Source organism: Zootoca vivipara, chromosome 5 (assembly GCF_965207765.1).
Source record: "Zootoca vivipara chromosome 5, rZooViv2.hap1.1, whole genome shotgun sequence".
NCBI lineage: Eukaryota > Metazoa > Chordata > Lepidosauria > Squamata > Lacertidae > Zootoca > Zootoca vivipara.
The window spans coordinates 28215799-28326240 of NC_142588.1; the positions used below are offsets into that span (position 1 = coordinate 28215799).

General features: G+C 45.0%; 4 protein-coding genes, 1 long non-coding RNA gene and 1 other non-coding gene across 16 annotated transcripts; 4 read left to right on the forward strand and 2 right to left on the reverse strand.

Annotated features, from left to right (window-relative positions):
- Positions 1 to 8117: 8117 nt before the first annotated feature.
- Positions 8118 to 20444, forward strand: PCBD1 (pterin-4 alpha-carbinolamine dehydratase 1). Of its 3 annotated transcripts, XM_035138692.3 has the most exons (5): positions 8118 to 8252; positions 9613 to 9654; positions 15806 to 15937; positions 18339 to 18419; positions 19590 to 20444. In XM_035138692.3, exons 1-5 carry the CDS (start codon positions 8250 to 8252, stop codon positions 19686 to 19688), a joined length of 357 nt encoding a protein of 118 aa, XP_034994583.1. In that variant the 5' UTR covers positions 8118 to 8249; the 3' UTR covers positions 19689 to 20444. The 3 variants fall into 3 exon arrangements, with proteins under 3 accessions (XP_034994583.1, XP_034994584.1, XP_034994582.1); XM_035138693.3 differs by lacking the exon at positions 9613 to 9654; XM_035138691.3 differs by lacking the exon at positions 8118 to 8252 and having other exon boundaries at positions 9517 to 9654.
- Positions 20445 to 22014: 1570 nt separating this feature from the next.
- Positions 22015 to 57049, reverse strand: SGPL1 (sphingosine-1-phosphate lyase 1). Its single transcript, XM_035138700.3, has 14 exons — positions 56970 to 57049; positions 45429 to 45594; positions 43017 to 43084; positions 42609 to 42756; positions 40835 to 40914; positions 38814 to 38942; positions 29721 to 29809; positions 28547 to 28652; positions 28245 to 28343; positions 26908 to 27057; positions 25896 to 26134; positions 25038 to 25184; positions 24232 to 24352; positions 22015 to 24099 (listed from the first exon to the last, which is right to left on the reverse strand). Exons 1-14 carry the CDS (start codon positions 56970 to 56972, stop codon positions 23956 to 23958), a joined length of 1689 nt encoding a protein of 562 aa, XP_034994591.1. The 5' UTR covers positions 56973 to 57049; the 3' UTR covers positions 22015 to 23955.
- On the reverse strand, positions 31846 to 31924 carry TRNAI-GAU (transfer RNA isoleucine (anticodon GAU)). The gene has a single exon. It is a non-coding gene; the product is annotated as a tRNA-Ile (tRNA).
- Positions 43313 to 43986, forward strand: LOC148685624 (uncharacterized). Its single transcript, XR_015950174.1, has 2 exons — positions 43313 to 43417; positions 43783 to 43986. It is a non-coding gene; the product is annotated as an uncharacterized LOC148685624 (long non-coding RNA).
- Positions 57050 to 62154: 5105 nt separating the features above from the next.
- Positions 62155 to 82756, forward strand: TBATA (thymus, brain and testes associated). 9 transcript variants are annotated; one of them, XM_088670246.1, is made up of 10 exons: positions 62155 to 62307; positions 64527 to 64680; positions 68332 to 68571; positions 69293 to 69463; positions 71258 to 71343; positions 74438 to 74602; positions 77181 to 77262; positions 79552 to 79717; positions 80316 to 80368; positions 82309 to 82756. In XM_088670246.1, exons 3-10 carry the CDS (start codon positions 68352 to 68354, stop codon positions 82386 to 82388), a joined length of 1023 nt encoding a protein of 340 aa, XP_088526372.1. In that variant the 5' UTR covers positions 62155 to 62307; positions 64527 to 64680; positions 68332 to 68351; the 3' UTR covers positions 82389 to 82756. The 9 variants fall into 9 exon arrangements, with proteins under 9 accessions (XP_088526372.1, XP_088526370.1, XP_088526373.1 ...); XM_088670239.1 differs by having other exon boundaries at positions 62170 to 62307; positions 71255 to 71343; positions 79552 to 79732; XM_088670245.1 differs by having other exon boundaries at positions 62170 to 62307; positions 71255 to 71343.
- Positions 82757 to 84060: 1304 nt separating this feature from the next.
- LOC118096639 (microsomal triglyceride transfer protein) lies at positions 84061 to 105837 on the forward strand. Its single transcript, XM_088670238.1, has 18 exons — positions 84061 to 84447; positions 87106 to 87293; positions 88439 to 88573; positions 90715 to 90822; positions 91469 to 91585; positions 92144 to 92283; positions 93038 to 93188; positions 93628 to 93785; positions 94544 to 94712; positions 95719 to 95826; positions 95956 to 96168; positions 97250 to 97464; positions 98176 to 98276; positions 98486 to 98607; positions 99733 to 99954; positions 100844 to 100968; positions 101553 to 101723; positions 105668 to 105837. The coding sequence occupies exons 1-18, from the start codon at positions 84381 to 84383 to the stop codon at positions 105816 to 105818; spliced, it is 2661 nt and encodes an 886-aa protein (XP_088526364.1). The 5' UTR covers positions 84061 to 84380; the 3' UTR covers positions 105819 to 105837.
- The last annotated feature ends 4605 nt before the right edge of the window (positions 105838 to 110442 follow it).

Sequence of the window (110442 nt, forward strand, 5' to 3'; positions counted from 1 at the left end):
GCTATGTTCTATGGCCTCTCTCTGTAAAGATTGAAATAAAAAAGGACTGTAATAAACTTTTCCTTAAATTTATAATTTCCTGGGCAACCAACTGGGAGCTGCTGACAGCATCCTGACAGTTGCAAATACTGATTTCTATTTCAAGAAACAACCTAGTCACAAGGCAATCAGTCTTGTTGGGGCAGTTCTACTGTGTAATTTCAACAGACGTCAGAAGAGCCTGCTGAATGAGGCTAAGGTCCATCTAGTCCCGCCTTCTGTTCTGACAGCGGCCAAACACGTGCCCATGAGGAAAACCAGCAAGCCGGAGCCAAATGCAATCCGAGTTCTATTCACAAGTTTATGTGAGTTCTATGCAAGTTTGTGTGGAAGTAAACCCCACTCTGTTCATAGGCCTTACTCATAGGTAGGTGTCAGGGATATTTTTTTGAAAGAAAATGTAGAACTGCCCAGTGGTAGGTGATTATAATTCATGCACAAAGCACTACACACCTGTGCATTTCCTCCCTGCGTGTGTGCACGTTTTCCTGCTTACAGTCACATCCCATGACATTTAGACGCCTGCAAAGAGTGGGAAAGAAGCCTCAGAACTGGGAATTTGACGGCACTAATGCAGAAAACTGTTGCAAGCTCCACACATGAAGTGCAGACTTTTGGGGGGGGATGGGTATGTTTGGTCAGAATCAGGGGTTCTAGGGGAACACGGACAACCGAATTTACTTTTCACGTTGTTTCCTTTTTATGTCACCTAACATAATTTTTGCATGGCTTGAATTTTTGAACTGCGCAAATATTCTTTTCATGCTGCCCGTTTTGGGTCGGGCTGCCCATTAAAAACAACGAGCCCTGGTAGGTGTGCACAGGATGACGGCCTTAACCTTTGCCTCAGTTCCTGCCTCTGCTCAAGGTATTTAAATTCATGTGCGGCTTTCCGCAGTGATTTATTCCCTTTCTCTTAAGAAACAATTTGGACAGGGCATAAAAGATTATGACCATTCTCCAACCCTGTTACAACAGACTGTATGTCCTAGAATGTATTTTCAATGTCAAACTCCTATAAGTCCAGAGAAGTGAACTTGGGCTATTATCACCTATGGCAATGGGCCAGGACAGAAGATTTCCTGCCATGCAAACGGTTTAATATAAGAGGTAGTCAGGCTGCCTTAAGGGGCCTTAAGAACATGAGTAAGAGGAGTTCCCAGGACAGGGCTTCCATACGTTTTCTACCACAGGAAGAAAAGCTCCACCCCTGCAATGGCACCTCCAAGGAGTCCCCGGTACACAAGAAGAAAGCTCAGGGACATAGATGTCCCATCTCGCTGCCCTGGCAGCCTTGGCTCTGCAGGATGCAAAGCCCCCTCACTCCCAAACAAAAACACCAGTAGCCAAGTTAATTTTCCTCCATTGGTGTCAATGGGAGATTTAAAAAATTGAATGAGGAAATGATGATGATGATGATGATGATGATGATGATGATGATGATGATGATGCAGCAAACAGGACCCACCCCCCACATACCTCAGCTGATCTGTGCAGATCTGTAGGAGAGCTATCAGTCCCTCCTTGCTCATGAAACAATCAATCTGATTTGCATTCTCAACAAGAAGGGATGGAAAAATATTGTCAATTTCAGTCTCTCGTTCTCCCCAGTTTTAAGCTCCCTTCTCCGCATTTCCATATCAGCCTGCGACTTTCTCCTAATACACACATTCATGCAGTTTTACCTAACGTACACATTTTTGTAAAATCAACGCATTTCTGTTCTTGTATTGTTTCAGAAAGTGCGAATCGGGGCAGGTTTAAATGCAAACTGAATTGAACTTTTCTCCCATCCCTAACTGCAACACACAACCCAGCGAGAGTTGTTCCCATTGCATTTATGGCACGGGGGGTGGGGGGTGGGAGGGACCTTCGCTTGCCCTGGCAGCCAACTGGCCGTACACCTGCTTCCCCCAGTCCATTTCCCTCCTCCCTCTCAAGCGAATGAGTAAATGAGTCCTCCTCAATGACTTTGGCACGGCAACACCACGAGGCCGAGCCTTGCACGGGGGATAATTAATACTTGTTAATAATTCATCCCTGTTTATCTGGCTCTTTAGTCAGTGTAAAGGTTGCCACAAATCCACTAAATCCAAAACACTAAACAAGGCTTTTAATTAAACCTTTTGTGTGTGAGAGACAGCGGCGATGTTATAAATACTGGCGGAGCTGGAAGAACCTGCCGCAGGAGGGATTGTAGTGATGCCATCAGAGCCCGGCAGAGTAGAGAGAGGCAGCTTCGGTAGGTGAGTTTGGGGGGGGGGGCAGCAGGCACCTTTGCCACCCAAGCTATGACTTAATCCTGCTGGCTTTGAAATGGCTATTTTTAGCCTGATTATTCAAAATGTCCTCCCACGGAATTATGCATATGCACACGCGTACATGCCAGTCTTTGAAATCAGAAAGTCACTTTAATTGCCTTTCTTATAATTAAGCAAGCGCGCCTTTATGCCAACACCTCCCTACCCCCAACCAACAAACCAGCCACTCCTTACTAATGGAACTCAAAGGGATATCTAAAGTACAACCTTTTTCCCTCCGGTGTGGAAATGGCTAATCATACTGCTGCATTCCACCCCAATCTCCAAGCGGTGTGAGATGACAGGGGTTCCAGGAGCTTATCCAAGGTTTCCGTTTCCTTCAGGAATGAGGCACAGCAGAGACCGTGGAGTCTTTATGATATATGGTTTATTTGCACAAATATACAACCTGAGCCTGCGATGGAGGGGGTTGCGGCATCACAGGAGCCAACTCCTAGGGGCCGAGGGGTCTTCGCCGCCCCCCCCAAAAAAAGTTGATGGTCATTGCCATTCAAATGGTGTGTGCGCACCATGTTATGTGATTAATTATGCATGGTGGTGCTTACTTGGGCACGCCAATATTTTATTCAAGTTGGCATCCCTGCACAGCATTAACACCCAAAAAGCGTCTTGTTTCTCCCACAGCCTGGGATTCAAGGAGAAATCAAACTTTGCTCTCTCTCGCTCTCGCTCTCTCCCTCTCTCTCTCTCCCTCTCCCCAGCTTGTTGCTTTACTTATCACTGTCCAAACTCTCAGCTCTCAATGCTGACTTTTGCCCATCTGGCTACTTGCGAGTTGAGGAAGCGTCCCTACACATTTGCCGTCTCCCATCGAAAACCCTTCCCTTGTTCCCCTTGCTTCCTTGCTAGCCTGGCTATTCCAAGAATGAGAAGCCTTGGTTGAATTTTAACATTTGCTGGATCCAGGGATTAGAAGAGTCTCTGCATACAGGCCGCTTCTCACCCTCTGCCAAACTTATAACCATACTGTAATGAGATGTGGTGGGAGGGGGGACGGTTGTATGATCTTTCCATGGTTCCCCTTCCCAGTCCTGTGATTCTGATAGTAAAAGGGGACTGCTAAAGGGGTCAGATCATTTGAAAACGGTCATAGCGCAGTGACAGAATATCTGTGGTCTCAGGTTCAATCCCTGCCATCTCCAGGGATGTCCCATCTGAAACCCTGACAAGCTGCCAGTCGTGTTGACAACGCTGCACTAGATAAGCCAATGGTCTGTGCATGGCAAACATAGGACCAGCTTAACCTGGCAGAGTTGTTGGGAGGAAAGACCTTTGCATGACTAAAGTAGATCTAGCCAAGTACAGGTGGAGGCAAACAGGCAGTTGGAATTTTGGAAACAGAATATAATTGCCCTTCATCCTTCCTGCAACCGCTGGAACTGTTGAGCTGATTTTCCAGCTTCGCAAGCACTCCTAGAAGGGCCCCCTCTCTGTCCTTTCTCTGGCAGAATCTCTAAATTCTCTACTGCAAGGACAGGAAACCTGTGGCCATCCAGATACTGTGGGACTCCAGCTCCCATCAGCTGCTGCCAGACTGGTCAATGGTCAGGCATTATGGGAGTTGTAGTCTAATTAACATCTGGAAGGCCACAGGCTCCCCATCTCTGCCTAATGCTTTCCTGTAGCAGGATGGGCATATTCAGATCAGCTGGAAAACACTTGTGTGTGGTACCTCTGCAGGCAGCAATCAACACTCATTATGGAGGCATCCCCAAACTTCGGCCCTCCAGATATTTTGGACTACAATTCCCATCATCCCTGACCACTGGTCCTGTTAGCTAGGGATCATGGGAGTTGTAGGCCAAAACATCTGGAGGGCCGCAGTTTGGGGATGCCTGGCATAGTCTGTTCCATAGCTTGTGGAATGCAAGCAATTATAACTGCTCTTAAGTAAGTTAGGCCTGATACAACCAATAGATTTGCCAAATGGTGCTCCAGCAGTGTGTGGCAAGGCAATGTTAATCTCTTGAGAATGATATAAGTCGTCCAGTACCGGTAAATCTTTATTAACTCTATAGCCTATGTGCCTATTTCCATTGCCAGACTCACACATACACACGTCCCTGCCATCATATTTCTTTCAAATTTAATTTTGATTTGTGAAAGATCTATTTTAGCAAACTGCTGACAAATGGCAGCTGAAGGGAACCATATATTATTGAAAAGTTATCCGGCAATATAATGAAGTGCTTTTCTCAGGTCAGCATTACTCCTGGCATGATTGCTCTGACCAATAAAAAAACCAACAAAAACCCACACCATTCTAATGAACCAAGATATATGCATTGTGCTAGTTCACAAAGGCGTCGCTGTTAGTGGTCAGAAAAAACGGAAAGCAAACATGGACAATCACTGCAACAACAACAGCCAAGGAAGGCCCCCAGAGCTACAAGAAGTGATGCCAGAGACTCAGAGTTATGAATCCCAAAGGACTCATATAAACAAGTGAATCTCACCAGAAGAAGACAATTGCTAGACTTGCTGTTAAATATCAGGGAGTGTGGGACATGCTGGGAGTCAGGTCAAATATTGGGGTTGTGCCTCTTCTGACTCCTGACCTTAGCATTCTGACAGCCATTCCAAAAACCTTTCATGCTTGTGATGAATCGACTTATGTGAGTCACACAAGCATTTTCTTTATTCTTGTAAGAGCTGCATTCTTGCAAACTTTTCGCTCCCAGAGTTACAATTCCCAGAGTTCCCTGGGAAGAGGGATTGACTGTTAAACCACTCTGGGAATTGTAGCTCCATGAGGGCTACAGGGTCTTCTGAATCTCACAGCGCCCTTAACAAACCACCGTGAATCAACTGCAATCTAGGAGGCACTGGGGGGGGGGGCAAATGTTGTCCCTATCTTCAAAAAAGGGAGAAAGGAAGACCCAGGTAACTACTGGCAGGTGATCTTGACATCGATACCAGAGAAGGTCCTAGAACGGATAATTCAACAGCCAGACTGTGAGCATTTAGAAAAGGATGCTGTGATTACTGAGACGCAGCATGGGTTTCTCAAAAATAAGTCGTGCCAGGCCAATCTGATTTCTTTTTTTGATGGAATTACAAACTTGGTGGAGCAGGAAAATGTTGTGGACACAGTGTATCTTGATGTCCAGAAGGCTTTTGACAAAGTCCCCCATGATATTCTTGCGAGGAAGCTGGTAAAATGTAGGTTAAATGGGGTAAATGTTAGGTGGATTTGTAGCTGGTTAACTGACCAAACCCAAAGTGTACTCATTAATGATTCCTCATCATCCGGGGGGGGGGGAGTGACAAGTAGGGTGATGCAGGGTTCTATCCTGGGCCCATTGTTAACATCTTTATCCTTGGATGAAGGAATTGCATCAAATTTGCAGAGGAATTGCATCAAATTTGCAAATGACCCTTGGGGTCCCTTCAAACTCCAAGATTCTATGATCTAGGGCAGGCATCCCCAAACTTTGGCCCTCCAGATGTTTTGGACTACAATTCCCATCTCCTGCAATCACTGGTCCTGTTAGCTAGGGATCATGGGAGTTGTAGGCCAAAACATCTGGAGGGCCGCAGTTTGGGGATGTCTGATCTAGGGGCTACCCAGAAAATGTTGTTTATAATGCCGCCACACACACCCCCAAGCATAAGAGGTACCCAGAGAATCTCTCCTTCAGGTAAGAGACAGCCAAAAGTCAGACCAGCTCACCTGCCCTTTTGAATTTTTTAAAAATCCTTTTATTGCTTATTTTTCATAACTACAAAGTATATATAACTTACAAAACATACAAAAATATATACATTATACAGAATAATCATCATAGGGTTACATTCTACTGTTTATCTACTGTTTATCTGATAATTTCCTACATTTTCCTCCCCTAAATGAATTAAAATACCAAAAAAACCCGGAAAAAATCAATAAAATAAAAATAAAAATATGTATTGTGTATATATATATAGATATATATATATCTTTGGACTTCCTGTTAATTCCTCGACTTATTCTTTACACTTGAATGTAAATACCTTAGTACAAACTTCTCAAGGCAATATTCTAGTACTGTACATTCTTACTTCCTATTATGCCCTTTTGAATTTTGTACTTGATCTAGGAGCACAGAGGATAATTAAGAAGAACGGGCATCTTATGTGAGCTACCAGGATGTGAGGAACCCCCACTGGGGGTTTTAGAAGGACAAATTCACTGGGACATACTGTACTAGTCCATAGAGATGTATACTCAGGGCATCCATCTGTCTCGGGAGCCAGTGGAGGAGTACACCTTTGGAAGTGAAGTCAAACCACTGGAGAGTTACAGCGCCTGCTGTGGATGTAGAGACAGATTTGGGAGACACATGTTTTGTTGCAGCTGGGGCAGATGAAGGCGCCCACTTGTTCTGCTGCAGATGCACCATGACGTTTCTTCTCTCTGCGCTCCTGCCAGCGGTCATTCCTCCTCTGGCCACTGCTATGGATGCACAACCTGACCCAGCAGGCTCTTCTTAAGTCATTATCAATAGATAAGTCATTAAGTCATTATCAATAGATATATGTTGATATAGGCAAAAAGTATGCAAATTTCATCATCTTTTTTTGATGAGGTGGTCACACACTGTTCTCATTTCTGTTCTCCTTGCTACTTAGTCCTCCCTTCCTGTCCCTTTCTTCTTTCTAAAAACAATCCATCTGATAGGTTTCCCTATTACTTCTGCCTCTTGAGGCAGTCACAGGCAAGCATTTCGGCATCCTGACCCTTCTCATAACATCTCGCTGGCACTCTGTGCTGCAACCTTTTCATTCATTCAAGGCTGTCCCTTTGTCTGTAGCAAAATAAAATAAAAAATTCCTTCAGTAGCACCTTAAAGACCAACTAAGTTTTTATTTTGGTATGAGCTTTCGTGTGCATGCACACTTCGTCAGATACACTGAAACAGAATCAACCAGACCCTTATGTATATTCATACCAAAATAAAAACTTAGTTGGTCTTTAAGGTGCTACTGAAGGATTTTTTTTTTATTTTGCTTCGACTCAGATCAACACGGCTACCTACCTTTGTCTGTAGTGACATCTGCATCCTCAGATGTTTCATCTACCACTGACTCAATGTTTTTGGTACCCTGCAGACCTTTTCTGTTCTGTTCTCCAAGCTGGGAACAATCAGGTCATCAGATTCTCCAGTATCTGAATAAGTGTGCGTGCACATGAAAGCTCATACCAATGACAAACTTAGTTGGTCTCTAAGGTGCTACTGGAAGGGGGGGATTTTTTTTATTCTGTCACAAATAAAATGATATTGTTGCCCTGTCATTTTTTCAGATCTCCACATCCTGTTTTAATGGATTGTAAGCAGAGCTGCAATCATGACCCCACTTATCTGAGATTTCACTTCTATGTGCATTTTGAATGCAATGGCACATTGGAATGGAAGCAAAGCTCTGCTCCCATCAGAAGTCGCTGCCCATCTTACAATCATGGAATTGTAGAGTCGGGAGAGACCCACGCGGGCATCTAGCCCAACCCGCCTGGCAATGCAGGAATCAACGCTAGAGAATCTCTGGCAAATCATATAGCATCCTCTTGCGTTGGCGGAGAATTCCCTCCCCCACTTTGGTCACCCTTAATCTGGCCGGCCCCGCCCCCTCGCCCGAACCTTTGTTCCATTCAGGATCAAAGGGCCGCTTCGGAACCTTGAGCGCCTCGAGATTCCATCTCCGCTGATACGTCATTGGTTAATCATTGAAAAGGCTACTCCCGCTCCTAGTGAGCAGCCTGCGGACAGAGGCCCCGCCCTCTTCCGCCAATGCAAGGCCGAGAGCAGAACGTCTGCGAAGCGCCCGGGCGGTGCTATGAGCGGCCGCCTGCCCGCCCGCCCGCCCGCCTGTTGCTTGCACAACCCGGCTGCCAGTTAACCGGCTGCAAGCATGGTAAGTTAGAGAAGGTGCTTTCTTGTTGCAGGTTCTTTGCACGGTGGCTTGCAAACCTAGCTTAAGAGATCCCTCCTGCTGCAAAAGCGGCGGAGGCATTGAGGAAGGCGGTTGGAAGCCGCTCAGGTGAAATAGGTGGACGAGTTAATGCAAAAGCCAAGTTAAACGCCCTGCCCTTCTTTAAAGCCGGGAAAGGAGGGGCGGGGCGGGGCGGGAGGAAGGGTTTTTTGTGTGCTTAGGCTCAGACTCGAAGATGGGGCGAATCCCAATGTCTTAAGGTGCCACTCTCTTTCGCATTTCAACGGATCTCTCTGAAAGCTGTAGTGTTTCTACGGCTACGACAGTTGTACTCTTGTTAGGCACACGGACAGTCATAAAATAACTTGGGTTGGCGTCCTATAAGAACTGTGGCACCTTTGAACCCAGCAGGGCAAGGGGGTGGACAGTGGGGGCAGGGAAGGAGAGAGCGTCTGGCATTTTCTGGTTTTAGCTGGGGGGTGAGGGGGGGGCTAGCCAGGGTTTTTTCCCCCAGGTGAAGCCTCCAGAGGGGCGCCATTGAGGTTCCCAGCATGTGTGTGCTTGCGCAACACACAAATGCACTGGTGAAATAAAGCCTAATTTTGTCCCTGGCTAGGTTTAAATGTTGCTTTAAGAGCTTTCAGTCTTGAGATTGCTACCGTGTTTCTCATATTATAAGACATGTCTTATATTTATTTTTTCCTCTAAAAAACACACTATGGCTTATTTTCAAGGGATGTCTTATTTTTTTCCTCCTCCTCCTGCCGTGGCCGGCATTCCTGCTGCGCCTATCACTATGTCTTATTTTCGGGGTATGGCTTATATTCCTTGAATGCTTAAAAATCCTGCTATGGCTTATTTTATGGGTATGTCTTAAAATATGAGAAACAGGGTACTCCTGTTTTGGGGAGGGACTGAAGCAGACAGGTGAAAGAGGCGTTGAAATCAGCCTTTCCCAGCTTTGGGTCCCCAGATGTTGTGGGACTCTAACTCCCATCAACCCTGACCACTGGTCTTGCTAGCTAGTTGGGATGATGAGAGTTGTAGTCCCCCCCCAAAAAAATAATAATAATCTAGGTAGCCAAGCTTGGGAACATCTGGTTTAAAGCACAGACCCTCCCAAAAAATGACTGTGGGAACTGTTGTTTACCCCTTATAGAGCTTCAATTTCCTGTATCTTTAAACTACAGTTCCCAGGATTCTGGGGGACGGGGACGGGACGTGTGCTTTAAATGGATGGTGCATACACAGTCAATGTTTCATGTGTGAGTTTTGGGGGAGTGGAGGAAGTTGTTGCCACTGCCTTTTGGGTAATACATTTTGCAACTTTTGCCATCCCCAGCTGGAGCCTGAAAGGGAGTTGCTATACCTTTTTAAGTTCCAAGTAAGTAGACAAAAGTAACTTCTGTTGTATGCCTGAATTGGCTTTTCATGCATCTGTTGTTTATAATTGGGTCCAGGAAGTTAGAAAATTGCATTTGTTGGTGTGACGTTCCCTCTTAAATGCTTTTGGCAGTCTGCTGTAACGAGAAGCATGTGGACTTCCATGGTTTATGGAAAGCATGTGGAAAGCATTTTTGTTTCCTATGTTGGAGAGGAAAAGGGGCAAAGCATATCAGATCTGTGAGGCATTAAACATACACATTCTGACTCATGGTCAGAAGCTTTGGATAGGGGAAGCAAGCTGGCAAGAGGCATGATACTCGATGGGTAAGGAAATGATTAAAGCTAGTGGCTGTCAACAACACAGATGAAGAATCCTAGAAACAAGTTTACTCATAAGCCTGCAAACTAAAGTAAAACATCATGGGTTGGGACCAGTTGTGTTGATGTCCCACTGCAATCAACGGGGCTTGAGTTAGTCATGACTAACTTAAGCTCTACTTACAGGTAGGTAGCCGTGTTGGTCTGGGTCGAAGTAAAATAAAAAAATTCCTTCAGTAGCACCTTAAAGACCAACTAAGTTTTTATTTTGGTATGAGCTTTCGTGTATCTGAAAAAGTGTGCATGCACACAAAAGCTCATACCAAAATAAAAACTTAGTTGGTCTTTAAGGTGTTACTGAAGGAATTTTTTTATTAAGCTCTACTGATAGCAGTGGGACCTAAATGCAACTCGTGTAGTTTGGATCCAACCTTTTGTGACCTTTATAAATAGACAGTTGCCAAATGAATTGGAAGCTTTTTACTTTCAGACCCAATTACAATCAGCAATGGGATTGCTAGTGGATACCTTGTTCAGACGTACCACAAATGCGTGCTATCCAGATATTCTGGAGCTCAGCTGCTGTCTCCGTTCCTAACTGTTGGCCAAACTGGCTACAGATAATGGGAAGAGGTGTCCCTCCAGGATCTGCAGACTTAAGGTTGAAGAACACTGTTTTCCACCCATCATTTGTGTCTTCTGAATGTCTTCATGCTGGATGCCTGCCATTTTTAACAGTGGCACAACATCACAGACCCTGCACAGGGATGGGGAACTTGCTGAACTCCAGCTCCCATCAGCCCCAGTCAACATGGCCAGTGATCAAGGATGATGGGAGCTGGGGTCCAACAAGATGCTTCAGGTTCTCCATCCCTGCCTTAGCAGGTGAGGCCTTCACTAGGCTTTTCTATATGGCTTCTATATGCATCCTTGCATCTCTTTCCATTTCTGGGTAGCATCTGAAAGTGGGGCAAAGCCTGCCAAATTAAGTGTGCCAGGAAGATGATGTCATTTTCAAACTGAATAGATGAAATCAAGGAGTGTCGCTTTAAAATGCCCATTCTTGCATTGTATGGCAAGGTTGCGTAATTAAAGTGTTGATTTGTTTAACCTGTAAAAGGGTGGTGGTTGGTTCAATCCCTCTTTTTTTCCCCATGGAAAGAAGTGTTTTTTTTTCATAGGACTGAAAAGAATTGATTTATCCTTGCTTAGTCATCGTCACTACCTTGTCTTGTTTTTTTGTCATGGCTCGGGATTTGCAAGAGTTGTGGCAGAATTCCACTCCCAGAGACTTATCCTTTTCAGGAATGGAAAGCCTGCTTTTTGCAGTTGCCTTATTTGAATTTGTTTTTAACCTTCCATTAATTGCTGGAGCACTAACCACTTGAAGGATAAAGTGGAAGAAGCGCACCAGTTTGTGCTGCCTTGTCAGCACCGACGTTCATCTTAAAAATGAATCTTAAAACATCCATTCACATGATAGAGGTGAACCCGTTTTGTCAGTTGCCTCCTCCCTTCTAGTAGGCGGTTACTGGAAGAGCAGAAAGCAGTGGGCTCCGACAGCCTCCCTTCCTCCTGTCCCTTCTCCTTTATTGTTGCTAAGATACCTTGTGCCAGCTTATCTACTGATCTTACTCAAAGGGCAAAGGCTGGAGCTTTATTGCACTGAGCAGTGTTTACTCAGTGCAGCTGCACTTCAACAAAACAATTGACACAGATGAAAATGGGAAGAAACCCCTTTGAGTGACTCCTTGAATATTCCCTGCGGGGTATAGGGGTGAGGGTCCTGCCACCCTTCAGATACTGTTGGACTGGAAACTCCCACCATACCTGACCGTTGGCTATCCTGGTTGGGGCTGGCAGTCTGAAACATCTGGAGGGCACCAGGTTGGGGGAAGGCTGTTCTTAGCCCTCCGTGAGCTTGCTGTTTGATAGTAGGGTTGCTCTCTAATGGTTGCTGAAGTGCATCTCCAGCCATACCTGACCATTGGTCATCTTGGTGGGAGCTAAGGGGAGTAAAACAACATCTGGTGGATCAAAGGAAACCCTCCCCCCTCCTTTTGGGGATTCCAGTCTTGTGAAGGTTTCTCTACACCAGGCATCCCCAAACTGCGGCCCTCCAGATGTTTTGGCCTACAACTCCCATGATCCCTAGCTAACAGGACCAGTGGTCAGGGATGATGGAAATTGTAGTCCGAAACATCTGGAGGGCCGAAGTCTGGGGATGCTTGCTCTACACACTTACAGTGTGGGTTAGCTCATACATGACAGAAGCCTCAAGAACCTCATATACATGTATGTGTGTCTGTTTATATATGAGCAGAGTCTTAAACAATCCACATCTTCAGCTGGATTGTAAGATGTTCAAAACAAGAACCTACCGGACATTGCCTTAGTGATGCTTCCAAACCTGTGACTTTGGTGTTACCAGAACCACGCTCTTAACCAACTGAGCTATCCACAAAAGCTTCTTTGTTGTCCTTTTAAGAAACCACAGTGGCGTCTAGTCCAAGCAAATTGCCCTAGTATCCAAGCAAATAGTCCAAGTATTGCATGGTGATGCAAAGTTGTGGTTGTGTTATAAAACAATGTACAGCAAGCCCACAACTTACACCAATTTAACTTGTGCGCATTCGGCCTTGGGTGCTTGGCAAAAACAAATTCTTTGCTGTGTTTCAGTTGTTGAAATAAACAACCCACCAGCATAGTGCTGTCAACCCATGGAGACTGGTCCTTTAGGGCAAGTGGGGCACTGCCCTGGCAACCTCAGTTGGTCCATAGCCAGCCCCCCCCCCCAACTGCCTTCCTACTTGCAGGGATGAAATTGCCTGCCAGTTTCGTCCTCCTCAGCCTCCATCTTGCCCTTGGAGAACTCTGCAGAGATGAGGATGTCGTCCAAGCTAGAATGTGTTGGCTCTGCCTGTCCTAGGCACCAGCCCCTCCCCCACCTTGGTGCTCTGCTAGCCCTTGTTCTAGAACGGAGCCCATCAACTCAGGGGGGGGCGGGGAGGACACAAAAAAAGTTGACAGGTGGCAAATAGCGAGCCTGGACAGAGAAAAGGCTTTACATAAGGAAACAGGTCGACGAGGCTTCTACAGCCTTATTTAATGTTCCAAAATGTATAAAATTTTATTAGAATTGTCAGTTAAAGATGAGGAGGTAAAATCCGTCATGGTAAAGTGGGCAAGAGATCTAAGTCATAAAATACAACTCTCAGATTGGCAAAAACTGTGGAGGGAAGAGCTTAAGTTCACAGCATTTTATGCTATCAAGGACAACTATATGAAGATCTTCTACCGTTTGTACATAACACCGAGTAAATTAGCAGTAATGTACAAAAATAATTCAGACTGGTGTTGGAAATGCAAGGAAGCGGTGGGATCAATGTCTCCACCTTTCGTGGAGCTGTAAAAGAATGAGGGAATTTTGGGATTCAATTTATAATGAGTTGAGAAAGATGTTCAAAATTTCATTTCCCAAAAAAACCTGAGGCATTTCTTTTAGGGATTATCAGGAGGGAGATTCCAAGAGACTATTCATGTATGCCACCACAGCAGCAAGAGTTTTGATCGCACAGAATTGGAAAAGTGAGACCATACCATAAAAAAAAAAGATTGGCTGATTAAGCTGATGGAATATGCTGAGATGAACAAACTGACAGGGCAGATAAGGGATCAAGCGAAACAAAAAATTAGTAAAGATTGGAATATGTTTAAACAATACCTGATAGACCACTAAAAGACCCAAGTAAGAAGGGCAGGGAAGTCAGCAGTAATTAGAGTATCAATGAATCAAATGAATAAGAATATATCTTTGTTTTTCTTTATTATGATTTAGAATTACATGTTTATCAACAAGAAAACTGAAATTTTACATTGTGATTTCATGTTAAGAAAGCAATTCTGTTGCTTAAAAAAAAAAACTAAAAAAAGATGAATTAGCACACCAAAAAATGTTCCCTAGCTAGCATCCCTCCTCCTCTGCAAAAAAATTAAAATAATGGAAAATACTTTTGAGTAGGTGCCTTGTGGATCTACAGTCCCATCAGCAATTAGCACAGGATGGGAATAGCTGGCAAGCAGCAAGTATGATACAATTAGTAGGCAGTGGGCTGTGTTGGGAAACTCAGTCTCATGACCTTATCAAAGACCTTGCAAGGCCATGGCTTGGGAAAGGCTGGTTGTGCCTCCTGCTGACAACACTGCCTTACATAAGCCAGCCAATCCTTGGATTGCCATGGATTGGGAAGTTTGTTCTTGCATAATAATGGCGTGGTTTTATTCCTCTCTCCACCTTCCCTCCACCCCAGCGGTAATAGCAATCATACAAAATATTACCCAAAGTGGTTCAATTTATTATCCAGATCAGGCACCCCCAAACTTCGGCCCTCCAGATGTTTTGGACTACAATTCCCATCATCGCTGACCACTGGTCCTCTTAGCTAGGGATCATGGGAGTTGTAGGCCAAAACATCTGGAGGGCCGCAGTTTGGGGATGCCTGATTCAGATTGTGGTTCAGACAAAATATGCTGCAGACTGGGGAGGGGTTCATTGCATTAGCGAGGCTGCTTCCAATAAGTTACTGTGCTGTTCCTGATTTGCCGCTCTCTGTCCCTCCCAATATCCAGGCGAGTTTAAACGGCAGAACAAAGTAATGCAATAGCTTTTAACCATTAACTGCAAGCAAGCTGGTTAATGTGAAGCAGTGTTTCTCTCTCTCCCCCCCCCCCACCCTTCGTATAAACATGGGTGCTTCCTATTTCCCAGAGACTAATAGCAGCATGCTTTAAGAAAAGCTTTCCCAGAGACTGAAAATGCACTGCAACCCAACAGCGCAGGTGATGTGACGTTGCAGGTGTGTGCTGTGGAGAGCGTCTATCACAGACACCAACTGCAGGATGCAAAAAACCAAATTGATAGCAACTTCTTGACAGTGGAAATGCCTAAAAGCAGGATTCTGTTGCTAGTGGATTACGCTCTTTTCTCTAGATTCCAGGTGAAGTTGCCAAGCAGTGTGTACCGTTGTGTCTTCAAATCAGTTCTCTCGTTCATAAGCCCTAGGTGTATAGCCTAGTGTAGCTGGTTAACTGCTCCCAAGATAGAGCCCAGTGAGTAGGGGATACGGAAAGGTTTGCAATTTAGCCTGTTGGCCAAAGGATGAGTTCAAACACCTGGACTTCAACTCCTAGAAGTACTAGTGAGCATGGCCATTGGCCAGGGATGATGGGAGCTTTGTCCAACAACATCTGGAGAGCCCCATTCCTCACCTCTACTGTAGGTAATGCATACACTGGGCTGTTCCTAATGGCGTATTACAAAAAAAAATTGTGGGGTTTCCCACAAAGAAAGAAAAAAAGTGTAGCAAGAGTCAAACATTGTGGGTGGTAGTTAAAAGTGGGGTGAACATCTTGCCAGATGTTCTCACCCAGATGGTTCAAGTGATCCAAAATAACTCTGAAACAGATGTTTGGACGCCTTACCCTCTCGAAAGGCCCATGGACAAATCCTTTCCAACACCTGACCTACTCCGACTGACGTTCTTTGGTTGCCTATCTGTTGCTCAGCTGCAAGTCAAAGTCTACTCACATGCATGGAACAAACCACCCTCTGAGCTTTCAGTCTGAACTACTTTTTTGAAATGGAGAGTTCGGATGTTCTGCTTTGTCGTTTGCTTATGTACGCACTAGTTTGTCTCTTCTTCCAAGATCGATTGTCCTGCTCTCCGCCCCAGTTGAGACTGTGCATTCCAAATGAAGCTTGGATTATGAAGTTCTGAAGGTGACTTTAAAACTCTTGTGGCTGTTCCACTTTCTCTCTCTCTCTCTCCTAGGCGGGAAAAGCCCACAGACTAAGCGGCGAAGAGAGAGAACAGCTGCTGCCCAATCTCAGAGCTGTTGGATGGAATGAGGTGGAGGGTAGAGATGCCATTTACAAGGAGTTCCACTTCAAGGACTTCAATCGGGTACAAAAAATAATAGTATCCCCACATCACCATTCTTTTGTCTGCATTTTATTCCAGGGAAGCTCAAGCAGGTAGCAATGGGAGCTTGAACCCGCTCACTGCCCCATGGCAGCCCTGTATTTAATTTAGGACTTGGCTAGGGGTGCAGCTGCAGCATGACACCTCCATGGAGAGAGGGAGGAAGAGATGGGCAACCCATCAGCATTCGGTGACCAAGGCAGACAGCTGTGTTGTGTGAGTTCAGCTGTATCACCTGGATGGAGCATGCCAGGGTCAAAGGTCATGGCTTACCACTGCTTCCCATTAAAAAGGAGTGCTTCAGGGGCCCCTGCAGAATGGCAGAAGTGTATCCCTAGGCATAGGAGCTGCTGGTGATGGTGCTGCTTCTCAAACCCTAGAGATCTTAACCTAGCACTATCTCTGAATGTAGTTTTTCTGCATTGTAGCTTCCTTTTTTACTGTGTTTATAGAGCCCCGGGGGCCAAATATGTGTGTCCCCTTAATGTGCAGGATTATTTTTTTTTAAAAAAAGCAAAGTTATCGTCGTCGTCACCATCTCATCTGATACAAACAAAATTGTAGTGGATGTGGAAGGCAAATTTAAACCTATAAACCTATACAGTAGTACAGGGGTCCCCAGACTTACCGGCGTTTGGGCCGGTTATGCGCACGGGCGCTTACTGGCGCGGCGGCGCGCTTCCAGGGTGGAAAAAGCGCCGAAAATCCGTTGTGCGCATGCGTATGGGCCTCCCCCGACCCGGAAGTGCACCAGAAATGACCTCTTCAGGGTCGGGAGAGGCCCATACGCATGCGCACAAAGGATTTTCGGCGCTTTTTTCCCGACCCGGAAGAGCGCTGCCGCGCTGTGCGCCATAAGAGCGGGCGGCGGTCGTTGCGGGCCGGATTGGCAGGCCAATTGGGCCGCATCCGGCCCCCAGGCCGTAGTTTGGGGACCCCTGCAGTAGTACCTCTGGTTACGAACTTAATTCGTTCCGGAGGTCCGTTCTTAACCTGAAACCGTTCTTAACCTGAGGTACCACTTTGGCTAATGGGGCCTCCCGCTGCTTCCGCGGCGCCAGCACACAATTTCTGTTCTCATCCTGAGGTAAAGTTCTTAACCCAAGGTTCTACTTAGGGTTGCCAGACTAAATAGAGGACAGGACTTCTGTGCCTTTAATTGCCCTGCTCTCTTTTGCGTCTGGAAACCTTAAAGAGAAACCAGCAGACCATTTGCTTGGAAATTAAACAAAGGGTCTGCTGGTTTCTCTTTAAGGTTTCCAGACTCGGAAGAGAGCAGGGCAATTAAAGGCACAGAAGTCCTGTCCTCTATTGAGTCTAGCAACCTTAGTTCTATTTCCAGGTTAGCGGAGTCTGTAACCCAAAGTGTTTGTAACCCAAGGTACCACACTACATTGTGTACAGTACAGTGGTACCTCGCAAGACGAATGCCTCGCGCAACGAAAAACTCGCAAGTGGAAAGCGTTTTGCGTTGCGTGAGGGACTCGCAAGATGACGAGGTTTTCTATTACCGCTGCTTCATCTTGCGAAGTGTGACCATAGAAAGACGAAGCGGCTGCGAGCGGCAACAAAAGGGGAACCAGCTATAGCGCGGGAAGAAGGCAAAGAAAGATCAGCTGTCAGCGCGGGAAGCTGTCAACTGATCTTCCTTTGCCTTCTTCTCATGCTACAGCTGGTTCCCCTTTGTGGTCCACTGGTCTCTGCTGGTTGCCGCGAGCGGTGAGGGGCAACCGGCAGAGACCAGCGGAACGCAAAGGGGAACCAGCTGTAGGGTGGCAAGAAGGCTGACAGCTGATTTTCTTTGCCTTCTTGCCGCGCTACAGCTGTCAGCGCAAGCCAAAGCGAAGCTCAGGGAAGGCAGGCAGGCGACAACAGCCCCGGAGCCGAAGCTCAGCGGGCGCTGCTTGCTGCCTGCCTGCCTGCCTTCCCCGCCAGTCCCGAGCCAAAGCGCAGCTCGGGGGACTGTCGGCGGCAGCGGGGCTTCCTCCTTGGGGAAGGCAGGCAGGCAGGCGGCAAGCTGCACCTGCTGTGCTTTGGCTCCAGGGCTGCTTGCCGCCTGCCTGCCTGCCTTCCCCGAGGAAGCCCCGCTGCAGCTGCCAGTCCCCCGGAGCCCATAGGAACACATTAAGTGTCAATGCATTCCTATGGGAAACTGCGATTTGCAAGACGAATTTTTCGCAAAGCGAATTGACCCGTGGAACGAATTAAATTCGTCTTGCGAGGTACCACTGTACTGTGCTGTCAATGACTGTCCATTCTTTTAAACTATGTAAGAGTAGCCTGTGTAGAGAGAAATGAGCATTGGTTGATATTTATGAATTTCATCATGTGCGAACTTGCATGTGTGTGTTTTCCTAACTCGTCCATTGCATCTCGTGAGCAGGCCTTTGGATTTATGACCAGAGTAGCTCTGCAAGCAGAAAAACTGGACCACCACCCTGAATGGTTCAATGTCTACAACAAGGTAAGAGACAACAGTTGGCTGTCCAAGCTTAGACAAAGCAGTCTGCAGCTGCAATCTTATAATATACACCATTCACCTGGGAGTAGGATTGAGCTGCGTGTGATTAATGCTACTGGCTTAAGATCAAGATAACCAAACGTGCTTTCCATCTCCCCATTTCCCATTGTGTGCTCCCCTTAAGCATGTACCACTAAGGATCCTAGAAGGGGAGGGGTGTTAAACCTCCCTCCAAAATGTCACCTCCCAGCTACATTTTACCCCTGCCAGCCAACTTGGGCCTGTCCTCTTCCTTTCAAAGGTATTGTATTCTGCAGGGACTTGACGGGGGGCAGTTAGAAATCCAGGAAGCAGCCTTAGACAGAGCCAGAAGATGGGTGCAACTTAGCTCAGTATAGTCTACCCTTGACTGGAAGCAGCTGCCTAGGTGTCAGGCATGGGGCCTTCCCAGCCCCAGCGGCAAATGCCGAGGACCTTCTGCAAACAAGTCAGATTCTCTACTACTGAACTACAGTCCTCTGCCTCGGTAAACTCCTCTTCCTTTTCCAATGCAAAAGAAGGGGAAGGAACCACTAGGGCTTTGCTATTTAGGTCCATAGCGTAATTCATAGTCTTCCTCTTAGGCTGCATAAAAGGAGGGTCGTGTCCCTTGGCCAAGGCATCAGTATTTCTTTTTTCCACTTTAAAATCAATATTTCGCCAGCAGTTAAGAAGCAATAGAGCTCTTTAGTATTCCCCTGGATCCAAAGTGGATCCTTCTAATGTACGTGGCATAGATTAAGCCAGAGCTTTCCAAACTGTGTGTCGGCTGCAGTGTTTAGGTGTGTTGCGCCCATGCTCCCCACGCTCCTCCTGGTGCTGGAAAGGGGTTAGTTTGCTAGTAAAACTGAACTACTGTGTCACGAGGTGATGCAAAACTGAATTATACCGTGTTGCGAAATGATGCATGTCTAAAAAGTGTGTCACCAACATGAAAAGTTTGGAAAGCTCTGGATTAAGCCTTAAGTTGGGCTGGTGTACTCTCTGGGGCTGAGAGTAAGAGGTACTTCGTACTGCGGTACTGAACTTTAAAAATGTGTCCTGCTGCTCTAGGGTGCTTGCAAACTTGACAGGTGCTTCCTATAGTCCCACTCAGCATGGTGACTGCATTTTATTTTATTTTTGTATTTGTAGGTTCACATAACCTTGAGCACCCATGAGTGTGGAGGCTTATCGGAGCGGGATATTAACTTGGCCAGCTTCATAGAGCAAGTGGCAAACACGCTGGCTTAGAATCAGCCATCCTTGCCATCTACAGTCTTCTGTTGGCCAAGCCAATCCCAAGGGAGAAGTGTGAGATGTTGATGCAAATAATTATTTTTATCCAGTTGCTGACAGAGCCTTAGTATTAGCCCAGTGCATGATGGTACCTGCCATTTTAAAAAATCGATGCCATTGCATTATTGTTTTATGGTCAAAGCTGTCTCATGGCATGTTTATTGCCTCTCAGATTTCAGTGTGGCTACTCCGTAGTCTGTTCAAGCAGTATTATACCAGCACAGTAAAAAGCTACCTTTGGGGTAGGCGAGATATTGTCCAAAACTGGTTTGAAGTCCATATTGTGATATCCGTTTCATAATTTTTGATCTGCCAATATATCGTGAATCATGGTGTATGTTTGTGCTATGCAAAAATCACACTGTGGGGACAACCGTGAAGCCAGACAATGCCTCTACGTAGCTCCATCTTTTATTTTCAGACATTGTGACATATTGGTCTATTGCAGGCATCCCCAAACTGCAGGCCTCCAGACGTTTTGGCCTACAATTCCCATGATCCCTAGCTAACAGAACCAGTGGTCGGGGAAGATGGGAATTGTAGTCCAAAATATCTGGATGGCTGAAGTTTGGAGATGCCTGGTCTATTGCAATGTTTTCAGCTGGTGATAAAACCAGGTATCACCCCAGCCCTACCTGCGATACAGTTAGTTACAGTCAACCTGGCTTGTGACTTAAGCAGTTTATAATAAACTTATTATCTGTCCCGTTACCCGAGTCTTACCTTCTTTCTGCCGAAGGACATATTCTAGAACTCCAATGAGCAGACTGAACTCAAACCAGGCATTTTCTCTACCAGAGCACGATAAATGATCGCATGCTTTTTGAGAAAAGCAAGGGATGAGTGCATGTGTGGGATTTTAAGGCAAGCCTGCAACCTTATCTAGCATCCTGTTGGGTGGAGGAAGGGCACAGGACTGTCCTCCATTGCTATGTCCTCTTTTCAGCTTTACAGAGCTAGTGTGGTGTAGAGCGGTGGACTCGTAATCTGGTTCACGTCTCCGCTCTTCCACATGCAGCTGCTGGGTGACCTTGGGCTAGTCACCCTTCTCTGAAGTCTCTCAGCCTCACTCACCTCAGAGTGTGTTTGTTGGGGAGGAAGGGAAAGGAGAATGTTAGCCGCTTTGAGACTCCTTCGGGTAGTGATAAAGCGGGATATCAAATCCAAACTCTTCTTCTTCTTCGATGAGCATAACTAAATGGTTAGTGTCGGACTAGGACCTAGGACCTGGCGTGCTATGGTCCATGGGGTCCATGGGGTCACGAAGAGTCGGACACGACTAAACGACTAAACAACAACAGTACCTAGGAGAGCAGGGTTCAAATCTCTACTCAGCTTTGAAGCTCAGTGAATGACCATGGGCCAATCACCATCTCTTAAGCCTAACCCTACCTCACAGGGTTGTTGTGAGGATGAAATGGGGAGGAGAACCATGTACACTGCCTCAAGATACTTGGAAGAAAAAGGTGGCATATAAATGTAATAAATAAATATGTCTCTAGGTTGAGGTGGGTGGGGTAGGGAACTAGGATGACTTTTGGATCCCCCAGATCCAAACCAATTCCTAGAATTTCCCATTTCTGTTTGTACCATGTCAGAAGGGAGAGACGTCCAAGCTGTGATGTCAGAAGGACAGATCCATTCTATGCTATGGTCCCTGGGGCCATAGGATTGCACCCTTTAGTAAATCCAACGCCTATGAGGGTTTGTCTCAAATATTGTACAGTGGTACCTCGGTTCCCAAATGGCTTAGTTGTCGAACAAATCGGCTCCTGAACCCAGAAGTGAGTGTTCCTGTTTGCGAACGTTTTTCAGAAGCCGAACGTTCTCCACAGCTTCCAAACGAGTGCAGGAAGCTCCTGCAGCCAATCAAAAGCCGCGCCTTGGTTTTCGAACGGTTACGGGAGTCAAATGGACTCCCGGAATGGATTATGTTCGAGCACCAAGGTACCACTGTACCTGAAAGGGAAAATGGAATGTACTCTCACATTTTACACTTTTGTAAAACCAAGTTAAAAACCAATTTGGCAGCAGACCTTCATTTGTAATAATACTTGATAATTTGTGGAAGACTGTACAATACTTTGGAAGCAAAGGCCCCAATGAATCAGTACTTATTCTCTTAATTTGCAAAAAAGTTACCGGTGAATGCAGCTTTACATTTATAATAATAATGACCGCTCCCCACATGAAATGGGGGGGGTGCCTTTTGCTTGGTCGCATGCAGCCCGCCCCCCGATCCCAGTAATCCCAATAATATTTTTTTTAAAAAAACAAACTATTTTTTCTACCCTAGAAATTTTTTATTTTTAAACCTGGAATTGTATACATGATGCATGATAAAGTAAACATGGATTATGCATTCAAAATAAAATAGTACCGAGACAGTATCCTACAGGATATTAAAAAGTGGTATGCAAACACATGTTCGACTTCCTGATTGGACTGCAAAACCCAACTCATTTCTTGCAGAAACTGACAAAGAGTTTCATTCCACTCTAAAACATAATCAGAACTACTTGGGAACACATTTCTGGGTGAATTATGCACAAGGATGTGACGGTCAAATGTTTCCCTTTCTTAAATGATGCAGAACTGTCAACGTGGTGAACAGCACACAGTAGTAAGTCGTTATGAGTTCCATACAAGTCCAAGTTGTATGCATGGCTGGACTGGCTGGACTGGCTAAATTTAAAACTAAATCAGAAAGATGGTTATGGAGCGCTAAGCCAATATTCCCAGAATTCACAATAGTCAAAAGGGAATATGTCCCGCTGAACAAATCAAGCTACAAAAAGGATTCTGTCATAATGGCGGAAAACAATGCTTCACAAATCTACAATTCTGTAAATTCACATTTGTGCTTCCTTCAAAGGAAGCACTGCTACCAAGTAGGAGGTAATGACATATTTCACGAGACTGACCCAGTGAAGTACTTAGTGCTGTATCAAAATGGCTCGAGTCCCGACTGAAAACTCTGCTTTCACCCTCCCTTCAAGCCTTGGAAGAAGCTACTGGTGCCTGCTTTTCTCAGCTTTGTGCAGGGATTATAGCTGTTTTCTAAAAGCAAACTGAAATGCACAGTAGCATCAGAATACAAGTTAAGACCACTCCTCCTAGTCAGCAGGTAGCCCAAAACACAGTTGTGAAGTCCTGTTCTACCTATAAATAGGAACGGAGAGTGGAATGTTTTCATTATACCTGAGGCTGATTCGCCACTGAGGTGGTTTTCAGTGTAGTACCACAAAAGAGTTGGATCACCTGTTGACTGACGGTATTCTGCTCCCTGGGCTTCCCAGGGGGAATGCTATCAACATTAAGGCAAACCTGTGAGTGCTCTCTTTAGAAATGTACCTTACAGTCAACGCAGCACACAAACAAAGCCAAACAGAGTCCGCTATTGTAAGATTACATTTAAAACAAAAACAAGAGTTGCTGTTAGTGCTCTCCACTTTTATAAAAGCTCACGGCCAGTTACAGGAAGGAGAGCAGAGCTCTGGACTTCTCAAAATCCAATTCTGGCACCTAGGAATCGCAAAATCGCTTTCTAACACTGCTGAGAGTGCATTATTTTAAGCTGGAGCAAAACATTCAGATAACTGAGTAAGTGTGTTGCCCTTGAAGCTGCTCCACAGATACGCCACAACTCAATAGGGCTGTGGGCGGCACTGTAAAAAAAAAATCCAGAGAAAGAGGAAAGCAGCAAGATGATACCATGGGGGAAAGGAACAGAGTTAAGTACCTCATATCTCCCTTTCAGAGCAAATCCCACACCTGGTGATTTGGAAAAAACAAACGAGTTTCTCCTTTTCTCCTCTTCCATCACTTTCAGTTCTTTTCCCGTGGCTCATCATTCAGCACAAACAAACAAAAAGCCAACCAGGAGGAAGGAAAGGAATGTATAGATGTTGAACACCTGAGAATGAGGGGGGTAGAATGGAGTCGCAGTGGCCATAAATATAGCTGTTCTGTCGAGGACTAGTAGTAGCAGCAGTGAGCAAGTGTGAAGAAACACAAGGAGTTAGTATTAGAAAGGGGGGAGGGAAACCACTTAACTCTGAAAGCTCACATAAACAAAATGGTGAACAGAGCCGGTGCTTATCAGAGAGAGAGATGTGACAAGAACAGAGATCAAGCTGCCATATGATCTGCAGGAGGACCAACATTCCCTTCCCCTGGAATTCTTTAGAATACCATCCTTCAGTGGACAGTGCACACAGACTCAGTGGTGGCCTGGAGACCCATTCACATGTGCTTCAGATGAAGGAGACATTTCCGTGCTGTACAGGCAGTCCAAGTAAACACCAGCAATCTCTGAAATCATATTCCTGTCAGGGATGGCTTGGGCCATGCCATAGATGGCACCCTATAAAAGTCAAAACACAACAAAAAGTCAGTAAATGCGTCCAAGCTGCTGCTGCTGCTTCTTTGCAAATGCAAGACGCTCCTGCTGAAATTCAACCCAAAGCATCCCCTTAGAATTTGAGGGTCGTCTTACCAGGCCAGTGGTCTTGCCCTCGGGGAACTTCATGATCTCATGGACACATTCTTTGATGTCGTTCAGCAGCCGTTCAACCACCCCAGGCTTCGTGTGCACTTGGGTTAAGCAAAAATGAATACTAGGGAAGGAGATAAAAAGACAAAAAATTAGCTTTGTTCCCAATAGTGCTGTTCTGTTTCACAGGCGTTTGTACCTATCCTTTCCTTTAGTTCTAGAAAACTGCTGGAAGATCCGAGGAGCATCTTTTATCCATACACAATGCTCACCTGTGTGGAATACAGCAGCCGTTTTGGTTTTCGAACAGACTGGAGCTGGCTGTAAATTTACAAAAATGCAAAAGGAGGCGCTGCCTCTATGTGCTTCCTGTTTCTCTTGAGAAACCAGGCTATTTGTTCGGAGCGTTGTGAAGCCACAGAACACCCAACGAGTCAATACCTTTTTCACTCTGCTACTGAAATGCAGAAGCCATCTGTGTCAACTTTTTTGGTTTAAAAAATAGTTTAAAAAGGAAAGTGTCTTTGTGAGATCAAATGCAGGAGGAGCTTCCCACCCTCCTCGCATCGTGGCATAATGGCATGTGAATTCCTTTGCCCTTCCTCGCCATGCCCTCACGCCCTCACTCCAGACGCTTTGAGTACTCGGGTCCCATAGAATGTAGTCATTTCTAATGTGGCTATTGCAGTAAAGCAATTTTTTGGGGGGGGGGGCGCCAAAACAGCTCCTTGATTGTTGCTCATTCTCCTATCTCCCAGATGATCATCAAAGCACTCAGCCCACAGAGCCCAGGATCACAATGAGCTCACCTTGGAGGAAACTGCAGAATGTTCAGATTCCATCCTCTCGTTATTAACATGTTTGACAACCGATATATGTCAAATTTGTCCGACCCCAAAGCAAGTGCAGACACCTCGGGATTTCCAAAGATGAAGAGATTGTCAATTTTCCGCAGCCTTAAAAAGATGCATGTTTTAAAAGTTTACATTATTACAGTATTATTGAATTTACCCAGAGGTCTCGGAGCGGTTGGCAGAACAAAATCAAAATAGTCCTATTGCCTTTTTATACTGATTTTAAAAAAATGATGCATACACCCTAATTGTTGTCAAAGGCTGGCTTCCCTCCCTCTAAATTCAGAAAAACCCTCAATCTTCCCCTAAAAGAACACAGAAAGCAGTTACTGATCAGTGTCACCCTTCTTCCCCTCCAGAACAGCTGAAAGGAGCAGTTCGGAAGCTTTCCCAGTGTCGCTTAACCACGGTTTCAAGTTGGCTCATTTCACACAAACAGAAGGTTGATAAATAAGCCACTGTTAAAGGAAAATGTAAGCAAACACTTCGAAACTCCTTGCAGCCATGCTGACTGGAGGAGGAGAGGGAAGTATGTGAGCTTTAGGCTTGCATAGGTCTGTTCATATCACACTAAACAATGATTTATTCTCAGTGGTGGGGAAGCTCATGGTCAGGGATGATGGGAGCTGTAGTTCAACCACACCTGGAAGGCCATAGCTTCCCCATCCCCTGTCTAGCATGGGCCAAATTTGACAGGTGGACAAATTTCAACCAACATTATGATGTCATGATTGGCAGATGGGTGGCCCCAACCATCTCTCGAAATCTCTATTCGAAGCATCTGGCTTTGCCCCCTTTAAACCCCGCACGTACTCTGCTTCGAGGAAGCGTGCAGCTGCAATTATCTTCCTGGTGTATTCCACATATCCGTCTTCTCCTATGTGCATCATCGTCGCCCAGCAAGCTGCGATGAGGCCACCTGGCCTGGAACCAGACATGGTAGGGGAGGCGTAGATACCACCTGGCCAGTCAGGGGCAATGAAGAACTGATACTGCCGATATCTCTCACTGCTGTATAGGATCACGGAGGAGCCCTTTGGCGCATAGCCGTACTGCAGAGGGTGAGATGGGAGTCCGAGTTGCAAAACAATAAAAAGCAAGCATTTAATACAAATCTTCCCCCCCCCCAAGAATCTGATGGAGACTGAATTCCACAGACATGTTCAAACCTCTTCTGCAGGGAATTGCAGGGCAGAACCGACAACTTAATGATTCCACACTGGAATTCAGCGATTTTTAAAATGTTGTGTGGGTTTCCTTTTTTTCTTATAAAGCATTCCAGCTGCTGAAAGTCTATGGGCAGGTGAGAGCTCGGCCAGATGAGGGCAAAGAGCCACCTGCACCGGGATCTCGCTCTCACCATGGCCAACCAGATGCCTATAGGAAGCCTGCAAGCTATTTAGAGTGTCTCTTTCAAAGATAGGGCGTAACAAGGGCACAGGTGTCAACTTGCTAAAAAGACAGAGGATCACATCTGAAACCAATTCCAAACATTCTGAAGATTAATGTATTAATTAATGCATTTAGTCTTCTATTAAAGTCCACTCCTTTCTTGCAAAGGTAAATTCTCCTGCCGTGTACACATCTGCCATCATGCTTATATACCCTGAACCTAAACAAGTTTTCCGAGAAGTGCGGTGCAATTTATTTGCAAGGACTTATGTTTAGGATTGCAGTTTAGGGCAAATGTCCAGTGGCATGATCATAAAAGTGTTCCCGTACAAATGAACCGGAAGCAGAATTAAAGGAACCATGCCTGATCCAGTCTGGAGAGTGGACAATCAACTCAAGCTAGATTTTCTCCATTAAACCTGCTTAAACTCACCTTGTGCGTATCTGCAGAAATGCTGGTGACACCTTTCACTCGGAAATCAAAACCCTGCTTCAGAGGGTACCCTGCCTTCTCCATGAAGACAATGAGAAAGCCCCCCAGGCACGCGTCCACGTGGAAGGGAATCTTGTATTTCAATGCAAGCTGTGCCAAAGGGGGGGGAATCAACTTAGTTTCTCCAGCTAAACCAAAAGCAACAAGACGGAAACTTCCTGCCAAGTGTGAACCTCAAAAGTATCAAACCTATTTACATTGTTTGAAAAGACGACTGAGCATTCTTCCCTAAAAAGATGCATAATTCACCATTCTCAAGGCATTCTACAAGCAAGGAGGCCCTGACCAGTGGCTTCAGATTCTGGTAGCGTCTACCGAACTCCTCCTATTTGTAATTTCCAAACTGTTATCTTCCCTTTGATCCTCATTAAGTCAATGAAGGGGAGATCTGCATCAGTACAGGGTTGCTTCGAATCCAAAACTGATCACAAGGAACGGTCCTTGTGAGGGCCATGTTTTGCTCACAGTCTTCTTTTGCTGGCAAAGTCAAGGTCGCTCCGACTTCCAACTAAGTGCTTGAACAGCTCCTGCTTGGTATTCGCACTACAGGATACTTAAGCAGTATGAAATGTAGGGCACTGCCTTATACCAAGTCAGATCTAGCTCTATATGGACTGGCGGAGGTTCTCCAGAATTTGATGCCAAAATAATTGCCATTCCTACCTAGAGATGCCAGGAGGTTGAAGCAGGGATATTTGGCCTGCAAAACATGTTCACCACCACTGAGCTGAAGCCCCTCTCTTAAGGTACAGCCTGATTACCACCCCAATGCCCAGGGCAGGATTTGAAGCATAACATGGCTACATAAATTTGCACATACAATGTAAATGTATGTTTCTAACTGAGAGCCACACATGCCAGAACATACAGCACACTCTCTCCTGGGCTGAGCCCACACAGGTATCTGCTCAGCAAGTCATACGTTTTGCTAGAGCGGGTGACACTTGGTGAAAACTTGCATTGCAGCAAGGAGGAGCAGTTGCAACACCTAAGCCCACAGAAGGTATGGTAATAGAACCGTTTGCAGCCATCTTCCAAAGATGTGGAGCTGCACTCAGCTATATCAGGATCTTGCAGTCACTTTGCAAGGGATGCGGGTTTGTATTTATGGACACTTGGTGCCATGCAGGAGGCAGATCTGTGCTTGCAGCTGGGTTTTCCATTCATCAACTATGGACTGGGGGGGGGACTTTGTGTGTTGAAAACAACCCCCCACCCCACCCCCACCCAAAGTAAGCAATGTGTATATCAGGTTAAAGTAGCACAAAGGTAGTTACCTCTGCGACCTCCTCAATTGGGTCCATGACTCCATGAGGAAACTGCGGTGCTGAGCAGACCAGCATGGCTGTATTCTTGGAAATGGCTCTCTTCATTGCCTGGGGGGAAAAAATCAAGAGGAAATGATCAGGCAGTCAAGAAACTCTGTTAAGATACCAGTCTTCAGACTGGCACAATCAGGCTTGCAACTATGATTGGGGTACCAGGGCCTTTTGATGAACCCTGTCCTGGGAAGCCCAACAATGTTCGATACTTTACACAGTCACTATTGACAAGAGGTCTGAGAATATCTGAGCAATACCTTAACATCTACTTGCATCGTCTTGGTCAATGGAATGTGCACAATCTTCATCCCAAAATAATGAGCTGCTTTATCAAATGCCGCATGGACGCTCTGTGGAACCAGCCTGGGGAAGACAGATAGAGCAAGATGTCTCAGAAAACGTTTGTAGTTGCCTGTGATTCGTATCTTTCCTGCTTTATCCCCTCCTTGTCTGCACAAAAATAAACGGATATACACCTGAAAGCTTGGGAGATGTGGGGGACTTAAAAGAAATACATGCATCGCATGGACCTCTGGCAAGTTGTTTCTGCTATTAAAATAAAACCAGCAACCACACAAGACCACAGTTTGGAAAACTGCACAAGTTATTCTGTGGGCCCAGTGGGGTATTTGGCTTGTCACAAACAACAGTCACCACCCTCTGCATGGCAGGCAGCTTTGGGAACAGAAGGGCTCAGGGTTGTGGGTTCAAGCCTTACATTGGGCAAAAGATTCCCGCATTGACAGGGGGCTGGACTAGATGATCCTCGTGGGCCCTTCCAATTTTGTGATCCTATTATTCTGCCTCCACTGACAACAACCAAACTCCAAAGTGCTCCTAGATAAGCAAAAGTCTTTGGGGGGGGGTGCATTTAGAAGAGGTTTCAAAGTTGCACTTTAAATTCTTGCCATTCTACAGTGAATTCAGAGTTTAATTTAGAGTATGACCATTGGCCACACGGGCTGGGACTGATGGGAGTTGGGAGTCCAAAAAACATCTGAAGGGAACCATGTTTGGCTACCCCTTCCGCTTAGGTTTTTGGTTCCATTTTATTCGGTATAAAGTATTGGCCCAGCATATGAAAAGTTAAAGTAGGGACCGGTCTAAAAAGATGCTTAATGAAAATAACTTCTCCTATAATAAGGAGAAGTTACTTTGTGATTAATTACTTTGTTGGGAGGGGGAATAAAAATGGACCACACTGACCACACACACATAAAAAGACCCTGCTGGATCAGGCCAATGGCCCATCTAGTCCAGCATCCTGTTCTCACAGTGGCCAACCAGAGGCCAAGCAGGATCCAAGTACAAGACCACTCTCTGCTCTTGTGGTTTCCAGAAACTGGTGTTCAGAAGCGTAAGATGCAGGAGAGAGAGAGAGAGAGAGAGAGAGAGAGAGAGAGAGAGAGAGAGAGAGAATGGGCTACATACATTTCTGGATGCTTGATTCCTTTCTCGTAAGCCAAATTCCTGTAAGCTTTACAGACCATCAGGATACTCTCAGTCCCACCAGAGGTCATCTGTTTAGAAGGAATTAAAAACAACAGACACACTTAAATGACCACATACAAATGGAAGTACAGTCTTATACTGGAAAGTGAATTTTAGTCTCTAGTCATCAGAAACTCTGAAAGTGTGTGTGCGCGCACACACACACACAAATATCACGGGAGAGGATGTAAGTGCCACAGCAACACCACAATCAAGCCAAGGATATGCAATGCCCTATCCTAACAAGGGAAGAATTCCACACACGCAAATTGCACTAACAGAACAAAGGGACTCCCAGCTGGACTGTCAGCATGTTAACTACAAAAGCTCCTGTAGGCAGTCATGGCAAGGACTTTTCTGCAGCCAGACTTGTTGGTACACATAAACCCAAAGAGACATATTGACGTAATCTGAGAAAGGGAGACAGTTGAATGAGAAATCTGCTTAAGGGACTTGGCTGTTGTTGTTGTTGGCCTGGTGTGGTGGGATCCAGCGTCCAAGCCACTCTTTCTTAACTCCTTTGTGCAAAAGTGTATCTAAACATTCCAGCTACTGTGCATATCAGAAAAGAGCAGAGTTGTGGTATTTTGAAGATTAGGACCACTCTTCATTGGACAATCCCAAATTTATAAGTGGTAGAAATGTAAATGAGAGTCTAGTCCATTACTGAGTGAGGTTGTCAGCACAATTTCAAGCTAAGAACATTGCAGAACTGCCACGTTCAGACCCTTTCTGACCCCTGCTTAAAGCTTTGATGTCAACTTTAGCTTATATAACACTGTCTTGGTTGCCTTCCAGTGTAGACTATTATCTCCTTGAGACTATGAATCACTGTCACAGGACATTAATATTCTGGTTTTTGCAATATATTGGGCAGCTGGCCAATGTCAGGTGACTCAGCAACAGCTGACAGCTTTTTTGCTGACTGACTTCCACTAATAAAAAGGGGAAGCTCAGAACGTGACAAGCAAAAAATGAAGCAGACAACGTCTGGGGATATCTTTCTAATTCTGTATGCAAAAAAAGCTGAATTTGACTATTTTAAGGGAAATGGGGAGATGTCTTATCACACACACACACACACAGAGTGGTACCTCGCAAGACAAATGCCCTGCAAGACGAATTTTTCACAAGACGAATGCGTCTTGCAATCTGATGGTGACTCGCAAGACGAATTCATTTTGCGAAAAATTCATCTTGCGAATCGCGGTTTCCCATAGGAATGCATTGAAATTTAATTAATGCGTTTCAATGGCAAAAAAAGAAATTTCAATGCATTCCTATGGGAAACCGTGATTCACAAGACAAATTTTTCACAAAATGAATTGACTCGCAGAACTAATTCGTCTTGCGAGGCACCACTGTATATATACACACACTCTCTCAAAGGAAGTTTAAAGGGTATAACTCTTCCTTGCTAAACTGTCAGTTCCACTACATATAAGGTTGGCATTCCACAGCAGAACACCCTATTACGATCATTTTTAAGCACCTCCAGAGTACTTCCTACATGGCACATGAATAAAGAAGAACCATTTCTATGAAAGGAGAGCAAATCTCAAATTATGGCACTTTGGCAGCAGTGGGTATTTTTACACTACAAACCAGTTTAAAATTAACATTCCTCTCCCAGGAATCCTGGGGGGTGTAGTTCTGTGGGAATTCTCAACATCCTCATCAAACTACACTTCCCAAGATTCTTCGGGGGAGGCTGTTACAGTCGAACTACCCACAACTATGCCTCAGTTGTGGAAACTTCATGAAAACACAATGCCAGTACTGAAGGTCAATGTAATAGATTTAGTGCACTTACTATAAGGAAAGGTGAATATATATTTTTTTAAAAAAATGACAAATAATAAAGGCACGTATATTGTGTGCATATGAAAAAAGTTTGTGTGCCAGAAGTAATAACTTGCATGATAAAAAATTTACTAGCCTTGCAGGTTGAAACCACAAAGTCCAACTGAACGAGTACAAATAGCTCCCTGCCACAGAATTGGAGAATTGGAAAGGACCCTGAGGATCATCTAGTCCAACCCCCTGCAATGTAGGAATATGCAGCTGCCCCATGCAGGGATCGAACCTGCAACCTTGGCGTTATCAGCACCACGCTCTAACCAACTGAGCTATCCACCTATGGCTTATTTGTGAAACCTGTAGTTCCCTACCAAATCTCAGAATCACTGTAACCCCCTTGGAATACATAGCTCACAATTTGTCAATGTAAGATCCCACATGCTTTTGATTCCTTTCCCTTAAAAAACAAACAAACCCAAGAAAACAAACTGTCATTGCACAAGACAGTATGTCACTCCCGACCGTATCCCTCTAACAAAAAAAAGAACAGATGATGTACTGTTTGTTTTTAGCAGAAGCCTGACAGCTGTGAAAACACTAACAAGGAATTGTATGTTGCTCAGCAAGATTCTTATCCCAGTGCTGTTGTTCTTCCCAAGTGGGATTTGAGTAAAGCACTGGCTAATTTCAGCATGGCATGTGTCTGGAAAGAAAAGGCTGGGCTTATTTGCAAGCGAGGGAAGCATGGGGTGTCATCTCCCCCCCCCTAAAAAAAAAAAGAAAGAAAATAAAACCAAAGATAGCATTTCCTATACAAAAAACTCCTCTTTTATTCTGACCTGTTCTGTGTAAGGAAATTACTTGACAGGAAATCTTCATACTAACCTTCCCCAACCTGGTGCCCCTTCATATGTTATGTTATGTTATACTACAACTATCATCAGCACCTGCTAGCACAGCCACTGATGGAAGATGTAGTACATACAGCAACATTTGGGAGGGAGGCAGGGAGGCAGGTTCTGCTTCCAGTGCATATCTAGTTATTAAACCCCCAGAACAGCTGGGCAAAAAAAAATTGGCCTTATTCGTTTTTCCTTTTCACTTTTGTTTCTTGACAAGATTATTCTGAATGTTGCCAGTTTGAGCAGGGAACAGCACATTTAAAATGTGCATTTCTGAAGTCTGCAGAAGACAGAAAGGGCGTGTGAGAGACCAAGAGGAATAAATATCCTTTGGTACTGGGATTAAAGCTCATGGGTAGTTTCCTCGTTAAAAGTGGGAATGGTTTTGCAAGCACAAGAGGCAATGTTAAGTTTGTTACAATGGTAGAGGAGTACGACAGAAGCATGTAATCCTCTGAGTTTGGTTGGAAACCCACAAGGCGGCAGCACATCTATGCCCACAGACACAGCAAAACTGGAGCGACACATAGCCTGAACCTCTGGTAAAAACAAAATGCCACCATTGGCAATTAATTCTTTACGGGTAAGAGCAGTGGGACTGCTCTTAAGACTTGGTAGGCTTTCACCAGAGGTTCCGACTGTGCCTTGTCCCTAATCATCTTCTCACTGTTGCAATATATTTTGCATTGAAAGTCAAGCCTTGCAGGCTGGAAGTGGCAAGAAGGCCTATGTGCACAGCCTTTGTAAACTGGAAATAAACCAGAAGTGTTTATTTCATATGGTGCAAGAGAGGAGACTAAAAATGAAAGCTCCCCATTTCACAAGGTAAAACATGCCCGGGCACTGACCCAACGCAGTAGTAGATGTGGCAAAAAAAATCAGCCTGGAATTCCTTGGGTCAGGCAATAAGAATACTGCTACAGCTCTTCGCCACATTTAGTTTCTTTGTTTAGCGTAATAGCTCAAGAACTTTCTTTGAAGGGTAGTGATAGCTAGACGATACTTGGGCTCAGTGGCTTTTGATGAGTGGTGGATGCTAGCAGATTGCAAAGGCAGCAGAGATTTGAAAGTTTTAATTTCAGGAAATTAATTACAAAAGGGTTGGGATCATATTGCACCTCTCCCTGTTCCTTGCATTGACACACTTCTGCAAACATTCCATGCCTCTTGCAAACATTCCATGGCAAAATCTCTGGCATGTCTTACTAGACTAGAGCATAGTCAGTGAAGGACACAGAAGTATGGGAGCTTGCAGCTGGCTTGCAACAGCAGGGGAAGATCTAAGGGGAAGTTGTTTGGTTTTGCGGGGGTTGGCTGAGGTAGGTTTCAATAATGCACCTCCCAAGGGGAGGAATCATTCAAAGGTTGTTATGTAAACTTGCTGTGAAGTGAAACTCTGTGGGCTTAAAAAAAATTCTACAAAGGAAGTGGCAAAGAGGGAGCTTCACAGCATTATTGTATTAGGAGGGCCTGAGTCAAAAGGTAAAAGGTAAAGGACCCCTGGACGGTTAAGTCCAGTCAAAGGTGACTATGGGGTTGCGACACTCATCTCGCTTTCAGGCCAAGGGAGCCGGCAAAGGTCTACAGAAAGCTTTCTGGGTCATGTGGCCAGCATGACTAAACCGCTTCTGGCGCAACAGAACACCGTGACGGAAACCAGAGCGCCTGGAAACGCGCCAATTATGTTTTCATTAATCAGGCATAGTTATTAGGCCTCAGGATAAACGTCTGCTGTGCCCAAGCACTGAGAGGTATGGCCTTGAAACTCAACAATTCTATACCGCGAGAAAATAGATCAAGAAAAACATTTTTAAAAAGATTAGGAAAAGGAAGTATCTGTGCTGTGCTCTCAAGTTAAAAAAAGGAAAAGGACACTCAGAATTTCAAAAACACAGTTTAGCTTCCAGAAATTTACAGCAACAATAAAGAATGAGGAAGATATATTGACAGGCATGGCAATAATCAATTAACAAAGACTGTACCACTTTTTAAAAAAAGAATTGTTAATTGTACGTAAGCCTTTTTCTCTCTATCTTTATAGTGCAGAAGGACCCATTTTGTGTTACCAAAAGTCAAACAGAATTAACTAAGCAAATAAAGGCTGCACGGATTCAGTTAAATGGTATTTAGGCCCTTTTGAAAGTGTGGTGTCAGTAAGTTTGTGCGAAATGGAACTGTGGCTCCTAAGACCTAATGGGGCTTAGTGATTAAGAGAATGAGCTGTGATGATCCCACCAAGCTGCCACATAACACACGCATCTGTAACAGGAAGAAGGATACTAGCCTGTCTTACAGGGTAGTTGTAAGCATTCATTGAGAATATATGTGAAACCCTTTAACCCTTGAGAGGAAATGCTAAGTAAATGCTAACCACCAACAAATATGCAGCTATTCAAGCAACTATTCATATCATTGAAGAATTGCCTCCTCAAAACACCATCTGTCATATTTTCTGCTCCAAGTGAGTTCTATTAACCTCTAGCCATACACCATACACCTTTGAACTGTTAACCTCCTTCCTAAGTTTCACTGTCTGTGGGCAGCTCCTTCCCTACAGATTGCAAGGTGATGCTAACCCTGTAAGACGAGTTTGCAAGAAATTAATTTTAATAAGGTCGAAAGTACAACCCTCGCTTCCTTATATCACTGCCTGTGGGTCTGCTGCTTCTTTAGCAACAATGCCTTACCCAGTCAAGGTCACGGCTGGTGACTGGGCACCGATAGCAGTGGTTTCAGTGCACCGCTGCTTGGCTAGAAGCACTCGGCCTCAACTGGTGGGCAACACTGCACAACAACAGTCTACGGGTTCAGCCCCACAGACACAAAAAGACCATCCCTCCTCACAACTAAGCCTCTTTCAAAGAAGTCACTTGGCAGTCTTCATCTGCTGTTGGACAAGAGCAGCTGCCTCAATACTTAAAACTGGAATTTTATCCCTGCTCTCCCATTCAGGTCCTGTATACCTGAAGGAGCGTCTCCACCCCCATCGTTCAGCCCAGACACTGAGGTCCAGTGCTGAGGGCCTTCTGGCAGTTTCCTCACTGTGAGAAGTGAAGTTACAGGGAACCAGGCAGAGGGCCTTCTCGGTAATGGCACCCGCCCTGTGGAACGCCCTCCCATCAGATGTCAAGGCAATAAGCAACTACGGTATCTTACTCCTAAAAGACATCTGAAGTCAGCCCTGTTTAGGGAAGTTTTTAATGTTTAATGCTGTACAGTGGTGCCTCGACTTACGAAGGCGATCCGTTCCGCGGCGCTCTTTGTAAGTCGAAACCTTCGGATGTCGAAGCGTCCATTTTACGCATGCGCAAAGTACGATTTTTGTGCTTTGCGCATGCGCAGACCGCACACACCACTTCTGCACAGGTGCAGAACGCGCACACAGCGAAAAGGCTTCCGGGTTTGCCGACTTCGGAAGTCGAAACCTTCGGAAGTCGAGGCATTCGGAAGTCGAGGTACCACTGTATTGTGTTTTTCATATTCGGTTGGGAGCCGCCCAGAGTGGCTGGGGAAACCCAGCCAGGTGAGCGGGATATAAATAAAAAATTAATAAAAAATTAATTTAACTAATTATCCCTGTAATGTGGTGTTCTCTTTGCACCCCACACTCACATTCCTAAAAACATACATGAAGCACAGAAGCTTCTGCCAATACAGACAATGTACGAAAGGTATTTTTGGATCAGCACAGATAACTGTAAAAGGCAAACTTAGGGCATATCTACATTAACCGCTAAGATGTATTGCACCTTATTCATTGTGGCTTCCCAAACAATTCCTGGAAAATGTGGTACAGTGAGGCTGCTGGTTGCTAGAGATCCTTAGCCTTCTCTATCCCTCCCAAACTGCAGTTCCCAGAGTTCCCTGGAGAAGGGGATAACTACTACACAAGTTTCAGTCTAAGTACGTAGCACAGATCAGCATCCTAGCAGTAGAACTCTATAGAGATTGGTTTCATTGTTCATAAGGAACACATGCTAAAGAAAAACAGATTATTATTTTTTATTTCTGGTAGTTTTTATTTACATGGAGTTAGAAGATCAACACCATCCTGCATATCGAATGGTAATATTACATCTTGCAAGTTCATGTACGTCCAGGAACTGGAAACAGTATTGTGAACCTGACAGTTTTACTCTGGGGAAACGCCTGGAGAATATAAAGATTGACATAAAGATGTTCATCTCTCTTGGTAGAAAAGCAAATCAGTATACTTCACTTAAAGTGCATTGTTATTATTTTGATTATTATCTACCCTTCATCATCAGGTTCCAGGGCAGGTTACAACCATTTAAAATTCCGTATGTAAAACGAATTGCAAGAACAGGGTAGGTCCTGAATACATACATCTCATGTATCAACAGCCAGGGTAAAGAGATGATGATGGTGGTGATTTAGCATTTATATGCTGCGTGTCTGACTGGGTTGCCGCAGTGACTCTTGAGCAGCTTCCAACAAACTATAAAACCACAGAAAACATCACACCCATCGAAAGGCAAGCCCTTGACCTATTACAGATCTGTAGCCAAACAACTGTCTAGTTGGTTTCAAGTCAATCTACGGCAGGCATCCCCAAACTGCGGCCCTCCAGATGTTTTGGCCTACAACTCCCATGATCCCTAGCTAAGAGGACCAGTGGTCAGGGATGATGGGAATTGTAGTCCAAAACATCTGGAGGGCCAAAGTTTGGGGATGCCTGATCTACGGCATCCATTCTCTCCTCTCCATCACCCTCTCGGCATAGGTGAGACGCAGTGTTCCACAGCTTTGAAAGCCAGAGTTCCCAGATCCTGACCCACATACAATGCCTCTTGGCTTTATCAGACTGACAGTATGCAGCCCAGAGCACGACTGTTTTTGGACTACAACACCCATCACCCCTAGCTAGCAGGACCAATGGTCAGGGATGATGGGAGTTGTAGTCCAGTAACAGCTGAGGACCCAAGTTGGAGAAACACTGTTTATAGAATGGGACGGCACGCTGCATTGCTAGGGTCATAAACCCTAGGCTAACTGCGACACGAAGTTAAAATTAATGGGGTTAAGCAGGCCTAAATCTGTGCTGGATTTAGGCCTCTCATCTCATATCTTCATTAGCAACATTGGGGAGGGGGGTGTTTCCCGCTACCCCACCCATTGTTCTTGCAAGCCTTGCAAGTGACTGCAGGAGAGGGTCACTGAGTGAAATCACAGGGGGTGTTTTTCTAGGTCTGAAGTGGAACTGTGACACTCCCTTGTTCTTTTTGCTATTGAATGCTGCATGTCATTTAATCTTGTTTTATTTACAGTATTGAAATGTGGTTATTTTGTATATTGTTTTTGTTTTGCTATGTTATTCTGAAATTGCTATCGCGTTATTTTGCTATGTTATGAAAGTTTTTGCAATGTTTGCTTGAAATGTATCTGTTTCTTTGTTGTAAGCAGCTTTGAGCAGAGAGCCGGGGGGGGGGGAGCGGAATACAAATATAGTGAACGAATGAATGAATCTTACTGACCCTAAACTGCTCCAGCAACAAACACCGTCCACATTAGATCCAAAGGAACTCCTGCCTATTCGTTCACCTTCTTGGCAACAGCATATAGAAAATGCTGCTATTAAACATATGAGTTGCTGAAATACCAACCACAATTTTCACCCAACATACTGATTACATACAACTTGCTCTGATAACACACACACAGAGGGCGGAGGGAGAACACAATTCTCTTTTAATTTAGACTTTTTCAAAAACTGGACACCCACAATTCTAGGTGTTGTCCTCTTTAGAAATGGCAAGGCTTTTTACATTTGCAAGCAAGTTCATTGCCTGCACAGGTCAACCAACAACATTATGTAAACTAACTAGCCAAGCAGCTTGCAAATTGCAAGAGAGGTTATGAATAGGACTGCATAACTACCAAGGTATTTGGCAGGTTGTCCACAATTTCTTAATTACCTTTGATGAACAGCTGTTAATTGTCAGGACAGCTTATATATGTTCTGCCTAACCAGACCTATAATTTAGCTACCTATATTTTAGCTATGTAAATTTGTTTTCAAACTTTAACAAAATATAACGGTGTTTTGTTTCTCAACTGTTTTGTGGATTTCAACTGTGGTTTATCTACAATTTCATTTGTACACTTGCTTAGGCAGCTCTTCCATCAAGGTTATATACATATTCTAATAAATAAAATAACAATTTCATTAGAGTCGGCTAGACCCAAAGCAAATGCAGCTTCCCTTGGAAAGAAGGCAAAAAAAGACACACACTTTTTTCTGTAATGGATCTTTTAACATTTACACAAATACACTGACTGCAGCTAGTGGGATTCATGTTGTGTTACTTACTGTTCCACAAGATTTGGGGCCCCCGTGGAAAAGCGCGCAAGCCATTCTCACGACCTCTGCTTCCATCTTCCTCACGCCCGGGAATATATCTGGATGAAGCGGGTTACTCCATGCAAATTCCTCATAAACCTTCAGGGAGAAAAATGGCACAGGTGAGATCGCTCCTCCAAAGTAAACCCTGAAAAGGTGACGCTACACTGTGCTTTTTACATACAAGAGAAAGTCACCTCGCTCCCCATCCATCAAACTTGATTGGTTTCGGAGAAATCGCAGAAGGACACTGTGGAGTTTTCTCTGCTATAAAGTTTGTCCCAGAATGCTTTGCACACTCTCACCGATCATATCATCCAAACACCAAATTCTAATGCCGCAGAAGCTTTGAATAGGAGTTACGTCTCATGTGATGGCAGCTGTGTGAAGCGATGAGTGGAGCTATGCTTGCTGGCCTCAACCTCACAGACACTACCTGTTTCACCACCAACATCCACACCTTGGCTGCAAAGTCTGAAGCAGGGACCCCTAGGCTAAATCACGTGAGAAGCCTACATGCACACACTGAGGCGGCTTCCCACCCAAGGCATGGAGAGGGGTAGGGCCAGGTGGCAAAATGCAGCAGAGGAGCAGAACCTATCAGAGGCGGGGCCAGGAAGGCCATGTGACCTGGGCTTCAAACTCAAAGGGGGCCTCAAAGGTAGGCCCTTGCTCTTTTGGGGGGAATTGTGGGCAAGTTTCGCCACTTGCTCTTGAGCTCATCAGACAAAACATGACAAACATGCTCATCTTAGAGCTGCAAATCGAAGCAAATAAAATATGTGATTTGACAAAATACTTTTTGCTACCAGATACAGGTTTTATCAAATTTCAGAGTTTAAAATGTTCACAAATATTAAGACAAATATATCTGTTCCGATGGCGCGTGGTTTGACTGCAGTGAACTCAGATCGGCCAATTATATAAACAAAGCGCTACCAATCAGTGGCTGTTGTTGGGTCGAGTGCATGTTGAAAGGTGGAGAACTGTAATATTTTCACGCCTCCCTCTTCTTTTGGTGCCTTGTTTTATTTCCAAGTGTTGCCATCCATTCCTATTGTGGCTGGGGGCCTTGAAACCTAGAAACAGCCCAGGGTGACTCTGGATCTCTGAGGGGGGCCTGCAGAGGAGTAAGGGAGCAAGCACAGCCCTGCCCTTCTCCCGCAATTCTAATCACATGAGGCTCAGGTGCCTCTACAGAGCTAGCGTGACATTTCTTCCTACTTATTTTCTGTGACAGAAGGAAAACAAGTTGAAAAAGAGAGACATATGACTGTCTGGGAGTCAAACAGACTATTGAACACCTTTTTCAACAAGCCTTTTAATCAGAGATTTTGTATCCCGACCTGAGGCTTGAAATTCTTTTTATGCGTGCTTTTATTGCAGAAACGCTCAGGTTTGTTTCATGGAAAGCAACTCTTGATAAAATAATTTACGGTAAGTAAATTCCTTGTAAACTGGCTGTGGCAGAGGCAGGGACAGTCTACCAACCTCTTCCCTACAATTCCTATCTCCATTGGGTATTGGGGGGGGGGATAAGCTTAACTGAATTAATGCTTGGAAGTCACAGCATGTGGTAGCAAAACCACGCCTTACAATTATGAGCAAGACACATTAATACATTTGAAATGATTCACAGGGCATAAATTCAGGGGAATTTCTGCTTCCAATTCCAATGTGTGTGATGCCTAACCAGTACAACTACTTCACTGGCCTGCCTGAACCTCACTTATTCACAAGTGGGGTGAGGTTTTTTTTCCTTGTCACAATTTGCTTTCCACTTCACATTCCTTCCTGTTCCATCAAAACAGAATGCCACATTACAGGGGTAATTAGTTATCCTTATTATTTAATTTGTAGATCGCCCTTCACCGGAAGAGAGCACAGGGCAGTGCTTCATTTAAAATACGTCATTAAAAAAAATAAAAAATTACACACGTGCATTCAACAAACCGAAGTATAAACATATAGCTATTACCACACTGAATTACCTTCACAAGCAGATTCGTGAGTTTCTGATCCCCGCTGTATACTGTCCCAGACACTTTCCCTTCTTCCCAGTTTACTTCACCTGAAAGCACGGAGACAAGAAACTGCCTGTCATATTTAAAAGCACTTTGCCGATCAAAACTGCAGTTGATTGTTCACACAACAGTCTATGGAGACAACATTAAAACTACAGTCTAGCGCAGAGCTGGGGAACCTTTACTCTGCATGCAAAATTAGGCCCAGCAGGTCTCCCTTTCTGACCCACAAGGCTGTTTTTTTTCCCTAAGTCACACCCACCTGCCGCTCGCCTGACATCATATCAGGCGTTGGGCAGGTAAAAACAAGGCAATGTGGGGTTTTAAGACACCCTTAGTCATAGACAACTATCAGCAGATAGCAAAGGGTTTTTTTAAGCACTGGCAAATAGCCTTTCTCTTTAACTATTGTTAAAAAGCAATAATTAACCATGGAACTGTAAAATTATTATTGTTTAATTTTACTGTTTACTATTGGATTCTAATGGATTATTGAATATTGATTTACTTGATATAAGTGGAAATAAATTTAAAAATTGTCCAGTAGCACCTTAGAGACCAACTAAGTTTGTTCTGGGTATCTGAAGAAGTGTGCATGCACACAAAAGCTTATACAGTGGTACCTCTACTTACGAATGTTTCTACTTACGAATGGAGCTCCATCCGCCATCTTGGATGCGGTTTAGATAGGATATTTTCTACTTATGAATTTTTAGATAGGGTTGCTTCTACTTACGAATTTTTTCTCCCAATGCATTCCTATGGGATTTGACTTATAATTTTTTTCGACTTACAAATGTGTGTTTGGAACGCATTAAATTCGTAAGTAGAGGTACCACTGTACCCAGAACAAACTTAGTTGGTCTCTAAGGTGCTACTGGACAATTTTTTACTTTTTAAATTTATTTCAACTGCATCAGACCAACACGTCTACCTACCTGAATCTTGATATAAGTGGTTTGTTTTAAAATTATTGTGACTTTTATATTGGATCAGATGGTTATTACTAATGTTTGTTGTTTTATTGTGTTTTTATATGTGTTGCTTTATATATGTTTATATGTGCAAGGAGATAAATAGGTACCATTGTGGCGGGAAGGTAAAGGTTTCTGCCATAGTGTTCCGTTGCACCAGCTCCCTTGGCCTGAAAGCGAGATGAGTGCCGCAACCCCATAATCGCCTTTGACTGGACTTAACCATCCAGAGATCCTTTACCTTTTACCTGTATGTGTTGGAAGCCACTCAGAGTGGCTGGGGCAACCCAACCAGATGGGCGGGGTATAACTAACAATATTATTATTAATAATATCATTATTATTACTACTATTACTACGGTATTACAACAGCAGGTGGCAGGAATTCATGCTCCAGAGGGGACCCAAACTTATAATAATATATTTCTGGAAGAGAGAAATGTCCAACACTTGTGAAAAATACATGGCAAGGAGAAAGCATGAAAACCAGGTTTTACACCCCTCCAAACAGGAGCTCTCCAAACTTTCTAAGTCAAGTTCATATTTCCTCATGCAACTAACAACATTACTTTGTTCTTATGAGACAGTGGCAGGGTTTTTATTTTGTACTCTTCTCCAAGAACTATCCTTCCACCATTAATTGAGAACGAAGGCTGAGTATTTGTAACACACAGCAATTTGCTGCTGCTTATTAATTAACATTGGCACTGGAGCAGAGCAGATGCTGAAACTGATTGACACGTGCCAGTCTGCATTCAGACTCATACCCATAGAGCTGTATTCTTTCATCTTCTTCAGCACATCTGGTTGGCTCAAGCCTTTTGCTGGCAGGATTTTGACATAACCCGTTTTATCTTGCAAGAAACTTAAGGTTTTGGCCATATCTTCCATAGTCTTATTCATCTGTTTCTTTATCTGTTAGGATAGATGAGCACACACGCAAATATAATATGAACAGATTCTAATCATCATGGGGATAATATAATTGCAAATTCCTTGCAAAAAAAAAAAATAGTTCAAGCCTTGAGTTCAATTTTAAACAAGTTGACCTCTTTTCGCAGCTTTGCTTTTAATTCCCACAACCCCCACCCCAAAGCATCAAATGATAAAGAGCAATAAATATGTTTCCTCCTTGCAAATTAAATAGGTAAGTAGCTCAATGCTTAAAAACTTACCATAGTACCAATAAAGGGCAATTTGCGTAAAACTCTGAAGAACCACTTTTTAGATCGTGCTGTTAAACCTAGAAAGAAAACATTTTTAAAAAATTATTCAGCCCCAAAGTTTCCAAATGTAATTTTCTTTTATTTGCCAGGGTAGAGAAGATTCCCTGCTTCTTGAGTACAGAAGGCTTCCTGCTTCAGAAAGCTGCCTTCCACCCATCTTGCATGCTTACCTGCACTGCCCTCTAGCCATCAAAGTTCCCAGCAATTTGTTGCCAAGACCTTTGCACTGCCTCTACTGATCCCAAGCACATCTTTGGGAACTGCGAAACCCTGCATGTACACAGGAGAAGGCTGGCATACACGAAACTCTGACATGCGAAGCTTCCCCAGATGCTCTTAAGACCAGAAAGGTAAAGGTAAAGGGACCCCTGACCATTAGGTCCAGTCGTGACCGACTCTGGGGTTGCGCGCTCATCTTGCATTATTGGCCGAGGGAGCCGGCGTATAGCTTCCAGGTCATGTGGCCAGCATGACAAAGCCGCTTCTGGCAAACCAGAGCAGCACATGGAAATGCCGTTTACCTTCCCGCTGTAGCGGTTCCTATTTATCTACTTGCATTTTGACATGCTTTCGAACTGCTAGGTTGGCAGGAGCTGGGACCAAGCAACGGGAGCTCACCCCGTCACAGGGATTCGAACCGCCGACCTTTTGATCAGCAAGCCCTAGGCTCAGTGGTTTAACCACAGCGCCACCTGGGTCCCTCAAGACCAGGAAGGACAGGGATATAAATGAACTGCTAGCATGTCTGCAACACAGGCAAATGCCCGTCTTGGCACTGTCTGTTTTGCAAAGCTGGAAATGCTTTGAAGCCTTCTGAATTCCTGTCTGCACATAGCAATGGGGGGTGGGGAATAAACTCAACCCAGAAGCTTATTGATGGAATGAACACAGAAAACAGCTCGGAACACATTTGGGCATGTGCTGTAGGAAAAATGTGAATACCAACAAAGGGGTGCAGAATCTAACGTGGGGGGGGGGGACGGGGACCAGGCTTTTGTGCTAAACTAAGAACCAACTTGTTGCCTGTGTTATCAAACATGTCTATATTTAAAATGCTACCTTTCTTTTCTCCATCAAGCTTTGAGGACACACACAGGTATCAAGACCTATCATACCCTACAACAGAGAGTATAAAATTTCTTCAATACCATAACCCTGAACTGCAGAGGGGCTGGCTAATTTATGAATTTGTTGCATTTGAGTATGTAACTTGTGCACTCTCTATATATATAGAACTTTATTTGGTGAGCCTATTCTACAACATCCAACTCTGAACATTTTCGAGCCAGCTGTTCGAAACGAAACCAGTTTAGCCTTTTATTTCTAAAAGTATTTATATACGGCCCAGTCACGTTAAGCATCAAGGCAGTGGGCATCATAACAAAATCATAAAGCAATGTGGGAGTCCCAAGGGCTATATAGAGAAGAAGCCCCTGCATCTGTGGTACCCAACCCCTGGAATAAAACATTACAGAAATGGACCTGAGTGAGCCTCAAGCTCACACACTCCCATCTCCCCTGGCTGACCCATATGAAATTTGAAAGCTTTCATTTCTGTTTCAGATCAGCTACAGCTTGCTCATGCAAGGTAAAGGTAAAGGGACCCCTGCCCATTAGGTCCAGTCGTGACCGACTCTGGGGTTGCAGCGCTTATCTCACTCTATTGGCCGAGGGAGCCAGCATGTGGCCAGAATGACTAAGCCGCTTCTGGCGAACCAGAGCAGCACACGGAAACGCCGTTTACCTTCCCACCAGAGTGGTACCTATTTGTCTACTTGCACTTTGACATGCTTTCGAACTGCTAGGTTGGCAGGAGTTGGGACTGAGCAACAAGAGCTTACCCCGTTGCGGGGATTCGAACCACCGACCTTCTGATCAGCAAGCCCTAGGCTCTGTGGTTTAACCCACAGCGCCACCCACGTCCCATGCTCATGCATCTAAACCTGAGCGAACTGTGGTTATCCTTAACTCTGATTATGGACACAAGCCAACTCCAAACTAGGCTGGCTTGTTTCCACTAATATTAAGGTTAAACACAGTTTAAGATTTGGACAACACACCAAACTCTGGTTAGTCTTAAAAAGAAATGGAAACTTCTGCTTTGCTCCTTGCAGCTGCACTGGAGGAGAAGCCAAGCTCTCGTAAATTATAGTTTAGTATTAGGGCCAAACACAGCCATAGATTTGGAAATAAAATAAGGTGAAGAGTTAGTTGGGACTTTCTAACCTCATCTCTTTGCTACCACGAAGGTCAGGGGCTTTTAAAAATGAAATCCTGTTTGAAGAGCATCATTCTACGCAAATGCAGTGGAACCCCCCCCCCCAAAAAAAATTCCTCACACCAGAGACACATAGCACTTACTTTCTCGTTGGAAGAGGAACCTGTGTAGCCAAACAACCAGGAGGGTAGCACCAATTGTGGATGTTACCAGTTGCCAGGGCTCAGCCCCAGCACACTTTGCATTCACGGCATTTCTTGTTTCGTTTAAATATTGCAGAAGGATTTCCTTGTAAGGAACGACTGCATCCTAGAAAAGAAGACAAAGAACCCATGAGGCAGAGGGCAAGGCCAAGGCAGAATGAACAAATGTGGCTGGAAAGTGAGGTCGATTTATTTGCTAAGTGTGTTTTAGCCCCACCTTCCCATTCAAAGAAATGCCCAAGGCAGTTTTACCATCAAAGCAAAAGTAACACCAACAATAAAATACAAAAAATAAAATCAAGAAGAAAAGAGGCAGCAAATAAACACATCAATTTGCATGTCAGAGAGGTGGCATTTAAAAACCAGGGAGGCGGCAAATTGAGTTACCAAGAGCCAAAGGAAGATAGATAATTTCATAACACTTTGGTTCAATTTTATCTTGTTTGTAGGTAAGGAGGGCTTTAGGATTCTGCTTTTGATTTTAGTTACAATTACTGAATCTGGATTACAGCCCTAACAAACTATTATACACCTGTGGTTTTTGTGTTTAAAGAAATTGTTATTGTATACTTTGCAGTTTCTTTTGTGTATAGATAAGAATGACTGTTTGACAATGCAGGATGCCCGCAGGATAGCTCAGTCGGTAGAGCATGAGACTCTTAATCTCAGGGACATGAGTTCGAGCCCCACATTGGGCAAAAAGATTCCCGCATTGCAGGGGTTTAGACTAGATGAGCCTCGTGGTCGCTTCCAACTCGACAATACTATTGTTCTAAAGTTCTCAGCTACAATATTTGTGTATCAGGAAAACGAATAAAAATTATTTACCGCAAAAATGAACAGACAAAATCCTTTGCTCGGCGATAAGTGGTGTTGCACAGAGGTGAGAGTCATCAAAGAGGGGCGAGGTGGGCTTTTCTCAGCAGGAGGTTCCAAGGTCAAGAAGTGGCCACAACAAAAGCACAACTCAGATATTGAGGGAGATGCAAAAAAGAGCCTCCCTGGGAAATCTTTGGGAGAATTTTGGCTCAAATGGGTGGACAGCTCTGAAGGTAACTTTGTCCCAAACCATTTAGCATAGGGTTGGGGAACCTGTGGTCTTCCAGATGTTGCTGGACTACAACTCCCATCATCCCTGACCATGGGCTATGTTTGTTGCACAAAAGCACCAAACCAACCTCAATTGCACAGAATGAATACTACCTGAAAACAGCAACCCTCTCCATCATTCCCCATTAATCCAAAATAAGAACCACCAGCGCACAGGGATAAATCCATGTTTACTGTCTCCCACTAAATCTAACCGGTGTTTGCTGTTCTTGAGACTGTGTATTTTGTAACTGCTTTCTTCAACCACCCAAGATTTCCTCAGGGTAAGTTCTCCCTGTGTAAGTTATAAATTGCAGCTCAACAGCAACACGGAACACCTTCCTTCAAAGTTAGCCTCCCATTCATTTCCACGGGGCTGCCTTGCACCGCGACTTTTGAATGGCATCAATGGACAATGCAGGAATTGCCATATCAGCTTGAGGTCCCAGAACTTTAGCCCCACAAAGGAAAACTCTGGAATGCACAGCTCCTTAAACACAAGCTTCCTTTGTTTTCCCTAACATTTTTTGTTGTAAGTAGAAGGCAGGGAAAGACCTCTGCTGTAGTAAATGCACTGGAGTTCGCGTCTCCGCTCCTCCACATGCAGCAGCTGGGTGACCTTGGGCTAGTCACACTTCTCTGAAGTCTCTCAGCCCCACCCACCTCACAGGGTGTCTGTTGTAGGGGAGGAGGGAAAAGGAGATTGTTAGCAGCTTTGAGACTCCTTCGGGTAGTGATAAAGCGGGATATCAAATCCAAACTCTTCTTCTTCTGAAGCAAGGAGCCTTTCCAGTCTCAATCTCAATACTTGCTGAATGTTGCTTCCTACCATTTCCCCTTTCCCACCTCACTGTGTAACATAGCTGCCAAGTTTTCGCTTTTCTCGCGAGGAAGCCTATTCAGCATAATGGAATTTCCCTTAAAAAAGGGGATAACTTGGCAGCTATGCTGTGTAACCGTGAGCCCATACCCCTTAAAGAAACCAACCCTTAATATTTCAAATTCACAGTTGCGGTCCTAAGATTCCCCCCTCCCTTTGTCAACCATGTCTGTTGTATCCAACTCCCACGCTCTTAAAGCCGCGCTGCGGAAAATACAAATTTTCACGGCTGCACTCTGCTCCTCAGACCTGTTCTTCCACATCCAACCTTTGAAACCTTCTTCTGAGCAAGGTCCCTGCCAAGGTGTGGTGATTTTGCCTTAATTGAAATGCACAATAGCAGAATGCAATGAGTAAGCCTGTGGAATCCTGCTTGTGGAAGTTGCATAGGCCACTATAGGAAGCAAAATGCCGGGCTGGAGATGCCTTTGGTCTGATTCAAATAAGCTTTTATTTTGCAATAATAATAATAACAATAATAATGTTTTCTTATTTGTATGCTGCTCATCTAACTGGGTTGCCCCAGCCACTCTGGGCAGCTTGCAACATATATAAAACATAATAAAACATTACACATTTTAGGGCCATCCACATCATGAATGCAATTAACATTTGCAACCCCAGAAGTGGAGAAGACGGGAAGTTATAGACAATAATGTGTCTAGGTGCCTGACACATTTATTAACTAGCAACTTCTGATAACTGATGCCACGACAACACAGTGGGCCTACATGGAGCCACAGAACGGTTTTATTCAAAGGTGAAATCATTTGAATTGCGGGAAGAGTACAGAGGGATAACTAATATGAGACACATCACTGGGGAGGGGAGAGAGACTCCCTACTCTGTTGCATTATTGTAACCAGATATGCCAAGATAGTTCCATTGGTTTGAGTGTGGTGCTGATAATGCCAGGGTTGCAGTTCGATCCCCGTATGGGGCAGCTGCCTATTCCTGCATTGCAGGGGGTTGGACTAAAATGATCCTCAGGGATCATTAATATGATACCATAGGCCATTATACATTCCAGCAGCTGTTCTTCTTTCTCTCCTCAGCACATCCAGTTCCTAACATCACCAGCTGGCAAGATAAGGGCTGTCCAAAGCTTTGGAGAGCCACCGGTAGTCAAGGTTGACCAGGGTCAGGGAACCTGTGGCTCTCCAGCTGTTGTTGGACTCCAACTCCCATCAGCCCCACCAACAAGGCCAATGGCCAGGGGGAATGGGAATTGTATTCCAGTATCTGGAGGCTCACAGGTTCTCCACCTCTGGTGTAGACAATGCTCAGCAAGATGGGACAATGGTCTTGACTTGGCAGACGGCAGGTTCCTATGTTGCTAACATGTCGAAATACAGGTTTCACAACTCCCCTCTTCCCCTGCCTGCCACTTCCATCCCTATGCATTTGTTTACTTGCAGATGCATATTTGACTTATGTAATTTCTACTTCCATATCAATGCATACATACATAAGCCTACTTTATTAGGCAGCAAGCAAGTCAGCTACATGCATTTTTCATAATCCGAAGCCTTATCTAAGAGGTTCATGTTCCTTTTTTTTTTTAACAGAGGTTCAAAGTTCAGCATGAACTGTTCTATCTTTATCAGGATGCTTATATACAGATCTGAAGATTAGAACCTGCTAAGCTTGTGTCTTCTACCAGAGTACAAGAGGTAACAACCCTCTACTTTGCAGCTATGCTCCTTAATGGGACCCCCTAGCTTTTATTGCTACTTCTCCTTACACCACCATTACACAACAGAATTTCTGATGGCATGCAGAAAGCGAGGGCACACTTCCACCTGTTTCTGGACAGCCTCCCAATCCATCTCCCTGGGTATTCCAACTAGCAATGGAAAGTTAATCCTCTTTAACATTTGCATGAAACTGCTGGGATAAGCTACTCAGGGACACAGAGCAAGGTGTCTCCATGTATGCTGACAACACTAAACACACTCTTATTTTTTTGCAGGGCAAAGCAACTGTTGAACAAGTATGTGAAATCAGTAATGGTCTGCATGACAAAATGGGGGTCAGAAATGGGTTTGTTTGTATACCCAGAAAGGATCAAAATTGCAATCTGGGGGTACTTTTTGACTCAACTTTATCACGGAGTCCCTGATAGCCTCTGGGACAGTGAAGTGCCTTTCATCAGCTTATCAGTGCTGCGACATCATCTAGATCAGGCATGTCAAACCTGCGGCCCTCCAGATGTTTTGGACTACAATTCCCATCTTCCCCAACCACTGGTCCTGCTAGCTAGGGATCATGGGAGTTGTAGGCCAAAACATCTGGAGGGCCGCAGGTTTGACATGCCTGATCTAGATGGACCACTGTAATGGACTGTATGTGGGGTCGCCTCTGAAGACTACCTGGAAACTTCAGTTAGTTCAAAATACAGGTGCCAAGCAGTGTTCGAAATTAGCCAGGCACCAGGTGAATTTTGCACCTGACTATTGGCCACTTGAGACCAAGTGAGGATGCCCAAGTGCCAGGATGGGGCACCACGACACTAAAAGATGTGCATTTTCTGGTGCCGCGCTACCCCGACCAGGTGATTCATGCAGCAGCACAGCAGCAAAAGAGGCAGGTTTTGGATTCCCTGCTGCCCCGCAGACCAACTGACTGGTGCGGCATTGCAGCCACGCCAACCAGCCAGATGGAGATGTTAGGCGCCAAACCATGGCGCCTGGACATCTCCAATGCCTCACAAAAGGCCCGCTGCTAGTCGCGAAATGCGCCTGGCGCCTGGCTAATTTAGAACACTTAACAGTAGAAGTGTGGCTGTAAGCAGGCACATTGTTCTTGATCCCCACAAGCAGAGGCTATAATTTCCGGGTTGCGTTGAGTTCTGTCACCTTCCAATTAACCGGTAACTGAAAAGAAGGCAGACAGCAAAGGACCGGGGGTGGGGGAGGAAACTTGACCAGAATGCACCTGTGGTGATCGGGGAGGGGTGATAAAAGCCCCCTTCCTTGTCCCCCTCCCCCAGTCCTCCTAATTCAAGGTAGAACCGGGCACAGGCAGAAACTTAAGTAGTAGTGTCAAGCAGTCAGGCACCAGTTTAGCTTTGCAGTTGGAGACACAAAAGCAAGAAGACAAAAATGTCCTTCCAAAATTTATTAAGAGAAAGAACAACTAATATAAATGGTTACACAGTTCTCAATAAGAGGTTACAAGCAATGAAAATAAAAACATTGGGTAATATCGCTAGCTAGGACTTATATAGGCACAATCCGAGGGTGCTGGGTTTTGGCTGGTCCCACAATGCATCACACCATGAACCAAAGTTGGACACACACAGAAAATCTCCCAATCTTACTACAGCACCAAAGACCTGATTTCCTCCGCTTTGATGTGATCAACTCTTCATTGTTTTAGTAGTATGTTGCCTGCCTCTCCATCTCTCTTAGCTTCTCATCCTTACCATTGAGCAAACGCTTTTGTCCCTGAAAATACGTATTACTAAGAGTAGGCCTGAGCTCTTTAAATGCTAGTAGTATTTTGCCTAGTCATTACAATTGTTTTAATAATTTGAGGACATAAATGGTGATGGTGTTTCCTGCTTGGCAGGGGGTTGGACTGGATGGCCCTTGTGGTCTCTTCCAACTCTATGATTCTATGATTCTATAAAGGCCTTCCATGGCCACAGAAGTTCCTTGTCTATTCTGCGACTTTCCCTCAGCTCCCTGGTATCTGGGCTGCCTGTTTCTTAGCTTCTTCTCAAGCTAGGTGAAAACATCTTCTGCATCCCCTCATACCACTCCAACTCTTATTGAGAAACCTCAATTCCAACAGTTGCCTGTACTTTTGTAACAAAAAAAGAACTTGTCTAACAAGAGGTATTTCAGTGGTTTGTGGAATTAGCAAGCTGGAAAGAATTAGAAGCAATGTCGTGGTTTAAGAATGCAGATACACCCTGAAGAACAAAGACAGCTTCTGAAGATCCAAAATTCCAGAGCCCATTAAAGTATGGTTATCCGGGGACAGTCCCCAGATTTACAAATCTGTACCCGGACAAAATCCGTCCTCAGAATTTCCCCAGATTTCATTTAATGTGCTGGATTTATATTTTAAGTGTTGTAGATATATTAGTAGGGAATGAATGTTGTGTGATTGGTTCAACGGCACAAGACACATCATATGGGGACTTCCGGCGAGGCAAAATGGCGGGCTCCATGGCAGTGAGCAGCTCCTGAAGCCAGCCAGAGGCAACTGCGCTATCAGGCTGGCTCTGGGCTGCTGAGACTGCCGTTGCCACTTGCTGAGGGGGAACTGGGGATGCCCGGCACAGAAACTGGGGGAACCACTGACCCCCCCCCCTGCGACTCAAATCGAGCCGGGAGCGAGAGCGCCCAGCCACCCAGCCAACTGCCCACAGAAGAGAAGATCTTCTTTTAAAAAAAACAAAACAAAACCAACTTTTTTAAATAACTTTTTTTTCTCTTTTCAAAAAAAAAAGTGTCCCCGGATTCTTTGAAAATTTTTTGGTAGCCTTACATTAAAGTCCATGCTCTTCAAATGCAGATTCTCACCAAAGCAGAGAACCTGCAGTCTGGGCTATGCCATTTTATCACACTGTAAAGTATCTTCACACAAGAAAGTTCAAAACAAAGAAAGCTGACCTGTCAGGGAGAAGATTTAAGTTAGAATCCTTCACCCTGACATGCTAGCATTCTTTGTGCAGGGAAATATGCATTCATCTCTGTGAGCCTCAACCTGAAGACTAAAGTAACACAGTCCATAAACAGGTTTGCTTTCTTAGTGACAACGAGATCACTGTAGATAAAATTCTAGGCATGCCTGCTTTCTTGCTCAATTCCTATATACCCTAAGGAACCTTATTGCATCCTTGACCTACAGTATGAAAAATCAGCCCAGACTGGTAGGAGTCTGTGATAAAAGAATGTTGCAAACGTATAATTTGTTTTGTTATTCAATGATATGATGTATAGCCAAGCTGAAGATCCGCAATTCTGTGTACATTGTGTGGTGCTCCTTGATCTAAACTGCAAGCTCATATATTCTTGAATAGATGAAGCTATGCAAATTAACAACAAACCACAGCGGGAAAGCTTTAAGACAGTCTGAAATAAAGACAAACCACATGAAAGTTCCATTGTATGTAGGCATCAGTAAACACTGCAAATGAAAAGAACTGTAAATGAGGACTAATAAGAGAGGAGATCTCAGAAATGTATGTCTAGATTAGGAATTGGGGGGGGGGGAGGACACATCCTAAACGCACATGCTTGGAAGCAACTAAGTCCTACTGATTTACAAAACCTATTTGTGTGTATTATCTCCCTTAGATGTTAAAGATCACCACTGAGTACTGAAAACATAGGCATTCTGGACCTGATGCCACATGCAACCAACACAGATGCGTGTCTGGATTCACACCACAACACTCATCCATGTCCCAATAAATTGGCTGGATGTGTATTTTGATACAGGTATGTTCTGCTTAAAGTGATCTATCTAGTGTTTAGAAAAATCAGAATCATGATAAACAACTGTTGCTTGTCCAAGATGTCTCAGTGTTCACTCTTTTTGAGGTTTACCCTGAACCTGAAAGGGAGGGCATTTTGATTTAGGGAAGATCAGTAATGTGTGTTTTCGGGGGGGGGGGGAAATGGGGTAATCTCATAGGGTAACATGCACAAGAGAGCAGAGGTTTTTTGAGGCCACGGGTCCCTTGATCTTTCTTCAGCACCCCTGTGGGGCTCAGGAGGCCAGTTATGTCACCCCTTGCCTGCAGAGCTGGCAGCCTCTCACCCTTTTTCGAACATGTTCCCTTGTGGAGTGTTTCCTCAGCCTCCTCCTCCTTGAGAGTCCTCCAGGCAGATGCTGCTGCCCCCCTGCCCCAAAGAGAGGTGTCTCCTTACACTGCCCCACAGGGAACTGCAACTTTGTCCATTCCCAACAGCAAGGGCGGGCGGGCTGAGCTCCCTCGCCTGCTTGCTTGCTTACTCCAAGGCTGTCTCAGCTCCTGGCCAAGAGGCACCATTCATCTGGGGAGCTTGTAGCCAGGGCTGCTGCAACACACAGCTGTGCAAGCCTTTGGGAGACACAAGAAGGCATCAGGAGGGAGGGAAGGAAAGAGGGATAGAAGCCAGTGTTGCCCGCAGCACCCCTGGCCATCTTTCAAGGGACCCCAGTGTGCCATGGCACAATGGTTGAACACCACTGCTCTAGAGAGCAGTCTAATTTAGCATGTTTATTCTACTTGCATTTATTAGTCAAAGCTAAAAGCAGGGGTAGGCAACCTTAGGCACAGGGGTTGCTGACCCCCGGCTAAAAGCATTGAAACGTCCAAGCTTACCTAATATCATATTTGCAATTAGTATCCATTAATTGTTACTAACAAATTTATAAAATGGGGGGGGGCAATTTTACACCTCACATCACTAGAGCAAATTCACGCAGTCTAAAACTTTTAGGCACTATTAAAAACAGATGGTGAGTCTCATGAGCATGGATTGTATTAGGGTAGATTTGATTTAAATCACAATTTAAATCATTAGTCAGTAAGACTTGATTTAAATCATTTTTTTACATACTCATTTTTGCTGGTATAATCCAGAGGAAGGTTTCATTTTTGGAAGAATAAATTTTCAGAGTAGTTTTTACAGTTATATCAAAAATTACTGATTTGGTTATACTATGAGAAATACATAGATAATTATGAAATTATTGTGAGGTTTAATAAGTCAACTGTTTATATTTGGACAACTTTTCTGCTGTACTTTATTGGAAGGAGAAAAATAATAATTTCCTTATTAACAATTCAAACAATTTATTTAACTAAAACAATAGCATTATAGCATATGTGTCTATGTTTGTTAACTGATGTGGTTAAACAATTAAAAAACAACAACTGAGTTTTAGCACACATGAAAAACTTAAAACAAACCCTTATTTCCTGATGAATAGCCTTTGGACTATAATGTAAGTTATGGTAAATAGAAAACTATCTTTAGAAAGATTTTTCCTCCAAAAGCATTTTATTTTAAAAATCTTTGATTTTCTTTGGGGAAAAATCATTGATTTTTATCCACCCTGGATTGTATGCAACAGCTGGTCATGCAGGGAAGTGACAGCATGCCATAGCTGCCAAGTTTTCGCTTTTCTCTCGAGGAAGCCTATTCAGCATAAGGGAAAATCCCTGTAAAAAAGGGATAACTTGGCAGCTATGCAGCATGCAACTGCCACATTTGCAGTGTGGAATGTGATCACACTTCTGTTGGACCATCCTTCACTGCATTTTAAAAAGAAGGATTTCAACATATGACAAGGCCTGGAACATTGTTACCACATGCCTAAACTCAGCCCATATTCGAGAACTGCTTTGCACATGGTTAGTGTCCTACGCAGGTATCACCTCTGGGCAAGGAAACCTGTGTACACAGTCACATGTACCAAATGCATCATGCAACCATTTCCTCCTGCGTACCTGAGGCGGGAAGCTACAACTTGCAACATAAAACACCCAGCAGGACTTAGGATCAATGTTGTGTTTATTAGTTTGTTTGCTTTTTAAAAATCCATTTATTCAAAAGTTACAATACAGCTTTGTCCACTGCCATAATTCTCTATATTCTCCTATGGACAACCTTTGGGCCTACAGGTGAGGTGACGCATGGTTTAGTTTCAAGCCACCTCTCTAGCCAACCGGTGCAGCCCTCCTGACAAGAGAAACAGAGACAGACAGACAGACAGACAGACAGACAGACAGAGAGAGAGAGAGAGAGAGAGAAGACATGGCCCTGCCCACTTTTAGTTCTGGCCCCACCCACCATGTGGACCCTGACAAATCCAACAGGATTAGGCACACACACCCCCAAGAGCCTAGGGAGCGGCTCTTGGGGGGGGGGTTGCCTAATCCTGTTGGATGCAATCCTCTTTGGGCACTCAGTCATCTGAGGAAAGAGCAGTGTGTTGTGCAAAGCAGAAATTTTTAGGGTACATTCTGCAGTGATTTTTCTAGGAGGGGAACACTGATATTTCAAAAGCAGGAATCACCAAAAATGCAGCTGCCGTGCTACAAGTTCACACAATAGACTTTGCTTTGGAGAAAACAACCCCAAAATGAATATGGAAAGCAGCCTTTTTATTTTCTACCAAATGCCAAGCTGGGCACAATAGTTGGTTTTCTGCCCATGCAAAGACCAGTTTCAACCATCAAACCCTTAGGCGTTTCAGGGTAATAATCTCTGCCTTTCAACCAAACTTTTAGAATGGAGCAAGGCAACCAGTGTGGGCTAACTCAAGATACTGTATTCCTCAGAAAGACTCTCTTGAAAAGGATACATTTAAAGTATTCCGCTTTTTAAAGGATTTTTAGGGCAGGCCACTTTCATCTGCCCCCCCCTTCACTTCCTGTTTTGTAAACTCTCTACTGAGAAAGTAATCTCTGTTCCGTTCCAATCTCCACTCACTAGCTTTTGTGTATTACCAAACACATGCAGGTTGCCCATCCAACACAGCTATAACCACTTCCCCTGTCTGGGTACTTTCCTATTTGCCATTAGGCAGATGGGAGGAGAGGAGGGAGGGAGGGAGGGAGAGAGAGTGTTGTGGAGAGAAAACAGGGAAGACAAACAGGGAAGTTATCCAGAGATCTGAGAGCAAAGCACAAAAGCATTCCGGGGAGTGAGTTCAGCAAGGAAAAGCCAGGCTTTGAGCTCAATCTGGAAACAGGGAGATGAATCAGACCCAAGGAGAAGCCCAGTACAGTACTTTGTTCTATTAGGGGAGAGGGCGGGCAGCGGGAGGAGACCAAGGATAGGAAAACCTGTGGCCTTCCACATGCCAGAGGACTACAAATCCCATCATCCATGAACACTGATGGCACATGCAGCCCACCAAAGGACCACAGGTTCCCCACCCCAGGGGTAGATGGGGGTGGGGAGGGTAGATCCTGAGACTGGCTGCGCCTATGAACTTACAAGACTTAAAAACCTCAAGTAGAAAATCCGTACTGGCTCCCATTCGATTTGGGGGCGTATTTGGGGTGTGGGGTAGCCGGCGACGTCTCCCTCACTTGCCCCACCATCCCAACCTGACCTTGAAAAAATTGGCGCCTGGCTTGGCATTAATTATATCCCCCACCTACCCAGCGGCGCCGCCTCCGTGCATTGTTTACAGGAGACGGCCCAAGCGCCTAGTGGTTGGGCTCCTTCTGTTCCGACTCCCGACTCGCCACGGCGCCCCCACCGCACGGGTCGATCCCCGCGGGCGACGCGTGTGCACACGAGAGCGTGCCAAAGTGCCGTGTTGAGGAGGAGCGCGCGCGAGCGAGAGAGGGGCTACGGGGAAGTTTCTCCGGAGTGGGGGAGCGCAGGGAACGGGGAAAGCGGAGCGAAAGTTTGACGGAAACTGGAGTAGGGGACCGAGAAGTGATGGAGAGGAGCCGAGCGCGCGCCACCAGCACCCCCTCGTTCGGTGGGTCCCCCAAATAAGTGAAACAAAAGCAGAGAGGAGTTGGGGGGGACGACACAAACACTCACCATGATTCTCCACAGCCTCTCCGGGCAGCCTTTGCACGCGCGGGGTCAGCGAGGGACGCTGCTGCTGCTGCTGCTGCTGTTTGTGCTGCTCAACTAAATCGGCCTGAGCGTCGGGCGGAGAGTTTGGCTTTGCAAAAAAAAAAAAAGGAAGAGGCGGAGAGCGGCCGCCCGCAGATCCACCCCAGCCTCTGCGCGTGACTGGACAGAGAGCGAGAGGGAGAAGGAGAGGGAGGGCAGGAGAGAGGAGTCGCCGCCGCCGCCGCCGCCGTCTTTCGCTCCGGCGCGGCTGTGATTACAAGAAACGCCACCGCACGCCCCTCCAGGTGCCGGCCCGGAAGCAGGCCCTCGCAGCCTCCTCCTCGAGTAGCTCGCTCGCTCACTCGCTCGCCACAGGCCTTGGCAATCACAGCGCCCTCTGCCGCAGACCCGCTGGGTCCAAAGGCCGCGGAGCCGCACGCTCGCTTTGCCCCTGGCCCGGGCGAAAGCGACGCGGGCAGGGGACGCAGCTGCAAGGGGAGCCTTTGGCGCGCCCTGGTCGCGCAAGGGGAAGCGCTGGCTAGAGCAGGAGGAAGGCATATCTCACCGCGGCCTGCTAGAGCCAGGGTGGGGTGGGGGTTAGAGTGGGTCGGTGGGGGACCTGGGTTCAAAGGCTCACTCTGCCACGAAAGCTCACCCGTGGGCCGGTGGCTGCCTCTCTTCTCAACCTGCCCCTCATAGAGTTGTTTTGTTTTGAGGATAATTTGGAGAGTAAAGGGAACTATGCTCCCTTTAACTTCTTGGAGGAAAAGTGGGTTCTAAATACAATAAATAAATAAAATAAGGATAATAAACAAACATGACCTGAGAGCGACAGCACTTGCCCCCACTTGTGAGGATGCTCTTCCTATACTCGAATGATTTGTCCCTTTTCTGCCTAGGAAAGGGGGGAGAGTTGATGACACGAAATGCTAAAGAGCACACTGCATGCACCTGACAAACTGGCCTCTCTGACCCAGGAAGGCATGCTCAAGTAAACGTGAGAGTTTAAGGTGTTAGCAAACGCTTTGTTGGTTTGGCTGCTACAGGCTAACATGGCTACTACCATCATACCATCATGAATGTTGTCTTAACACTCCAAATTTACCTCTACAGTACTATCCTTTTGCCCACTTCAGACTTATCTGGTTGCTAACTACTGTATATAGTGTTTTTCAAATGCACCACCATTTCCCGCATTAAAAAAGGAAAAGAGGGAAAATCCCTCAGCACCCTCTAATGAAGTAAATACATTTCTGTTCTTTACTTCCAAACTCCCTGGAGTATGCCACTTATTCCTTGCTGTCGACTTCATCCTCTTGGCCTGTTACTAACTAGCTTCCACCCCATGCAAGTCCCAAGAAACAGCCCTACCAATGATTATATGACCCATTGCAATCCGCCTTCCACCCACTGCATCCCACAGAAACTGCCCTATTACCAGTCACCTCACTTCCAACTCCTTTTTGTTTTGTAAGGAGTCTCTGCTCCAGGGATACTTTGACTGTCCCCTGCTGGTTCTTTTCCTACCTCTTTAATTGCTCAGTCAGTGATTGCTGTCACCACAAGGTGAAACTTTTTGTACCATAGTTTCAGCCTTTCCATTAGGAACTCTTAGGATCTGTTCCTGATCTTCTTTCTCTTCTCACTACACCTGGGGGACAATATCAGAGTTTGTGGCTTTCCATACCTAGAGCTTTCCACCAAATCTTAGATCTCCATCTGTGTCTGACATTCTGTGTTCAGGTATTTTGCGGTTCGAGGACCCACCCCCCGCGAGAAATGAAGACACAGTGACACATGGATTTGAGTTAATGGGTAAAATAAGGCCACAACCTTATTGGTTAGAGCATGTGAGAGGTATTGGCTTAGGCATTGGACACCCTAGCAAGCATGACCCCACCCCGCTCTGCGGGGGGGGGGGGTCATATCAGGTTAACACCCCGAGGGAGGAACCTATTGATGCAAATACAACTGAAAGCTCCCCCTGGTGTCATTGGGGGTCGTGCCATGGCCCTAGCCTCAGCAGGGCATCGGACGGGATCCACGACCACCGGATCCCTTAAGGGGATACCCCTATAAGAGGAGGGTTGGATGATGGCCACAACCAGTCCTCAAACACACCAGACAACTCCATATTCCAATGCCTAACCGCCAAATACCGAGGGAAGTTGTGACGAATTGCTACGAGGTAGGCAAAAAAACCAAGAGGCCAATTAGCCAAATGGATAAAAATTTCCTACCAGGCCCCTTGGGCAACCAAGGCAACCAACCGAAGTCCATAGCAAGGTCAAAGCACACACACAAAGGGAAGACCTAAAGGGAGGGTGGGCGGGAGATCCATCGGGAGGCAGCAGGAGAAGGAGGATTCCCCTGCTGCCGCGCAGATTTAAATGTCCGTAAAGCCCGCCCCCAGGCCGGCCCTATTGGCCAGCCAGAGGCTTGGCGCGGCAGCAGGGATTGGCTGCAGCAGGGGGCCGATACACGCCCCCCTGCTTGCCGCGAGGAGCGTGTAGCGCCCGCAAAGTCTCCCCTCGTGGAGGAGGAGAGATCTTATTGACACCTGAAATCCAGCTTGTATCTGACCAAACTTCTCTTTCCTCTTAAATTTTTCTCTTCTAAAATATTCTGTTTTCATCAAAGACATCACAAATCTCCCTGTTGATCAAGCGCAAAGCTTTGGATTCATGTCTGGGATTTCTTTTTCTCCCCGTATTCAGTGACACAAGGAAAAAACTCAATTTCTTGACACCAGTTGTATGCACAAATATCCTCTGGAACTGGAGGTTCTATACAATATTTGTTGCATGCTTACTCTTTGGTTGTTCAGAGGGTCCTCTATTACAAAGAATACATGTTGCAAAATCTTTTGAGAAATGTTTTACTGCAATTGACATTGCAGGAACTATGTTGCCTTTTCCCACTATTCCTATGCAAGAGTGGCTATGGTTTCAGGTTTTCAATAATTCAGTGTACTGTAAATAAGTTTTGCATGTGCAAAACTCCTTTTCTGTTGTAGGAAACTAACTTGAAAGGAGTCCTACAGAGTTAAGCTTGTCTGTCAGTAATGCCGTAGGGCTACGTGTAACCATATCTGCCCATTGCTTAGGCAAAACAATTCAGAAGCAAGACATAAAACTAGAATTTCTAGTCCTGTAGTGGTTAACTGGTCAGTAAAAATCTTTCAGGATCTACAAAGCTGCTGATAAACAGGCCAACATATTTTATTTTAAATTATTATTATTATTATTATTATTACAATGAGTAATAAAAACAGCTGATGACATGCACTGCCTTCAAAGAGATGTTCCCTGTGTGTGAGAAAGAAATGAATTATTCTAAGCTGATACCTGTTGTAGCACATGAGTACATCATCTAAAAGTTACCTTTTTAAAAACTGCCTATTTGTCTATATTTATGCAGATGGGCAGAACAGTCCTCCTAACTCACATTTAGAGGGAGAGAGGAGGAGATGCCGCCACAGGGCAGCTGCCAAAACCATTGCCCTGCAGTGATGCTGTCAGCGAGATACGAAATGTTACGAGCAGCTATTTCTTTTACTACCAGAGCTGCCATAAAGTTGTGCCATTTCTGTGGACATGCTGGGGGAATTAAGAGGTTTTGAACATGGTGTAACAACGCGCATCCCTGACATGCCCCATTTTTACTTGCTCCACTAGCAGGACATCACAAATAGAACATCCACGCCAGAGGAACTTTTCAGAGGCCGGCCAATGGCATAAGTGTTGCTCCACAATCAACCTCCAGCCACGTCAGGAGAACAACATTTAATGCCCTTAAGGCTCCTCAGCTGGATTTAAGCTGTGGTTAGAATTGGACCCTTAATGGGTCATTTAATTAACTGATTAAAAATCCATGCAAGTAAGTAACTAAGATTTCTTTAACCAGCTGACAGCCCTAATAATTTCAGTTGAGTTGCAGAAGTACCAAACTGAGGCAGCAGACAACTGCCACAGGGACATACACGGAGGACGTATTCTTTCGTGCAAACTTATATGGCCTGTCAAAACAATAAAAAAATTCCTTCCAGTAGCACCTTAGAGACCAACTAAGTTTGTCATTGGTATGAGCTTCCATGTGCTTGCACACTTCTTCACGAAAAGCTCATACCAATGACAAACTTAGTTGGTCTCTAAGGTGCTACTGAGAGGAATTTTTTGATTTTGTTTTAACTACGGCAGACCAACACGGCTACCTACCTGTAACTGCAGTTATATGGCCTGTATTAGCTTAACTTTCAAGGTTTCCTCCAGGGAACTCTGGGAGCAATAGTTTGGTGTGAGATTGCTGAGAGTTCTCAGTTAGACATCGCCATACCTTCTCAGAGAGCAACAATTCTCAGAGTTCCCTGCAGTGAAAGAATGATGAATAAACTAGTTTGAAGTCTGAATAGGCCTGGGGTCCATGTAAAACATTCCAGCTATGACTTCACTGACAACCACAGCGTTGGCCTTCAAACCTGCATGCAGTCAATATAAATAATACCAGTAGTACGTAATGTATCTCAGAGTCTTTTCAGTCACACTATACCATGCCCTAGGAAGTGATCCAGTACTGTTTACAAAGACATTACTGATGTCAGCATGGAAGCCTGAAAATGCAAGCGTGTCAAAAGATCTTATCATGCAGCAGCTTGATGAGATACACGATCTCCAACTTCTCTTCCACAAGGTGAGCGTCTGTCATAAACAAGTTACATGAACCCCAGTCTCTTGAGTGGTGAGACCTTTCAGGCTCACACCCGGGCTATTTCCCTTGGAGCGAAGGTCGCTGGAGACCGATGGCATTTCTGTGCGATATGGTTTTATTGGCACATATGTACAGGCTGAGCCTAGCACTGGGTTCATCACAGAGTGCAAGACAAGTACCGTATGCCTGAGATTGTTAATGGAAAGGGAATAAAAATAAAATAGAAAAATTATCTCAATCCTCCTGTCTTGATTGTGATGAATCCACGTCTCCTCCCACTGCTGAAATAAATTTGGATTTAAACAAAAAAAACAAAACTCAAGTGAATTTTCTTAACTGGAATTTGCCTCTGGAGGAAAGAAAACCAGGAGTTGACTATATGGTTAATGGGGGGGGGAGGCGAAAACAGAGCAGATAAAAGGGGAGAAGGGGTAGGAGGGAAATCGTTGGCTGTTGTCAAGAAGTAGTGTTACCTAGCAACTTTGACACAGTCAGGGACAAAGAAGGCAGACTGATGTTATGTACAGAAGTGAGATTATTTTGCAGCCTTTGGCCAAACAGTAACTCAAAAGGACACCCCACTCCCTACATGGATGTGGCAACAGCTTAAATGGTGAGTCGCTCCTTTATAAATATTGAATAAGAAGCACATCTGGGGTTTGTTGTTGTCTTTGTTCAAATGCCATAGCTGCAGGCCAAATTAGCTTATGCAGATCCTTTAAAAACAATTGCTTTTTGAAAACTCAGCAAGGGGGGAACAGAAAAGAAAGGGAGTGAAAGCAAGAAATATACTACCTCCTATATCAAATTTCCGTAAGTATCCTGCAAGGGCTTTAAAAACAGTTGAGAGACAAGAGCACTTTCTTTCTGCTTCTTACTAGAAGAATTGCATACGGCTGTTGACTATGGACCACCTTGATTTCCAAGCATATGCAGTATATTTTTTCTTGTTCTTTTTGACCGACTGCTATAATTTCTTTTCACGTCTTGTCCCATGTTCATCTCTGAGACTGGACATTTTATGTATTTGTTGCATATGTCTATAGGATGGTGGCCCAATTAGGGGCCCCTCCAGACAGGTGTTTTATCACAGGTGCAACGCTCTCTTGACATGACAATAGTGCATTACCGGTAGTTGTGGACTTTTCCTGCTCTTCTTTGTTCTGGGATGCTGCCACAACGCTACCACACTATTACTGCAACAAAAGTGGACAAAAACAAACAGGAACATTGTATGTTATAAAAAGTTGTGGGATTTCAGCAGGAATTTACAGGCTATGCCCTGACGGGAAGTGAAGCAGTTTGAGCACCCCAAAAGTTTTGCAGCTTCAGACACAGTATTCAGAGTGGTATCATGTCTGACTGCCCCAATAGCACCATGAGCAGAAATCATCGTAAGTGTGGAATAAAAAGGAAGTGCCCACAGTTTCAACAGCCCAACCCCTTTTTTGCAAAATATTTTTATTGAGAAAGTTTTCAACATAAAATATAATAAAAACTGATCTAATCTAAAAAAGAAGGAGAGAGAGAGAGAGGCAAAAAGAGAGAATAAAAAGCAAAAAATAGGAAGGTGAGAGAGTGAAGAAAGAGAAAAAGTACCAGATTTTCCCCGCTCCATAAGATGCACCTGACCATAAGACGCACTTTGTTTTCAGATGGGGAAAGCCCTGTTTGGGGGGGATCAGCTCACAGTTGTGCAGCTTCTTTTGCAAAGAGGAAAAGCCCCATTTTTTTAAAGGATCGGCTCAAAGTTGTTGAGTTTACTTGGCAAAGGGAAAAAATCCTGTTGAACTCCCTCTGCAGAACATTCAACAATGGAGGCCTGGGCAAGGGGGCAGGCCAGGAAGGGAGCTAGCGTCCCTTATCTCCCTCCCCAAACTCTTGCAATCAGCTGCTGAGCAGCTTCTTTTCAACACCCCCTTTCCCTCTTGCTAGCCTTTAGCTCTTTTTTAAAATAAATAAAAAAAGCACGATCTGCTTTTTGCCCCTGGGCAATTTGGCTCCAGAGGCCACATATTCGCTACATAAGACGCACAGACATCTCCCCTTACTTTTTAGGAGGAAAAAGGTGTGTCTTATGGAGCAAAAAATACAGTAGTTGCATCATATCCTTTATCCATATACAGGAAAGTAGACCTTCCTAGCTCTCACCTGAGAACTTCTGTTTCTTACTCCAGCCTCCCACCCTGGGAGATCCTTTCTCCTCTGTCTCCCACACCAGCCAGTCATGTGGCCCTTAACAAAGAAAAGGAAGTACAACCTTTCCATTATGGGTGAAATTGACTAAATCAGAAACTGCTTAGGATTTGCTTGAGTCAGTTTCCCCATTCTTTTCATTTCATGTCCATGGAACATGAGGAAGCAACTCCAAATACGAGAACCCACTCCCACAAATTACATCTCTACATTGGCCAGCCTCCTGAAGCTGGATCAAGACCAGTGCCTCAACAGGAGCTGGTGGCATTTGATGCACCAACAAACAAACATTTGTCAACACAGTCTGAATCTTCTCCCAGACTGTGACTGAAGTAGCTACCTCTTCACTGTGTCCATTCAGTCAACTCCCCTTCCTCCTTGCAAATTCTTCCTCAGAATCCATTCCCTTTTACAAGGACTTTCCTGGTCCACCACAGGCTCACCTGTGCTTTCTACCACTAGTTAAGTATCCCTGGATGATACGGGCCCATCTGCACAACATAAACCCCTCTCCACAGTTGCCTTTTCTGCCAGAGGCATAGGCAGAGAGTGATCAGAAATAGGACATTGTGTCAGTCCCTGGCGTGGCCTTGATACTTTACACTGCATTGCACTAAAACTTTTGCAATTCCACAGAAGGAGACCAGCCTGTTCTCAGCACTAGGTGTGCTACATCAGTACAAGCTCATCAGAAGAACTGCTGGATCGGTTCCGCATTGTGTTTCCCACAGTGGCCAACCAGATCATCTGGAAGGTCCATGAACCAACTATGACTCACTCCCAGTAGCTGGTACGCACTACCATACTGCATTTGAATCTGGATGTTGAATGTAGTCAACATGGCTACGAGTCATTGACGGACTTCTCTGTGAATTTCTCGAATTGCTTTTTAAAGCCACCTGAGCTGGTCATCATCAGAACCTGGCAGTAGTGAATACTTTTAATTGTATACTATTGTATACTAATAGTATACTATTACTGTAATTGTATTGTACGGAGAAATCCTGTCTTTTGTCTCTGCTACCTCTACTTTTTGAATCTGCTATCAACCAATTTCTATGGCTGACTCCCAGATTCTAGTAGTATGAGAAAAGGGGGTATATGTTTCTCCACTTTTTCCATCCATCCATAATTGTATAAACCTCTATAACGGCCCCACTTAGTCATATATATATATATATTAAACTGAAGCGTTCGTAAACTGAAGCGAACTCTCCCATTGAAAGTAATGGAAAGTGGATTAATCCATTCCAGACAGGTCCGCGGAGTACTCAACCCGAAGCATGGGTGTAATTGGTTCCGGAAGTCCGTACTTAACTGAAGCGTACTTAACATGAAGCGAACTTTCCCATTGAAAGTAATGGAAAGTGAATTAATCCGTTCCAGATAGGTCTGCGACGTTCGTAAACCGAGGTGTTCATAAACCGAGGTTCCACTGTATCTTTGTTGCTGAGACAGTTCGCTGTCATGATAGGATGGTGAAATTTGTTTTTGAACTGAAGGGTGGAGGGAAGTATTTACTTTCACTAACAATGGCACAATCCAACCAAAGCATCATTGATTTCTATAGAAGAGTAGTAGAGCATGTGCTTAAGTTAGAGGTTTTCAACCTTTTTGAGTCCACGGCTCTCTTGACCAACTACATTCTTTCTGTGCACCCCTTTGGGGTCAGGGGCCCAGTTATGCCACCCCTTGCCTGCAGAGCTGGCAGCCTCTTACCCTTTTCTGAACAACCTCCCTTGTGGAGTGTTCCCTCAGCCTCCTCTCTTCTCTCCCCCCCTTGATAGTCCTCTGGGCAGCTGCAGCTGCCACCTCTGATCTCTGAGCTGCCCCACCCCTGCCCCAAAAAGAGGCATAGCTGCCAAGTCTCCCGTTTTTCGCGGGGAAACCCCCGTATTTTGTTACCGTTTCCCACTGTTATTCTGAATGGATTTATATCCCATAAATCCCCCGGATTTGGAATGCAGCTTCTGCCAGCGGTCATGTCCCGGCTCCCGGCTGTCTGCGCATGTTTGGACATGTGTAGAAGCGATTTCCGGTGCCGCTCTGCCCATGTCTGGGCACCGGAAATCGGGCAGCGCTGGCACCGGAAGTCACTTCTACGCATGTCTGGACATGCGTAGAGGCAATTTCCGGTGGTGCACCGCTGCTGATCCCGGATTTTTCAATCCAGGAGTTGGAGGGTATGAAGAGAGGCGCCTCCTCACACTGCCCCACAGGGGCCTGGGACTTGTCTGTCCATTTCCAACAGCAAAGGCTGGCAGACTGACTGTTGGGACTTCCTTGCCCACTTGCTTGCTTGCTTAATCCGAGGCCATCTCAGCTCCTGGCAACTACACCCCCTGACCAGCCCCAGAGGCCCCATTCACCTGAGGAGCTTATACCCAGGGCTGCTGCAACAAACAGAGACACAAGCCTTTGGGAAGCAGAGATGCGAGAAGGCATCAGAGGAGGGAGGGAGGGAAAGAAGGACCATGGCCAATGTTGCCTGTGGCATTCAAGGCACCCCAGGTGACATGGCACACCACTGGCTTAAGTATATTCCATTGAAATGGGGGTTTCAAAGCTCTTCAGATGGATGATTGCATCTGTTTGTAAACCAAAAAGTGTGAGGGTTCAAGCCCACCTGGAAGCTGACTGAAGAATCCTTTCACCGAAAGTCAGAAATAAGAAGAGCAGCTGCAGGGAGTCAATGGTAAGAGAGGACAAACTTCAGAGATAACACTCTTTTCCATTCGTCTGGGAAATGGTGCTGGGTTACACTTGATATGGGAGAGCCAGGTCCCCAAAGTGAACAACGGGTTCAACAATAAATTCCAGGCCTGGTGCTGCTCAAATCAAGACCCTAATTGGCAATCACATTTCCATGAGCCTAAATGGTACATGCAATATCTTTCCTTGAGTGAAAAATGTATACCAGAGGTGGGGAAACTACAGTCCCCCAGATGTTGATCGACCCGAACTCCCATCAGTAACACCCAGGGGTGATGGGAGTTGTAGTTCAGCCATATCTAAAGGACCACAGGTTCCCCACTCTTGCTATGTATCATCATTCATATAGGATAGGAATATCCCTGCCCAGGAATGGTAGCAGCGTTTGAATAAACAGGACCTAGCAGGGGCTGGTAAATATTGCAATGCAAATTGCATTATTACCATTTCACAAATTTTGATTACTAGCAATGAAGAAAGATTCCAGCATTCACCTCAAGCAATAGGTGCCGGCTCTGTTCACCTCCGTTGGGCAAACAAAACTTTGAAACCATAACATCTTAATGTAACTAATTGGCTGCTTTCCAAATAGCACATGCTGTCCACAGGTCTGTGTGGGAACATCATCAAAGTCAACTTATGCAGTGCTGTGGAGCTTCAGGGTAGCATCATTAAACTGAGCCGTGTTTCTGAGTTTCTGCTTTCGTTTTGATAAGATGCTTCAATGCTTCTTCACAATTGCATCTCTTTTATTGATGCTGACGGTGCAACGTGTGTGTGTGTGTTGAACAGCACACAATCCTTTGAGAGAAAGAGCTTGCTGCGTCTTCAGAATATGATCTCAGTGGCACGGCCAAGACTCCAGGTCACCTTTCAAAACTCTCAGAAGGGAGGGTGCCAGTTGTTTTGTTCTTCAGCAAACCTGTTGCAGACTCTGCTTCTCAAGCTCTCGTTCATCACATGACTCAGACTCCCTGTCATAGAGTCTCTGGCATTAAAAACCTTTCCTGCACACCTATGCGAGATTGTTCACATCATCCTTACTTGCGGCAGTCTGTTTAAGAGTGGCTTTTAAGGTTAGTACAACATTCAGGATTATTGACTTCTTTATAGTGAGAAAACTACAAGAACTCGCCAGCGTTCATCTAGACATTGGATTCTATCAAGTTGGTTGGATTCCCTGGAGTGTAAAAGATAACGTGTAATAGTTTAAAGGCAGTCATTTCCGTGGGAGGGAATAGAAATGTTTTAAACTGTATTGGCTTCCAGACAATGTGTTTTTATTCAGAATTTATTCGGATTTGCTTGTTTATGCAGCATCATGTCAATCAATTGTCATCCCACACTTTTTCATTGCTTTTCTATTGCCTTCCTTGCTGCAGAAATTCAGGTTATTTTTGAACCAGGCTTGATGCATAAGAGCACCAGATCCAAAACCATTTTAATTGCACAAGCTGAATTTGTTGCAATTCTACTTGTAAACTTGCCACAGTCTAGAAGCGCCCTGTCTCACTAGAAACGGGGGGTGTTTGCAATTGTTTAAAGTTGTTTGTCAAACTGTTTTTGCACACCTTTGTGGATTTGGAACGAGGAGCCTGGGTACTACGTAAGCAGCCCAGGGAACCAAATTTCACTGTTTTCCTAGGAGAGACATCCTTTAGGCATCCGTTGCACTGCAAGTTGTATAATTGTTTTTTTATATAACTTTGCCTCTTGTCTTTTTACTCAGGGACGTCTACTAAAGAGGAAATGGGGGATCTGAAGGGTCCATCTGCCGGCCCCTTCACTGGCAAAGAGACCACTGTTCTGGCAGGGAAGCTTAAACACGTGGCCCTGAATACCCCACTCCGTTTCAGCGCTCAGGCCTTGAGACCCCATTCCAAGAACAGCGCTCGGTTTGGCTGCCTCAGCCATCACTCGTTCTTCTCGCGCCACAACCCCCACCCTCACAGAGTCACTCATATTCAAGGTGAGCACACAGCAGTGCCATCCTGCACGGCGAGTCTGTTCAGAAGTAAAGTTCAGGCATGCTTTTGTTCCGTGCATATATTAGATAATGAAAGTCCGAAAGCGCTTAAATCAATAAATAAAAATGTGCAAATGTTGCGGCACAAAATAGCTGTAAATTACAGTGCCATATATATTTATGTGCTTTACATGCAATGGAATGCAAAAAAAGTACAGTGTGTGACAATTCAATTAGCTCTTTAAGGCATGCAACAACAACAAAATTTCCCCCGGTAATTAATACCCTAATATAGGCTCACCACGCCGCAGAAAGAGGCTGTGCATACACCATACATTCAAAGCACGTGATCTCCCCCAAATAACACTGGGAATTGTAGTTTGCTAAGGGTGCTGGGAATGGTAGCTTTGTGATGCATAAACTACAGTTCCCAGGATTCTTCGAGGGGCGTTGGGTGCTTTCAATGTATGGTGTTGTGTACATAGCTGGAGTCTCACCTTTCAGTAAGTTTGAAGGCAGAATTGGAGCCTTCAAAATCCGAAATGGATTCCAGAAGGGAGTTCTGAAGACTCAGCCGGCACGCAGGTGAAGAATCTGAGTCTAGGGAATCCTTTCTGAAGCAGAACCAGGTAGCTCCCCCAATCTCTAGTTCAAGCCACAGTTTTCTTCTATAATGTGGTTCTTTCCTGTGCGACTTACCCACGGATGCCTTCTTCTGTTGCAGGTTTGAATGGTGCTCCTGTTTGCACCGTTAATGACGAGTGCTGCAAGCAGACCCTTCTGCCACCTCACCCAATGATAAAAAGTCAGATTCGTGCTTCTATTTTGGGGGCGCCTGGGGCTCAGATACCCATCGGAGACCCACAACCTGTTCCAGTCCCCTGGCTATCGACAGGTTAGTATGCAACAAGAATATTTCCAACACAAGCGCCACACTTGCACATGGACAACTTTCCAGGGGTGCACACTGGCCATTTGCAGAATGAGAGGTTTTTTGGGGGGACACACCTCCCATTCTCTTCAAAATGAGCTTTTCCCACATTATGCAAATAGCCCACAGGGGCCTTGATCTGGATTGGGGCTAATAGTTAAAACTTCTCTCTCACACACACACCCCTATTCCACAAACATGCTAGGGTCTCAGTCTGAATCATGTTCCTCATGCTCAAAATTTGTGGGCTTCATATAAAAGACCCCTAAACAGTTAAGTCCAGTCAAAGGCGACTATGGGGTTGCGATGCTCATCTCGCTTTCAAGCCAAGGGAGCCAGCATTTGCCCACAGACAGCTTTCCAGGTCATGTGGCCATCATGACCAAACCACTTCTGGTGCAACAGAACACCGTGATGGAAACCAGAGCAGCGCACAGAAATGCCGTTTACCTTCCTGCAACAACGGTACCTATTTATCTACTTGCACTGGCATGCTTTCGAACTGCTAGGTAGGCAGGAGCTGGGACAGAGCAACAGGAGCTCACCCCTTTGTATGGATTTGAACCGCCAACCTTCTGATCAGCAAGCCCAAGAGGCTCAGTGGTTTAGACCAGAGCGCCACCCGCATCCAGATATACATGTATGTATGTATGTATGTATGTATGTATGTATGTATGTATGTATGTGTATATATATTTGTGCATAAGGGCACAGATCTGGAGCTGGTGTATTTTGTAACTAGGCACTACTGATAAGAGTCTCCGGGCAAAGACTTTTTCCTGCCTGCTTGGACGATTTGTTGCCCCGTCTTATGATACCACAGAGAGCACTACTGTCAAAAAGCTCAGCTTAGCTTCCTTCCGAGATCCACTTCACCACCTGCAATCTATCCTAATCTACAAGGGTTGTCAATGCTATTATATCACAGACTGCGCCATTAAATATCATCATGATGAATATGCCTCCTGAGGACACGGTGATTAATAGCACCCGCATTAAAGCAGAAACAGGGGGTGAGTGGGGGTGTGCCTGTTTCCTGAGCTGCCTCACGTGATCTCAGCAGGCTGTAATGTGGTTCTCAGCTGTTTCTGAATCTGCATCAAATTATTGCCAGGGGTTTAACAGACTTCACTTGGGTTCACATGCATACCATATAAACAAAGCATTCTTATACCGCTTTCAACAGCCATGGCTTCCCCCCCATGGGAAACGCCGTTTGTTAAGGGTGCTGGGAATTGTAGCCCCGTGAGGTCAGCACCCTTAACAAATGACATGTCCAAGGATTATTTGGGGAAATCCATGGCAGTTATGGTGGTAAACGAGTGCTTCGTATGTATGGTGTGAATGTGGCCTCGTTTCCGAGCCGTTTCCGAATGTTCATCAAGTTGCTGCTGAATGTTCGACAGCATTTGAAACAATGATCTTCCGTCGTAACCCAGAGGCCAGGATGCCTCTGTCAAAACTAACAGATAAGAAATAATAGTACGAGCCTGCTAGTTTTGAATGCACAAGGGGGTTTTGTGTAGCGGAACGTTCAGTCTGCCTTCTGAAGTGGTACAGTCCAACTGCCTGCTATCAATATATCACACAAGACTGCCAATCATGTATTTTGCCTATAAGACTGTTCCACACATCACGCACAGAGGCAAGCTCAGGGAGGGAAGCTGCAGCCAACCCTGGCTCCCGCATGACTGCATCCCAGCCATTTTTTTTATTTCGAATTTGCCATCTTCCTCATACCTCCCCTCTCTCAAGCAGGTTCTTTGTCCAATGCCTGGCGAGAAGAATTGAGGGAACTTGCTGCAAGAGTCAGAGCCACCTCGTCCACTGAGAAAAAGGAGGCAGTGAGTAGGAAAAGGGGGGGGGAAGCATTATGATCCCATACCATGGGGCTGATTTGTTAAGGAGGGGGGTGAGCCCAGCACTGGTAATGAAAGTAACCAAGTACAGTGGATGGGAGGAAAAACAGTACAGTACAATTATTTGTTCGGATAAAGAGGAAAAACAGCACTGCTGTTTTCCATTTTGTAACCCTGCTGAGACTTGGGCCGCCTTCTTTAGTGATTCTTTCAGAAAATGACAACTCCTCATTTTGTTCCTATCAGAATAAATTATTTCTCATTCAAAGAATACCCAAAGACGAGTTAGTGGGAAGCTAAACGTACAGGTAGGGGGTGATAGGCCTGTGGTACAGTGGGTTGGTATGTCTGACTGTTAACCAGAAGGTTGGTGGTTCGAGCCCACCCAGGTATGGCAATGGGCAGGATTCCTGCATTGTAGGAGGTTGGATGAGATGGTCCTCGAGGTCCCTTCCAACTTTACAATTCTATGCTTTTATGATATAGTCAAATGATGGACTTCTGTTGAAATGAATAAGCATATATAACTCTCCCCTGCAGGAGGCAAGGAACCTGCAACTTCTAAATGTTATTGGACTCCCAGCTCCATTCATCTCGGACCACTGGCCATGTTGGCTAGAGCTGATGGGAGCTGGAGCCCACCAACATCTGGAAAGGGACAGGTTCCCAAGCTCAGCTCCACCATGGGCTGGGCTGAGACTGAAACTCCAAGCACTTAAGAAGAGCCTGCTGGATCAGGCCAATGGCCCTTCTAGTCCAACATCCTGTTCCCATAGCAACCAAACAGGTGCCCATGGAAAACCACAAGATCTAAGCAACCTCCAGATTTAGGGATGTCAACACTCCAATCCAGCTTACTTCTCTGAACTCTGAGGCTAAGGTCCAATACCAGAGGGCAGGGCACTGTGGAAAGACTGGGCTGGTTCCTAGGCAAAGAATGGCATGCAGTTGCTAGCCTTCCCGTTGTTGAAACTTTGGCTCCAAACGACTTTCTGGAGCAGCTGCCTGGAACCATTCTCAATTAAATATTTGTGGCCGGTTACACAAGGCTAACCAACTACACAACAACAGCAACAACAACAATACCATCATCTCTAGTTTTGTAAGGGCTGGTGCTGAAACTCTACCGGAGGTCAGAATTATGGAGCAGCAGAAGACCACAACTGAAATTTGAGCTTTTCCTCAATACAGACGATACTAGGAGCAGCTTGTTCCAACCTAACCTGGATGGTGGCTCAAAAATGAAGTGCTGCACTTTCTGGGATATAGATATAGATATAGAGATGATAGAGATAGAGATAGAGATAGAGATAGAGATGATAGAGATAGAGATAGAGATAGAGATAGAGATATACCGGTAGACATCTGAAGGCAGCCCTGTTTAGGGAGGCTTTTAATGTTTAATAGATTATTTTATTTCATTTTTCTGTTGGAAGCTGCTCAGAGTGGCTGGGGAAACCCAGCCAGATGGGCGGGGTATAAATATATTATTATTATTATTATTATTATTATTATTATTATTATTATTAGATAGATAGATAGATAGATATACAGTAGATATACACACAAAAGTTGGGTGCCTTCTCTCTCTGCCGAGCAGTAGCAAAAGTCCATAAGGTTCCAGGGTTTGGGCTCCTTTGGCAAACCAAAAGCGGCGGAGACCATTGTAGCTTTAAGGGGGAAAATGTTCCCACCTATTTAGCCTGCATGGATGCAGTTCAGATTTTACAGCATGGTCATCTCAAGAGGGTCAGTGCAGCACTCAGTCCAAGGCATCTCTCCTAATTCTACCTTCCTAAAAACTAAGCCTCCTCTATTCAGTTTCGTTCTAATGGTCAGTTCTTTGGATGCTTTGAAGTACTCATGGTTAGGGGTGACCTAACAAAGGCGTTCCCCTGCCTTCATCAACACTTGTTGATTGACTAGGATTAAAGATTGGTAAACACTTAGAACATTTACCTCTTTCCATGCTAATTGCTGATGCTCAGAAATAGGTACACACATTCCAGTACACATGGATCTTGATTATATTCTCGACGTTGGACACAGTCTTTACAAATAAGCTCTTGCATAATCCCTTTCTAATGCACATTGAGAGAGTCTTGCAACATATACCACTACGGTAGTTCTAATTACATGCTATTTACTAAACCTAAACATTTAGTACCACAGATCTATCTAGATCCATCCATCCAACTATACACCCCCCCCTCTCTCTCGCACACACACCAATCAATCAATCAATCACTCAATCATGTTTAACTAAAAGTCATTACAAATCTCTCTCACACATATACACTGTTGGTCACCAGTAGATGGCTCACAAGCCTCAGCTATAAATAAGGATGGGTTATTTTGATTTCAACATCTAGTACTTTTCCCATGTCATATTTTGGAGCCCTACGTAAATTTTCTGCATATTGAAAGGCTACACCTTTAAATCACTATTACAACATTTAGCAGTTGTGGCTTCCCCCAAAGATTCCTGGGGGACCCCTATTCCCCTCTCAGACTGATTTAACAGTCCATTTCTCTTCCCAGGAGACTCTGGGAACTATAGTTCTGTAAGTGGAATAGAAGTCTCTTAAGGACTTTCAGCACCCTTAACAATCTACAGTTCCCAGGATTCTTTGGGGGAAGCAGTGACTGTTAAAATGGTATGAGAGCACTTTAAATGTGGCCAAAATGCATTCACAATGGTTTCTTAAGAAATGTGTTTCCTTTACTGTAGCAAAAATAGGCTCCTGAGTATATGTCCAAATCAAAGGTTCCTTATCAGATCCATACTCAGAGAATTAATTTGCTGTAATATATGCAAATAGTGAATTTGGGGCAGACTGCAAACTCAACTCAGCAAGATCAGAGCATGTTGAACAGACATGGAATGCTGATTGACAAATGAGAGCAGGTGGGAAAGGAAAACCTGAGCAGGAATGGAATGGAATGGAATGGCGTATCCTGAAAGAGGGTATGGCTGGCTTACGAGTCTGGACAGGAGCACTCTACATTGCAATATTTTGTGTCTTACTTGCTCTTCCATATTCAGTTCCTCTACTGTAGCTTGTTGTTGTATTTTAAGGCAGAAAAGTCTCGGAGGGAGACACAATACTCAGAAGAAACAGGACGTCTTATCCCACCTCCCTCTCGAGCTACAGCTTGCCATTCGTCCCGCCATTTGCACAGGAACAATGCCAAGAATAAAGGCAAGGATGCGACCATGCTCTTCCGGGACCAAGAACTTATAGTAAGCCATGCATGGAAAAAATGGGGCAAACAGACCCTTCTTCTTCTTCTTCTTCTTCTTCTTCTTCTTCTTCTTCTTCTTCTTCTTCTTCTTCTTCTTCTTCTTCTTCTTCTTCTTCTTCTTCTTCTTCTTCTTCTTCTTCTGTACCACCAACCAATTACAACTATTTTCCTGGAAATTAATTGATGGAGTAATAAGAAAAGTTTCTGCTCAGAACTGATTATAAATTAAATTTGATAATTGATGGAATAATAAGAACAGTTTCTGCTCAGAATGGATTAGAAATTAAATCTGATAAAGCAGATAGCTAACACACACACACACTGTATGATTGTTATGTTATATTTCATTTGCTTTGGGGGGGGGAGTTATGAAAGCAGCAAAGTGCCCAGATATATATATGTGTGTGTGTGTGTGTGTGTGTGTGTGTGTGTGTGTGTGTGTATATATATATATATACACACACACACACACACACCATTTGGTTGTAAGAAATCTAAGTGGATTACAAAACATTAATTTAAAAACAGTTAAAAACAGGTATTTAAAAACATTCAAAAGATTATTAAAATGAACAGTAACCAAAAAAGAGATAAGCACATGTAGTTTGCCTAAACAACAATGTTTTAAACAAGTTCTGAAAAGAGTACAGCAAAGGAACTTGTCTGGTGTCAATAGGTGAGGGGGTCCAAAGTGTAGATCAGGCATCCCCAAACTGCGGCCCTCCAGATGTTTTGGAACTACAACTACCATGATCCCTAGCTAACAGGACCAGTGGTCAGGGATGATAGGAATTGTAGTCCAAAACATCTGGAGGGCCGAAGTTTGGGGGTGCTTGGTGTAGATGCTGCTGAACTAAAGGATTGATTTCTTACAATTCTGGAATGAGTATTATATGGCATTGGTAAGAGTGCCAGTTTCACAAATCCAAGCAGCTGCATGTGCTTATAGAGATTAAAGTGATCCTTCAGGTAAACTGTCCCAAGCTGTTAAGGGCCAATAGTAACACACTGAACTTGGCCCAGCAGCAAATGGGCAACTAGTGCAGAACTCTGAGCAGAGGCAAAATATGCTGACAAGGACTCACTCCTGCCTTCAGCTTCAGGTCAAGCATGAGGGAAGCCCCACATAAAGTGCATTGTAGTAATCCAGCTCTGAAGTCACCAGTGCCTGAGACAGCACCCGTGAGAGAATAACTGTGATTATTCTCAGTGGGAAATTTGAACCAAAAAAAAAAATGGGAATGTATCCAATTCAGAGAAACACACAGTTGCTCTTTGCACTTTGAAAAGAAAAAAACCTGGTTCTGAATACAGTAGCCACTTTCTGAGCACCCTATGCAGAGTGAGTGCCCAAACAGAACGGAAATTCATATGACACAACTTTTTGCTAGGCTGTGTAACCCAGGCCGGCTGCGTGCTAAGATCCTATTCTCCATCCCCCCCCCCCCGAGAGTTCTGGTCTCTCCTCTTGAATACACAAATAGATTTCGTCTGGTAGAACTGGGGGAAACTGGCCTTAGTCAACTTTTCCATAGCCCATCTCCCAACTTCCAAAAGATCTCGAGGCATCTCCCTGATGGACTTGACTGGCTAGTTATTGCATAGCTGCCAAGTTATCCCTTTTTTAAAGGGATTTTCCCTTATGCTGAATAGGCTTCCTCGCGAGAAAAGGGAAAACTTGGCAGCTATGGTTATTGGCAGGCCACAACCACCTGTCAACCAAGGCCCACCTGGATCAGAAACTATACATGCGGAGACCTGAAGCTTATAAGTAGCAGTGATAGGTTGGAGAGATTTGAACATAAAGATTCCTTTTGTTCTGTTCCCGAAGCAACAGCCTATGTTTGTCCTCTTATTGCCTCTTTTATTCTTAATCAACTTCATAAAGTTGGTGTCGGGGTACTGGGTTAGGGTTAGGGATATTTCTACTTGGCTCACGCTGCATGTGTGCTTGGGGAGGGTTTGACAGAGAAAAGCAAGCTATGCCTTGGGCTCTGGGCAAGCGTTTGCTTTGGACTCTTGGAAAGTACACTTGTCTAGGGATTGAGTGGCCCTAAGGGGAGTGTGGTGGCAACAGGGAAGATCTCACACTGCCCATGGCATTATGTTACTCCCCAACACCAAGTAAAAGTTCCCAGGACCTTTACTGGAACACCTAAGCATTCTAGGGTTGCCATATTTTGAAGAGCAAAAAAAGAGGACACTATGACGACCATTCAAAGCAAATAAATGCAATTAGTCTCAAATTTTACCCCTGAAAAAGAGGACACATGGCAACCCTAATTATCCTAAGATAGGTCTCCATACCTTGCTGCCTGCAAGCTACTAGCTATAAATGGAAGCCCACCAAGGGTTCGACCAGCGTCCTCATTCTGACCCCTGCCTGGGACTGCAGAAGAGGCGTGGGGAGATTGCACCATAGGAGCGACAAATGGTAACGTAGGGCAAAGTTCTCACCAGTATAAAAATTACCGAGATAAGCCTGTGTGTATACCCTCTTGACCCCGTTGTTTGTTTCAATGTCACTCCGACCCCGGTTGTGCTGACACTTTCCCACTGTCCTCTTCCGCCAACAGATTTTGGAGCTGCTCTGTCAGATCCTGCAGACAGACTCCTTGACTGCGATTCAGCAATGGCTGCTCATGGCTGGGCAGAGGGGTAAGGTGCATGCAGAGCCTGCAAGGAGCAAAAGGCTTTGGAAATGTGGATTATCTCCACTTTGTTATCAACCATCTCCCCCTGTTAACACCTGTTACATAATTCCAGCTCAGTGGGTTGTCAAATGCATTGAAACCCTCAGGGCATGCAGCATGTTTGCAATGCCCCCTTGAAGCATAGGCCTCTCCACACATTACAACAAAACAGCAGCCAGGGGTTGCAGCAGAATGTGCAGCTGACAAGTTGCTGCAGTAAGTCCTGATTTTCTGGCCACTGTTTCCAGCTATGTCTCATTTGCAGATTATATAGCCCAGCCAATGTGGTCCATGCGTTGGTACCGTGGATTACTGCAATGCGCTCTGTGTGGTGGCACCCTTAGGACTGGCCTGGGAGCTGCAGCTAGTGCAGAATTCAACCACCCTACAGTTGGGGGGAGGCAGCAGGCGGACCGTTTGTGGCAGCATGGAGCCTGTGAGCGCTCATGCCACTGCATCACTCCCAGGAGAGATGCGTGGCTCAGGCACGCTGCATACCCCACCGTGAGTGCCGCCTGGCAGTTTGTCACCCCCCTCAGTGGTGACACCCAGGGCGGCCCGCCCTCACAGCACTCCCCTTCCTCCACCCCATGGAGGTGGGCCATGGAGACTGCACACATCACCTCTGCTGAAAGGTCTGCCCTGGCTGCCAATTTGCCACCAGGTCAAACACTTTACCTGCTGGACCACCACACTCCATATAGCTTTGCCAGACCATTAGATCATTAGGAATGACACTTTTGCCAGTGGTGCATGGTGGAACTACCAGGAATAGGTCACTTAACAGTGACGGTGCCAAAACCATGAAACTCCCAACTGATATTAAGCAGACACCCTCACTATTAAGTATCAGGCACTTAAAGCTTTTTTATTCATTCAGGTTTTGTCACTCAGCTGTGTGCAATCTGCGTATTATGAACAGTTTTCTTTGTTTTATTAAGTTTATGTTGTTTTATTTGTGTCTTAGGCACATCACCCTTTTTGTGACTTAGCAGTTTATGACCGTGCATGATGAATAAAGAAACATAATAAATTAGATTCCTAGATATGCACCTAAATTAGCAACGTAGGAATAACGTGTGGTTCAGGTATGTTAAACCTGTACAACACTTCCTCTAAGGAAGTCCCCAAGTGATTTACAGCCAAAGTGAAAATGCAATAACAAAATCGTTATTAAGCACAGTCCTATCACCAGTGTTGCCCAAATGCCTGGGGAAACAAGTATGTCTTTGCCGGATGCTGAAATGATGACAAAGTTTGTGCCAGTCAGGCCTCCCTGAGGAGAGCATTCCATCATAGAGTTGGAAGAGACCACAAGGGCCATCCAGTCCAATCCCCTGCCAAGCAGGAAACACCATCAAAGCATTCTTGACATATGCCTGTCAAGCATCTGCTTAAAGACCTCCAAAGAAGGAGACTCCACCACACTCCACTGGCGAACAGCTCTTACTGTCAGGAAGTTTAGGTGGAATCTTCTTTCTTGTAGTTTGAATCCATTGCTCCGTGTCCACTTCTCTGGAGCAGCAGAAATATGACATCCTTTTATATATTTGAACATGGCTACCATTTCACCCCTTAACTTTCTCTTCTCCAGGCTAATCATACCCAGCTCCCTAAGCCGTTCCTCATAAGGCATTGTTTCCAGGCCTTTGACCATTTTGGTTGCCCTCTTCTGGACACGTTCCAGCTTGTCAGTATCCTTCTTGAACTGTGGTGCCCAGAACTGGACACAGTACTCCAGGTGAGGTCTGACCAGAGCAGAATACAGTGGTACTATTACTTCCCTTGATCTAGATGCTATACTCCTATTGATGCAGCCCAGATTGGTTGACTCATGTCAACGAGAGGCTACTACAGAGAAGGCCTGTTCTCTCATCACCAACCCTCAGAGTTTCCAAAACTTGGGTCTCCAGCTTTTGGGCTACAGTTCCCATCACCGCACACCACTGGTCCTGCTAGCTAGGGAAGATGTGAGTTGTAGTCCAAAAACAGCTGGAAACCCAAGTTTGGGAAACCCTGCTCTATCTAGATCCACCTCAAATATCTCAAGGTCTGGGCAGGTTCATGTGGTTATTTACAAACTGATAGTTTTATATGGGAATGATAACTTGTAGGATAATTCTTATTTATGGTATATGTGAAAGTGCATGCAGAAAAAAAGAAGGGCAGCTGGGACAAACCTATTTATTTTACCTTAAAACTGTGCAGGTGAGATATTTTGTTTCCTAAAGCATGTCCTCTCCTCTCCCTGCAGAAAAGGACCTTGTCATGGGATTGTTGCAGACAGCAACTGCCAATTTACATCTTGATCCCCAGGAGCTGACCTCAGGCATGGAAGAGAGACTTCCGCCACAGTTGCCCCCAGATGCCTCAGGATTTGCCTCCAAACCACACAGCCTTGGGAGAAATCATGTATCCAGGTGCCCTCTTTGCAAGTCCTTTGAATGTTTGCTAAAATGAATTTCTGTTGCATATTACAGAAAATAACTGGACATGTTATGGGGAAAAGTACTTCTTGACACAGCACAGACTTAAATCATGGAATTCATGCCCACAAGAGGTAGTGCTAGGAAGCAACTTGGATGGTTTTAAAAGAGGTCGAGACAAATTCATGCAGGGTAAAGCTATCAATGGCTACTAGCTGCCCAGAGAGACTGGGACAAGTGGCTAGGATGGGCTACAATTAATACTTTCTCCTTATTATTATTATTATTATTATTATTATTATTATTATTATTATCTACTTCCAATAGAACTTCAAACCCACTTGTTGTATGTTACAATAGCATGAACATTAGGGACACAGTCAGCGGATTGCTAAAGTCTCCCCAGCATCATTCCTGCTGGAAAGAAACCATTTAAAGGGCTATGCAAATGCTGAAGATGAACAGATAGTCAAAGATGATCAAAAAATGACAAAAGTAGTCCTTGCCAGTCCTCTGTTGTCATGCCAGAAATGTTGGTCAAGGTGCATAGCTTCTCTTATAATCATGTTGGCCCTGGTTTATTTTGTTGCAGGCTGTCTGTTATGAGACAAAAACAAGAACCTATCCCAGAAGAAGAAAAGCCAGGTAAAAAAAAAACCAACAACACAAAAAACCCGGTAGAAAATCCTATGTTTTCACTGGAAAATGCAAGGCATTAAGTACGAGAAGAGAAGGTTAAGGGTGATATGATAGCCATGTTCAATTATATAAAAGGATGTCATATAGAAGAGGGTGAAAGGTTGTTTTCTGCTGCTCCAGAGAAGCAGACACAGAGCAATGGATTCAAGCTACAAGAAAGAAGATTCCACCTAAACATTAGGAAGAACTTCCTGACAGTAAGAGCTGTTCGACAATGGAATTTGCTGCCAAGGAGTGTGGTGGAGTCTCCTTCTTTGGAGGTCTTTAAGCGGAGGCTTGACAGCCATCTGTCAGGAATGCTTTGATGGTGTTTCCTGCTTGGCAGGGGGTTGGACTGGATGGCCCTTGTAGTCTCTTCCAACTCTATGATTCAAAGTAGATGTCCCTGCAGCAACCAGTGGAAAGGTCCTATGTAGGGATCTTAAGCAGGAAATTAGTTGCTGGATGTGCTTCAGGTGGGTTGAGTCGAGCCAATCTCGCCTCAGGATAAGCCAAGGGCAGTGCCCGATTACGCAGCTCAGCTTCCAACATGTTCCCATCAAACTATTTCATATGAGGCCATCTGCACAGGGTATGCATATGCGGCTCCTTAGGCTCAGTGAAATACCTTAAGGTGGAGGAGCAGGACTGCTTATGTATTGTGTAAGCACTCAATGTGGAATCATGCTTCATGCCTGCTTTGTGCATGCTGAACCACACGGAGAGCCAACATCGTGCCCTCCTGACATATAATTACAGCAGGACTTATATACATTACGAAATGGATGGCACAATCATTTCCTGTATTTCTAAAGATGCAAGGTGTTCTCACCTAGGGCCTATGTGAAGTCAAGCCTTTGCTGAGCTGCATCCAGGAAAGGAAAAGATGCTGGCACTTCCTCAAAAAACTTCAGGTTTATCAAAGTGATCTTTGACTTAAGCAAGGTTTTTCTGTTTGTGTTTTCTGTCGTGGCGGTGAGCCCAGTCAAAGTCAGCAATGCTCCTAGACATAGGACATGACTTGATATTTCGTAACCAGCAACTGGAGAAAGAAAATTAGCCATGCATGCTTCCTATGGACTTGATAAGGTAAAGGTAAAGGGACCCCTGACCATTAGGTCCAGTCGTGACCGACTCTGGGGTTGCGCGCTCATCTCGCATTATTGGCCGAGGGAGCCGGCCTACAGCTTCCAGGTCATGTGGCCAGCATGACAAAACTGCTTCTGGCAAACCAGAGCAGCACACGGAAACACCGTTATGGACTTGATAGATATCTGTAATTAACGTTCCTTTACTGGACGACCGGTGACTGTGACCTGCTTTTAAATAGCAGGCTCCCTGATCCTTCATTGAAATGGAATGATACTTTACTGTTCTGCTGCTAACAAAATTTACCCAAATTTCTCCTGCAGATTACTTTTCCTGAGCACTTCCCAGCATTTTGGTCTCAAGTTTAGGTTTTAGGCAGTTCTGGCCTTACTGTTGGACAGTTTGAGGGGACTTCTTCATACTTCATATATATTTTGAACACAATTAAAAGGGTGAGAAATTGCCTATTGCTGCTTCCCTGTCCCCACACACAACTGAGTGGGCCTTTTTTATCTTTGACCTCAGGCACCAAGTTAACTTGGATTATCTTTACTTTCCACTTCATATTTATATAGCCTTATTGAATTCTCTTCTGATTCTGGCTTACTTCGGTGGATGCAAGCAACCAGTCATCATTCATAATATGCTACCTAGTTGTCCAAAGGAGGTTTGGAAGCCTGGTGGTATGCCTTTTATAGTGTTTAGGGTAGCAAATTTGGGCAGGGGGGGTTACAAAAATGTGGCCATAATCTCTGGTTCTCATATATCCACTGGAAACACATTAACCAAACCGTACCATTTGTGCTTTCCATTTTCAGTTCACATCGGCTCTGCAGAGGTTCTCCAGTTTCACCCCTCTGCAGATGAAAAGCAAAACCAATCAGACCAAACCAATTAGAAAGAAACCTTCCTCCTGATGCGACTACACTTGCTGCTCCAGTTTATAGTGTTACCCTTCCTGCTACTCACCCGATGGCAACAATGCTGCAAGGAAAAGGGCTTCTTTAGAAACACTTTGAGACAAGGACTCAGAGCCTTTCATTCCTTCTTTGATAGTTGGTAGTATGTCAAGGCTTTTAGAGAGGCCTTTAAATGCCTCAATTAATTATTTCCTCTCTTGGAACAATTTGCATTCCATCTCCACACTGCTGTTTGTTTGCTTGTTTGCTTGCTTTTTAATGACCATACCGGTAGTAGGAGTGCAATTAAGATGTTGCAAAATTCTGCAGCTTTGTTTTTTTTAAAATAAAAAGCTAGTTGTTTGAGGCTGCTGCTTAGTGCTCTGAATGGTCATGGGTGTGGAGGAGCTGAAACTTTTCCTAAAGAGCTAGGCTCTAGTTACCTGTTTGGGCTGTCTTGGGCCAGCAAACTTTTTCAGCAGGGGGCCGGTCCACTGTCCCTCAGACCTTGTGGGGGGCCAGACTATGTTTATTTGGGGGGGGGATGAATGAATTCCTATGCCCCACAAATAACCCAGAGATGCATTTTAAATAAAAGCACACATTCTACTCATATCATATAAAAACACCAGGCGGGCCCCACAAATAACCCAGAGATGCATTTTAAATAAACGGACACATTCTACTCATGTAAAAACACACTGATTCCCAGACCGTCTGTGGGCCAGATTTAGAAGGCAATTGGGATGGATGCAGCCCCCGGGCCTTAGTTTGCCTCCCCATGGACTAGAGCAGGCATCCCCAAACTTCGGCCCTCCAGATGTTTTGGACTACAATTCCCATCTTCCCCGACCACTGGTCCTGTTAGATAGGGATCATGGGAGTTGTAGGCCAAAACATTTGGAGGGCCGCAGTTTGGGGATGCCTGCACTAGAGTGAAGGGGAGAGGACAGGGAGACAGATTCCTCCTGCTCAGGAATTTGCTGATGAAATTCATGTATATAACGTACGGAATTGTTTTGTTGTTGCTGCTGTTGGGTTTCTAAAGGCAGCCTGTAGAATTCTCTTTAACAATAAATCCACGATGAGCAAAAACATTCGACACATGCCCCTGCCTGCCTCCAGAAGCCGTTCAGTTCTTGAGGCGAAACAAGGATGCAAAGTGCTTGCAGTTTGGCACATTCCTCTGCGATGGAAAGCCTGTTCTGCAAAGGGACTGTTCCCCCAGGGTCAGGGAAACACCTAAACTTTCTGTGCTGCCATGTGATCCCTATTAGTGATGCCAAATTTTATCCAAGCAAAGGAAGTGTGTCTGGTCTGCCTTTCATTCACTACGAAGGGTCCTCCCATGAATGATTTCCTCCCAAACAACTCAATTCAGCTTGAGGGAACCCTTCATACAAGCTAGAATGGATCTCGTTTGGCTGTGTTTGTGCATGCATATGCATGTGTGTGCTCGTTTCTCCAGAAGTGCATTCACAAAGCCAAGCTTCTCCCTCCCTCCCAGCCTGCCCTTGAAGTAACTTGATCTTAGAGGCTGGAACACTGAGCCCCTTGATGCTGGTAAAGAGGAGAGAGAGAGGCGCTGCCTCTAAGTGCTATGCCTGCTTCCTCCAGTCAGTTTCCCTCTGGAGGAGGAAGGTGAAGGGGCCCCCTTTGCAGAACTTTCTTACAGATGGGGGCTGATGGGTAGGGAATAGAAAGGCTGCAAAACAGGCAAGCAGATTCCAAAGGCTCCACTTCAAATGTTCATTGCAGCATTCATCCTCAGAGCTTCGGTAAATGTTGATCCAGCACATTCCAGGCCCTGAGTACCTTTTGCTGCTGCTGATTAATCATTTGCCTTCCCTGTGATGTGTAATTTGGGGATAGGAAGCAAGTCAGGGCTGGCCGCAATATATTGTGAATCTCAGCTCGAGGGGACTCTCCCCACCCCCTTTTTGGATTCGCTGCCCATCCATACATTTTGATTTGCGTACACAATCTGCACCATGAACTCGCCGGCAGCTTCAAGATACTGCTGGCTGCTTCTCTTTTTCTTTCCCTCTGCAGCAAAAGGTAAGCTTGGGGGGAGGGCATGAAATCTGAAAAGTATTTCACTGAGGTGAGTCCTGGTTAACTTATTTGCTAGTTGCGATTCTCAAGCTCAAAGGAGGGAAGCTGTGAAAAGGAGCCCCTTCTCAGTCCCATTTATGTACGATTTATTGGCATGGCAACTATCAACCAATGGACCCTGAGGGGCAGCTCTTTGTGACTCAGATCCAGGCTCCCGGATCCCAGAGCCTTGCCTGCAAATTTCCCTGAGCACCTGTTGTTTTCCACATGTTTGTGGGAAATATGAAATTAAGTAGCACGGAAAGTATTTAAACATGACTTAGCTTTCCTAGCTACCAAATGGTCAGTGGAAAGCTGATTATTGCCCCCCCTCCGCAACCCCATCCTTGGATCTGCTATGGACTTTTTGCAGAATTAAGGATCCCAAATTGAAATGGGTTATGAAATGTAACTATAACCTAGGTTTCTAAAGGTAAAGGTAAAGGGACCCCTGACCATTAGGTCCAGTCGTGACTGACTCTGGGGTTGCGGCGCTCATCTCGCGTTATTGGCTGAGGGAGCTGGCGTACAGCTTCCAGGTCATGTGGTCAGAATGACAAAGCAGCTTCTGGCAAACCAGAGCAGCGCACGGAAACGCCGTTTACCTTCCCGCTGTAGCGGTAGCTATTTATCTATTTGCACTTTGACGTGCGAAAGCTGCTAGGTTGGCAGAAGCTGGGACTGAGCAACGGGAGCTTACCCCGTCACAGGGATTCGAACCGCCAACTTTCTGATCAGCAAGCCCTAGGCTCTGTGGTTTAACCCACAGCGCCAGCTGCGCTATGAGCGTTCAGATGGCGTGTTATATAAAACAACAATCATTTTAATAACACAACGTATTGGACCATCCTAGTGTTTGGCAAGGAGGATCTTTAAACCCTACAATTTATGGTGGCTTAAATTGGAGAGGATCCGTATTAAAATGATTCTGATGTGGCACACCTCAGCCAAAATTAAACATATTTTTAAAGCTATTAGGAACAGGGGGATTGAAAATGATCAACTCTAACTGGATTGGGCTGGTGTCCATTAGTATCTAAGACAGGCATCCCCAAACTTCAGCCCTCCAGATGTTGTTGGGTTTTTTTTTTTAAAAAAAGCAATTTATTAAATTTTCCAAATAAACACAATAAACACATTAAACAAAAATAAACAAAACAAAACATTCAAAAACAAATACATCACACACAAATTTTTCTTTTTAACAATTATTCCCATATCTCTAATTCCCAATGCTCTGCCGAGCTTTGACTTCCCTCCCTCCCCTCATTTGGTTTTGGACTACAATTCATGGGAGTTGTAGGCCAAAACATCTGGAAGGCCGCAGTTTGGGGATGCCTGGTCTAAGAGCATCTTCCTGCAGACATGGTCATACTGGTCATACTGGTATCTCAGCAATGATTGTTATCTCGTCTATTTAAAATAGGGGTGGGGAACCTGTGGCTCTCCAGAGCCTGCTTGACTACAATTCCCATCTTTCCTGACCACTGGTCCTGTTAGCTAGGGATCCTGGGAGTTGTAGGCCAAAACATCTGGAGGGCCGCAGTTTGGAGATGCCTGATCTAGCTGGTCCTTTTTCTGCCAGCCAGCATGACTTTCTCCTACCTCTGTGTCCAGCTGCTCATGGCATGAGAAGGAATTGCAGTGCTCAGTGCAGTGCGCATGATAAGAGCTTGATATTCTGTCCTTGGGGTGATGTGGGACCAAGTCACCTTGCCTTAGCAAAATGGGTTTGTGAGGTTGGTGGGAGAGCTCAGCCGGTCAGTATTCTTGGGGTCCAGCACCTCCAACCAATTCAGCCCTCCCTTCTCACATGGACCAGCTGAGTCTCAGCATCTTATTTAAAAGTGTTCAAGTGCCCTCCCAGTGAGAGAGCAGGGAGAGCAGGATCCATACTGGGGTCAGAATCTAAGGGGAACAAAAATTGTGAAAGGATTGAAAAGCGGAAAATTAGATGGGTGGTATCGTGTAACAGTTAGAGGAATGGGGAGACAGCAGGAAACGAAGAGGGAAGTGTGGTGGATAGGCTGTGACAGAGTGGGAGTGGGGTGAGGAGTAATAATGGATGTTATTTTTTGACTGATTAAGATGGTCCAAAACTGGATTGACCTATGGAACTGGCTGAATCGTCTGGGAGACTCCGAGTCCGGGGGGGGGGGCTGAATTAGATCTATAAATGTTATTAGGATAGAAGAAGTAATGTTTGAATTTATGGATAATTTTTGGGAATAAATTTTAGGCTAAGGGGTGAAATAGACGATAGATGGTTGGGGAAATAATTTTTGATTTGGAATAATTGATGAATTATAGGTTAAGGATAGTTGATGTTTATAGATTAGGAACAATTGAGAGATAATGAAAACAAATGTGTTAAAATGATTTAAGATATAACATGAAAATGGCTTAAGCTGGATTTAAAAATTGACCCAGTGAGGGGGGAATTGAGGAAGTCTACAATGTCAAGTAAAAATGAAAGATTGTTGTAATTGACATATTTTTCTTTTTTCTTTTTGATTTTGTGATTTTTTTGTATTTTGTATTGTTTAAAAATGAATAAATAATTTTTTTGGGGGGGGGGAAATAAAAGTGTTCAAGTGACTTCAGTGTAGGACTCTTTTATAGAGAACCTGGAGGCACCATCTTTCAAGACAGGAATCCTGTACCAGTACCGCTATTCATTGGGGGGCCAGCTAAGATATCTGTCAAGGCCATCTTTGCAAAGAAGCAAGCTGCAGGCTGAAGCTCTGGTTGATGTGCATCCATTGTGGAGAAATCTCAACGATGCCGGGGAGCACCTTCTCCAAGTCCAAGTTGGTGACGTCCTCATCTTACAAGGGGTTTAAAACTATTGAGGGGGAAAACACTGGTTTTCCATTACTAACCAACGCCAGAGATTTCTTTAAGCATGTTCAGATTGTATGTTTCTTCCTGCTACCGCTGGGCTTCTATTCCGCAATAGAACTGACATTGCTCACTTGAAATGTTCACCTAGTCTGAACAATAACTCAGGTTGATGTGGAAATGATCAGCCTCGACCAACATCCCTCCCCATTCCCTGCCAACACTATCTGCACAGACATCGAGCTAAAGAATGTTGCTTATTATTTTATATACTGCAAGCACATAGTGGGATATGGGATTCTTTGCCAGAAGGGGAGCTCAGGTCCACTAATTTAGATGGCTTTTAAAAGGGATTGGACAAATAATCATAGCTGCCAAGTACCCCGTTTTCCCCGGGAAACCCCCGTTTTTACTTACCTTTTCCCGGTGGTCCCCCGTATCACTTCGTCTCCAGTTTTTGTCTGTTATTTTCTCCTGCTGGCGGCCATTTTTTTCTGATTTGCCCTTCTATGGGCACAAAAAATGGCTGCCGCCGGCTTCAAAAATTGCATCTACGCATGACCGGAAGTGCGTAGACACGACCATTTTGGGTGCCCATAGATGGGCGGGCCGACACCGGAAGTTGCGTCAACGCACTTCCGGTCATGCGTAGAAGCTACTTTTGAAGCCGGCGGTGGCCATTTTTGGTGCCCATAGAAGGGCAAAGCGACATCAGAAGTTACGTCGACGCAACTTCCGGTGTCACACGGCTGCCGGTCCCGGATTCTGCAGTCCGGGACTTGGAAGGTAAGCAAATAATTAGCATTGTTTTTAAAAGGGGGAGTAGAGAAATGCAGATCTTTTCCCTCAGGCTAGCTCTGGATATATAGAACAACCGAAAGATACTGTCTTGGAGACCTGTCTTGTTTATAGACACTTAGCACCACTGCTTCCAGCTGGGAGAAGAGAGGGACGTCACGGTGTGGTGCATTTGCAATGAACTTGTGGGATGGGAAAACGAGGTCCCCTTCAGACCTCCTGGCCCAAAGGTGTTGGCCATTAGCAGCTGTAACTATGAAGGACTGGGGAGGTGGGCAAAAGTCTTAATTTTCTTCTGCTCATTTTGGGAACTTAGATCCATGGCCTACAACTCCATCACGACCCGGAACGAAGTAAGAGTCAGACCGGTAACAACGATCAACCTGCCCAAGTTTCACTGAACACTACAGAACTGGAGCAGCCCGTTTTCCTGCATTGGAAAAATGGGAAGGTATGTTAATATGAGGCAGACCTTTTGAGGTAAAGGCTTGCTCACTTTTCTCCCCAGTTTCAGCTTCATGCAAGGTAGCCAGCATCGTCAACAAGGATATTTATACTTTTTATTGTCGTCATTAGAAAGCAAGTAGTGGCGGACAATTGTCAACGTTTGCCTGAGGTGAGAGGACGCTCCCTTCAGAAACCACAGGCACAGCTTTCTATGGGCTACTGGCAGTGCCCAAGTAGTATCAGGTAGTACGCCAGGTGGTATTAATACCACTAATAATGCACTTGTGCAAGCCGAGGAGGAGATGGAAGTGACTGTACTACCCAACCTGCTTCAGCCAGATATATTTCTCAATAAATATAGGATAGAACTAATATTGCATAAGAACACAACGGAAGCCTGTGCTTTCGTATTCCGGTGTACATTTTAAGATGTTCCAGTTCTTAAATAACTTATTATCTATTTGTCTACCTTTTCTGAATCTTACCAAATTTATGTGCTTCAGGGTACAGTGTCCAATACCTATGCACAATGTAATAATGTTGCTTGTTGAGACTCATGGAGTTGGAAGGCACCTCAAACATAATTTAAACCAACCCTCTGCCAATGCCAGGTGCGGAGGCGAAGCAAGCTTTTTATTTATTTATTTCCCGCCCATCTGGCTGGGTTTCCCCAGCCACTCTGGGCGCCTCCGAACCAAATATTAAAAAAACACAGTACAAACATTAAAAACTTCCCTAAACAGGGCTGCCTTCAGATGTCTCTTGTAAAAGGGTAATAAAATATAACTTGAAATGTAAACCTATTTTTTCTTTTCCATAAAAAGAAAATTAAAAGTATAGGATAGGGCTAATGGTGACTACAATACACTGATATTGACCAGAGGCTTGTAAATGATGGCGCTCTTTTAACGCTGTAAATTAAGTTAATAGAACATCTCAGCTTCGCCCTTACTGCACATACAACTAAAATGTTCAGCAGCGTGAACAACACTTCCTGGAAGAGATGCAGCTGGCTAGACCTGCTTTTGCAGATATTGAATAATTGGCCCTTTCGCCAGGCTCATTATAGATGTATTGGCTTCACAGTCCTGTATCCTGTATCCTTGGCTAGACAACCACCATCCTGATGGGAAGGAGAGAGAAACCAGATTATGAGGTTTGAAGCCAACGAAACACATGAAACCATGAGATGCACAAGGCCATGATGTCTTTTTCAAATGACACAGGTTCACATTAAACCAACCACACTATGGGGTGGTTCACACTTGCATTTAATGAAACTAGAGCTGAGCCAAAAATGGCCAGACTGCATTTTTCTAAAAACATTTGAGACTTTCTCTCTGTGTGTCTCTCTCACACACCCTCATTCACACCCACAACACAGAAAAAGAATGGTACTCTGCAGAATTTTCTTCAAACACTTTCTACCATTTTCTTTTGGGGGTGGTCACTAACTTACCTTCACCATGCCTTGGAATGATACTAGGTTCAGGGAGTTCAAAATGGTGACTAAGTTGCCACTGCTGAAACTTGAAGCAGGAAGCATCGGGGAATAGATGGGGGAGGGAGTTGTTCTACTGCCACTGCAAGAAGAAAACCTCCCTGTTGAGAAACCACTGGAGAATTTCTCCTCACCCTGGAGAAATTTGGTGGTGTACTTAGCCCACCCACCAAATTCCCCTACTCACAAATGGGGCGCAGAATTTAGAGAGGCCGCTTCCACACAGCTCTGACTTAAATGCTTGATAATTAACAGCTGAAATGTGTGGACTGAGTTTGCTGGGAAAGCGTTTTGTTTTGAGGAGGTGCATAAGTTCTATCGGTGGTGTTGGACCTGGGACGGCCTGTTCACCTCTGAGAGTCACAATTCATCCTTCTGTTGTCTGAAAAGATGTCTGGGATACTCCAAAGGTTCCTGTCATTGCTTTGAGTTTTCCTACCATTCTTATGGGTGCCAAAAAAAGCAGCACCAGTAGATTTTCCTACCTCATGCTGCTGTTACTCATTATCAAACTGCTGATAGCCCACGAGGAAGAGAAATGATGTCCACATACACCATTTAGTTCATGCACCTCTTTCTGCTGTCCTTGGTCACTTTTCCCCCTCAGGATTCCCTCCCCTCATGGCCTTGCTTTCACTTTGCAGATTGAAGGCATCTATGAAGACAAAGCTGGAAGCCCCTTAACTTTGGAACTGAAGAGAGGCCTGGTTAGCCTTCTCCAGTTTCAGACCCAACCTGGGACAGTGACTGAGGTAAAACAAGGCTCTTTCTTTCTTTCTTTCTTTCTTTCTTTCTTTCTTTCTTTCTTTCTTTCTTTCTTTCTTTCCTTTCTTTCCACTGCAGCAGCGAATATCCTTGTACTCTTATACAGCTGTAATCAGATTTGGAACACCTAGCACCTTTTTATGTCTTCTAAAAAGTGCTCTCACCCACCACAAAATAAGGCCAACGATTAAGGAAGCGCCGTGGGAGTTTATTTCATAGTGCCCTCAACTTTATAATTGGCCAGTTCTGATCATGTAGCCAACTCCACTTTTTACGTTTGCAAAAAAATCAAACACCAAGTGCTTTCAGCATCAATAAAGAGCGTTTGTGCATCTTGTGTAGGAATCGTGGAATTTGGAAAACATCCTCCTTGCCCTTTTGCAATGGTGGATGGAAGCTGGAGGGCCATAGACCCCCCCCCCAATGTTACAGATGAGTCAACCCACCAGAATCCCATTTATTGCATCATCTGGATGGAGTCTGCAGCATATTCAGAAAACAGCTGATCCAGCCCAGTACATGTGATGCTCAGTCAACGCCATCACTGGAATAGTAAAAAAAGGCATTTGAACCAAACAGGACTAATGTAGCAAAAACTATTCTACTCCTAATTTTCCCATTTATCTTGTTTAGGATGACATTTCTGGGAGCTGCCCAGTGACCTACACAGTCTCCAAGGATTCTGTTCTGAAGACAAAAGACCTACATGGCTGCAAAAGAACAAAGTTTGGATTCAGCTCTGTTAACAAGGCAAGTCAATTCATTTCATTTCATTCCATTTGATAATTGCCTCTCTATCCATTTTCCAGCTTTCTCTAACCACTTTCAAAATACCAGTTTATCCTGCGCCCAAAAATTAGTGGGTTTTGATTTCAAAGTCCACATAGAACTACTTTTCCTAGGCTGATTCACTCTGCAATATTCGATGAATGCCATACATAGACTGCACATTAACTTCTTCCCCCCCCCCCACGTTTGACATTTTATTATGTTTTATATGTGTTGGAAGCCACCCAGAGTGGCTGGGGCAACTCAGCCAGATGGGCGGGGTATAAATATTATTATTATTATTATTATTTGCACTGAGACAGCAACATTATTTTCCCATAGGCAACCACTTAATGGGATCTGACTTCTCTTTGGAGGAAAACCATTGGAGGCTAATGACACTTTATAATATTTACTAGCAACTGGTTGATTGGCTGGTCTAGATAAAGCTAACTTTATATGGAGCAGGATTGCTCTTCCAGGCAACCCTAAGAGGTGGAGCCATGGTCTAGTGAGGAAATATTCATCTTCTTTTTACAGATGTTTGGAGTCCTGTGGCAACCTGTAAGTAAAAGTCTTTATTCTGTGGAAGGGCAGGTCCTCAAGTCGGCATTGTCCGAAGAAAGCCATATAATCTCTCTAAACCTGAAGTCTTCCGTTGGAGTCAATATCACCTCCAGGTTGGTTCTGCGCTGCTACATTTAGATGGCCCGGCACACTGGGGGGGGGGGCGGCGAATGGTCCTGTGGAAAACAGTCCTGTGGAATCTTTATTTCATTGGAGTTGTGGCCAGAGTTTCAGGATAAACATATAAGCCCCAAACAAGTGGCAACAACCTCGTATTAATGGCTGTTGTTGAGGGCCTCCTCACCATTTCTCAAATGTCTTCATCTATTTATATCCCATGTTTCCTTCAAGGATCTTAAGGTGAGCACACACAGATTCCCTCCCTGTTTTATCCTCACAAACTTGTGAGGGAGATGAGGCTGGGAGACTGATTGTCCCAAGATCGCCCAATGTTATTCAAGGCTGAGTGGGATTTCAACCCTACTCTTTCAGGTCCTGGTCCAGCACCCTAACAGCACTGTCTCCCCGCTTTGCACAACCTGAAAAGAAACCAAGGAGTTCACCTGAATTCATATCTGTTTCATTCAACCACAGTAGACCACTATGTGTCTGGTGGAGCTGCTAGGAGGTCAAGGGAGTGTGGCCAATGAGAGTTAATGGGGACATGGCCAAGTTGTTCTGGTTTTCTCCTATTGCAAGGATGCTGTGGACACTTGAGTGTTGCATTTTTACCAATACTTTGCACCTTGATTCAGAAGGGGTCCCCGCTGTCATAATTTCAAATGTGAGTCCATGCCACACAGTGAGTTATGTTTGTGATATTTAAAGATGGAGGCCCTTATCAACAAGTGTCTTTTCACTCCCCAGGCAACATCTTGAACTTGTGACTCAAGTGCCTGGATCAAAAGAGTTACCTGGGAAAAGTCTTCAGGAAGCCCTGGCGGCTGTGCTGAGAAAACCACAACCCATTAACATAGCAAGTGACCCTGTCAAGAGGACCAACACCCAGTACCCAACTGTGAGTGGAACAAAAAACTATGGCTTATGTCTAGATCAGGCATCCCCAAGCTTCAGCCCTCCAGATGTTTTGGACTACAATTCCCATCATCCCTGACCACTGGTCCTGTTAGCTAGGGATCATGGGAGTTGTAGGCCAAAACATCTGGAGGGCCGCAGTTTGGGGATGCCTGGTCTAGATTTACCAATTTTCTATTTAAATTTCAGAGTAGAGGACTCCCAATCAGGAATTATTTAGAGCGTCGAGACCTCATCCCTTGGTTTCTTGTTTCACAAGGTGTGAAAATAGCACATAGCTTGTGGAGACTGCTTGTCAGGAAGGACTTCTGCAAATTTCCATTTTTGGAATATATATCAGCATGCACTGCTGATATACATTGTTATGAAGAAGGATGTTTGCGTGTTTCAATTTCTCTCTCTCTCTCTCCTCTCCCCTTTAGCTCAAAACCTACTTGAAAACACTGGCTAAAAAGAGACGCAGAATAGACCTCTCTGAGGCATCAACCACTTGGCATTTTTGCAAAGTTGTCCAGATGTTGCGCGATGCCAAGAAGAAAGACATCCTGCTGTTGTTGAAGAAAGCACCAGAAGAGATGGTGTAAGGAAAGAGACAGCAGGGCAAATGAAGAATTGCTCTTTCTTAAGACCCTGGAAATTGTGCATTTATTTTAAAAATGAATTTTTTACTCAGAACCTTCTAAAGGGATGACTCAGGGTGGTCTCCACCAGTTAAAATCAGAAGAACTGTTTGCTGAGCACCTTTCCTGATTTGTTTGCACACAGTTTGTGGGGAGCTTCAAGGACACCTGCTATTTGTTGAGCATTTGTTCTGATCTGTTTGCAGGAGGAATGTTGCGGTACATTTCTCTAGCCAAGCAATGGGTACAAAAAAAATGCATTTTTATTAGGGTAAAGTAAGTGAATATAGTAACGAAAGTAATATACAATTGCATTATATTAGAGAAAATGGATTTGAAAAAAATATTGTTGGGCAAATCTGCATGCAAAAACATGTATGTTAGGAGACATTTGAATGAAAGTGATTATGAATTTTCTGGGCTTTTTAATTTAAAAAACAAACAAACCAACAACAACAAACTGATGTGAAAATATGGAGAATGGAACTGAAGAATGAGAAACTGAGTAAAACAAAAATTGACAGATTTGCCCATCCCTTGCTGTCACAGTGTGTGGCGCCCATATTTAAATTTGGGTCACCTGATGTCAGATGCCCATCTAATTTATATACCGCATCTATAATTTGCCTCTGTCTTGTTAATCCTGGGTGCTCTGCAGGTCTCTTCCTTTTCTTCCAGGACACCTGATCTTTTCTCTCCACACCTTCCCACCTCTTAGGTCCTTCTATGTTGAAGCGGCAGTGGCTGCCCATTCTACAGCTTCCTTGATGGCGCTGTCCGAATTTCTCAGTTTCGGGAGCAAAAAGAACGCCGCCCTGCTGGAGAAGTTTTTCTACGCTGCAGCCTTCTCCCCTCGCCCTTCAAAGGAGCTCTTGCGTCTGGTGGTGGTATGTAGAAGGCACTGCGGCTTATTTCTCTGTGCATTTTCTTGAGCTTTACTTCACCCCTTTTATTTATGAATGGATGTCCCTGTGACATAGGATGAACAGAGATTTAGATCTGGGCGTAGTTTGACCTACCCCACAGGGCTTTTGTGAAATTAAATGGGGCAAACTACTTTTTTTCTTTTTCTTTTTGCTGCTCTGAGGAAGGATGGAATTTGAAAATGTGAAATGCATGAATGTATCGTTCTGGAAACCTAGAATTCACTCTAGTGATTTTCTTGTGCTTTTTTCACACACCTGTGCACTGTACTCGAGTGCTCAGCTCATGACGACTCTCAGGTGAATGTTTAAGCTGGCTCCATTGAAACAAGTGAGGTTTGAGTCAATATCCATTGGTAGGAAATATTGACAGTGATTCATCAGTGCAGGTTAACACTCAAGCTAGGCGTTGGGGCATCTCTGTTCTGGAAGCTGAATACAAGACTCTCTATCTGGCCCATAGGACTTTCCCCAGACCACACACCCTCTCCCTAAGCCACACCCCTCACACATCCTGCTTTGCACCCCCCTTAAGTGATTTTTGCCTAGCTGAAAGGCATCCTTGAACTTAGATAAGGACTCTCGCTTGTCTGGATGGATGTGTGTGTGTAGAAACTGGTGTACAAAAGAAAACAATTATATTCGTTGCCCTACCTACTTTTGCTTCCGGCCTTGCCAACCAAAATTTCTCATGCACATGTGAAAAATCTGCATGAAAGTCCATATTCACGTAGGTATTTTTGAACACGTTTTCTCACAAAATATGCATCTCAAGCCATATTCCGATACTTTTTTTAAAAAAAGACGGCAGCTCAAAAGGCTTGTACAGTCTCAAGGAGGGCTGTGTTTTGATCCTCCCAGTACTCCCAGAGGTGTGGATCAGGTCATTCCCGATTGGAATTTGAAAAAACAAATAAATCAAATCAAATTTCTCAGGCATCTCTATGACCTGTCTTCATTCCTCTTCCAGGATAAGCTGAATGGGAAGAAACTAGAAGCAGCCACCTGGGAAACGGGGAATATTGTAATCGGCAGCCTGATTGGCAAGCTGTGCCAAATGAAACTGTGTGGTCTTCAAGTGAGTTGACGCCCGTTCAATGCCTTGTTCTACTCCCTCCCACCCACACCTAGGAAAACTCAGATTGCGGATGATGTCGATTTAGCGCCCACCTCCCTTTTTCTTGTGTCTCCCGTGCCAAACAAACAGGAAGTAAGACTTGAAGTAGACTCCATCGTGCAAAGGCTTAAGAACACCAAGAAGGACTCTGAGAGGGTGATTTATCTGTTGTCCCTGAAAAGTGCTATGCTCCCAGAATCCATCCCCATCTTCCTACATTATGCAGAAGAGGGCTCTGCCACGGTCTCAGCCACAGCGCTGAACGCACTACAGAGGTACTCTGCACAGCACATCTCGAACACGGTATGGCACAGTCTCCGTTACTGAAAGAGCATTTCCCAAGAATATATCTTTTTCCCTATGTAAGCTTTAATCAGTGAAACATTCTAGGTCCTCTTGTGCCATGAAGGGCTGGGTTTATAATTTGTCCACTGCCTGATATCCAGCAGAAAATTATTTCACCAACCCTCTACGGTTTTTGGAGGTTCCTCCACATCTGCTTGAAAGGTCATATTCCTTCTTTTCCATCTCTCCCTACTGGTGGGACCTGGAGATATTCTGAGGCTGGACTTTGAGAGAATCAAGGGTCACTTCCATACCATACATTGAGAGCACTTTTATAATACTTTAGCAGTCCTAGGAACTATAGTTTGTTATGGCTAGGAGACCCCTTAAAGGGGCCCCTGTCCAGTCGTGTCAGACTCTGGGGTTGCGGCGCTCATCTCGCTCTATAGGCCGAGGGAGCCGGCGTTTGTCCACAGACAGCTTCTGGGTCATGTGGCCAGCATGACAAAGCTGCTTCTGGCGAAGCAGAGCAGCGCACAGAAACACCGTTTACCTTCCCACCGGAGCTGTCCCTATTTATCTACTTGCACTTTGACGTGCTTTTGAACTGCTAGGTGGGCAGGAGCTGGGACCGAGCAACGGGAGCTCACCCCGTTGCAGGGATTCGAACCGCCGACCTTCTGATCAGCAAGCCCTAGACTCTGTGGTTTAACCCACAGCGCCACCTGGGTCCCTTAGGAGACCCCTTACAGGGCTACATTTCCCATGATTCTATGGGTGAAGCCATGACTGTTAAAGTGCTATAAGAATGCTCTCAATGTATAGGTGTGGAGGTGACCACAATGGGTATAAATATATCACCCTGTCAAAAAAAGAGCATATGGTATAATCCTCCTGTGACTGTACCACTTCACAAGGCAATTAAGGGATTGTATGATTGAGAGCATGGGGGAGACCCCTACACTTAGAAAACTAGCATGTCAGGGATAAAATTGTAGGTTGGAAAGGTATTTGGTTTCATGAATGGCCTCTGTACAAACCTAGTTGCTGAATGTCATGCTAAAAACAAACAGACTGTGTTTAATTTCTGCGTTGCCAGGTTAAAATGGCAATGAAACGCATATTCTATGAAGTGCAGAGACACTATCCAAAAATTTCAAGGCTGGCTGCTGCAGAAATCCTGTTGAACAATGATCCCTCGCCAGAGGACTTCACCAATATCCTGTTGGCCACCAGAGAACTTGAACCAGAAATGTCAAGATTTCTGCTGTCAAAAATCCAAAGCTTTGTACACTCCGGTTATCATCCAACCAGGTAAAAATATCCTTGTATGATAATATACAATTTGGTCCTGGGGAAGAGATCAGAACAACCCCACTTTCAAACTGGCTTTTAGGAACATGACAGACATAGGCATTCACAGGGTGTGAGGCAAGGGGGAGCAGTCCCACCCACCCCCAATGAATTATAATCCCCCCAGATTCTCAGCTTTCATTTTTAGGAAAGTGTAAGGGTAGGATCCAATGTAGCACTAAGTGAATGTTTCTGACAGTGAAAGGATTTCTGCTTCTCCTCCTCTTCTTTCCCAGTGTACCTCATAAATATATTTTAGGGGTTCCCCTAACACTCTGGAGCAACTTGGGAGAGTGTGGGCGCATGCACGAGAGGAAGTCCTGTTGCGCAAGCGGAAATCCTTGTGCTGACAGGATGCGGTCGTTTCTGGCATTTGTAGCACCTGAACTACAAGGCAAAATATACTAGCACTGTTCTTTCTTTCTTTTTCTTAAGTGAAAATTAACCTCTCTGCCACCCCCCACCCCCAACGTTGTGGGTGTCCATAGTCACAGATTTTCTACATTATTCTAGGGAATGCACTCCTCCTCCTCTGCATTTACCATATATTTCACAAATGAATTTAACCTCTTCCAAAATGGCAGCCAGGTTCCCCAGAATGAGTTTACTCTCCTTTGCAGATATAGCCCATATCACACACCCCTTCCTGGTTTTGTTTTGTTTCCCCCACAGGAAGGTTGCTAAAGAGGTTCTGAATGACCCACAAATAAATAATTACTACTTCCTCTCCTCTGAAGCTGGCAGCTCCATCTCCTTCTCAGGACCACTGACAGGTGATTTTTCCCCCTCATGCACTAGGCGGCCATATTCTCCTGCATATTCTGGGGTGCCACTGAAGGAGATCAAGGGGCCAGACCACATGTTCAAGCAGATACTTCCCATGTTGCCACGCTTTTATTAAAACCTTTGGAAAGCTGTTTGCTCCTCTTCATGCAATATCTCTTGTGAGGCTATGTGTCTCTTTCTCGGATCTTCCTTTCAGCCACCAATGACACTCTCTCTACCATTGGGCTGGATCTCCTGTTCTCAGACATTGGCATCCTGAGGAAGAGCACCACCAGTTTCAATATCCTAAACCATGGCTACCAACTCCAAGCAGCTCAGGTATGGCGCTTCCTATAGCTGGTCCAATTGTGGACTCGTCTACATTAGCAAAGAAAAAAACGTTTTATATGCGTTATGACACTGCGACACCAGGTGGCGCTGTGAAGTCTCATCTTTCGCCAACGTGGCTTCCCGCTTTGAGGTTTACAACGCGTTTTCCTGAAATGCTTTTTTACATGTCTAGATCCAGCCTGTATTTCATTGTTCTGTTGTTGCTCGAGACGGTTCTGAATATTTGTTAGGTCTCACCCTTGCCTTATGGGCAATGTGTAATTGTCGTCCAAACGTACCTTTTAATTTCCAACAGATTCCCCCCCCTCTCCCAATTTTTCTTAGCCTTATTCGTCAATTCATACAAAAAGATGCGACCCAATTTGCTTAGGCAGTGGCCCCCACTCCAAAGGAGGAGATGTTTCACTGGTCAATAATGCTCTGGAAACCAAGGCAGGTGCTTGGCATTTCCTCACACCAGCCCAAATCCTGAAGATAGCTGCTGAGTGATAATTGTCTCAATGTCATAGTAGGAGACCTGCTTTAGGTCGAGGGGTTGAGGCCTTGCTGTGTGGTGTATAGAAACATCTTGACTCTTTTCCTCCCTTTATTTAGGAAAAGGGAGCTCTCTTGTTGGGAACTAGGGTGGGGTAGGGAGTACACATCCTTTAAATATCTGAAAGACCAACTCTTTCCCCAAGATAAGCAGGGGGGGGACCCTCTTGGTGGTTCCACCACCCTTAGAGGTTCAGGTGGGATGGTCCAGGAGAGGGTATTCTCTGTGTTAACCCCTAAATTGTGGAACTGCTTCCCCATGGAGGCACACATGGCAACTTAACCATACAGACTTTGGGGGATGCTGAAGATGCTCCAGGCCTTTACTCTAGCCTTTGACACCTGAGATGTGTATTTTCAGGGCCCGTCCTTTTTCATGTGTGAGATTGTATGCCCTGAAACCTTAGGGTGAAGGGTAAGTAATAAATCAAAATAACAGTAGCAGCAGTGGTAATAATAATAATAACTACTACTACTACTACATAGAAAGAGGAGTATGTTCTGAAGTGGTGGTCTAGTGCTGCAGAAAAAGGAGTAATCCCGAACATCACACAGACTTTCCCATCTCATGTATCCTAGGTGGCCATAGAAGCAAAAGGATTTGAGGGCATCCTGGGAGGCAGCGCAGCCGACGGAGAAGACGAATTCATGGCCGGCATGTCTGCTGCTCTGCTTGATGTCCAGTTACGGCCAATCACTTTCTTTGAAGGATACACAGATCTGATGTCGAAGTTCTTCTCGAGCTCAGGAGAACCCACAAATGTGGTCAAAGGGAACATATTGCTGATGGACCATCTACAGGTATCAGCCCCTGCTTTCCCGTTGTACACTGATGCATAGAAGGAATTGTCATGGTGGGACCAGCATTCCCCCCCCCACACACTGCATTTGTTTAAGCCAGGCATCCCCAAACTGTGGCCCTCCAGATGTTTTGGCCTACAACTCCCGTGATCCCTAGCTAAGAGGACCAGTGGTCAGGGATGATGGGAATTGTAGTCCAAAACATCTGGAGGGCCGAAGTTTGGGGATGCCTGGTTTAAGCCATGTTGGAACCAAAGCTCCAAGAACAGGTCCTCTCAAGACAGTTGATGCATTCAGGTAGAACACCAAACATTCAGATATTATCCTAAGGACACCCACCTTTCAACTGACAACACTGTGAATCTGCATTAACTTTCTAGTAACCCATGTGCATCAAGAGTACTACTTATGGGAAGAAATGAAGAGCTGCTCCCATGAGAACATCACATTGCTTCTTGTGCCACCACCTTTGGAGGCTAGCTTGGTGAGCTACAGGAAGCTATTTAGTGGGGCTCCTTGATCAAGGGCTCTTAAACCAATCTTTGACCATTTGCCATCTTGGCTGGGGCTGATGGACGCTGCAGCCCAACCCTTGCTGGAGAGCACCACATTTAAATCCCTGATTTAGAGAAAGATAGGCTAGGAATGTGATTGCAATTATTACTATTTTGAAGCAATGAGCACCGATTGTCCCCTGCAGACTAGCTATTGGGGGGGGGGCAAGAACACCTGTACAGACAAGATGTACCTTACTCACTAGTAAGCCCCATTGAAGTTAGTGGGGTTTACTTTTGAGTAGATACACGTATGACTGCCCTGTTAATAACATTTGTAGGCCCATGATAAGCGCTTGAACAATCCAGTAAGTGAATGTTACTGTGCTGCATAGGCAATCCCACTTCAGTCTGGTTTGCAAACTGTGATCACTCTCCGAGGAGGACTTGGGTTAGATGTTTCAGCTGACATCAATGTGAATTTGTGGGAGCAGGAGTTCAAAACAGGCGTCGAAACAAGGTACGTGTGAGTAAGAAGTGGATTCATCTCCTGTGTGTTGGACCCTTATCCAATACTCTGTCAAACACTAGAAAATTGTACTGTTATCCCAACTCAATAAAGCCCATAAAATGACTATTTGATTGTACAGCATTTGCTCTCTGCATTTCCATCTCCTCATGCAAATTGCTGGACATTCTTTCTATGCTAGGACAAAGGTACAATGCGGAGTCTGCATTGCCCCTTATATCAATCATGCTAAACATGCACTGTTTCAGGCCCATCCCAGTTTACTTTCATGTCCAAAATGGCACCTCTGGTCTTCAAGCCATTGACCCAAAGCAGCCAGATGTGTGTGTCCTTTGTTTTCTGGGGCCGAGCAATTGCGTCAATGCTACTCAAGAGTCAGAGCACTTCAGATGATGACTCTTTTGCTAAGTAGCAGACATCAACTGTTACTTTGGGGGGGGGGAAACACACCTGAAATAACTGATCAGAGATGGCAGGACTTCGTGCAAATGAAGGTTAAAACCAGCTTTCCACTGCCAACAATAGTTAGCCAACTTCCTTGAAAAGCAGTGCTCATTTTCCCTCTCCAATTACAGGGGCGCACTGACCATTGATTTCCAAGCAGAACTGGATGCACCATTTTTTCAAGCCACTGTCAAAACCCAAACAGAAGTCGAAATGGCCACAAACTTCAACACAGCTGGAAGAGTTTCTGCCATGCCCGTGCTCATGTGTCTGCAGCTTACAGAAGAAGAAGTCGCTTACAGGTGAGTTGTAGAGCTCAAGCACCTTCCATAGCGATGGAATCTAAACCAAGGATAATGTCAAACATTCTCCAGTTTTACAAACACCTAACTTTCTCCCGAATCACAATGGCTTCTCCATAAGGGGCACTGGAGCAGGTGCTGTTCTTGACTCCCACACAACTATAGCCCTGTCCAAGAACACTCAACGACCTCAACATTAAGGAATCACTTGCATGGATAACCACCACCATCACAGGTCAAATACAGAGAAAAGTTCAACTCAACATATCACGCTTTTTGTGCTAACCATTATTCAGAGTCCACCTCACAGTCTGAGCTTCCAAACATATAACACGTCAACCACAGTTTGGAGCGAGGGACCCTTTTCAATCCAAAGGCTGCATTCCCTTTGGATTACCCTTGAGAGCCACATGGCCAGTGGTGCGTGGGGCCAGAGCAGTTAATGTTGATTAAGGCAACTTTCTACACACATAAGAGGCATTGTCAGGGTTCAAGGGGGCATTCCAACCAGGCCAAAACACTCAAGGGGGAAGTGTTGCTGGTGAGAATCCAGAGAAGTCTGGGGGGGGGGGAGCACATCTAGCCCTCAGCCTGTGGTTCCCCATCCCTGATTTATAAAGTATGAGATGGCTCAGTTGGGCACAGTAGTCCTCCATGTTGGCCATCATTGCTGTTGGTTAATATTGCCTAGATCAGGCATCTCCAAACTGCGGCCCTCCAGATGTTTTGGCCTACAACTCCCATGATCCCTAGCTAAGAGGACCAGAGGTCAGGGATGATGGGAATTGTAGTCCAAAACATCTGGAGGGCCGCAGTTTGGGCATGCCTGGCCTAGATTGTGTTGGTCACCATTACTGCTGGTTAATACTGGAGTCTCTGCCAAACCGCTGGCCAAAGGCATACCTAGGGTCCCTTGCCCCCCCAAGTAAGGATCTGTATCAGCGTCCCCTCTCTGCCCCCCAAATCACTTTACTGTGCTGCAAGGAGGACAGGAAGCTCCTCCCACATTGCATCTTGCTGTGAATGCAGTGTCGTGTCGCCACACACATATATGTCATATCCTCCATAGGCATTTTTTCAGCCCCCCCCTTCCGGGCCTGCACCTGTCCTGAACCCCTGGCCTACCTGGTAGCAAGTCAGTATGTCAAGTCCAAAGGTCATAGTCCAGGGGGTCAATCCACACAAGCAGAGTCCAAAGGTCCGGAAAGACAGCCCAAGTAAGCCAGGTCTGAAGTGCAGCAGTCAGGATACAATCCAGACTCAACCCTGGAGGACCAGGAGCATCCAAGCCGTGGCCCAACCAACGTGGGCAGTTGCGCAGGCACAGCACCTCGGCTCTGCTTCCCTTTTGTACTTTGCCTGCTGATTGCAACATCTGGGCTTGACGAGGCAGGTGACACTCACCTGCTCTAAGCCTACTCCAGCTGAGGAATCACACCCATCCTCCCAGAGCTAGCGAGCCTCACCTGGCCACCTAGGGAGCTGGGCTGGGGCCCTTTCCTGCCTCAGCGTCCAGGAGTGTCCCTCCTGCTGCTCCCTACACCTCAGAGCCTGCTGTGTTCATGGGGACAGGGGCCCCTCTGATGACAATCCTGCTGCTCTCGTTCCTGTGCACAGCCCCCCATCCCCTGGTCAGCCTCCATCACCCTGTGAGTACTTCTATCCCCATCTGCTGCTTGCCCTGGTGTACCCCAGTCCCGGCTACACCCCTTGCCGGGATCCTCTTCCTCCCTCCCATCGTCCTGCCAGTTCATGACAGTGGGGACCAGTTTCACCAACCCCTCTGTCCCTGGCTACTGCAGCGCTTTGGGTTCAGCTACGCCAGGAGCTTAGCTGCCACTTGGGCTTTGTAAAAATGCAGAAACAACAGGGACGAGGAAAGCTGGGATAGCCTCTCCTTTTAGAGAGCCAAATATTTATCAACAACAAGCGATAATGAGTTCCGTACCCACCGTTTGAGCTGAAGCTGGTTCTCTTAAATCCACCATCTAGGAAGGTCGCCGGGAGGTTAATGGAAGCCTTGGGCAATGGCAGACTAAGGAGCTTTAAGAGGTGCTGCCCAAAAACAAAGAATGCGGGCTTATCTTTTAAGTGTTATGGCAATAAATCCCTTCGTTAGAACCATAACTACCGCATCTTGTGCCAAGATTGATTTCCCACCAGACATAACATCACTGCTCTCTTGTGCTCTCGCCGATAAATCTTTCATGGCTGCCTCTTGACATAAATAGGCCCAGAGCAGGATTCGGGTGCTGTGTATGACATCTAGCACAGATGCACTTGGCAGTGTTTCCAGGCTTCATCCAAGCTTGTGAGACAGAGCCTTTGCTTGTGTAGAAGAGAAAGGCCTTTGGCATATCCGCCCAGTTCGGGGACATGAGACAAACTTCACCCGCAGGTTTGGAATTGGCACTAGGGAGACCTCAGAACTATGTCATGTCTTCCACCTCTTCCATGGAGGTCATATGCTCTCAGGTTTTCATATTGTAGAACTTATTTGTAGAACTTCCCCAAGGGACAAACCTTCAGTCTCTTTGCCTGACATGCTCCTACAAAAGGCAAAGTGCAGCTAGGTTCCAATCCTATAGTATAGACACTAATGGCAAGCTCATTCTCCAGTTGTGGGTCTTTGGGCAGAGAAGGTAAATGCGATGCCATCTGCATTGAGAGGAGAGCTTTGCTAATTCACGTTTTCTAAAACAATACAGAATCTGAAACACAGCATTCCATACAAAAAGAAAAAACTTCAGTGCATTTCGCAAGACACTTCTCCAGCCAAGTAATATGCACAAAAGTGTGTATAAAAATATTAGGGAAAATAACATTTACAAGTGCCTTGCCAATATGTGTGTGAAAGGCAAAATTGCAGACAAATGTGGGTACATATTGAAAAAGAGAAATTTGCACTGATGAATTTTCAGGAGGAGTTTTTGCAAAATTGTAGAAATATGTAGATCAGAATCTGGGAAAATGAGAACCTAAAAGGAACCAAAATAGAGACACTCCTAGCCCTATCCTGGAGTAGCCAAAACAGCATCATTCATGCACAAGAGAGGAAAATCAGCAGGCTTGGAGGAACTCCAAAAGTTTGCAGAAATACAACACATATTTAGTGTACAAACTTAAAGGGGGGGTCATAAACTGTTCAATAAGGAATGAGCATGCTCAGTAGGCATGGAATATTAACTGGGAGGATAGAATGCAAGGGGAGATGAAAATGGAATGGAATATCCTGGTAGAGGGCATGCACCTCTTGGAACATGTGCTTTCTAGGCACTGGGGCAGTGGAAGTGTCTATGACCCCTTAGTTGGTTGGCTAGGATCCTGAACAAGAGCACATTTTGTTGCAGGTCCCACATGTTGTAAATTACTGAGAGTTCTTGAGTTTTTTCAAAGATTCTACTTTCCCCAGTATATACCAGTTTGCAGAGGAGGAAGGGAAACTGGGAAGGCTGTGTGTGTGTGTGTGTGTGTGTGTGTGTGTGTGTGTGTGTGTGTGTGTGTGTGTGTAACCTGTCTAAAGGCTTATTGAGGCTGCATTAACCATCTGAGGTGGAAAAAGTACATTTTTAAGAATCCCTCCAAAAACTATTTTGTAAAGATGTTAAGAACCTTCTTTTTTTTTTTTTTACATACAATGAATGTCTCCCAAAGCAAGTCTTCCGGGAGCGTATAACGTGAAAATGGTTTACCTGAATATGTTTTCCTCAGTACCAGTTGGTTTAGAAGATAATATTGTGGAAAGGTGGTATTTTCAGGCCATGGGCACATATCTAAAGTTAGTTAGTTGCAAGGATGTCTTGTCCTAGAGAAATGTGGGGTTTTTTTGTATGTCTGTACATGCACTCATTGCAGTCGCAGAACTTGAAGCCATCCTACAAGATGCTAAATGCTAGGTCAGATTGATTTCATTGTTTGTTGGTTGTGGTTTTATTTCCTCACAGAGAAATCTTCTCCGTCTCAGAATCCTCTGCAAACCACAGCACTACTGTCCGCAAAGGGAGATGGACCACCATCCCTGGGCGTGAGCTTCCCTTTCACAGAGCCAACTCTGAAATGTGCAGGATCCTGCTTGCAGAGACAATGGAACAATAAAAAGCAACATCCATATGTCGTCACTTTGTCCTTGCTGCTCCCCCCCCCCACTCGCATCTTATACCTAGGCCAAAGTTTAAAGTGCACAAATTCCTGATCCCTTTTTTTCCACTTACATTTTTATTCCGACAGAAGTTTTGGATGGACCAAAACAGTACATCACAGACAACCAGGTCACAAATCCCCCACATTTCCAATCTCACCGAAAGCTGTTTTGTGCTGTATTGAGTTGCTAAGGCAAACGCGAGAGTCAAGAAAGGAACTCTCGCCAACATTTTTGATCATTTCACACAGCTTCTTTCATATCAGCCCCTTTACATGGGATAGCTCGTGTGCTAACCCTGCTAGCCCATTCTTTGAAATGTTCCCCTTTGTTCTTTTCCAGCCTCTGCTGCAGGGCATTGGGGGAGAAGAGATTGTTCTTTGCTGTTTGCTATCGGATCACCTTTCCGCAACAACTGCTGGTCCTCTGCTTTTGCCGCGGAATAAAAGGGGCTGAATCTGTAGCTAAAGGGGAAGTACCCCTGCACCAGAGGAGGGGATGAGCTTTCAGATAATCTTGGGGACAATTCCGAGGTTTGCAGAAGTATAAACAAAAATTAATTAAGGAAGGAGAGAAAATCTCAATTTGTTAATGCTGTTCGCACTGGAAAGTCACCTCCCTGTTAGAGCCCTATTTAATTGCTAAGGCTGCAGTCGACAACCATTCGAATCACTGGGAGACTTTGCCACCGACTTGGATAGGACCTGGTCTGTATCCTGTTGCATGATCATCAAACAACTTTGCTTCTCAATGCCCAAAGGAGCCTGGCCATTAGATCTTTCCAAACTGCTGACATTGAACTCAGGAATAATAGTCGATCAGTGACCTCTAGTGGTTGCAAAGTGTATGCAGCTGAACAAGTGCCTATTAACTGAAACAAAAGCCCTTGTACACAAAGGAGGGATGCCAACTTCTTTTTACAAGGGGGGGGGGTGTTCTCAGTAAACCCTGTGGACATGAAACCCCTGCTCACTTACCAACAATTTTCCATGGAAGCAAAAATAGTGAAGGAAGTAATACTAATGCTTTTTAAAATAAACCACGCAGCTTTACAGAATGGCTGACTCCTGTCCACAAAATTCCAGTATCTACTATGATGGAAGCATCATATTAATATCTAACCTGCTACTTAAGTTTTGGCCTTTCTCATGCAACAATACCTGGCTCCGATTATTATAAGGATAGGGAAAATATGTTCAAATTCTTGATCTGGCTATACATTGCATAATATTTCCCATCCACCAGAGGATGCAGCCCAAAAGACCCAGTGTGCAGAGCAAGGTAATGGGTGTACAATATTCACTAAGGCCCAGAGTAAAATTGACCCTGTGACTGTTTTACCACCATTTAGAGAGGCAGCTCGGACAGAAAATGTAGAATGCATGTGCTACTTCTATGAACATTATCTGGGGTGTGTGTGTGTTGGGCTGAGGCTCTAGCCCTACTGACCTAGGATTAAAGGTAAAGGGACCCCTGACCATTAGGTCCAGTCGTGACTGACTCTGGGGTTGCGCGCTCATCTCGCATTATTAGCCGAGGGAGCCGGCGTATAGCTTCCAGGTCATGTGGCCAGCATGACAAAGCCACTTCTGGCAAACCAGAGCAGCACATGGAAATGCTGTTTACCTTCCTGCTAGTAGCGGTTCCTATTTATCTACTTGCATTTTGATGTGCTTTCGAACTGCTAGGTTGGCAGGAGCTGGGACCGAGCAACGGGAGCTCACCCCATCACAGGGATTCGAACCGCCGACCTTCTGATCAGCAAGCCCTAGGCTCAGTGGTTTAACCCACAGCGCCACCTGGGTCCTGACCTAGGATTAAGCTGCATTAAATTCAGTAGGACATGCTTCTGGACACAGGACTGTGCCGTTAAGTCAAGTTACAATACAATTACTGTGACATAAGCTTTAGTACAGGCTTCCTCAACCCCGGCCCTCCAGATGTTTTGAGACTACAATTCCCATCATCCCTGACCACTGGCCCTGCTAGCTAGGGATCATGGGAGTTGTGGGCCAAAAACATCTGGAGGGCCGAGGTTGAGGAAGCCTGCTTTAGTAGATTAGAGCCCTAGATCAGGTGCACGGTGCACGGTCCTCAGTTACATGCACATTCACTGGCAGATATAACTGGGTATAGAGGGAAGAAACTGAAAAATATGGGGGGGTTAGCAAATGGCTGTGAAATATACCAGGGTAGTATTTACACCACCACCACTACCACCCCGCATCTCCCATACTGGTGGAGATTGGCCAACACTTCAGTCGTCTGAGGAAGTTCTACTCCCAACACGTGATGACACAATTCTGCTCCTCTTTTAAGATGCCACGAGACTATGTTTGTTTGCATAAAAACCACTGCTGCCCAGTCAACCCTCACACCATTGTCCATGGCCGCTTATTCATCACTAATGAACTACAGAGCGGAGTCATGCAGCATCACAATCCTGAGCAATGTTTGCTGACTTCTGTTTGCTCAGAGGTTCACGTCCTACTGAGTTTAGCGGGACCAGTTCCCAGGGACATGCCCTTTGGATTGCGGCCTGAGGGTCAAGGTACCTATTTATCCAGGGGAGCTGTGGATTCATCACCTCACTTTACATTTTCACTGAAATACTGTCACACATGGTGGGCGGTCAGTTTGGTAAGGGGGGGGCAGCAGTAGAGAGGGAGGGAGGAGCCATTAACTTTCCTTCCTTGTTCCATTTTTCCAGATTTGCCTTTCTCCCCCAGCTGAGCCGATGCTCAGAAGCACCATTCTGTAGCCTTTCTAAGCTACTGTTTGACTTGCAACACCATGTTTCCCAAACCATGCCCATCTGATGTCAGGTATGGGGCAGGTAGGGGCAGCTGCCAATCCACAATTGGGAGCCTTAAACTGAGCTGCTGCTGGTGCCTTGGCAAAGGAAAACAGGCTTTGGCCCTGCCACCCATCAGCTGATGAGCAGTAAAGCTGAAGCCTCAGGAACTTTGCAAGCCCTACCCAGTGCTTTGAAGCCCCAACTTGAGGACTTCAAAGCACCCAAACACCTTGTGTCATTCTGACATCAGCTGATGGACAGGTGGGTGGCCCCACCCGTCTGCCACATTTGACATGTTTGGGCCATGATCAGGTAAGGTTTTGGCCCGCAGAATCAAGGTGGCTTCCCAGGCCTGTTCTACAAGGATTAGGACCTAGTCTCCCTCCTACTGTTTTTAGATTCTCGATCCCAGCAGCCCCTTCCAGCGTGGCCAATGAGGATGGGAGTTTCTGATGTACATTTCTGATGTACAGCAGTGATGCTGGGTGGATGGAGAGTAATACACCTATATGCATTCTGTGACGAGTTCATCATTGCAGGCTAAGAAGGCCCTGTGTTAAGGACAAATTGTAATTATTTGGCGAGCAGTTTCGGGAGCAGCGGCATGTAATATAGGTGATTAAAGTGAGCCGTTTTGTAACGTGGGAAACGAAATAGAAAGCCTCTGGTAGACAATTAGTTAAGCTGATGCACAAATACATTGAAAAACTAGGCAGGCATTACAATCTCTTAGAGGGGAAATGGTTGTCCATCAACACATTAGAGGAAGCTATGCTGTAAGAACTAACCGTCACCAAATCATTGCAATGTTCTGACTTCGTTATTTATGTGCTTATTCCCGCTTAGCTGCATTTAATTAGAAGGAAGACAACAAAGACAGAAGCAGCTTCTGGTGATGTTTGTTAGATTTGTTTTTGGTTTTTTTCTTGGTAGGAAAGTCGGAGTGACATGATTTGTATAAAATGGCTTTCTAGTATAAAGCAAATGGTGATTTAAAAAACGAAGTAACTTAATTTATTAGAAAAGACTGACACATCAGTGACAGATGAATCAAGCCTCTGTGAATGAACTTTCAGCAGGAGATGAGAACGTGATAGCTATATTTATCATGCTGCAAAACTGTGATGGGCTTCAGAAAAGCAGCTATTGTGTTTCCAAAGGTACAGTCCCCCCTGCATTTGATCAACACTTTTATATTTCCCTGAATTCAACTGGAGAAATTTAAGTTGCTCAACAGACTGGCCAGCTGAGCAACCTTCCAACACATCTCTCGGTGGAGGATTTCCAAGTAGAGCTACACAAATCCTATGAGTAAATAATAATAATAATAATAATAATAATAATAATAATAATAATAATTTATTTATACCCCGCCCATCTGGCTGGGTTTCCCTAGCTACTCTGGGCGGCTTCCAACCGAAAAATGAAATAAAATAATCTATTAAACATTAAAAGCCTCTCTAAACAGGGCTGCCTTCAGATCAGTGCCTCAGACTTACCTGGCGTTGGGCCAGTGCCTCGAGTGTCGAATCGTGCAGCAGGCCGGAGCGCGCGGGAATGCGCGCCCATACGCGATTTCCGGCGTACTTCCAGGTTGCCAGGAGCGTCAGAAATAGCTTGTGTGCATGCACCAGTGTCATTTCCTGTGCACTTCCAGGTTGACAGAACACCGGAAATAACTTGTGCGCATGTGTATGACCTCCTCCAAGCCGGAAGTGCACCGGAAATATGACGCTGGCGCATGCGCACAAGCTATTTCCGATGCTCACAGCGACCTGGAAGTA

Bases quoted from the DNA above. Each gene is read 5' to 3' on its own strand.
- PCBD1 (XM_035138691.3), top strand. From the start codon at position 9,532: ATGTGTGAGTTTTGGGGGAGTGGAGGAAGTTGTTGCCACTGCCTTTTG. The intron at 9,655-15,805 runs GTAAGTAGACAA...TCTCTCTCCTAG, and splicing joins TATACCTTTTTAAGTTCCAA to GCGGGAAAAGCCCACAGACT. The intron at 15,938-18,338 runs GTACAAAAAATA...TCTCGTGAGCAG, and splicing joins ACTTCAAGGACTTCAATCGG to GCCTTTGGATTTATGACCAG.
- SGPL1 (XM_035138700.3), bottom strand. The intron at 40,915-42,608 runs GTATGAGTCTGA...CCGTGCTTTCAG, and splicing joins GAAAGAATACAGCTCTATGG to GTGAAGTAAACTGGGAAGAA. The intron at 27,058-28,244 runs GTAACTACCTTT...CCTTTGGCACAG, and splicing joins CAATTGAGGAGGTCGCAGAG to CTTGCATTGAAATACAAGAT.
- TBATA (XM_088670239.1), top strand. From the start codon at position 68,352: ATGGGGGATCTGAAGGGTCCATCTGCCGGCCCCTTCACTGGCAAAGAG. The intron at 68,572-69,292 runs GTGAGCACACAG...CTTCTGTTGCAG, and splicing joins CAGAGTCACTCATATTCAAG to GTTTGAATGGTGCTCCTGTT. The intron at 69,464-71,254 runs GTTAGTATGCAA...CCCTCTCTCAAG, and splicing joins AGTCCCCTGGCTATCGACAG to CAGGTTCTTTGTCCAATGCC.
- LOC118096639 (XM_088670238.1), top strand. From the start codon at position 84,381: ATGAACTCGCCGGCAGCTTCAAGATACTGCTGGCTGCTTCTCTTTTTC. The intron at 92,284-93,037 runs GTTGGTTCTGCG...TTCACTCCCCAG, and splicing joins GGAGTCAATATCACCTCCAG to GCAACATCTTGAACTTGTGA. The intron at 100,969-101,552 runs GTACGTGTGAGT...CTCCAATTACAG, and splicing joins AAAACAGGCGTCGAAACAAG to GGGCGCACTGACCATTGATT.